Source organism: Pituophis catenifer, unplaced genomic scaffold (genome assembly GCF_029215685.1).
Source record: "Pituophis catenifer annectens isolate HBS135680 unplaced genomic scaffold, rPitCat1.0.hap2 SCAF_1, whole genome shotgun sequence".
Classification (NCBI taxonomy): Eukaryota; Metazoa; Chordata; class Lepidosauria; order Squamata; family Colubridae; genus Pituophis; species Pituophis catenifer.
In genome coordinates, this window is record NW_027256881.1 from 115,246,808 (window position 1) to 115,390,986 (window position 144,179).

A 144,179-nucleotide genomic window follows, 5' to 3' on the forward strand; every position below is an offset into this window, starting at 1 on the left:
ATTTTAAAAATCTTTGGAAACATGGTTTTACCCCAGGCCTGGGCTATAATAGTTGTGGAGTCTCTGTTGGTTTTCCCCACCCCCACAATATGTTGGGCTTGCTTTTTTTTCTCCCCTGGTATCCATGTTGTTCTCATTTAGTTTCACACTTTTAAAAGGTAAGTCATCCAAAGATGTATGGGTGTTTGGTAACCATGAACTCCAAAAATATGAAACACTGAAAGTAAATAGAATTGGTTCTTGTTTTCATGTAATTTGAAGTATGCACTGAAAAGTTGGGGAATTTCAGAATATTTGAGATGCACATAGGGAGAGTAATGGAATTCCAATTGTAGGAGGTGAAGTGCTCATGGATGTTAGATGTAGCTCCTTAGCAGGTAAAGTATTACAAGATGCACACAAGTTCTAAAGATCAAACCAAATCACATCTTTATTTGATCATAGATCAACAACAAGATACTTTGCAATTTCTAAAAAAAGTCTGAATTGATTCATCTCTTAATTACTGAGATTTGATGGATTTTGCAACTAATCACAATCAATGACTGCTGTTAAAAGTGCCAGGATTTTAAAGGGAAATTAAATAATAGCTTATATAAAATAGAAATAAAACAAACAGGATATTAACTATAATTCCTCTCTTTAGATTTTGATAAAGAAAATGCAAGGTATTATATCAAACTTAACTTTTGTTCTATTTTCTAATATGAATAATTCATTTATACTTTTTTTACATGGTTTTTTTTCCAAATTAGCTGTTTAATACATTATAAAATATGAATAATACATTATAGAATATAGATAGTAACTCAATATAGTGTTTATACAATAGAAACTGGAAAGTGTTAGCTGTGATGATTTAGATCAATTAAATATTAAAAGATGAGACAAAATTAGATCAGCATTAATATGATTTCTAGGACATTGATTAACATAAGTTTAATTGTATTGTTACATGTGATCGATAAAAAGTTGCAAAATGCGTTATATTAGATGTTTAAGCTTAATATTAATATTAAATCTCTGCTATGTTAATATTTATTGTTGGGAAGAATATTGGGGGGGGGGGCGGGGGGATAAAGGAAGATAAAGGAAATTTAAAAAGGAGCTATTTGAAATTTATCCCTAACTTCCCCTTTCTTTATACTTCAACTGATTTACAATATAGTAATTCATATATATTCTTCAGCGGAACTCATTTGAAAAAGAGTATGAAGAGGTCTTCTCTACATTGACAATTACAGGGAATCCTCAGTTAACAATGGCAGCCAGGATTAGAATTTCCATTGCTAAACAATGCTGCCATAAAGTGTGAAGTCACATGACCATGCTGCTTAGCAATGGCAGTTTCAATAGCTGTTGATAAGCCTGTTGTTACGTGGTTGCTGGTTGCAACTTCCTGCAACCACATGACATCATGCTTAACAGCTTCCCAGCAAGTTTCCCTGCTGATGCTGCTTGTTGGAAGCCAGCCGTAAAGGTTGCAAATGGTGATCACATGACCATGGGACATTGAAACATCTTGTGATTGTGTTGCAAAGCACCCAGATCACAATCATGTGACTGGAGACGCTATGTTGGTTACAACTATGATTATTAGTCAGAAGTGCCACTTGTTCAGTGCTGTTGTAAGTTTGGATGATTGCTGAACAAGTGATAATTAAGTGAGAATCATCTATATTTAAAACTGATAAATGTATGTTTATTAAACAGTTTATTTTCAATTAATGATAGGATTGTGAAAAAGTATTAAAATCTGTATTTACCAATAAATAATACTACTCTGCATAATACTAAACTGGGCTGGACCTATTAAGTATTTTTGTATGGGAGAACATCAGAAATTTCAGGACCATAGGATAGACTGAGAAGTTGAAAAATATTCTGGAAAAAGCTAATAGCAAACCACAACTATACTGCTGCCAAGAAAACCACATGGACATATTTACATAATCATCAAGAGTTGACTTTGATCCAAAGTTGTCTTTATCTTTAAATTAAGCACAACAAATTATTCATATTTCCATCAGTTTTGAATGGGAATTCCTTTTGAAATTAATGGGCTTTCTTCTGAATGATTATGTTTATGATACATTGCTTGATAATTCATCTTAAGATCTCATTTTATTCTAGGTTAATCAGGTAATTTTCTACCTAGAAAAATTTTCAAACTGGAAAATTATTCCAAATTATGGAAACATAAGTAAGAGTCATTGATTTTTAACATAATTCTTGTAGTTAATGCTAAAAAAGTGATAGAGAACTTGAACAAAAGCTAAACACTTCTATTGTTTTATTTTACTCTAGTTCACCTCACCTAACATTTGAGGACTTGGTGTCTCTTTCAGTTCAGAATTCAGGGCAAGAAGTAGCTTGCCCATCCAACCCTCTGATGTCACTGTGAACGTAGGATGCATTACAGTGGCATTGGCTTAACGACTTAAAAATTAGTGTGATCATTCACTCTACAAAGAATAAATTTATATATAAGTAAAAATGCTTCACTTTTTGGATGAAAAATACAACAGAAATCCAATAAAAGAGGCAGAGACAGCAGATTACAATTTTAAAACTACATGTTTGCAGTTGCATAATACAGATATTTTCTGTTATTAGTACATTTATGTAAATATACTGAACAAGTGAAGAAATAAGCTTTGAATATAAATGCAGTAATTAAGACTATCAAGGAAGCTTCCAATATAGATAAAGGAACAGTTGAGAGGCTGCTTCTTCTTATTAGTGCATGGACGTGTGTTGTAAAGACAAGGACAATCTTAGCACATTGATTACAAACACACATTTAAAATACTATGTTTGAAATGGCCAACAGGAATAGCACATATATTACTGTATGTTGTTCATATGTGAAATATATCACTAGTTTTCAATATTTTTGCACTGAAAATTTATCTCTAATATTTAACCTGCAACAGGTACTAAATATTAAAGGCACAGTTTCTTAGAAACATTTTAGTTTAGTATGCCTATTACACAATATGTATAAAACAAAAATACTAAAATGATTATTAGAACAAGTCATCATTGAGATCAAACTAAATGTTTTCAGAATTCCTTCAATATTCTAGGGCAACTTTAAAGATACAGAAATATACAGGTTTTTAAAAAAATATTTAGAGGTCAGATGATTGTCTAACAAGCTTTAATGGGTAGATACCCCAAATATATAATTGATTTCACAATGACTGTAGGAGTTAAATCTCCAAAGACAGCAAATATACACAATAGAGCTAATAGCAATTGATTTTTTTTTCTACAAATATTTTGTAAATCTTACAATAAAGTACTCTTACTATAAGGTTTATTTTTGATATATATTTTATACTTATTTTTGCTTTTATTTAACAAACACATAATATAAGCTTCATATTTAACGATACACTATTTTTTTAGTGTTTTAATTAATTCTAAAATAAAATAGAATAAAAAATAGAATAGAATAGAATTTTATTGGCCAAGTGTGATTGGACACTCAAGGAATTTGTCTTGGTGCATATAATTAAATAATTAAAATGGACTTCAAGACTTCTGGCATATATTTTAGAATCAGACTACTTCTAAGAAGTTTGGTTAGATAGAATCACTTTGTACTATATATTTAAAAACTTAATTTGGGATAAGACATAAACTAAATATTTGTAAAATATATAAAGTAATTATTTGATTACACTAAGGAAAAATGTTACTAAGGAAAAAACAAAAGTGAAATCAGGCTTCTTCAAACACTTGGTCTTGAAAATGTGAAGGTTGGTATGTAACAGTGATGGCAAACCTTCTCGGCACCAAGTGCTGAAAAAGGAGCGTGTGTGCCGCAACCCGGAAGAGCAGTTGCCCAGAGCGCATGTGCATGTTTGAAAATGAACTACTGGTTTCCAATGCACTAGTTTTCTGGGTTTCTGCCGTGAATGCATGCACGATGATCAGCTAGCCAGCACGCATGATCACGCAGGAAAAGGGAAGACCAGCTCGTCCAGTTTCCAGCACTGCCACTTCGGGCACACATGCAATAGGTTTGCCATCATATAATTTGATGGTGAAATTTGCAAGAAAGCATCTTTCTACTCATGCTTACAAGCATCTCCTAAGTATGTAAAACTTTGGAAACATTTCTTCTCAAGGAATACCTCATTATGTCTATAGAATATACTACATTTATTTATTATTTCAATTTTCTGCCCCTCTCCTCAACTCCAGGCAGTTTATAGATAAAATTTAAAAAAGAACAAAACAGTTCAAGATGAAAAAAAAAAGAAGCTAGTTAATTAGACTGTGCCCTAAATCTCAACATTTGAAAGTTTAAGTTTAATGCAGAATCAGATAAGTGAACCACCAATGTTTATCATTTTTATTTTTGAAGAGATTAAGACTATTAAAAGGAGTCTTAGGATCTTATCGGCCCGTTCTGGGACCTTCCCGAAATTTTGGATGTTGTTGTACCCTTCTCCCAGAGTTGTCACAGGAAGACAATTTCAAATGTAGTAGAAATATTTTAAACACAATGAAATAAACATATTAATTGTATTTAATTATATTTAAGACAATGCTTGTCTGGTCCTCACTAGTGCACACTTCACTAAAATGTCACTGGCAACTTCTATCTGAAAATGATTGTCTTTGTTCTATACAGTATAATTATCTCTTCAAAAAGCTATCTATATGTAACTGAATGTTTATATAGAAAGTCTAACCATTTACAGAATGAAGGAATAAAACACACTTGAAAGGTAGATCAGATAGTTAATTCTTCCTAAATTAATCAAGGTTTATAATGATAGTTTCCTCCTGCTCCCTACCTCTACTTGTATATTAGCTCAGATGCTTCAGTCTGAACATATGTTAACCAAAATTCATAACCAAGAAATTCTGACTTAATATCTCATATAGGCAATTTATAATGCTGAAAGAGATCACAGAAGTTGAAGCAATAAACAGGTTATATGACTAATTGTGTGAATAAATTTAAATCACAATAATAGTGTATAACTACTGTGTTATTTGCTAATAGCATACAATAGAAAATATTGATATATGTAATAGCATAAAATATCATAATGTTCTATTGCATGATACTACAGCTAAATGATTGTATTATGGGACAGGCTATTTGGCCAATCCCTGAAAAGGCTGAAAAAGGCTGAAAGATTTAAGCCACATAAATGTGATGATTATTTTAAAATATTTAAAATTATCATCCTTTTGTGAAAGATTTCTTAGACAAAGACTAAGTTTTTTGAAAACGCTTTCTGGACACATTGGAATATTTTAAAAATGATTCCAAAGTGATTCTCAATATCTCAAAAGCTATGCAATAAATTTTCAAATGATGTTCTATGGCTCATTAACTTAAGTCTTACAAGCTAAGAACTAGATAAATTTTGCTTGTTTTATTTATTGTATTTATTGGATAGTGGTGTATTTCATTTGTCCAGAGACTTAATAGAATTACACAATAATCAAATAAATAAAGGAACCAAATTTTTAAATTTGTATTGCTATGAATAACATTTTATGACTATTATTGAAACTAATAGTTTAATTTGGGGTTCCCCTCAGAATCTTGTGTTAGTAAAGAAAATTCCCCTCTTCTCAAAAAAAAAGAAAAAAAAGAAAAAAAAGAAACTTAGTCTTGATTTTAAAAGCAGACATGCTGAATAAGGAAACATCATGAACATTTTATTATACACTTAAGTCTTTATCATTACAATGTCTCATAATATTGGTTTACTGTAGGCTATAATACACTGCTACTTCTTAAATTGTCATGAAGTTTTTGTTCCTTCTGCTTTCTTGGTAACCACAGCGAAATATGGTAGGCAATTGCAAGAGGCAAAAAATAGCATGAATCACAATCACTCTTTTCACAGATACATCAAAATGTAAAATGTAGATCACCTGGTCTACATATTGCATTCAAATGCATCACCTTGCAAAGAGAAAACAATAATATAAAAGATAATGGAGAAAAGAAAAGCTAATTGGTATCATATCTGATTACCTAATTTATTTATTGAAAATAAAGTCATATATGTCTAATATAATACTTCCAAGTATCCTTAGTTTGGTTGTTTTAATACCTAACAACAGTTTGAACTTTGCAGATTGACTATCACTTGTTCTTCATTATAAAATGTAGAAATTCAAAAATGTAATTCATTTCAGGAAAAATATAAGTTTTTTGCAAAAATATTTTATACAATTTTTAAGCATTTATAGCAAGAATCTTCATTTCACAGTTTTGTAAAGGATTCTTTCTTGAAACATTTTAATGCGCTGATAGTATATCTGAAATAATTTTGTAATGTTTGAACTAAATAAAGTGTTAAAACTATCTTCAATGGTATATATCAATATTACACATTATATACATATCATTTATTGTAATATCAGACATTTTACAAAACATTTATCCCCAAAATATCTATTTTACTTATGAAAGTTCATAATTAGGTAGAAATATTTTCTAAGAAAAATGTTCATAACTTGCAATGTTCAAGTCTTGAACAACTGTTTAAAGTATATACTGTACAGCCATTTGCAACTTTTAACTACTGTAATTTCTCTAGATTAAATCAAATGTCCTAGAGGCTGAATTGAAAAGGACAAGCAGTTGCTACACAGAGAACAGGGAAACATAATTGATTCTCTCTGGACTAGGCAAACATCTGGTAGAGAAAGTTAGACATTTTCTAAAACAGCATGGGATATAGTGCAAAAATGTTGGAGAGGGAGGTGGACTTGGCAACCAATGTCTCTCTACATTGTCCCTTCAGGATTTGCTAATGTATCAAAGTTCTTCCCTTCACGAAAAGGCTTTTTATCTCATATATTTAATAGTTCACTGCTAATATCCTATTCATATTTGTAAAGCAAATCCAAATAAATTAGGTGCCGCAAGTTCCTTATTAGAAAGCAAGCCATAAAAGCTGTGATATAATTACTTCTGTACTGGAAAGCAAATCATGCAATGCAAAATTGCATAAATCCCTAATTTTCAGTAGGTCTTCTTCAATAGACAAAGTATTTAAACCAACATTTATTCCTATATGTGGCCCTACAGAACTATCACATGATTAAATGCATCATATTTAGATACTGTACTATAGTTTAGATAATATGTTTTGCATGACAGATCAGGTATTAACAAAAGAGTTCACATAATTGTCCTAATTAAGTGAATACAAGTTCATTCATGAACTTTATCTTAATATTCTTCAGAAAATATCCTATAGAAATCAATTATTCATCATAAATAGTTAGGAGATATAAATAGCAGTAAATGTTACTTTATGATTAATATTTCTAATTTCTTATTAAAAATGAGTCATTTTCTTTATAAAGTAAGCTGTTATCCTCTAGCAGTACTCTCATGGATGGGAGATGATAAATTTCCTGAATATATTAATGACTCCAAAAATGAGATGCTCATATTTAGCAAAGTTAAAACAAAATCACATGTCAACAATATATTCCCATAAATACAATATGATTTTGTAGAAAATTATAAAATCACAATTATAACATACTATATTTTGAGCAGCCATTTTAATTTAAAAGAGACAATGTTCTTCATATAAAGCAAGGCTCATTTATAACAGAATTGGCTCACAAAGAATCATCTCATCACAATGAACCAGTACAACTAAAACAAGAATGATAGAAATAAAAATTCAAAAGCAATACTTTGTAAGGAAACCTGGAAAATCTTACTGAGATTATGTACTTTATGCTACTAAATTATATTGAAAACCGAATTAATAGGATATAGTTATAATTTCAGAACTGAATAATATCACCAGTAAACTCAATTTGTTACAATACCAAAAGAATACTTAATCTTCTATGGAAGAAAAAATAGCTTGCATACAATAATAATAAATAATAAAAGTTCACAACTCTTGTCTGTAACTCTTCACTTATATGATTAGTATTTTTGATACAGAATCATTTTTGTAATATAAATTCAGATTATGCAATATTAATTCAAATAGAATTATGCAACATGCAAAATAGTAATTTCAGAGTAAAAAAATTTAATCTTTCCATATTAAATAATGAAATATACCCTCAATCTGACATAAGTATAATTTGTTAGAACAAGGTTATTTTACATCCATAAACAATTTAAAAAGCAGGTATGACCATTTTTTAAATCTATCTAAAATTTCTGAGAATTGCTTTTTATATTCTTGTATCATAAAGAGTTACAGAATACTTTATTAAAAGTAAATCTTTATGGAAAAGGGCAATGGTAGTAACATTAGTATTCAATTGAATATTAAAGGCAAATATTAAAACCTAGAATCAAATGGAATCCATAAAACAGTAGTACAAAAATGATTGGTATAATAGGTTTATTATACTACCAAAACTAGTTAAAATGTTACAAAAGTAACATTCGAAATACATGTAACTTTAGTTTATATTATCATATTAATCAAAGTACCATGAATGCAATGTTTCTTTTTTTCCAGATGTAACCTAAATTGTGTTGGACTAGCTACATACAATAGTTTATTTAATTTTCCTGTACATATTTTCTAGTGTAAAATGAAGCTGAAACATTATTGCTACAATTCCTCTTAAAGCAACAGTTTTATGCTAAAACAAGCATTTATGTAGTAACTGTTTCCTTTTGTGGGCCCACTTCTGAGTAACTTGATCTATAACTTCATTTTAAATCATTAAAAAAAACAACAGATTGCAATACTATAACTAGTTATTAATTAAATACTATATAGCTTGCATCAGTTAAACAGTTTTCTAGTAAGGAAAAAAGAGCATTTTAGCTTAGTTTTACTGTTAAGTATTCACTTATCAAAATTTAAGTGTAATTGGCCTATAACTAATGCAACCCAATTATTCCAATCGCTACATATCATTCTTATTGGAGGCAGAATACACACACACAAAATCTTATTTTCAATCTCCAGTCATAGATTCTTCACACAATCAATAGGTACCGGTATGCTTTTGGCGGAACATAAATAAACCTGCTCTTCGCAATGAAACAAAATGGGTCATTTTTGGCAGATTAAGTCTATTCGTTGCCTATATGCAGCATGAAAGACAAAAAGGAAATATGACTATTAAGCTTGCCTAACCCTTCTGTTTATTATTGATCCAGCTGTAAATTACCTCACCTCAAATCCAACCATACTTCCATCTCATTCTATCCTTCTCAATGTATTCATTTTCATAAAACTGTATTGTTGATACAAAATAGGGGTGGGGGGGGAAAGCTCATAATCTCCCATTACTAAACTGGCAGCGACCAGGAAGAATACTGAGGCTAAAATTAAGCACAATTGATAACAGGATATATTATTCATCATCTCAACCAGAGAGAGAAAAAACAACAACAACAAAGGACAATATACAGAAAACGCTTAGCAAAACTAGACATTTTATTGGTCACTCACCCCGATTCTCCCACTCATACTGAGGAACACTCACACAGGAATATATACATATAACTATATACATATATATGTATATATTTATACATGACATGGTAACTTACAAGCAGATGGAAAGCTGTACCATATAAAGGCGGCAAGGAGAGCCATGAAAGCAAGAGAGCCTGGCAGGACTCTGCTCAACCTGCCTCCCTCCCTCTTTCCAAAAGGCCCTGATAACGAGGGCTAAGTGGAGCTCCTCATGCCCGCCTCACCCAGTGAGGCCTACGGTCCCTGGGGGCATTTTTGCCTCATTTGGTTCCTATTTCGGCTACATTGAAACTAAGCAACTTCCAGCGCCACCGCCGCCAACGGGCCTCTTCCCCTCCCCCTCTCGCGCGAGGTATCCCTCCGCCGAGGCCTCCCAGCTCTTCACAGAGAAAGCGCCTTTCTGCCGAGCGAGCTTTACCCGCCCACCCTCCACCCCGCCTCTGGTGCTCCGACATCTTCTTCTTCCCTCCGCTGTTGAGCCGGCACGCGAGTCCTTTCCGCCTGCCCCGGCACACCGAGGACCGGCATCCGAGCCCTTGGAGGGTTGTTGGGGTGGTCGAAGGCGACACGGGCCAAGGGTGCGCGGCCAAGGGGGTGTGCGCGCCCTGAGGGAGGGGGGCGGGACTCTTTGTCGCGGCGGAAGGATCGCGCTCGCTAGCGCTGAGGCAAACGGTCAGGAGCAGCGGCGGCAGCAGCAGCGGCGGCGGCGGCGGGTTTTGCTGCGAGTTGTTGTTTCCTCCTCCTCCTGCCCGGGGCTCGAATGGTGGAGCTCCGACTCTCGTTGCTGCTGAAGAAACCGTGACAGCCACTGGGGGAGCGTGCTTTTCAGCTGCAGGGCCCCATTGCCGAGGAGCTCGGCCTGAGCGAGCCGAGCTCCTCCGCTCGCCATGTCCGGGGACGGTGGCTCTAGCAGCGGCAGCGGCAGGCACTCGGCGGAGCTGCGAGCGGGTAAGTGGGTGCCGGGCCGGGACTGCCGCCTTACAGGCCGCCTCGCCCCTCGCCTCGCCCGTGCTTTCACGGTGTGTGTGTGTGTGTTCCCCCCCCCCTTTCTCCCCCTCCCCTCTGCAGAGCTCTATTTCCTCATCGCTCGCTTTCTCGAGGACGGACCCTGCCAGCAAGCCGCGCAGGTAAGGATCGCCGCCGGGGCCGGGCCTGGGAATATGGCTACTTCCCTCGCGCTGCCCCTGACCCTCTTTCCCCCTTTTTGTTGCTCCTCCAGGTCCTGATCCGAGAAGTCGCCGAGAAGGAGGTAAGTGGTGCGGCGCCTTCCCTCGCGTTTCTTCCCTTGCCCGCCCGCTTTGCCGGAGTGCCAGCGGCTGCGGCGGCCTCGCCTCCTCCCCCCCTCGCCGGGGGGCGGGCGGCTTCTCCGGGGGCTGTTTTCTGGGCGGGGGGGGGGCGGGGAAAGGAAGGGGGGGTCTCTTTTAGTGACCGGCGATGTCTTTTTGCCTCCCCAGCTGCTGCCCAAGCGTACGGACTGGACTGGAAAGGAGCATCCCAGGAGCTATGAGAGCCTAGTAAGAGAAGCGGCCAGGCGGCGTGGTGCGGTGTGATGTACTAGGGAAAGTTTGCAAGCAGCCCTTTAAAAATTGAATTTCCCGCAATTTTTTTTTAGCAACTTTAAAAAAAAAAAAATAAGGGCGATTTTTAAACTCCTGCTTTCTGCCCGAGAACAGGAGAGTTTGTTTTGTTAAGTCGAGCAGGTGTTGACTCAGGAGTCATCTGTCTGGGGTCCTGCAGTTAGGGTAAATAATAATAATCCTACTAATGCGAGAGCCGTAGAGTCACTATGCTAGAAATAAAGGTACGTCATGGATGTTGTGCAGGGAGAGCAGGAGGCGGGAGGGGAGGAGCGAAGGAGAGAGCTTGTGTGAGCCAACTAGGCCTGTAGGAGCGCTCTCTTGTATGCAGTCCTATTTCACATAACACAATAGGGCTGTGCAATTATTGAGGAATTATAAGCAGTCTTTATAGACGAAATCATTCTGTTTTCCATTTCTTATTTTGCTGGAAAACAAAGCAAAACAGGCTGGGAGAAAAACTGCTGGTCTAACCCTGGCAGATAGTGTTAAGTTAAGATCGCACAGCTAACTCTTTCTGTCTGAATTTGGTGGGGGGGCAGAATGTTGTTCTTAAACTGATATCGGTATGACAAAAACAAACATGTGAACCGTTGTGTTGTTTTAAGGCACACTTAGCTTGCAGTATGTACAATTGATCGGTTTGTGGTTCTATTGTGGTTTTAACTAGAGACATTTTTTTGTTTCACATTCAGGAAGGAACATCTGTGGAACTAAGCTAGAAAACTTATGGATATGTGTTATAGGCTATTGTTTGGGATAGTTTTGAGGGGTTTTTTTGGGGTAGTTCAAGGAAGTTTTTACTGGCATACTGAATGTATTTCTCTTTACCCCCTGTGCAGCAGAAATGTCAGGAGTTTGATTGATTTTAAATGAAGGGAAAAAGCAAAAGGGGTAAAAACAAAATATCTTACTCACTTGTAGAGCAGGCAGGGAAATCTGATTATGGATTTCTTAGGACTTTCCCCCTTGAATTATAATTTGTCACATGTCACATTTTTAGCCAAATAAATTTTATTTCATCATATATAGACATGCTATGGATTGGATCTAGACTTCTTTCAAGAATCAAGAAAGAGACAAACTTTGCTTGATTCTTTTTCATATTGGTATACCAATGCCACCTTTAGTTTTTTTTTTTGGTACCGGTATATGTTGGACAGCGAATTGTGAAAGACAAGTTTCTCTCATGGAACAAACTATTAAAAGCCACTAGCCTTACTAGATTCAGTCTTCTTCCTCCATCCCCCCTCTGATTCATTATAATGCCCTTGTCTGACAAGTAGAAGAAAGTTGCCCCAGAGTATAAGCTCACATAGAGATACAATGATGTGGCACCTTTGAAGACAGATACAATGTTTCTGAAGCCAAGACATTTAGATAATTTAATAATTTTGGACTATAAAAATTCACATGAATTTTGTGGTAGTAAAGGCTGATTGTAGGATATATGGCAAAGCAGAAAATTATGCAGATTGTTTAAAGTGTCTCCTTTCCAAATGGGCATCCTTCTCACAAAAGCTTTTAATTTATTGTTTGTGACAAAGTAGTTTCTTATGAGCTAAAGTTTGGCCATTGTTGGTAGAAAATATTTGTAGAACATGAACTGCTTGCTAAAAATAGGTAAAGATTAAGGGATTGGGTTTATTTTATATTATATCTAAACTTAAGTATGAAGTTAAACTACATGACTTTTCATATATTGTTTTAATTTTAAGGGTTGTACAATTTCACACATTTAGAAGAAGTAGCTTTTGAAATATATTGCCTAGTGATAATACTACTTGAATAGAGTACATAACTAATAAGGAATGCGAGAAGATAAATGCACGGTAAAATTTATGTACAGCTGCTTACATTTTTAAAGCAACATTTTGTTTCTGGCTACCTGCTTCAATTTCAGAAATCAGTGATCATAAGGGTGCTTATTAAGTAAACAATACATTTTTATTTTATTTAGGAATTGTATCAACTCAGTCTAGTTGGCTTAGCCAAGCTGATTGCAGAGCATATTTTAATGCTTATTTAAAACTTAGTTTATTAAGAATTGTTAGAACAAAATCTGTAGCTAAAGTAATATATTTAGGTTGATGTACATGCAAGATTTATCTTTTGATTTTTTAAAAATGCATCTTATAAATAAATGCTACTAAAGGTGGTTTTAATCATTTAATATTTTTATGTATTCTTGAGACATTAATCTCTATTCTTATATAAATGTTATCATTTATCATTGATTTATCAGTGCTAAATTGTGTAGTTCATGTTAAAAGTTTATTTCAGTTGAACAGCAGTATTATGATCTTTCTTATATAAATAGCATAGTTCTGACTATAAAAATCAAATGAAAGCATATATTGCTTTCCAAACAAAATTATTTCAGTTTAGCTAACATATTAACTGATGTTTGAATTGTCACAAATGAATTAATGTGTTCTTGGGCAGCAATATTCAGCTTTACTAGCAAACTTTAGAAAAGTTAAAAGGATAGTGCTATGTTACATCTATTAATTTATTTTCAACTGTATAAGTATTTTATTGATCATATTACAAGGGAATCATGTTGCAGAAAAAAATAAATCTTGGCATGCTACTTAAAATATTGATAAGAACCAGTTATCAGTTCCCAGTTAAGTCAGTGGAGTTTTTAGAATACGAGGACAACTTTTTTTATTATTATAGATGAAAAATCATAGAAAAATGCAGAATGAAATAGATGGAAATATAAATTGTTAATAGATGTTTGCCTTGTCTCAGATCTGAATTGTTTTACTTAATTTTTTTAGCCTAGTGATCTGGTTCACATGACATGCTGAGCATAATGTGAGTTATCTGGGTTGATACGTTATGGAATTCAGCCACTATAATTTGTAGATCATGGTATAGTGATTTTATCTTATATAGTAGTTTTGTCCCTTAAAATTAATCAAATGCTGAAAGTATTCTAATTTTTTAGAGGATTTGGACATCCATTTTTCTCCTCCCTGTCTTTCAAACTTTCAAACTGACCACCCCCTCCAGGATATGTTATTTTAAAAAAAAAAGCAGCAGTGTGTGTGTGCTTTTTCCAGAAGCTCAAGGTGACATACATACTTTCCATAGTTCTACAGGTCTTCATATGTCACCATTGAAGAGGCTGAAATTCAGAAGGGATTGTATAATATACCAATCCAAAACAGTCCATTCTTTTTTTCTTTTTGTTTTTTTTTTGAAACGTTGGAAAAATTCCACATGCACTGAAGTACTTGTCTTGAAGTGTTAGATAAACAATTGCATGGTTTTAATGCAACATCTACATTAAATATGGATGATTTTCTTCAGTAGGCAGGAAATATGTATTCTTTCTTAAGACTGGGTACTTTAAAGTGGTGAAACTGAAAGCAATGTAAAATTAGCTTTTAGGTACTGTTATCAAAGTTACTATTAAGACAAAAAATACAGCAAGAGAGTTAGTGGGCAGAATCAATCCAGTTTACACAGTTTTGAAAGTGTATGTTACACTGTTTTGCAGATGCTAAGTATTTCCAAAATAGTTCTTCTGAATTATTTGATATTTCTGTGGAGCAAATATAGGACAATCATTAAAAATTTCATACTTCATGGGGCTAAATTTTAAAACCTGAGAATGGAAAACTATTTTGCTGATTATTTAAAATGTTTAAAGGTCTTCCCCCCCCTCCTTCTCCGTGGTCGTATTTATAATTTTGAGAAAACCAATCATATTTTAACAAAATGACTGCCATAATGGTGGTGACAAATTAGTAAAGGCTAAAAGAAAATAAAACTAATTCCCAAACACAATTATACTGAAGATCATGTACTAACAAAGTCCAAGTAATTTGTCTGTGCATCTCAGTATGAAGAGAGCTTAGGTGTGAAAGATAAAAATCAGAGTACATAAAGCTTAGTGGGAAATCCATTTTACAGAAAGTACATTGTTGATAATCTGAGAAACACTGTGAGGCAAAATATGTACTACCACTAAAACCAAACATGACTTTTATCTCTAGTGGTCCACAGAGACAAAACCCAAACATTCTCCCAAAGGCTCACTGTATACTGCATAGATATAGTCTCCTCCCCTGCATCATTTTTAACCTTTCAAAATATTTCCTAGTATTTCCCAGTGTGTTTTGTTTTCTATGTACATTTCAAAGCAAAAGGCTTGTTCATATTCACCTACCTTTTTTATATTCTAAAATAGTTTCAGGCTCCATGTGAGATCTGGTAGCATGGTTGGAAGTAAACAGCTTTAGACTTGAGCTTCACTTTGATGTATTCCAATTACTGCCTAGTTATTTTAATTTCAAGAAAAAAGAAATGGTTCAGGAACTCTATTAGAACCTAGGGGGAAGTACAAAGATGCAGTGTTGTCCATAGACACCAGATTAGGTCTGTATGTTTGTGAATTGGAGATTTGTTACTTTTTATGTAGTGTTCACTGCTGTTAAATTCTTTACAGATATATAAGTTACATTGTAATAAAAAGAAAGTGTGATATGGAGAGTAATTTACTTATTCTAAATGAATAAAATACTGCTACTGTAAAATATTGCTAAGAATACTTTTTGTCTGTCAGTGGAAGTACAATATTAATTTAAATGTAACTCCCTGTACACTTAAAATTTGAGGTTTTAAGAGATCATTTTCACCATATTTTGAGAGTGTATGTAAGGAAGAAGTAATTGTTCTCTCTGGTTCTGTGAGTAGATTTGTCTTTACAGACATTTAGCTTCAATTCTTGGCTTAGAATTTATTGGATAGCTAGCAACTTTTTTTAGAAGTTAAAAGGTAAATATAGATTCAGTATAATCCTGCACATGTTCATATTATTTAGAGCCAAATTCTTGTAAAATGGGATTTAATACCATGCATGTACCATGATTTTATTTTTCTTGAAAAGTTTAACCTTGAAAATGATTAACAGTCTACAACTATTCTTGCTTATTATAACAGCAATTGATAAATGAAATCCTTTATCATTTATAATTTGGACCTCTTGATTATGCTTCCTGAGGAAGAACAAAGTTTTCAGAGTGCATCTCAGATGTTGTATATTAGCTGCCAAATTTTGGGAACTAAGATGGAGAACAGGTAGTTGAGCTGGCCAGAAAGGAAAACTAAATCCTTTACTCTGGAGTTTGTGTGATAGGAAGAACATACTGAACCAGATTCATACAAGAATGTTTCATTGTCTTCCCCTTATTGTGAACAAAATATGAACAAATGGCATATCCATAGCATTTCTTCAGATCAGCTAGCTATTTACAAATTCAAAAACCTGCTTTGCAAGGAAATCCAATAGCATCTGACAACTTGGATATATGTAGGGGAAATCTGGTCCTAGTAGAACAGTCAGATACTCTAATTGGGTGAAATGCTAAATAGATGGGACCTGGGCAAGAAAAAAAAAATTAGGAACGGAAAGCTAAATTGAGGATAGCTGAAAATACAACTAAGGACAAAACTGTGTAGTTCACTGAATTTCTATCACATGAGACATTGTTTCAACATAAAAATAATCCCAGTTGGATTATATGTGGATCCATAATCTGCAGTTTATACCTCCACTTCCTCTGGAGGATGTGGCTAGATTGTTTAAAGGGCCCTTTTCTGATTTTATTATTAAACTTCCCTGAAGCTTAGTAGAAGATTAAAAAAAATCTAAAAACTAAAAAAAGTATTATTGTCATAGTAGAAGATTTAAAAAATCCTTTCATATGCTTGGAAGTGCCCTCAATATGTCAGAAACCGTCTTGGGAAAATGATGTGAGCCTTCTCTGGCATAATATTTTGCTTTACTATGGAATGTCCAATAGCTAAAATTTAAGGGATAATTAATTCAGTTACTCACAAATCATATTAACTATGAGAGATTGGGGGAAGTTGGGAAAGGAATTGGTCAAAAATAGAGAGTGGGTCAGTTGGCAGCTTATTTCATAAACTATGTAGCCCAGGTAGAAAGAAGTCTGGAATAAACATTGCAAAGAGGGTCTAACATAATTAACTCACTTGAATGCAAGTGTGAAATTCCTTTTTCAGTTTCTAAAATTCTATTTTACCCTATATTGCCACAGTAGTTCCTGCTATTTTGGTAGTGACAACTGTAGACACTAACTGACATTTATTTGACAGTATGAAACCAGCTACTATGGTTTGTAAATTTGTATATTCAACCAATAGTGGTTTATTTAAGTAGTGTTTTTTTTCTTTTGGAGATGTGTGTTAAAATTTCAGATGTACTCTATACATTGAAATATTTGATTTAAGATGGATGGACACCCTCTAATTTTACTTTTTTGTGAGTGGTAGGAGCTCAACCCATTTTTCCTCAATGTTTAACAGAACAGTCATTAGCTGGACTTTGGAAAAATATTATTCAGCAGGTTAATGAGAGAAGTGGGGTGTAATGAAGCTCCATAATCACTATTCCTGAGGCCTAGAAGTTACAATTGTGCTTCATCTAAGAGAGTTGAGCAGGGCTGACTGAAAAGAACAGCAAGTGTTTCTCCCTTCTCCCATGTACAACAGAAGTTCTGTTAGTACAGTCATAGCATGCTATGGTCATGGATAATTGCATTATTTTAAAAGCCCCCCCCCATTAAAAAAAACACTTTGGAACAGCTGTGTCCAGCCTTTTTGGCATGCCTGAGCCGCATTGAGTGAAGAGGAATTAAATGAGTATAAAATACATAATAGAGTTAATGTACATAAATAACAAATGTATATGTGTCTGGGTTTGTGTGTGAGTGTATATACACCAGGAATGGAGACTAGAGCCAGGGAAACTTTAGCTTCTTTGCTAGCCAATGGGGATAGATGTGACAGTGTGAAAAAAGTATGTAGAGTTAACTCATAGATTTCTGCTGGCCTGACACTGACTTTTTTCTTCTGGCCTCTCTTGCTACATGGTTATGTTTGGGAAGAAAGAATTAGTATAGAAAACAAAAATATTTGTCTAATGAAAACTTATAGTATATTCTAAGAAGAGTATGGCTCAATAGAAAATGCCAGTGGTTAACAGATGATTCTTAAATTACATATTTTGAATATTGAAAATAGTTTTCCGTATCTTGACCTGAAGAAACGCATAGATGTGTTTCTTATTACAATACAGGTAGTGCAGCTTGATTTACAACCGCAGTTGAGCCCAAAATTTCTATTGCTAAGTTAGACAGTTGCTAAGTGAATTTTACCCATTTTATGGCCTTTCTTGCCACAGTCATTAAGTGAATCATTGCTGTTGTTAAATTAGTAATGAGGTGGTTAACTGAACATGGCTTCCATATTATCTGCTTGTCAAAAGATCACAAAAGATAATCACATGACCCAGGGAGCCTGCAACTGTCATATAAATATGAGTCAATTGCCAATTGTCATCTGAAATTTGATCATGTGACCATGGAGATGCTGCAATGGTTTAAGTGTAAAAATGGTCATAAATAACTTTTTTCAATGCTGTTGTAACTTTGGTTACTAAATGAACTGTTGTAAATCAAGCAGTTCCTGTACTGGAATTCAGCCTTATTAAACTGATAATAATTTATTAATAATCAGATAGTATAGATTAAATGAATTATCTTATTCCGGTACTATATAGCAAAGTCCCAATTTTACTCCCCCCCCCATCCATTTCTCTTCAAAGTTAATTCTAATATGGTGAGTATGGCTTTTCTACCAGCTTATCACTTTTTTTGTGTGTGTGTATACATATATAGCACCAATATTTATCTGAAATAAAATTAATATTTATTGAATTTATGGATATAAATCCCATTTAGAAAATTAACTGACTCCTCATGACAATTATTTTTGTCTATACAGAAACAAATTTATATGTGCTTGCTCTATAATAAGTCTCATTGAGTTTAATAATTCCAGCTGCTTTTATGTTGGGAGTGTATTAGGTTAACACAGATTTTCTTTTAATCACTCTTTTGAAGTTTAAAAAGAGGTTGCAGAAATGCCTAAGTGATTTATTTAAATTCGTCTAATTTATGGTATTCCTGTTCTAAAGAAAATATTTACTCCAAATGACATGGTAGAAGAGAGAAAAGATAAGGAAAAGGGAGAAAACAAGTAAATTGCTATATTTTAAAAGTTTTGAAAGCGGTTTGTTTTGTAGTTTACATTATAAGAAGAAAATTGGATGCTTCATGTTCTTGAAAAATGTAATGGTGTTACAGATGGTTAGAATCCTGCAGTATTATTGACATCTAAACTAGCAAAAGAAATAATTGAAAGCTTGTTTTGGGTTTAAAGCCATAATGGCAAAGATTGGATTTTCATGTATGGCAGAGCAAAAACTACCTTTCAGTAAAGAGTCAGTGGAGTGTGCATCTGTATGTGTGCTTTTTAACCCTCCTCATCGTGGCAGCATTTTGGAAGATTTGTAGTATTTCCTTCTATACTTTTAAATACCACATCAATAAGGGCTATTCCTATCTCTTCCCACTTGGCAGTCTGACTTAAAAAAGCGAACAAGTGAATTTTTTTTAAAACTCTGATTGATATGTGTTAAAGAGACCTGAGATGAGTTGAGAATACCTGTATCTGTTGTTACTTTTCCATCGAGATTTAGTACAAAAACTACCATTGCTTCAGATGGTTCTGCCCTCAGAGAGGCGGCTCACCATCTTTGCCATCCTACAGTTGTTGCTGTTTTGAGTCTGGTAATCAGAGTGCTCTTTTTTTCTTTCTTCAAGCACTGGACAAAGGCTGGATAAATGGATGTTGTGGTTATAACTACTTAGATGTACAGATGTGCACCAACGATTCTTTAAAGTCTATGGTTGACTATTATTTTTTCACTCTATAACTGATTTTAGTTAGCAGCATCAACCAGGAAGCTGTGTCCTATATCAGAGGTCTTTCAGTGTTGGAATAATGCCAGGAAATTCAGTAGAGAGATACAAAACTTGGCTCTGGTTGGAAAGTCAGTCAGTATTTTGGCTTGTGGGAAGTGGAGCCTTTTCAGAGTAATGCATTCCATGCAAAGTTATCAGTGTGCTAGTAGTGTTTGTTGGGCCCAAGTATTTCTATCCAGCATTTTTTTCATCAGTGCATCAGCTACTGCTGTCTACATCATGCTCCTACTTACAGTCCTATCAGGTTTCTTGTCTTTACTTTTGTCTTTGGAATAAGTGAATTTGCTACTTTGTTGGGATCACTCCTGGTTTTGCTTAAGGTTTCTGAAATGAGTTGCAATTTTAAGCATCATGGTGGATTCCAATGTTTTTGAACGTTGGTGTTAGACCAAATTTCTCTTATAAAGGTCAGTTGGCATATTCAGTATTGGTTGCACAAGTGTCTTTCAGACATGGAAAAGGAGGACCCAGTTTGTGGGGGCAATAAGCTGACTTTGTATAAAAATATACAAAAGATGAAGGCTATTGCTTAATGCACTGTAAGCCGCCCTGAGTCTCCGGAGAAGGGCGGCATATAAATCAAATAAAAAAAAAAAAGGCAATATTTTAAAGTAAAGAGGTAGATTGCTTTAAACTTTGAGTCAGTAGGAAAAAATACTGCAAGGAGGGGAATTCAGGAAAAACAAAACAATGTGGAACAGAAAGTATATGCAGTTTTAAAGATACAAATGCATCTTCAAACATCTTCCATACTCTTGTGCTTTGAGGCTTGGTTGCATTTGGGAACAGAAGCTTATGAACAAACTTAAAAGATTGGGTTCTTCCTCCCCTTGTGAATAGTTAGTACGATTGCCCTTGCATTCAGAGATTTTACCAAAATGTTTGACAACATGTATGGGAATTTTTGTGATGTCATACTGTTAAAATTCTTATATGAAAATCTTCCTGTTATATCATTTTGGTTATGTACTATATAAACATTTTCTATATTTATGTATAACTTAATAGAAAGTACTATTTTCCTAAACTTGCTTTTTTGTGGAAAAAATGTAGAAAATACCAAAGAAAATAATTCCCTTTCCCTGTGTTTTCATAGCAGACAAATCTTGATTTCCATTTTGTTTGTAGTTGAATCTGTTGGTTTTCCAGTTTTTTGTGCTTTTTACTCCAAGAGTTGGAATAATTCTTTCTCCATGCTGTATTTTTGGCACTATGAAATTCTGTTCATCTCTAGTTTATGTTTTGGACATCTGTCCCTAAATTTTTAAAACGTAAAAAAAAGTTGTAATAAATTCTTACTTGATTTTATTGGATTGAGATAAACAAAGTTAGCCTCTGTGTACAGCAATTTAAATTTTCAGCTGCCAGACCCGCTGGGTCTTTTTACCATCTCTTCTTCATCTGATGGTGCTAATCCCAATTGTCATGGGTCATGATAAAGATTTATTGTATTTTTTTTTTAAATGTACAAATTATTTACATTTAATTCATTGTACAGCATTCTCAAAAGAAGCTATTTTACATGCTGAATGTCTTGTGATTTATATGCACATGAGTTTGTGGCAGTTTGCACAGACTTCAATAGAAACATAGCCAACATGTTGCAAAAACATAGCCAACATATTTTAAAGAAGTTGCTATCTTGAATGAGCTTTACTTAAGCTTATTTTCCTCTTAGTATTCATTTGGTTTGATCAAATCGAGTCATTTGGGCATACAATTCAATGATAAATGTAAGGAAACTTGGATTACAAAAGAAATAAAATAATAATAATCTGTTAAGTATTCCCTTTTGCTTCAGTTCTGCAGTGTGAGAGAGTTTAACACAGCCAAACCCTTGGGAGGAAAAAGCCCTTAAAGAAAAGGCATAACACTTCTGGAGTAGAGAGTTTCTGATTATAATGTAAACTGACTTCACTAGATATCTGATGCACTTGGATAATTACATTTCCATGTGACAATTAAAATAATAATGGACATTTTTTTATCTGGAGAGAAGTGTTGCATTTTCTTGGATTCAAAATACATTAACCTTAGAACTAAAATGTTGGGAGAAGAGACATGCAGATGTGCACACATTTTTAAATATTTGTTTTTTTTTTACATAATTGTTCACTCAGGAAAGCCATTTGTTAAAAGAATATCACACCAGATATTGCTCTATGTATATAACTGGTATGATGCCAAAGGGAATGAGAGAAAAAAATACTTTCTACAGAACCCAAATTCAGAGCTAAATTTTCTGAATACATCTAAAATCTTTTCTTGATTTCTGAAGCTTGCATTTAGAGGAACTTTTTGCACTTGGGGTTTTGTACTGAGAACTAGTTGTAAAATAAAAAGGTGGCATTGGATTTAAACCACTCATGAAAGCATTAACACCCACAAGAAAGAAAGTCATTCCAGTATTAATGATACAAATTCCACCCTTTTTGTCATTACATTGCAGCATAACATGTACATAAGGGGGTGGTACATGTTTTGTGACATCACAGTGCACATTTCTTTTTTACTTTGACTCCTTGACTTGCTGTAATGCCTTGAATGAATGGATAATATCTACCTTTACAGTTCACAAAATTCTAGACTGTGAATGGATGTAAATGGATGTAAATTCTAAAGTAGTTACACTTTCACTTATGTAGGAAATTGTACAACTCAAATAGATCCATTGAAACGAATTCCTTTCTGCCATTTTCATTGCTGCAGAGTCTTTTATATATATTTTTACTACCCCAAGTTAGTAATCCCCTTAGTGTAATCATCTACCTCCCTTTCTTAACTGAAATTAAGGAAGATATATCTCTACACAAGAGATAGATATGCCAACAAATATTGTCTAATTCTATCTAAAAAGTATAATATGTTAATAGCTAATTTTCTGTTTGAATAATTTTCGAACTTAAATAAAAGTGAGTCTAAATTCTGGTTCCTTTGTAATTAGTTAAGTTTTTGTTCATATGGCACGTTTATAATATATAAATCTTTTACAAGTGTTATGCACCGAGAACCAGGCAGGATTCATAGACCTTGTTCAGCCATAAAGACTTCCTTAAAAAATCTGCCTTATTGGAAATTTAATATGGTTAATCTGTAGAGAAGAAGTAGTTTAGCCAGCAAATGTAACTTCTGCTAAAAATCCCCCACAATTTTATCAATACTTTACTTCTTCAGAGAAAAGGTTTTTTTAAAAAAACAAATCAGTGTTGTTTTCCCATTCTAGATTACAGAGGGCAAAAATCTAATCTCAAATGGGCTCCTGTGTCAAAGGAAGTAATCTTCAATTTAGTTCAAGTAGAATTCTGCTTATTCAAATTGGGTCTGATTGAAATAATAAGAGAAATTTCACTTATTACAGTAACTATTAGAATATGTTACGGTACTATATCATGTGAAATGTCTTATATGAGTTTATTCACCTTTATAGCTTACACTTAAATATTTTTTGTGAACATTGTCAAAAGGATTTAAACTGAATCTTGAAAATGGAGTTTTATTTTCAAGAAAACAATTTCTGAAATATTAGAGAAAAGCAAGCATCCTTTTATTATGTAGGAACGTCATTAATATACTATAATTACTTGGAATGTGTAGTAGAAACCAGGAATTTCGTAGTTAAAATTCATAAACTTCCATGAATTTATTAGATTATTAGTAACTCACTCTGCCTTAACTCCAATTGTTGTTATGTAATAAAGAAATGGGACTGCTAATGTATGTGCATCATTTTATAAAGATTATGAACATTCTTTTAATGATACAAATATTGTCAGTTAATGTTATCCTATATTTGTTATTACTTTTGTAATGATTAAAATGAAAATGATGTTATGATTTATGAACTGTTAAAAAAATGGTTTTTAGCAAATTATTTAATGTGTATACTGACTTTATTATTTTTACAAATAACTCAAGGCAGTGAACATATTCAGCACACCACCTTCCTCCTATTTTCCCAACAACAACCCTGTGAGGTGGGTTGATTAAATTACTGAGGGAGAGTGATTTAAATTTAGTAGTTTATAGTTTGTTTAAAGATAGATGTTTTGAATTGTTCTTTCTGCAGGGTATAAAAACAATGTCTTAACTACCAAATGCACATACTGATTTTCAAAATACTTTTTTCTCTTTAAAAAGCGGGAGTAAAACATTGTACAAATAATTTTTTGTTTATTACAGGTAAAATACTATAGACACTTGGCACCTGATCATCTCCTGCAAATATGCCATCGACTTGGACCTCTTCTAGAGCAAGAAATTCCTCAAAGTGTCCCAGGAGTTCAAACACTATTAGGAGCTGGAAGACAGTCTTTGCTCCGCACAAATAAAAGTATGAGTATGCAAAAGGAAAAATGGCTTGATCATCTTTTTTACTGTATGTTTTTATGCTTATATTTGTTTTTTTACATTTAAATAGGTTGCAAACATGTTGTGTGGAAGGGATCTGCTCTTGCTGCATTGCATTGTGGGAGACCTCCAGAGTCACCAATAAATTATGGCAGTCCTCCCAGTATAGGTAAGAATATTATTACATAATTGTAGAATATTGGTAATGTAATACCGTATCTGTGATGATAGTTTTTGGCATGTACCTTCTTCTATGTAGGTTTCTTAAAAAATTGTGCATGTTAAATCTGATTTTAGGTTTTAAGAAACAGTTTTAACCAACCAGAACTGACTGGATATTTCTGTATGTATTTGGAAGCCTATCTGAAAATAACTTAATAGCATAGAATAACTCTCATCCCCCCCACCCCCACATGAGTTGAAATCCTGAATGTGGCCTCTCTAAATATTTGAAAGTGTCTCTTTACATGTCAGAAACCATATTTTATACACATCAACAAGAGGGTAGATCAGTTGCACATAGATATCTAGGAACAACATAGTTAGGGAATTTGTTCTAAAGACTACCGTTTAGCTCCATTCCCTGTTGAATTTTGATATGTTAGACCTAGAGTTGCTTCCTTAACCATACTATGATACATTTTAATATTTTTTGGTTTATTTTAAATGTTACTTTTTGGGCCCAACTATGTAAATTTTTTGAGTTCTGGTTGAACTGTTACAAAATTGTTGTTTTTTAAACTTTACAATACTTGTTTCAAAACAATTTCCCAATTTGTAAGAAAGATTAAATCTTAGTCACTCTAAGACTAAAGCTTATTTATGTATCTAAAAAATTAACACTAGATCAAACCTAAGAGATCATTGTTTGAATATTATTTTTGAAAGCAGTAGTCAAGTGCTGATCAGAATTTTGACCTCTCTCCTCCAAACAACATTTTGGTATCAGCAGCCACTTTTATAACATCATCATCATCATCATCATCATCATCATCATCATCATCATCATTATTATTATTATTATTTGGTCATACTATTGCTAAAGGATTGTGAAGGATTGTTGAAATGAAGTGTATACCAATTTTCCCCCTCTTGTTTTAGAAGGATCAGGCCTTGATTCTGAAGTTCCCCAAACTTTATAAGAATTGGGTTATATTTCACTACTACTCATTCAGCAATAATTTGAAGTTATGATGTTGTTGAACAAGGGGCACCTATAATTGTTCTTGTAGTCGCAGCCATTGCAGCATTATCACATGTCTTCTGATTGCGTATTTGGACTATTGGTATCTTGCTCACAATTACAATATTGCAGCATCCTATAATCACATGATTGCCATTTACGCCCTTCACTGTCAGCTTCCAACAAGCAAAGTCAATGAAAAAGTCGGCAATAGATTGCAAATGGCAATCATGTGACTTTGGGATGCTGAGATTGCACATGATTCATCTAACAGTAACTACTGGGACTGCTGGAACTGTCGGAGGTTGGTACGATGTCACTCTTTACAACTGTGTAGCTTAACTTAGTTCCTGGTCCGAATTACTATTGGTAAATAAGGATTATCTGTACCTGGAACCTTTCAGTTAGGTCTCTGAGATTGGTTAGCAAAATTGAGGAGTTTTAGATTTCAGGGCTCACTAGATCTGAGTATATTCCATCCTTAGTTCTGGGTGAAGTTGCACTATTCCAAACAGAACCAGTGCACAACATGGAGGTCCTCCTGGATTCATAGCTCCTCTTTGAGTAGTAGGTGGCAACCATGGCCAGGAGGACTTTTTTCTGGACCAGAAGGCATTGTCATGATTACTTATGCCTTGATCACCTCCCAAGTAGATTCCTGAAAAGTGTTGCACATGGGGCTGACCTTGAAGAACATGCAAAAGCTGCAGTGGCATGGGCGGTTGTGGGTAAACCTCAGTGTGCTTGGGCTCTCCATCTGCTCTATGAGATACATTGGCTTTCATTGTGCTTCTAGATGCAAATCAAGGGGCTAATCAGCTGATTGTTTCTACTGATTGGTGAATGAGCAACTATGTAAACTGAATTTAAAATATCCTAATGATATAAGAGCATGCTTTCATGTAGCTTTACAGATCTGGCATTCATGGTCCCAAGATTTTTCTGTTCCATAAAAGATTAGGAAAGATATGACAAGGCAATAATTTCCTTCCACATTTTAACTGGGGAGGTAAAAAGAGCATCATGCCTTTAGAATGCTTTCTTACACGTAGAGAAACCTTCCTTGATACATTAGATTAGATCGTTCACTCCTGGTTTAAAAAACAACCAGAATTCATGTTTATGTCAGAATTGCAAGAATTACTTAATACAGAGATGATTTCCATTGATTGATATTCCTGCCTTGGCTGAACTGAAGTTAAACTATGTTTAACTAATCATAATTCATTAAGCTCAGAGATTCAGAACTTCATTTTGTAAAAAATTATAAGTAGAATATTTTGATTTTTTTTATCCTTGCACATGGCAGAAAAAGTTGGGGAAAAGCATTGTATCTTAATAGTTTGTGCCTTTTGAATTACACTTTAAATTATATCTGAATAGTCTCTTGAGTAAGAAAACAGTTTTGTTGCTATTGTTGCTGCTGCATTTATTTGTGGTTTTAATAACATTGAATAGGCATATTAATCACATTAGAATTTGCTGTACAATTTGAGTTATAGAGAATTAATTAAAATTTGTCTGCTCTTAAAAATTAAAATTACTAGCTGAGATATTTGACATAAATTTCTTAATAACGTATAAATGTGCCACTGGAGCTATTCTATTTTAATCAATTTTGAGGCTGAACAAAAATGTTTTAAGATTTTTTTAGAAAAATGTTTAAGTTTTTTTTTAGAAATTAACAGAATAACGTTGGAGGAACCTTGAAGGTCTTCTGGTTCAAACCCCTGCTCATGCAGGAAACCCTAACATTTCAGACAAATGGTTGTCCAATCCCTTCTTAAAAAACTCCAGTATTGGAGTATCCACAGCATCTGGAGGCAAGTCATTAATTGTTCTTAATTGTCAGGACATTTCTCCTTATTATTTATTTATTTATTATTCAAATTTCTATACCGCCCTTCTCCTTTCGGACTCAGGGCGGTGAACAGCCAAAATAAAAACATCTATACATAACATTACAAATAGAGTTAAAATAATTTATAAATTTGGTCCGTAATTTAAAACTTGTCAATTTAAAATCAATATCAAAATTTTAAAACTAACCCTAAAATCAAGACAGACCGGCTAACTGAAAAAAGTAAGTTTTTAGGGCCCGACGAAAAGTCCGGAGGTCGGAGATCACTCGTATCTCTGGGGGTAGGTTGTTCCATAGGGTAGGTGCCACCACAGAGAAGGCTCTCCTCCTGGGGGTCGCCAGCCGGCATTGTCTGGCCGACGGCACCCTGAGGAGGCCCTCTCTGTGGGAGCGAACCGGCCGGTGGGAGGCTATTGGTGGCAGAAGGCGGTCCCGTAAGTACCCCGGCCCTAAGCCATGGAGCGCTTTAAAGGTGATCACCAACACCTTGAAGCGCACCTGGAAGTCCACTGGAAGCCAATGCAGCTCGCGCAGGAGAGGAGTCACATGGGAGCGCCCCGTCGCTCCCATAATCCCTCGCGCGGCCGCATTCTGCACCAGTTGGAGCCTCCGGGTGTACCCCAAGGGGAGCCCCATGTAGAGAGCATTACAATAGTCCAGACGAAAGGTGACGAGTGCTTGAGTGACCATGCGTAGGGAGTCCCGGTCCAGAAAGGGGTGCAACTGGCGTATCAGGCGAACCTGACAAAAAGCCCCCCTGGCCACGGCCGTCATATGCCCTTCTAAAGACAGCCGTGCATCCAGGAGGACACCCAAGTTGCGGGCCCTCTCCGTGGGGGCCAATGATTCGCCCCCAATAACCAGCGATGGCGTCAGCTGGCTATACCAAGACGCCGGCAGCCACAACCACTCGGTCTTGGAAGGGTTGAGTCAAAGCCTGTTTCTCCCCATCCAGACCCGCACAGCCTCCAGGCACTGGGACATCACTTCCAGGGCATCATTGGGATGGTCTGGGGTGGAAATGTACAGCTGAGTATCATCAGCATACTGATGGAACTCCACCCCAAAACCACGGATGATCTCACCCAGCGGCTTCACATAAATGTTGAACAGGAGGGGCGAGAGGACCGACCCTTGTGGCACCCCACAAACAAGGCGCCTCGGGGTCGACCGCTGCCCCCCTGTCAACACGGATTGCGACCGGTCGGAGAGATAGGAGGAGAACCACCGCAAAACGGTGCCCCCCCACTCCCAGTCCCTCCAGCCAGCGCAACATGATACCATGGTCGATGGTATCAAAAGCCGCTGAGAGGTCTAATAGGACCAGGATAGAGGAATAACCCCTATCCCGGGCCCTCCAGAGATTATCCACCAACGCGACCAATGCTGTTTCCGTGCTGTACCCAGGTCTGAAGCCGGACTGGAGCGGATCCAAATAGACAGCTTCATCCAGGTACTGGGGAAGCTGTCGCGCCACCACACTCTCAACAACCTTCGCAATAAAGCAAAGGTTGGAGACTGGACGATAGTTAGCCAAAACAGCCGGATCCAGGGATGGCTTCTTGAGGAGAGGCCCCACCACCGCCTCTTTCAAGGCGGCTGGCAGGACACCCTCACTCAAAGAAGCGTTGATAATCCTCTGGAGCCAGCCTCGTGTAACCTCCCGGGAAGCCAGCACCAACCAGGAGGGACACGGGTCCAATAAACATGTGGTCGCGTTCAGCCGTCCCAAGATCCTGTCCACGTCCTCGGGAGCCACGGGATCGAACTCCTCCCAGATAACACTCTCAAGGCCTGCCTCAATCATCTTGTCTGAACTAACCCAGTCGGTGGCCAAGTCTTCCCGAATCGGAGTTATTTTATCATCCAGATACTGTACAAAATCCTCAGTTCGGCCCTGCAAGGGGTCCTCCCGCGCTCCCAGATGGAGAAGGGAGCGGGTCACCCTAAACAGGGCGGCTGGGCGGTTATCTGATGACGTGATAAGAGCGGCAAAATAGCTAGATTTCGCCGCTTTTATCGCCACTAGGTAGGTCTTAATATGAGACCTTACCAGTGTCAAGTCAGATTCGGAACGACTGGCCCTCCAACCACTCTCTAGGCGTCTTTTCCGGCGCTTCATCTCCCTCAGCTCCTCGGAGAACCAAGGAGCTAAGTGAGTTCGGTGCCGGGTCAGAGGTCGCAAAGGCACGACCCGGTTCAAAGCCCCGGCAGCCGCCCTATCCCAGGCGGCCACCAGGTCATCAGCTGAGTCATGAGCTAGAGTCTCAGGAAATGGCCCAAGCTACATCTGGAACCTATCAGGATCCATCAGGCGCCTTGGGCGGAACCACCTGGTCAGCTCCGCCTCCCTGCGACAGGGTACGGCGATCAGAAAGTCAAGTCGAAGGAGCGAGTGGTCAGACCATGACAAGGGTTCAATATCTACATCCCCTATATCAAGGCCACTCAACCACTGACCAGAGATAAAAACTAAATCCAGAGTGTGTCCCCCCATATGAGTAGGGCCGTGAATTACTTGGGTCAGGTCCATGGCCGTCATGGAAGCCATGAACTCCCGAGCTACCTCAGATGTTTCACCGATGGATGGCAGGTTGAAATCCCCCATGACCACAAGTCTGGGGGTATCAGCCGCCACCTCGGCTATAACATTGAGGAGTTCGGGCAGGGTCATTGCCACGTGGCAGGGAGCCAGGTACGTGATCAACAGACCCATCTGCACCCCACGACCCCACTTCACAAAAAGGGACTCACATCTGGCTATCTGAGGTACAGTGGTCTCCCTTGGATCAAGACCTTCTCTTAGAATGACCGCCACCCCCCCCGCCCCTGCCCTGAGGTCTCGGCTGATGAAATGCACGGAAGCCTGATGGGCACATCTCCACGAGGGGAACTCCCCCCTCATGGCCCAACCAGGTCTCCGTGATACCTGCCAGGTCCGCTCCCCCCTCCTGAATAAGATCACAAATGAGGGGGGCTTTATTTACTACGGACCTGGCATTACACAACATCAGCCGGAGACTCGGGCCCTGAGACTCTAAGCAGCCTGGGGAACGGGAAGAGCTAAGGGGACCGGGGCACGCAATCGCTCGGAGATAGCGAGCACGTGCCCCCACCACGATACGGCCCCCTGCTCCCGCCATACCTGCCCCTCCCACTCAGCGTATTAATAGAGAAGCCCTCACTAGAGGGCATTCTAACAGTCCCCTTTCCCCCAGAGTCTGCACCCCCTATGGCACCATTAATAGCAGCCGGACTAGTCTCCAACCCCCGTGGGTTTTCCCCCAAACCCACATAACCTCCCCACCCCTCAGAACCCCTTAAAAGTCTATTTAAAAATGTCTTTAAAAAACCCCTCAATCCCCTTTTTGCGACATGCCACCTCTCGGGGTCCCAAGATCCGTCATTAAGGTGGGCCCTCGATAACATAGAGGGCCAGGCCTGCGAGAGGGGGGAATCTCGCAGCGCAAGAAGCTTTGCCCTAGAATACATTTAAAAAACTAGAGTGATAATACAAGTTTGGCCTAGACATGGCCTAGGGGTCTATAATGATAGTTTCGAATGTCCAGGAAGCAAGACTAAGTTAATCGGAAGGGTCACCATTACCCTTTCATGGTAATGGGTAGGAGTCCACACATTCTGTCCAGCTGGGGGAACTATCCAATCACCCTCTCACGGTGGTTGGCCATCCCAATCAAGGCAAGATGGAAAGTCAGAAAAGCCCAAAGCCACCCTCTCACGGTGGTTTGGCCCTACTGGCCCTGGAAAGATGAATCCCATCCGCGGTGAACGTAGTCTGGAACTGGCTCCATCCATCCTCCGGTAACTGCCTTGTCCTTAGTTCTAAGTTGATTCTCTTTTTTCTCTTTAGTTTCCATCCATTGTTTTTTGTCCTGCCTTCAAGTGCTTTGGAGAATAGATTGGCCCCCTGTTCTTTGTGGCAGCCCCTTAGATATTAAAACACTGCTATCGTGTCACTCCTAGTCCTTCTTTTCATTAAACTAGACATACCCAATTTCTGCAACCGTTCTTTGTATGTATGCCCAGTCCCCTAATCATCTTTGTTGTTCTCTGTATTCTTTCTATAGTCTCAACATCTTTTTTGTATCATGATGACCAAAACTGGATGTAATATTCCAAGTGTGGTCTTACCAGGCTTTATAAAGTGGTGCTAACACTTCATGTGATCTTGATTCTATCCCTCTGTTAATGCAGCCTTGGACTGCATTTGGCTTTTTTGTAACATGTAGCAACCATTTATATTGTATGTCAGTATGTATACAGAATATATTACGATTATGAAATCAAATACGTTAATTGTAGAATATTTGATAATGCAACATATAAACCATTGATCTATGACACTATTGTTTGGAAAAGTGGAAATGTAAAAGATCATTTTGCAAATGGGACATGTCAAAGGCACGCTGCTTATTTCTACTGAAAAAACAAAATAATAAATTGTTGCAACCATTTTAAAGAATAGCTTCCATGAAATTATCAGAACAGTTTGTCTTCAAATAGTTACTTTTTGCTTAAAAGTAGGAAATGCTTGATTTTTCTGGTTTTGGTAGTTTTTATTTGGTAAATAAAAAAGCTCTGAATTTGCTCTTTGTCCTGATAAGGTATCAACTAAGTATGATTATGATGCTTTGCTAATAACAATAGAATCCAGAATAAATTGAGTTACATTAAAGCTTATATAATTAATAAAATATTTTGATTTGCTAGTAATTATGCACTATTGTTGATATAAATATCATTGGTCATGTAGAAAAAATCATAATAATATATCACTATGAAGTAACCTGGGATTCATGATTTAAAATATATGAACTAGCAGATGGCAGTATTTGAAAAAAAATATCTAACTTTCCATAAGTAATTAAAGAAAGCCGAAGGAAATAGCTTCATTTGTTTTATCCCAGGATTATGTTAAGTATGTTCAAAGAAACAGAATTATAGAAGCCAGCAGAAAAAATAGATTATGATCTTAATACAGAGCTTAAATATAACATAAAACAATCCTTTTCGGGGCTTTAACCAGGAATGCTTAAGGTAAGACTGAATAACCCACATGTGCTTGTTTATTAAACAAGGAGTTTTGGCTTGACATGACATGCAAGTATATAAATAAAAATAATTTTTATCTCCATTGAGGAAAGTCAATCAGTTATAGTAATTAGAATGGCATCATAAGTAGTAGGAGAAAAAATGGTAATAATCACTAAATATTTAGTAATTTGACAAGTCAAGGTGCCATACAGGTAGCCCTTAAGTTACAATTCTAATTGGGACCACTAAATGATGCACATGACTGAATTACTAAGCAACTGCAATCCCAGCACTCCCTCTTTTCCTTGTCAACCAAATCCCACCAGTCACTAAGTGAGGACCCTCCATTATATAAGCCATTCCAGGCTTAGTTGCCCTGAACCTTGGTGAAGTAGGGACTGCATCCTTTGCCTTCTCTTCCATTCCTCCCCCCACCCCAAGCTTTCTATCTCCCACTATTTCTGCCCTTTCGGCTGCCTTGCTGGTAAGTACTGATAGACTGCCAAGTGTCTGAATTTTGATAATGTGACCACATAACTTTAAATAATTGCAGAACGAATGGTCTTTAAGGAAGAACTACCTGTGTACTTGTCTGACAAGATTTTAATCAGACAATCTGTATTGAAATAATTGCATACATAGTGATCCATGGCAAATTAAGCTGTGGTTTTACTTGCAAACATCAAGTCTAAAAGAGCATAGGCATCTATATAGTCTAAAAGAGTATAGGCATCTATATAGTCTAAAAGCATAGGCATCTATATAGGCATCTATATAGAAAGTACTTCCTTAAATTGCCTTGCACTTGATCAAATAGAACAAGAATTTAATTGTTACATTTTAGTTAGATGAATTATACTCAAAGGTATTTTCACATTATTGCAGTCTGTTTAGAAGTTGATAATTGTTTCTAGTCCAAGTTCTCCTTACAAGGATGGCTGCTAATAACTGAGCATCTTTCACTCTAAGGGAAATATATTGGTCAGATCTGTGATTTTTCAAAGTGCAATAATTTTTCGGTTTGTTTCCATTGTTGAGACCTATGAAGTGGTAGGTATCTATCACTAGGTACCTAGTGGACTGGTAGTCCTCGACTTACAACAGTTCATTTAGTGACCATTCAAAGTTACAACAGCACTGAAAAAAGTGACTTAAGACCATTTTTCATAGTTATGACCTTTGAAGCATCCCCATGATCATCATGTCATCAAAGTTCAGATCTTAGCAACTAACTCATACTTATGACCATTGCTGGGTCATGTAATCACCTTTTGCAATCTTCTGACAAGCAAAGTCAGTGGGGAGGCAGAGATTCACTTAACAACCAGGTTACTAACTTATCAATTAGCAGTGATTCACTTAACAATTGTGGCGAGAAATGTTGTAAATGGGGCAAAACTCACTTAAATGTCTCATTTGACAACAGAAATTTTGGGCTCAATTGTGGTTGTAAGTTGCGGACTACCTGTATTTGTTACATTCTGATAAATTACTGTGTAGCAATATGTCTCATGACAGATTTTGGGGACATGAGATGCCTTCCTAGAATGAAGTTATGATAGATTTTCTTTGTAATCTACTTAAGTGCTTATTGTAATTGTTCATTACAAACATAATTAATTTATATGAATTCTGCATATGAATAACAGCTTAAATCTTTATTGCTTAACAAATATATTTCTTTTTGAGCATATATCTAAATATATATTTTTTTTATAGCTGAAACTCTCTTTTCAAGAAAGCTTAATGGAAAATACAGACTGGAACATCTTATTCCAACTGCTGTGTATCAGCATATGAAAATGCATAAGCGAATCCTGGGACATTTGTCTTCAGTGTATTGTGTAACTTTTGATCGGACTGGTAGACGGATATTCACAGTAAGTGCAGATTCATTAAAATATTTAAAAATATATTTCTGCAATGTAAGAGGAGTAGAGTGATGAGTACGAATTAACAAATAAAATGAAAGAAAAATAGAAAAAAAATGTGTTGTTTAAGAAACTAACAGAAAGAGGGAGAATATAATTGATGAGAATTAGTAGAATTGAAACATAAATGTAAGGATGGTTAGGCTTAAGTAAGATCAAGAGGGCTGAAATAGACATTACAATATTTTTATTGACAATTTGAACTTACAAACAATATGTTCTGAAACTCAATGCATCCCTTGGGTCTCCTTTATTTTTCTTAACCAATACTACTCCCTTCTTTCCCATACCTGTCTGGGGAGAGACATAATAAGCTTGAACCATTTGCTTTGGATAGTTGAAGTAAATGATGGTGGTTATAGTAGCAGCTGATGATGCTTCCAGCCAACATTTTCTTCTGCAGTAAACGAGAGCAATGCTTGAGGTGATTTTATTTTATACCAGGTATCATTAAGATAGGTAAGCAACATTTTCAGTAAAGAACAAACATAACACTGTTATTGAACATTGTACTGCTTTCCAGTGAAAGTTAGAATTAAAATGTACAGTCTGTCTGAAAAAACATTTGTATTCTTTGCTGAGCTAACTTTCTACTTATCTGTTATAAATAATAGTAGTGATGGGAAATGTTTGCCTTAATATAATGAGAAAAAATATTTCCAGTCCTTCTTGGACAGAGTTTCTGACAGTGCAGTATTTGGAATTAACGGTGTTGCTCTTCCTTAGTTTTTAGCATATGTAATGGCGGTAATGAGGCAGGTCAGTGTTATATAAATAACTTTTTCTTTTATTTCTACGTAATTAGATTTAAGAAAATCATAATACTTCAAGGCATTTAAAGTACTTAAATTCAAACAGCAGACCTTTATCTATGTGTTCTTTTGAACCCTCAAAAGTGAGAGAAAGGAGTCTCGTATATTGGGGAGGTTAAAATTATGCTATACAGTATACATGTGGGGGATTTCAAGTAATCTTTCTTATCTAAAGAAGTCCTTGGATCCAAGGGAAGATCTCATAGTCTAGCTAACCTTATAAATAAATAAATATTGATGATTAATCTCTTTATAGGGTTCTGATGATTGTCTTGTGAAAATCTGGGCAACAGATGATGGACGGTTGCTTGCTACTTTAAGAGGGCATGCAGCGGAAATATCAGACATGGCTGTTAATTATGAGAATACCATGATTGCTTCAGGGAGCTGTGACAAGATGATCAGAGTGTGGTGTCTTCGAACATGTGCTCCTTTGGCTGTTCTACAAGGACACAGTGCATCTATAACATCTCTACAGGTAAAATAGATGACTAAGATTTAAAATTTTGGAGGCAAAACAGTAAAATAGTTCAATCTACCTGATTCATATTCTTTTTCATGTACAGTACTGTAATTAACTATGTATGCATTGTCTAGACAAATTTATAATTGAATTACTTTTTTTCACTATTATGAAAAAAATGAAACTAGGAAAGAAGGCAAAGTGTACATGTGATCATACATAAAAATATTGTGCATGGAAGAAAGAACTATTGCAAAGAGTTTTCTGAGAAGACCATTGCATTTGGTTGCAATTACCTTTTTATAGAAGTGGTGATAATGATACTTTAGTATATTCCAAATCACTTGATTATTCATTTCCTTGCTTACTATAAATAAAAAAATTACCTGACAGCTTTTTTTTTTTTTTGCAGTTTTCTCCCCTGTGCACTGGCTCAAAGCGATACTTGTCTTCAACTGGTGCAGATGGCACAATATGTTTTTGGTTGTGGGATGCTGGCACCCTTAAAATCAAGTTAGTTTATATCTTCTATTCCTGTAAGATTACATGTAGTATTTTGAAAAACTGTTCAAAAGCTGGAAGTTTTTGTTTGCGTTTGTCTATGGACCCAAAATATTTTATCAAAAACAGTAAAATTGGCTTTTTTTCTGTAGAAAAATGGGGGAGATTTCTGAATTACAAGGTTAGGATTTATAAATGCAGTAGACCATGCATTGATATTAGTAGTTGATATTATATCAACTATTGTGTCATATTGGTTACTTCTGTGTCTTGGAAAACACACAATGCAACTTAATTATTAGTAGGGCTGTGGAACACTTCAGGTACGGCATCCAAAATATACTTTGAAGGATGTGGAGTATGAATGTAGCACCAATCACCAGCAACTTAAATCAGCTGCCTTTGCACTCCCACATGATCAAATAGATCTGTTGCAGATTAATTGCTAAGCATTTTATAGCTTATTCTTTCTCCTGAAAACTTTTTGATGCTTAGCCAACCATTCAATATTGCTAAGTGGCAACACCTAGCTAACTTTGTTTGCTCTTGAAAAGGAAATCAGAATTAGATCTGATTAATACTTGTACAGATGATTGTCAGAAAAAAAACATAGTCTGTTGACTAGAAAGGGAGGTCATATATTCTAGAAAAAACTTCCATTATGTTGCCAAGAAATCTATGTGGATGTGTGCATGAAATCATTAATTTATCTTAACTCAAAGAAGACTCTAAGTGGAGAGCCGTTAGTTTTATAATTTAAGCTCCTTTCAGTTTCTTGAAAATGGTGCAGTTGTGCAGTTTAAAAGGAATGTCAACTGCATGACCATAGGGTTTAGTTTATACTTATACTTTAGAAATAACTTAATTGCAAAACAATACACTTATAGTATGCATTCCTGCTCAGGATATATACTAATTGTGAAATAGACTAAGTTGAATATAATTTAAATTAATGATTTAAATATATTTAAATGAGTAGACTTTAGTTTTCCTATAATAGAGCACTGAAAAGATGGGGTTGGATATATGTCAACAGGTATTCAGAGATATACAATAGATAGACATCTTGGAGAATATAAAAAGGCTGCAATCCAATAATGCATACCCTTTGTGGGTGTGCAGTGTATATAATTCAATAGTTTTTATTATATCCCACAGAGGTCCATGGGGTTTTAGTTTTATTCAGTGGGAATAAATCAAAATGTTAATGCCAGTTGGCGATATTGAACAGGGGTTTCCTCTATTCATAAAATGTCTTTTAAATCCAAGCTACTTTGAGAATAAAATATACTGACTTTTGCTGTCTGTTTACCATGTTTCTCCCAAAACTAGATCCGGTCTTATTTTCTTTTGGGCTCCAAAAAAGCACTAGGGCTTATTTTTGGGAAATCCGCTTTCAGGGTGGTCAGCCCAGCTGGGCGCCTGCCCCCCCAATGTGCATGCAAGAGCCAGCAAGCAAGCAGGGACTGGTGGTATCCGGCAGCAGCTGCAACTCACAGGTCCCTTGGTTGGCGCACTCTGGGGCTGCGCAGAGCAGAGGGAATGGAGTGGAAGGCAGGCAATCCCAGCGGGCTGCAGGCAAGCTGAGACACACGAAAATGAGCCTCCTGCAACCATCTACCACTATGGCCCACCACCATTTGGCTTTCCTGCAGCGCACACAGCATGTCTGGATCGCTTCCCCCCCCCCCCACCCCCCGGTGCACCCCTGCTTCTTTCTGCTGCTTGTACAGGTACCCAATTCACCTGTGCTGCACAGGCTGCGGCTGCTGCCAGACACCATCGGCAGCACGCCCGCTCACCACCTGCTATGCTGGCCATGCCCACCCCTTCACTAGGGCTTATTTTTGGGGTAGGGCTTATAATTAGGTGCAGGCATGAAAATCGGGCTAGGACTTATTTTCAGGGTAGATCCTATTTTTGGGGAAACACAGTTTCTCTATTTATCTAATACATTTTTATTTATAATAAATACCTATTATGAATATAGACAAATCTAAAACAGAAAATTTGAAAGAGGTTCTCATTCACTTTCAGAAATGTTTGTCCATATTTAGTTTAATCTTTTTAATCATTACTGTTTAATTCAGTTATTTTAAATTGCTTTAATAAATTTAATTATATATATTTAAATCTTTGCAGTCCAAGGCCAACAAAGTTTACAGAACGGCCAAGACCTGGAGTCCAAATGATCTGCTCTTCATTTAGTGCTGGTAAATTGCACAATTCTCTTCCCCAAAATTAATTGTATTACTGGAGTATAATGAAAAATTATAATTATTTATATATAATATTTATAATTCAAAAATGATTGCTATGATCTTATTCCCGTTAACCTCCAAATGGCAATATTCTTAACTGATGCATGGGCACTTTACCTGCATGTTTAATACATTTCTATCCTGCTTTTTCTTTGGACAGCTGAAGGTGACATACTTATAGTCGTTCCACAGTTTTTTCACAACAATCCTATTTGGTAGGTTGTTTGACCAAGACAAAGGCCCACCCATTGAGTTTTCACTTAACCTTCTGCTGGTTCTCAAATAGCTGATGCCTATGAAAGTTTAGAAATAATTATGTAATAGTATCTGAGTCCATCTTGCTATCTTGAATTCTAATACTTAGCTGAAAACCTGCTGTGTAATAAAAATAATTTTAGTCATGTTTTGTTTCTTAATGGGAGAAGCACCCTGGAATAAATTTGGGGAAACAGATGTATGATTGTAGTAGAGAGTCAGTGTTATATACTGCATGTTTGCAGTTGAATGGAACTAATATTAAAAGAATACATGGTACAAGATTATAGTACTATAGTAAATCTCTTTAACAAATTGATATAGTGATACTTTTTTATGTTTGCTTTTCTTTAGGTGGAATGTTTCTGGCCACCGGAAGTACAGATCATATCATTAGGGTTTATTTCTTTGGATCAGGTCAGCCAGAGAAGATATCAGAGTTGGAGTTTCATACTGTAAATACCTTCTCTAAATTGTTTAGCTCTTTGTTTGAAGTAAATTAATAACCTATAGTCATGTTGTTAATTTTTTTCTTGTTCACACAGGACAAAGTGGACAGCATTCAGTTTTCTAATACCAGTAATCGGTAAGCAAATTACTTATATATTAATCTCATGTTTTCTTGCACTACGTTTATGAAAACTTTACTGTTACATAGTTGTTAACATTCAACATGCTAGTTTAATTATCAAGTGTAATTTATCTAATTAGACATACCTTGAGCAATTTTTTTTCATTTTGCATACTGCAACATATTTTATATTGTATAGCACTTATTTCCCATTAAATGTACGTGATATTGTGCTTTACTTAATAATTGATAGATTCAGTGTCTGATTTTGGCTGAATTACTGAAGTAGCCTAAGGTTTATTTATGAGAAAGATACTTATAGGTACAAATTTCACAACAAACTTTGTTTCTGAAAGGTCTTGTAAGAAAGCCTTCATTAATTCCATTGATACTTTCTTTGTATTCTTGCATGGATAGGTAGGATTGTGCCAAGCTTGAAAAGGTGCTTTGATTTAAAAAAGCTTCAATAAAAACACACTGTTAAAGCAGAAACCTGTTTTGAAGTCATACATCAAATTGGGTAGCTACAAAATGATGTGAAGATTTGAAATCTTCAGTACACCAGGAGTTGCACTAGGCATATAATACATTGTAACATCAAGGATGCCAAGGGGATTTGAATGATTTGATGAGTTTTATTACCTTGTTAAACCCTGCTTTAGTCGTCATTCAATTTTTCAGCTTACAACTTCTTTTTGGTGGCCTGTTACAAATCCTAATTTTGCTATCTCTTGTGCTAATGGAATATTACACAATTGGAAATTTAATTTAGCCCTCACTCTGAATATGGCTTGAAGGCTGTTAAACCTAGTCCATGCTAGGTGCAACGCCAGGTCCGTGGTAAATAAGGGCCCCCTCATTTACGATCTTATTCAAGAGGAGGGAGCGGACCTGGCGGGTATTACGGAGACCTGGTTGGGCCCGGAGGGAGGGGTCCCTCTGGTTGAGATGTGTCCACCAGGCTTCAGAGCATTCCATCAGCCGAGGGCCCAGGGGAGGGGCGGGGGGGGTGGCGGTTATTATTAACGAAGGTCTGGGTCCGAGGGAGACCACTGTGCCACAGATTGCCGGGTGTGAGTCCCTCTTTGTGAGATGGGGTCATGGGGTTCAGATGGGCTTGTTGCTTACGTACCTGGCTCCCTGCCGCGTGGCAACGGCCCTGCCCGAGCTACTCGACGTGATAGCCACGGTGGCAGTTGATACACCCAGGCTTATGGTCATGGGTGATTTCAATCTGCCGTCCGTTGGTGAAACGTCAGAGATGGCTCGGGAGTTCATGGCTTCCATGACGGCCATGGACCTGACCCAGTTAGTTCATGGCCCCACTCACAGGGGGGGACACACACTGGACCTGATTTTTGTCTCTGGCCAGTGGTTGAGTGGTCTTATTATAGGGGATATAGACATGAAACCCTTGTCATGGTCAGATCACTCACTCCTTCGTCTGGACCTTCGAACCGCTACACCCCGCCGCAGGGAGGCGGACCCAATTAGATGGATCCGCCCCAGGCGCCTGATGGATCCTGATAGGTTCCAGACGGAGCTTGGGCCAATTCCTGAAGATCTGGCACACGACTCGGCCGAGGACCTGGTAACTGCCTGGGATCGGGCGGCTGGTGGGGCCTTGGATCGAGTCGTGCCTTTGCGGCCTCTGACCCGGTGTCGATCCCTCGTGGCTCCTTGGTTCACCGAGGAGCTGAGGGAGATGAAACGCCGGAAAAGACGCCTAGAGAGTGGTTGGAGGGCCAGTCTCGCTGAATCTGACCGAACACTGGTAAGGTCGCATATTAAGACCTACCTAGTGGCGATAAAGACGGCAAAGTTTAACTACTTTTCCGCCTCTATTGCGTCATCAGGGAATCGTCCGGCCGCCCTGTTCAGGGTAACCCGCTCCCTGCTCCATCCGGGAGCGCGGGAGGATCCCTTGGAAGGCAGGGCGGAGGATTTCGGACAATACCTGTATGACAAAATCGCTCAGATCCGGGGGGATTTGGACTCTGACTGGGTAGATCAGGGCAGGGTGACGAGGAATAGTCTTGAGAATGTTACCTGGGAGGAGTTTGATGCTGTGACTCCGGATGATGTGGACAGGATTTTGGGGAGACTTAGTGCGGCCACATGTTTACTGGACCCGTGTCCCTCCTGGTTGGTACTGGCCTCCCGGGAGGTTACACGAGGCTGGCTCCAGGGTGTTATCAACGCTTCGTTGAGTGAGGGTCACTTCCCCGCCGCCTTGAAAGAAGCGGTGGTGAGGCCTCTCCTCAAGAAGCCGTCCCTGGATCCGGCAATATTGGCCAACTATCGTCCTGTCTCCAACCTTCGCTTCCTGGCGAAGGTTGTTGAGAGTGTGGTCGCGCGACAGTTTCCACAATTCTTGGAGGAAACATCCTATCTAGATCCGTTCCAGTCGGGTTTCAGGCCTGGACACAGCACGGAAACGGCATTGGTCGCGTTGGTTGATGATCTCTGGAGGGCTCGGGACAGGGGTTGTTCCTCTGTTCTGGTCCTGTTAGACCTCTCAGCGGCTTTTGATACCATCGACCATGGTATCATGCTGCACCGGCTGGAAGAGTTGGGGATGGGGGGCACCGTATTACGGTGGTTCTCCTCCTTTCTCTCCGACCGGTCGCAGTTCGTGTTGGCAGGTGGGCAGAGGTCGACCTCAAGGCCTCTTATATGTGGAGTGCCTCAGGGGTCGGTCCTCTCGCCCCTCCTGTTCAACATTTATGTGAAGCCGCTGGGCGAGATCATCCGTGGCTTTGGGGTGAGATACCACCAGTACGCTGATGACACCCAGCTGTACATCTCCACCCCAGGCCACCCCAACGATGCCCTTGAAGTGATGTCCCAGTGCCTGGAGGCTGTGCGGATCTGGATGGGGAGGAACAGGCTCAGGCTCAACCCTTCCAAGACTGAGTGGCTGTGGCTCCCGGCATCCCGATATAGTCAGTTGACTCCATCACTGACTATTGGGGGCGAGTCGTTGGCCCCCACAGAGAGGGCTCGCAATCTGGGAGTCCTCCTGGATAGGCAGCTGTCCTTGGAGGAACATCTGACGGCTGTAACCAGGGGGACCTTTTGTCAGGTTCGCCTGATCCGCCAGTTGCGGCCCTTTCTTGATCGGGATTCCCTGTGCACAGTCACTCATGCCCTCGTCACCTCTCGCCTTGACTACTGCAACGCTCTCTACATGGGGCTCCCCTTGAGGAGCACCCGGAGGCTCCAACTGGTCCAGAATGCAGCAGCGCGGGTAGTGACGGGAGCAGCCTGGCGCTCCCATGTAACACCGCTCCTGCGCGAGCTGCACTGGCTCCCGGTGGTCTTCCGGGTGCGCTTCAAGGTGTTGGTTATCACCTTTAAAGCGCTCCATGGCATAGGGCCTAGCTATCTTCGAGACTGCCTGCTGCCACCGACAATCTCCCATCGACCCGTGCGCTCCCACAGAGAGGGCCTCCTCGGGGTGCCATCAGCCAAACAGTGCAGGCTGGTGACCCCCAGGGGGAGGGCCTTCTCTGTGGGGGCACCTACCCTCTGGAATCAATTGCCTCCAGAGATAAGGAGAATCCAAGACCTCGGTGCCTTCCGCCGTGCCCTTAAAACCTTCCTTTTTCAGCAAGCCGGGCTGGCCTAATTTTTTAAGTGTTTTTAAGTGTTTTGTTTATTGTTTTTAATTAATGGGGCCAAATTTATATATGTATATTTTAACTGTATTTTAATATTTGTACTTGATGTTTTTACTTGGCTGTTCACCGCCCTGAGTCCTCAGGGAGAAGGGCGGTATACAAATTCAAAATAAAATAAAATAAAAAAAAATAAAATAAAAAATGCTGTTGGATGAAGCCTCACTTAAATATTTGGCATGATTAGGCAAAGTTTATTTCTTACGGCTGTTTGTTTTTTTAAAGATTTTTTAAAGATTGGGGTAACAAGGTTGTAAATCCTACTTTCTCTGTTCCACCTTCTTTCTCTTTGGATTACCTATATTTGTGAGGTATTTTCATGATGCCATTCTACTAGAATATTACCATTGAGTCATGATTGCAAATATTAAGTATAATAATGATGAAGGGATTTTCTCCCAAGAGGATACTTGCCAAGCCATCTACCCCAAGTTAGTAATACAGGTAGTTTTTGACTTACGACAACAATTGTGACAAACATTTCTGTTGATAAGTAAGACATTTGTAAGTGAGTTTTGCTGCATTTTGCAACCTTTACCACAGTTGCTAAGTGAATCATTGCAGGTGTTAAGTTAGTAACATGGTTGTCAAGCGAATCTAGCTTCCCCATTGACTTTGCTTGTCAGAAGATTGGAAAAGGTGATCACATGACCCCAGGACACCACAACCATCATAAATATGAGTCAGTTGCAGAGTGTCTGAATTTTGGTCACATGATCATGGGATCGTAAATTTGAAAAATGGTCATAAGTCTTTTTTTCAGTACTGTTGTAACTTTGAAAGGTCACCAAGTGGACTGTTGTAAGTCAAAGACTACATGTAATAGCCTAGCTTCTTACCCAACAGTGTCAAGTCTCTAAATGATTGAACACTATTCTAGAAAAGCAAGGTAATGGTCACTATTTGCTCTCATGCCTAATGGTCGCTCTCTCTCAGCCCAACTCACCTGACAGGGTTGTTCTAGTGACAAAAATAGGAGGAGGAAAGAGTATTGTGTGTGCTCACCACCTTGAGTTATTTTTGAAAATAAAAAGGCGGGAAATAAATGCTACTGCTACAAATCAAGTGGAAAATAATTTTTCACATTGTTTTTGAAAAAGTTTGCTTTTAATTTGGAATTTTCTGCATTGTTTCAGCACAATTTAAATTTGCTGGACATTTTCCAGACAATTTATCTTAGAAGATGTTAGGGAATGTTTTCAAAATCTATTCCAGGAAGCCTGGAATATAGCAAGCTTATGTGGTACTTTTTTCATCCTATTTTGCCAAAGTATAAGGTAGCTACAGTAAATGTGTTTTACTGTTACCTCACTATATCTTTCCAATGAATATTTTTTTCAAATTGAATGTTCAAGCAATTTGAATTGAATAAGTTTGCTTTCACAACAGGAATCAAAACATGCCCTTTCCATGAATTCATAGCCAATCAGGTCCCATTTACATGGACCTATGAACATTTCTCTCCATATAGGGAAAATTATGTATTTTGTAAGATTTTTTTCAAGTGGTTCATTCATGCTGTAATTTGTGTTGTTTCACATGTGCATGCACACACACACCACACACACACACACACACACACACACACACACACGTATTTTAATATCTGGATTTAATATCTGATTATGATCTTTTTAAAAAAAAATGGGAAATGAAAATGATCTATGTGTGTGTGCACATTATGCAAGAAACAAATATTAACTACATGTGAATATGTAAAATTAAATTAAACTATTATGTTTTATTTCTGCTGGTTTGTTCTTTTAAGTAGAAGGAATAGCAGTACTTTATAAACATATTGATAGTAACATATTCTGTTAAAAATCTTTTTAAATTCTAGAGTTGATTAGATATATAAATAAATAACAATACCCTTGACTATAGTTTCAAGGTCACAAAACACAGGACAATCAATCAGTAGGCAAGAGTATTTCTCTTTCAGCATTTTACAGATTTAAAATATCTTGTATGTTACTTTCTCATTTCCAAAACCAAAATAATACTGGACATGATTTCTAGTGAAGTGTTTAATAATAGGTAAAGGTAAAAGTTCCCCTCGCACATATGTGCTAGTCGTTCCCGACTCTAGGGTGCGGTGCTCATCTCCATTTCAAAGCCGAAGAGCCAGACCTCTCCGTGCATGACTAAAAGCCAAAGGCGCACGGAACACTGTTTCCTTCCCACCAAAGGTGGTCTCTATTTTTCTACCTGCATTTTTTATGTGCTTTCAAACTGCTATGTTGGCAGAAGCTGGGACAAGTAACAGGAGCTCATCCCGTTACGCGGCACTAGGGATTCGAACTGTTGAACTGCCAACCTTTCGATCGACAAGCTCAGTGTCTTAGCCACTGACCCACCATGTCCTTTGTTTAATAATAGTGTAGGTTTATTTGGAACAGGCAGTCTTTCAAAAACCTTGGTATCAAAGCCAAGATATGAAAAGCTGTTGAGGGCTTTGTGGGTCAACACTTGCACTTTGAAATAGAAAGAAATGGAACTCAGTGATAATGATTAAGAATTTATCTTGAATTTTGTTGCTGGTAATTTTTCTGAACTAGCAACAGTTTCCCTGTAATTACTACTTATAAACTAATTTTAAAAACTTGTAGCTGCTGTCATTAAGGTAATTACCAAAGTCCATATGTAGTTCAGCATCCTTACCAATTTCATAAATTATTTAAAAATAATAATTAAAAAAACTAATACAGGTAGTCTTCAACTTATGACTACAATTGATCCCAAAATTTATGTTGCTAAATGAGAAATTTGTTAAGTGAGTTTTGCTCTATATTATGACTTTTATTGCCACATTTGTTAAGTGAATCTCTGCAGTTGTTAAATTAGTAACACGGTTGTTAAGTGAATCTGGTTTTCCCATTGACTTTCCTTGTCAGAAGGTTGCAGAATGTGATCACATGACCATGGGGATGCTGCAACGGTCATAAGAGTGAAAAATGGTCATGGCACTTTTTTCAGTGCCGTTGTAGCTTGGAATAGTCACTAAGTGGACTGTTGTAAGTCGAGGACTACCTGTATTTGGTTGCCTTTTATGTTTCTGAATTATTTTCTACACAGACTCACTGACTCATTTCCTGGTACTTGTCTGTATTACCTGCTTTGATTTCCTACTTTTCTTCCAGGAGTTTCACTATCCAGTGCCTCTTATTTTGGATATCCTTGTGTTTTAATCCCATTCATTTGGTTCCTAAAATTTATGAACCTGTAAATTAATTATATGGCCTAATATTACTAGACTACATTCTGGATTTCTATTATTGGTTCTAAATGTTTTCACGGGAAAATGTACGCTGTATGAGGATATATTTTTCTCTCTCTTTTTTTAGATTTGTGAGTGGAAGTCGTGATGGAACAGCACGTATCTGGATGTTCAAGAGAAGAGAATGGAAAAGCATTTTATTGGATATGGCTACCCGTCCCTCAGGGTAAACTATTTTTGTATTTACCTGCATATAATATAGTTTTCTGTTACTGATGTTAAGGTAGAAATAATTTTGTGATAAGGGAACAAGCTAGGAGTATTTCCAAGATTTCTTTCAATTTTGAGTTTGTAGTTTGTGCAGTGAATTCCTGACTCTTCGGAAACAAGGTTGTTCTCTTGAAAGCATGATGGGTGAGATGGAGAGATAAGTAGATGAGATTTTCCAGAATTTAGCAGTTTTGTTCTACTTCTAGAATCACAGTTCCCTTGCTGTCATTCCAAGAAGAAAGGAAATAGGAAAGACCCAGTATGAGAGAACTTTTAATTATGGGTGATTTAGTTATCAGTAACACAGAGATGGGTTTACTATGGTTCTGTCAATTTCATGGTGATGTGAAAAATACAGATAAACACACACTGTTTAGATATGCTGCTGGATAAAGATGGGTAGGAGGCAGTAGTTCTGTTTCACAAATGCATTGAGGACCCTGGAAGATATAGTTGACCAGTTCTCAAAGCCAGGTTTGGCTTGAAACCCAGCAGATTGAATCCCAAACCTGCCAAGTGCTCCAGTTCCTCACATAGGGCCATAGACAGGCACAGGTGCAAACAGATAGATAAGACAGTGGTGCCAGGTACAAGGATTTAGATCAATTGTGTGGAAGTGTGTGTATGTGGGGATAAATTGAACCTGAAATAAAAAAGAACCAGAGTGCTGATAAAGCTTGGGGTGTGTGGAGTGGAGAATTTGGATGTTCCTCTGAGGAAGAAGCCTGAGAAAATTTGGCATTTGCAAGTAGGGAAGGCAAAAATAGGCAAAAGTATCTTGGTGCTTGATGGGTTCCTTTGATTGGAGCTGTACATTGCACATTGATGTTGGATCCTGAATATATAAGATTTAAAAATTTCATATATATATATACATCTAGTTTAAGAATGTTCAGTTTGTCTGTTTCTTTGTTTTACATTGGGGTGAAAGGAAATATTTTTCAAGCCCTTTCATGCAAACTTCCAAACTGAATCGGAACAAGTTAAATTTTAAATCCTGAACTAAAAATAGACATATATTTAAAAAGACAAACTAAACTATAGTATATAGTTGAATTTCCCCCCCAGAACTTAAAGTCTTAACCATTTTCCTGAAAGTTTTACGAAACCGGATCAAAAGGAAGTGATTTAGACCTGATTTTGCCAAACATATCTAACATAAATGTTTCTGCTACCCAAAAATTGTAATAATTCTACAAGAATGAAAGGCATGTAGCAGTCAAAACAAATAATATTTTTTGAAACTGTTTTTCTGAACTCTCGCTGAGTCAAAGCCCCTGAAGGCAACCATAACCAGAAGCAAGATTTAGGAAACTTAAGTTTTTTTAATCTTTGAAATATATCAAAAGCTGATATACACCATCCTCTTATCTTTGTTTTAAAAAACCCAAACCATAATTGCTTTCTGTGAAGATTCCTCCCCAGTTTCTAAATAAGTATTAAGTATGAAGGAAATTTGACACCTTTGGAGGATTCAAAATACAGGTTTAACTACAGGTAATCTTTGACTTATTAACCACGAGTGAGCCCAAAATTTCTGTTGCTAAGCAAGGCAGTTATTAAGTAAGTTTTGCTCCATTTTATGATGTTTTGCACAGTTAAGTGAATCATTGCAGTTGTTAAATAAATCATGTCATTAAGCAAATCTGGCTTCCCTCACTGACTTTGTTTGTTGGAAGCTGGTTGAGAAGGTTATGTGTGGTAATCACATGATTCTGGGACAATGCAACTGTCACAAATACATGCCAATTGCCAAGTGCCCAAATTTGGATCTCATGATTGTGAATGGGATGCTAAAAAACAGTCATGTCACTTTTTTCAGTGCTGTTGTATGGTAACTTCGAAGGTCACTAAACAAACGGTTGTAAGTCAAGGACTACCTGTAATATCTACTGTTTGATGAATACTGCTGATGACCATTACAAATACAATACACGGGTTCTTAAATAAAAAAACATGTCAAATTATGTAAGGATTAGAACATGGATTTGGGGGCTGTGGTCTCTCCGGTTAATGGCATACCTTGATTAGAGTTTTAAACTTTCTTGTTCCTCTTTGAGGAGGAACAAATAATATTTCCTCCTCCGAAAATAAGACCCTGTCTTATATTTTTTTTGAACCCTGAAATAAGCACTTGGCCTTATTGCCATGCGCTCAAAAGCCTGATTGGGCTTATTATCAGGAGATGTCTTATTTTGGGGGAAACAGGTTAGTACATTTTTGCATACATGGAACCTACTCTTCTACTCTGTGAATGAATAAAAGTGCTAGTCTTGCTTAAGTCTCAATTTGCAATCTCTTGCATAATAGGGTACAGTAATTACAAATTGTAAGCCACTGCAGCAGGAAACTAAACTGCTTCCCTACTTTGACCCATTTGAACTAGTGGGACTTGCATAGTTATGGTGATTGTCCTGTCCGGTAATCTTTTATATCTCATTCCTAATATTGATAGGCTTGTTATAGTCATCAACTAAAACTTTTAAAATCTTTATATTTTGGAAATGTTCTCATTGTTATAATGCTTCTATTTTCTGTTAATTCTTCATTGTAGACAAACCCTACAAGGAGTAGAAGACAAAATTACAAAATTGAAAGTCACTATGGTGGCATGGGACCGTCATGACAATTCTGTTATTACTGCAGTTAACAACATGACTTTGAAAGTTTGGAATTCCTTCACTGGTCAACTTACTCATGTTTTACTGGTAATGAAACAATAGGAGGAGTTATTTTCTGGAAATAGTTGTGTCTTCAAACAGTATTGATAAGAGCCTTGGTAGTACAAGGGTTTAAGGCACCCTGTTATTAAAGCTGCTTAAGACCAGCTGCCTGCAATTACTGCAGGGTTCGAATCTCCAAGGCTCAAGGTTGACTCAGCCTTCCATCCTTTCTAAGGTAGGTGAAATGAGGACCCAGTTTGTGGGGGCAATAAGCTGACTTTGTATAAATATACAAAAGGATGAAGGCTATTGCTGAGCACATTGTAAGCCGCCATGAGTCTTCGGAGAAGGGCGGCATATAAATCAAAATTAAAAAAAAAAAAATCAGTTAAAAATTAGGTGTTTTGGTTGTACACAGTATAGAATTTACATTTCAAAATATTATACAATAAAATCTTTTTTAAAAAAACAACACGAGTTTTTTGCATGATTATTTGGAGGTACAGTATGATAAACTTAACAGTTTATGTGTTTATGAAAATAAACATTTTTAGATATTGTATATATTGAAGTCAAAAGCTAATTTACATGTAATGATAAACTAGTATTCTTTAGAATTCTAGCTTATTGTGATAAAATAAGCATGTTAGTGTGCACCGTTTGTTTGATCCTTTTTGGTTGTTCTTGCCAGCAGGTGTAATTAAATGAATTGGGAAGCCTTGCAATAGATGAGAATTAATACTGGAGACCTGGTTTCAAATTCTTTCCTTTTACTAGAGAAAATGGCTAGAGATTGTGGTTTACATTATTATTAAACTATTGATAGATTTCCTCTATTTGTTTAGACATTCCTGCTGGCAGGGAACCAAGTTGGGGTAACTACATTTTACATCAGGTTATAGTGGAGAATTCAAAGAACATTCACTACTAGAAATCCTATTATTTAATTATATTCTAGTAGTTCCGCTGAAGTTCTTACAGTTCTTGCTGAACTGAACAACATTTTGTTGATCAAAATTTGTATATTGCAAATAGCAAAATTTGACAATTGATACTTTTCTTCTATTCTTCTATACTGCATTAACTCTTCTTTGATTGATTGATTGATTGGCTGGCTGGTTACTTTTTGATTTAGTAAATTGGTTCAATGTCTAACTGAATTTTATTTCTAACTTTTAAAAAATTATTCTAGGGTCATGAAGATGAAGTATTTGTACTTGAAAGTCACCCTTTTGATCCCAGGGTTCTCTTCTCTGCTGGTCATGATGGAAATGTTATAGTGTGGGATTTGGCAAAGGGAACAAAAATTCGCTCTTACTTCAATATGGTAAATATATTAAGCTTGTTCTATCTCTTATTAATCTAATGCAAAATGATAGAGTTGTGTGGTAAATGTTTAATCTTTCATAGTAAGCAATTAAAAAGTAACTTTTTTACTTTAAATATTTTGAATAAGTGATTAAACATCTCAAATTATTAATAATAGTAATCCCAAGAATAAAATTTAATGCTATTCCTCTTGGGAGCTCCTCTTTATCACTTGGGTAATAAGATATATATGAGTAGAATAGCTAGCTCCAATTTTGTGCTCTCCCAAAATTGCCAGAATATCTGGAATGTGCAAAAGGAGGAATAATGGCTTTAGTCATAGTATAACTTGAACTTTTGTGACAGCCCATCCTGTTATGATATAATTTATAGCTTGGATTAAATATGAACAATGTAAAGACAATTTGGGCCTTCAGAAAGAAATTGGGAAAAAAATTGTGAAGCCCTCCCCCATCCCTGCCCAGTACATGATAAGGAGGAGCTCCTTAGTTTTGCTCATTCAGTGTGAAGACCTGAACGGAGTGTCGTCATTTAAGTTGCACATCAATCAGTGATGTTTATAATTAATCCTAATTATAAGCAGAAACAATATACAATATATAATCAGAAAAGTACAGTTTAACCCTTCACAACAACTTAGGCTCTTCAATTGTCTTAGGAATCTGAATAGTTTGGAACAGAGGTGTTGTAGAAATTGGATACAAAGCAAGCATGTATTTTCCTGAACCCATGCAACTGCCTTATACGTTCAGGAAAAGATGGAGTTCTTTGAAAGGGTTGTTGACAGATAGATACTGGGTCTGGTATGAGTGTGTCCATACCAGACCAATAGCATCTTTGTTTGCTTTAGATCCAAAGACTTTACACTCTATTTGATAGCCATGGTTTAGGTGGATCCAGGAAATTATAAATTTAGGTTTCCTGTATTAACCATTGCTTATTCAAAGAATAAAGCAACTTAGGTCAATGTATACACAAACAATAGTTCATGCTGTGGCTTATTAAGCTGAGATACAATAGACAAAAATAGTCATGTTCCATTTCTCTAGAACAATTTTATTTCTAACAGTTTTAATCCAGGCATGTAAAGAATCACAACTATGTGTCCTCTTTCTAGTTTGTATATGTGCTGCTTGTACCTTAATGAATTCTATATTTAAAAAAGTGTTGAAATGTTATAATTTTAAACTGTCCTTGGATTGTACACTATCTGCTAATTCAGAGCAAATGGGTTTTTGTAAATCAAGCAGAAGCTTCTGGTGCACAAGGTAATTCCTTATCTAATTGTTACTGACAAAATAGTTTGCATTTTTCACTTTTTTGTTTTTTGTTGAGAAATATATACATATGAATAGGCAAAATAAAATGGTGTTTTTAATCGTAGGATTTTGCTTTTACAGATGGTGTTATCATAAATTTAATGTAAATGTAGAAGACAACAGTACAATTTGCTTTAGAATGAACTATTCAACGTTTTGATTGCTAATCAATGCTATTAGCACATTAATAATTGTAAGACATGACTTAACCTTAAGTCTGTAGCCCTATTTTAATTCCACATAAAGAGAAGACCTATTGCATTAAATATTTATGGTAGAGATGTCCTTCTGACTAGCTTGTATCCCAGTGACTCAGTGGTTATAATCATGTTGTTTTCTTGGCAACAGAATAGAAGTGGTTTGCTGCTACTTTCTTTCCAGGATGTTTGTTTGCTTCCTAAACTGGTTTACAACCCCTGCATCATCTGTTAATCTCTCCCATTAGATCAGTTGTGTCAATAGGCTCTTGCTGCTTTTGACAAAAACTATTTTGCAAGCTTCACCCCTTTGGGCATATTTGCACACAATACAAATAGAAAGGTAGCTTGCACAGTGATACTTCTTACATTACTCTAGCTTTAGCCAGGCCTGACCCAATTTTATCTTTTAAGCTGTAAAGACAGCCAGATGTGTTAAGTAAAGGTGCATCCTCTTCAAATTTCAAATGTTATATGAAGTTAAACTTATTAAACTGGGCAATCAGATGCATCTTCTGAGTATTACCTCAGTTGAAAATAGGAACTCTGAAATATGAAGTAGAAAAGTATTCTTAATGTTTTTTTTCGTTGGATTCAGCACTGTGAATATAAATGTATTATAGAGGAGAAATATGCTTCATGAACTCATCTGAATTCATGTCATCATGTATCTGTTGAGTTTAGATCAAAATTTGCCTGTTTTTAAAATATGTCTTTAGAAGTGGATTCTTGAAAAGGTCAATTGTTTTAAGAAATAGCAAGATGCTTAGAGTCAAAACAGATAGGTTGAGTTTTGGAGAACACCACTACATTAAAATCTTGCCTGTAAAATGTATAGCCATACATTTTACTTAAGCTGGTGGCAATAGAATAGTTTAAGTTGGCAATATTGCTTAAAACACTTTATATTTTAATAATGGCTTTCCAAATAATTTACTGCAATTATGAGCCCTAGCTTTTATATTAAAATTAAGAACATTTCTTAAGTCCTTCATTAGTTTTTATATTTATAAACTTAATTCATTAGATCGCATTATAACAAGAATTTCTTAAATTTTAGTGTAGTAGTAGTCACTATCATATTTAGAAAATGAAGCAGAAAGTAAAAAACTAGTTTAGGTCCAAGTACCATATTTTTCGGACTATAAGATGCACCTAGCTTTTGGGAAGCAAAAAAAAATCAGCCTCTGCCTCCTACCAATTTGCTTCCTTGCAGCAAACAGCAAACAACCTGGTTAGCTTCAGCACAGCCTGATTTAGCATGAGCAGCTGATTGGAAATTGGATTGGCGTCCCGGAATACTGTCGATCAGCTGTTCTAGGCAGTGGGGATCGCCTCTGCTGCTGCCACCTATCGTCGCCTCTGTGCTCCCCATTTTCAGCTTCCATGTGTTCTGTTTTTGGCCCGTTCCAGGCGGCCGATCCCCGCCGCCTGGAACAGGCCAAAAACAGGACACTCAGAGGTTGAAAATGGGGTGCGCGGAGGCAGGGATAGGTGGCAGCGATGATGGGCAGCGGCGATCCCGGCAGCCTGGAACAGCTGATCCGTCGGTATTCTGGGAGGCCTATCCAACTGCCAATCAGCTGTTCATGCTAAATCAGGCTGTGTTGAAACTGACCAAGCTGTTTCTTGTAAGGAGGCAAATTGCTGGGAGGCAGAGGCCGAAGGATGGGGGCCGGGAGGGTGGGCGGAGCTTCGACAACATTTGCTTCATAAGGCGCACAGACATTTCCACCCACTTTTTTTGGGGGGGGGGAGAGTGCATTTTATAGACTGAAAAATACGGTATATGGAATGCAGTCAGTCTTAATAAGATTAGACATGAATAAGCTTCCTGTATGTAGACCTCTTTTCTTCCTTATGTGTGAATATGCTTTTTCTTGGTTCATGTAGGAGAAGAGAAGGAGTTTGTTGATATCTCAAATTTAGTTTCTAAAAATAAAAAAAATATTTTCATGACTTTAAGAACCTTTCTGTGTCCATAAACAATGCACTATTACTGAAAAGCTGTTCTTGCTGAACTTTATTCACCAATCAGTACAGAAGATATAATGAAGCAATGAATTTGATAGAAGGCAATTTCTTACATTATACCTTTTTAAATCTGGAGGATACTGAGAAGAGCATTTTAGAGTTTGTTTGTTTTTAAAAATTCATGGAAGAAGTTAGCCATTTTTATTTATATATTTTTTCATTTAAGAAAGGTGTGTATAATTTTAAGGGATGAGGGCCTTATTTTTCTGCATCTTTGTTTCATATACTATGTGCGAGTTATAGTGGATATAAAAAGTTACAGAACCTTATTAAAATACCAGGTTTTTGAGATGTAAAAAAAATTAAATTACTTCAGATTTTTTTATTCCTTTAACATAATATTGAAGCTTTACAATTCAATTTCAGTTTCAAAAACTGAAATCTTTTAAGGAGAACAATAACAATAACAATGTATAATAACTCGTTTGCATAAGCGTGCACACTTTTAAACTAATACTTTATTGAAGCACCTTTTGATTTTATGATAGCATTCAGTCTTCTGGGGTAGGAACCTATCAGCATGCCACATTTTGCTTTGGGAATCTTTGCCCACTCTTTCTTGCAAAAGCACTACATGTTACATTGTGATATCTCCTGTGCACAGCTTTCTTCAGGTCATCCCACTGATTTTCAGTTGGATTCAGGTCCGAGATCTGGCTGAACCATTCCAAAACTTTGATCTTTTTCTGGTGAAGCCATTCTTTGTTGATTCTTTGTTGATTTGGAGGTATGCTTTGGGTTGCTGTTGTGTTGAAAGTTGAAATTCCTCTTCAACATTTTAGCAGAAGCCTGGATGTTTTGTGCCCAAATTGACTAATATTTGGAACTGTTCATAACTCCTTCCACTTTGCCTAAAGCCCCAATTCCAGTTGAGAAAAGCAGCTCCAAAGTATAATGTTGCCACCATCGTGCTTCACTGTTGGTATGGTGTATGTTTGGTGATGTGCAGTGTTGGTTTCTATGCCAAACATACTTTTGGAATTGGGGCCAAAAAGTTAAACCTTGGTCTCATCAAACAGTAACATATTTTCTCATTGGTTTTTGTCAGACTTGAGGTACTTTTTGCAAAATGTAGCCAAACTTGGATGTTTATCCTTTGTAAGAAAAAACTTTCATCTTGCCATCTTACCCTATAGCCATATGAGGAATATTAGAGATTGTTGTTGCACATAGTATATAACTAGTATTTGACAGAAATACCTGTAGCTGCTATAATGTTGTTGTAGGCCTCTTGGTAACCTCTCGGACCAGTTTTTTCTTTTTCTTTTTTTTTTCATCAATATTGGAGGGACATCCAGTTTTTGGTAATGTCATTGTTGTGCCATATTTTCTCTACTTGTTGATGACCATCTTCATTATGTTCCATGGTATATCAAATGCGTCGGGGAAAAAATTGTACCCTTCTCCTGACTGATACTTTCCAACAATGAGAGCCCTTTGATGATTTATATTTGCACACCATGGCTTTTACTGTAAAATACAACTGAGAGTAAATGTCAGAAAAATCCTACTACAACAGCTGAACTTTTATGGGTTTGATCAGAGTCACTTTAATTGATGGCAGATGTATACTGATTATTTATCATCAGTTTGAATGTGATTGGTTAGTTCTGAACACAGCCTTGTCCCTGATTGTAAGAGGGTATGCAACTACACTATTGTACAGTTTTTTTATTGCTATTTACACCCCTAAAAGATTCTACATGGGGCTCCCCTTGAGGAGCACTCGGAGGCTCCAACTGGTGCAGAATGCGGCCGCGCGGGTACTTATGGGGGCGGCATGGCGCTCCCACGTGACACCTCTCCTGCGCGAGCTGCATTGGCTTCCGGTGGTCTTCCGAGTGCGCTTCAAGGTGTTGGTTCTCATCTTCAAAGCGCTCCATGGCTTAGGACCCAGTTATTTACGAGACCACCTTCTGCCTCCGATAACCTCCCACCGGCCAACACGCTCCCACAGAGAGGGTCTCCTCAGGGTGCCGTCTGTCAGGCAATGTCGGCTGGCGACCCCCCGGGGAAGAGCCTTCTCTGTGGGGGCACCCGCCCTCTGGAATGAACTGCCCCCAGGGATACGACTAATCCCGGATCTCCGGACCTTCCGCCGGGCCCTGAAGACGTTTTTATTTCAGCAAGCCGGGCTGGGTTAAAAAAATTTTTTTAATTGGTGAATTTTATGGGTAATGGGGTTTTAAATTGGAGAAGCCTAAGATAATTTAATTCTGTTTTAATGTATTTTAATATTTGTATTGTGTGTTTTTAATTTTGGCTGTTCACCGCCCCGAGTCCTTCGGGAGAGGGGGCGGTATAAAAATTTAATAAATAAATAAATAAATAAATAAAATAAATTCCAGTTTGTTTTTTGGTTGAATTATACAGTCTATATCACTGATGGCTAACCTATTTGCCATCACATGCCAAAAGCGGGGAGAGTGTAGGGGGTCGTGCGCACATGTGCCCACACCCATAATTCAATGCGCCCCCCCATGCATGCTCACACGATTCCCCCGCTCCCCCTGCTTGTGGCACGGTGGGCCCAGTAAGCCAGTTTTTCGCCCTCCCCAGGCTCCAGAGGCTTTCTTGTAGCCTGGGGAGGGCGAAAACAACCTTCCCTCACCTGGAGGCCGGAAACAGCGCATTTGCTGACTTCCCGTGGGACCGGAAGGCCTATTTTTCCCTCTCCCCAGGCTCCAGAGCCTTTCTAGGAGCCTGGGGAGGGTGAAAACTGCCTTCCCCACCCCCCTGGAGGCCCTCTGGAGGCTGGACACTGCCTGTTTCCTGACTTCCGGTGGGCCCGGAAGGCCCGAATATCAGCTGGCCGGTGTGCATATGCGCACTGGAGCTGAGCTAGGGCAGCACTTGCGTGCCCACTGATATGGCTCCACGTGCCATAGGTTCGCCATCACGGGCCTATATGTTACATTAAACGTAGAAAAATTCTGAAGTGATTTATTTTGGTTTGATTTTTTTTTTTTCATCTCAAAAACCTGGCATTTTAATAGGGTGCGTAGACTTTTTATCTCTACTGTAGTTCTCAATACAAAGTTGTAAATTGTATGACAGATTGGACTGAATTTTTGGTACTTGGAGCAATTTTTAAACTCCATTTTATAGATTAGAGTAATATAATGTGATCTAGCTGCTCTTTCAACTTTTTTTTTGCAGAAATATTTTTCTATGATTTGCTAGGGTTTTTTTTGCAACTCCAAAATAGGTTAAAAAAGCCATACAGCCTTTATACAAATATGTGTACTGCAGCAAAACCAACACAGGTCACTTCTTGTTTTGTTATAGAGAGATAGTGAGAGAAAACAAAATATTGTTATTTTATTGATTTGTTGAAGCTATATTGAAATAAAGTAATACATGTGCTCCAAATTATTTAAAAATGGGAAATTAATTACATTACATAAGATGCTGCATAAGAAAGCCTATATGACCATCCACAGCATATTTTTATAGGCAAGAATGCTACAATTTTAAGGGTTTTTTTTTAAAAAAAACTTCTGGTACACAAGGAAAAAAAATCCAAATATGCCCCTTTCTTCCTATTAGGGATTTTTTTTTTGGGTGGGGGGGTCTCTGAGTCATTCTTGACACAACTTGGAACTACATGGATAAGACTTATAAAGAACAGTGAATAGGAACTTTTTCTAAATCCATACTTGCATTACTTGGAAATCAGTTGCATTTGATACAAGTAGAGATATGGTCTCTTTGTTACTTTGATTTATTGTTAACTATGAAGCACACCTAACTTTGTTGCAAAGTTCTATATATTCAGATATAATATAGCGCTATTAAAATCATGAGGTTTTAGTAGACTACTTGGATCTGACATAATATATAACCTAGTACAGTTTATTTTGTCAGGATCTTAACTTCATAGTAAGACAAAGGATTCCTTATCATCCCCCCCCCCCCCCGGGATTTTAATGCTCACTTGATTAGATTTGTAGAAGGAAAATTTTACTCCCTTTAAGTGCATTTCTGCATTTCGTAGCCTTTCCACAGATAGGCAGAACAAATATTTGCTTACTGCTACCAAAATTATTGGCAACTAGGAATATTAGTAGGGTATGAAAGTTCAGAGTGGTGATTGGTCACCTGTGCTTGATTGACAGGTTACAGGGAAAAACAAAAACCCATTTGTTCTGGATTAATGGAAGTGGAAAACAGAAAATCAGGTATCAGGTAAAATTCTTTTTAAAATATTTGGAGTTCTTTAGATGGGTTGCAAGCAGTCAAATATAGAACTTGTATTAAACTGAATAAACAACTAGTTCAGTTATGTACGTATCATCTCACTGGAAACATTGGTCAGGAGCAAATTATACAGAATTCCATGGTTTTTGGTTTTGTTTTTTTCCCAGAAAGGCAAATTGCTATTAATAATTGAATTCTGGATAGAGTTTTCATTCAAGTATACGAAAACAAAATAAGAAATAGGCAACGGTTCTTCTAGGTCTAAGACAACTCGCTGTGGCCATCTTACTATGGCCAACTCACTGTGGAACAGCTCATTGCAGCCACCTTGCAAAGAACAATTCCACGAAGGATAACTCTTATCCACCACTGTTCTTTCGACATTATTTCCATTGACAAAAATAAAAGTAATGTCAAAGAAACAAGGGCAGATAACATTTATCGTATTGAGTTATCCCCGTGGTGAGTTGGCCATGGCAAGTTGCCCGCAGCAAGTTGGCCATGGTAAGATGACTCTGGCAAGATGGCCACAACAAATTGTCCCATTCCAAGTTCTATTAATCAAGGATGGATCCTCCCCTTTTACAGCTTCTTATTTTAATAATGAATTAAGTAGCCTGATTCTAAACATGTTTACTTCAAAATAAGGTTAGTGAGATATGTTTGGTCAGAAGTTAATTTGATGAGTCTTCTTTATAGTTAATTCAGGTTTTCAGGTTTCTTACACTGTTGAGAACATAATCAAATATAAACTTTGTTTCCTGATTCTGGGAACTCAATTTCATTTACAAATATATTGATTGTTTCTATTTAATAGGATTCTTCTTTTTAATAGGTTGTGTTACATTTCTGGTATTTAGTACTAATTTGTGTGCTGCTGTATTTCAGATTGAAGGACAAGGACACGGGGCTGTGTTTGACTGCAAGTGCTCTCCTGATGGCCAGCATTTTGCATGTACAGATTCCCATGGGCACCTCTTAATATTTGGATTTGGTTCCAGTAGCAAATATGATAAGGTGTTGTACAAGAAACTGCTTAATTTGTAATTTTTGCATAAGAGATACAAGCTAGTTTTAACCAAATTACTGTATAGATTTCCAGTATGAATGAAAGTTACATTCAAATTCTGTTCCATTACAAATTAAATCTTAGTTTTTTCTTTTTATAATGAATGGCTCAGAAATATGCTTCTGAAGTTCCACCTGACATCTCAAAATTCTTTTGTCATATGATATTGAATAATAAATATTAGATTTAATCTATTACAGGAATGCTTAGTCATTACTTTTAGGGAAATTCTATGTTCTAGGCTGCAGTTGGGCAACTTAATGTCTTTCAAATGTTTGGGAATAAAATTCTAATTAATGTCAACTATCTTGGCTGAAGTCTAGGAATTTGGTAAATTGTAGTCCAAAAAATATGGAAGTGCAGAGATTACCTACTCCAGTTTCAGGTTAAAACTATTCAGGGTACATTTTTAAACTTCTCTTTCATCATCTCAAATGAACTATGAACTGTGAATTTCCCCCCCAATTTCCTCTGTAAATAGTAAAGCCCTGAATTCAGGCACTTTTCACCCTACCCATGTTTACAATCATTCCTCTTTTCTGTTTCATTGATTGGACCATTCAAAGGCTCTTAAGTATAGAAAAGAAAAAAAAATGTTATTTTCTCTCTGATCTCCACACCCAGGAATGGTGCATCCAAAGTTTTTTCATCTCTTGCTCTACTTTTGGTTCATATTGAATATATTTTCTGCACTTTGGTGCAAATTTTAAGAACACAGGTCCATCCTATCTCTTTTCCCCCTCCTTTTCTCAAAATACTTCGCTATTCCTTTTTCATTTGTTTCATCTGTTTTTCATCTTTTGAAAAGAAAATCATTGCATGCTTTGACCTGTCCAATTGTTCCAAAATGAAAAAGCTGCTTCAGGAATTTTTTTGACAAGAAAGCAGAATGTATTAGAATCCTCATAAAAGAGTTTTATTGTTTCATGAAGTTTATACCTCTAATTTGAAACAAAAGGTAGTTTTAAGTGCTTTGTAGTGAATCATTTAATCTCCACTTTGCTGTAAACGGAGATCTTACCTGCTTAACTCATATGCATGATTCTTTGGTTATATCTAAATTCAGGAATATCATTTTTCATGCCTATCAAAATGTCAGAATATTGAAAAAGCGGTTCATGCCAATTTAAAAAATTAAATTATAATAGTCACCATATATGAAAATGAGTTTGCTTGTATCCCATTTATTATTTTTACAGATAATTCAGGGCGGTGAATATATCCAACACACCTTTCTTCTCCTATTTTCCCTACAACAACAACCTTATGAGGTGAATTGGTTAAGAGAGTGTGATTGGCCCAAAGTCACCCAGCTGGTTTTCATGGCTAAGGCAGAACTTGAACTCACAGTCTCCTGCTTTTTAGCCTGGTGCCTTAACCACTAGATCAAAGTGGCTCTGATAATAAATACATTTTTCCTTTTCTGAGGTTGCTTTAAAAACTATCCTTATTCAGAGCAAAATTGGGAAGTTTTTGGATCAGGTAAGAAGTTCTGAGATAGCCTTTCTTTTGCAAAGATACAGGGAGTCCTCAATTTATAACCACAATTGGGAGTGGAATTTTGGTTGCTAAATAAAGGGATCATAAAGTGGGATGTCTCATGACTGCATTGCTTAGCAATCAAAATTCCAGCATTCCTGGCTGCTGCTGTTAAACAAAGTTATATGTCTTTAAGTGCCAGGAATCCCAGGTAAGGAGCACAGGGGTTTCCAGATTGTGTGTGAGTTGGGATGTTTTAGTGGGCCCTTGGGAGCCCTCAGCTGCTCCAGCCCAACCCAAAGCTGCTGTTCCCCAGGAAACCACAGCTGTCGACTCAGTCCAGCAGCATTTACTGGGATCATGCAACTTTCCATTCCTCTCCCCCTGATCTATGTCTTTCTGGTAAACTTGCACAATAACACTCACTGGTGGCAGCAGTCAGGCTGGACCTGAAATAGAGTCCCATGGCCTTCAGCAGTCTCAGCCAGCTGCCATCACCCCCAGGCCTCTATTTCAGTCCCAGTGCTGCTGTTGCTGAGTGCCACTGTGCAAGGCAGCCAAAGAACATTGATCATGGGGAAAGAGGTGAGTGGTGGGAATTGCAGTGCCTCTGCGGTCATAAGTGTTAGCAGGCTGCCAAGCATTGAAATTTTGATCACGTTGACTGCAGGTACACTGTAATGTCTATAATTTTAGGCATGTGGCATAAGTCTGGTTTTTGTCAGTGCTGTCATAATTTTGAATGCTAAGCGGTCATAAGTCAAGGACTGCCTGTAGTGCCTTCACACTATAAAGAAAGGAATTACTAATGATGTTTTAGGACAGGTTCCCCCCCCAATTTTTTTAAAAAATATTTTCACAAACTGATCTATCTTCTCCATGCAGAAATAAGATGATTGGAAGAATCAGGTTCCAATTCAAAATCCAAATACTCTCTGAGCTCCAGTCTGACTGATACTCTGGATTCTCAGTTTTTCTAAAGGAGCAAAAATATGCAAACATGGAAATAAATCCCCAATTACAAAATCCTTCCAACTTGATTCCAAAAAAGAATCAAGAATTAATCAGGATCTCTCTTCTGCTCTCAGTTTATGAAGAAGAATTGTCTGTGTTATACCCAGAGGATTTCAAAAATTTCAAACTGTTTCTAACCTTTGTTATAAAAAGATCACATCTTTGTAAATGAAATGTCGTTTCCTCCTGAACTTTTATTGATTTCTTTTTAATGACATAGTTAATTCAAAATGTTTACATCTCTAAAAATAAAAAAAACAATAATTTAGAAACTCCATTTTGCTCAAAATGTTTGTAACTATGGAAAACAGGTTGTAACAGAACTTGAATTTCTTTCATTGGCTACCCCCTAATTCCCTAGGATAACTAATGCATCTGTAGTAGCACAGCCCTAACCAAAATTTAAAAACTTCTATTTGATTATCATTATTTAAATATGCCAACTCTGAATTACAAAAAAGATTTTAGGGAGTTAGTCTTACCTGTAATTATATTGAAACTTTTTTAATGTAAGATTTTTTAATGTACAGATATATCATTATTCCATTATAAAATAAGATGCTAACAAAGATGTGAAAAAGGAGCTCACTAGGAACAAATTTTGCTACTAATCAAGTCTTTATCCTTCTGCAGAATTAATAAGTATTTATTTATGTATCCCTGTGCATTTCTCATTGTCTTTGATGACCATAGCTCTCAAATGTATAATTTCAATAATTAATTTAGCTGCTATACTATAATTAGCAGTTTTTTGAACTGGTGGCAATCTATATTTGATCAATTCTTAAATCTTAACAAGATTTGGTTTTTACAAAAGAAAGTTATCTAGAAAAGGTTACTTTAGCAATATGTAACTATTTTGATGTTGATTCACAAATATATTTTATTAAACTTTCTTTCAATTACATATAGTCTATAATTCTAAAAATGTATTTTTATTTACAGATAGCAGATCAGATGTTCTTTCACAGTGATTATCGGCCTCTCATTCGTGATGCCAATAATTTCGTATTGGATGAGCAAACACAACAGGCACCACATCTCATGCCACCTCCATTTCTGGTTGATGTTGATGGTAACCCTCATCCATCAAGATTTCAGAGATTAGTTCCAGGACGTGAAAACTGTAGAGAAGAGCAGCTTATTCCACAGATGGGGGTAACTTCATCAGGTATGTATAACTTCTAACTTTGTATAGTACCTTACTATTTTCCAGGATTTTTGAGAGGGGCTTTTTAAAATTCTTGCCAGCTTCAGTTCCAAAGGTATAAGAATAAAGGTAAAGGTTTCCCCTGTCTAGTCTGATTCTAGGGGGTGGTGCTCATCTTTGTTTCTTACCCGAGAGAGCCAGAGTTGTCTGAAGACACTTCCATAGTCATGTGGGCAGCATGACTACACCAAGGTGCACGGAACATTGTTACCTTCCCACCAAGTGGTATCTATTTATCTACTTTCATTTGCATGCTTTCAAACTACTTGGTGGGCAGGAGTTGGGGCAAGTAATGGGAGCTCACCCCATTGTGCAGCACTTTCCAGTTGGCAGGCTCAGTGTCGTTAACCGTTAAATCACCTTGTTCTTACTTCTGAGTTTATTCCTGCATTTATTTTTCTTTTGCAAAAAAAGAAAAAGAAAAGAAAAGAAAAGAAATAAAAGGAATGGTGTCATAGGTGAGATTTGTTTGCTTGTCCCTCCAGTTAATCATCTGAGTTAGTTAGTGATAAATTCCAATCTATTTTCCAGGCTTCTTTGCATTTCTAAATGGGTCACTGAAAAAATGGCAAGTTTCTTATTCATAATCTCTTCCACAGTTTTCGAAAAAGAAAATTAGCACAATTGACGTTAATAAGTATTACTTTAGCGGTATTAAAGAGGAAGTTTAGAGGGAATTGTGTTCATTTTCTCCAGTGTGTAAATAACAAGTACTTGATTCATTAACATTTTGACATATGAAAAAATGAACATAGTACTGGATGGGTGAATTTGGGTCTAAAACTATTTTACACTTTTTTCACAATTTTCACTAGATCAGGACCTGTTGAATAATATAAATTGGCATATGTTATTGAGAGATTAATTACCAGTATTGTTTGTTAAAAAATATATAGAGCATGTGTATAAGCTTAATTTGCCCAATTGGTACTGATTTCTTAAAGATGGAAAAGGAATGTAATTTTATTTACAGACTTGCATTCCATTTACTGAGACAAGGTTTCATAGAATGTCAGTTTCAGACAGTGCCAACAGCCTATTTGGATGTAAGATATAAAGAAATTAAACATCATCTATTCCTTTGTGATAATTCACAGGTGCAAGATCTGAACCATTACACATTACATTGCAAATTATATTAGGAACTCAGGTTTGTTTATTGTGACTTTGTAAATCAACTGAATCAGTCCAACATAGGATAAAAAAGGTCTATTTCTTACTTATTGATATAGATGAGCATGTAACAAAACAAGTTGCATTGTTTGCATGACCTTAAGAAAGATACAAATTCAGGTGTTGAAGCTGTGCTGTTAATTTTAGGGGGCATGAATTGAATTGATATGGATTGTGTAATTTTAAGTGAATTATGATAAAACATTCATTCCAAATGTTTTTAACAGTTGAACTCTTACAGACTTTATGCACTCTAATGGACTACATGCACTTTAAATGTAAAAAATATATTTTAAATTAATCAAATTCTACTTTTAATAGGACTGAATCAAGTTTTGAGTCAACAAGTTAGTCCTTTGGATAGCATGATACAGAGACTTCAACAAGAACAAGATCAGCGTCGGTCTGGAGAAGCTGGAAACAGCAATACAAATAGAATTGGCAGAGGTAAAAAAATCCTCGTTTCATTGACTTTAATAATTTAATACAGTATTTTTCAACTTTGCCAATTTTAAGATGTATAGACTTCAATTCCCAAATTCATGCTGCCCGGGAAATTCTGAAGTCCACATATCTTAAAGTTGCCAAGGTTGAAAAACACTGATCTAATTTGACACAATTTTATCATGGAAATAGTATTTTAGCCTAGTAATAATGGCATTTAAATCATTTTGCAATAATAAAATGTGTGTGTGTGTTTATTAAGACATTTGCTCACAAAAAAATGTATCCAGTAATAGTTTTAAATTTCCTCTTGGTTACTCAACACATTGTTTAAAAATGTTCATTTCTGTTTTGTCTTCTCTGTTTATGCTCAGTAAACTCTACCTCAGAAGTGCATTCACCACCAAATGTGGGATTAAGACGCAGTGGACAAATTGAAGGAGTTCGCCAGATGCATAGCAATGCCCCAAGAAGTGAAATAGCAACTGAACGTGATCTGGTAGCGTGGAGTCGAAGGGTTGTGGTACCAGAATTATCAGCAGGAGTATCCAGGTAAAAGATAAATCTAATGGTGTTGTATTTGTAAGCTTGCACTATGAACAACAGTGATACTTTCTTTCTGTTGGCACAGCAAGCTCTCCAATTTTCCAGGCAAATTCTCCCCCCCCCCCCCCAATCTGCCCATAATGCTGACAACTGTGTCATCTGATTTCTTTCTCTGGCCTTAAATTTATGTCTTGATAAGCATTCTGTTTAACAAGCACAAAATTAATACTAGATTTCATGATATGCTTTATACTTAGTTTCATCGAACAAGTGATAACAAATATATTTGGTTAAGAGCAATTGCTGCAAATATATTTTTCTTTTCAGTTTGGTGTGAGGATAGTTCCCGGTGAAACTTAATAACCTCATTTGCTCAAGAAGGCAAGAATCACATGGCCCACATTTTGTTTCTAGCCTTCTTCATTATTTGTCCAGAGTATTTGTGTCTTTTCTTGTAACTACTTCTCTTTTCCTGATTATATTTTCTATCAGCTTTTAACTTATCTTTATTCCTTTTTTAAAAAAATTTCCTTAGCCTTATCTCATCCTTGGTTTAGAGTTCTTACAGGAAATTCATCCATGTAAATCAGTATCATGTCCTCTACACTACTGGTATTTCTGACTAAAAGTTGATACTTAACTAAAGAAAAATGAATAATGACAGATTTCTGATATATTTGTTTTAAATTTATTTATTTATTTATTGTTTATATTTATATACCACCCTTCTCCCGAAGGACTCGGGGCGGTGAACAGCCAACAAATAAAACACAAGAAATACAAAATTTAAAAACAGTATTAAAATCCAATTAAATTAATTTGGCCCACAATTAAAAACACCCCTGTATTAAGACCCGTAATTAAACAATTTAAAAATTAAACAATTTAAAAGAGTTAGGCCAGCCTGGCTTGCTGGAATAAAAATGTCTTTAGGGAATATATAACCTTACCCTCAAGGTTTTATGGCAAACATCAGGACCATCACTAAAACTATGATCATTTATGATTTCATGAGCAGGTATAACCAAAACCTGATTGGGGAAAGGGGCAATATTGGCCACTCTGAATCTGCCCAGGATTTCTTGGCTTGGTGATAACAGTATTATCTCACGTGATAGTTAGGCCCAACACATTTAAGTAGTTATACATGTTTTTGGTTATTTTTATTGTTTTTTTTTTAACTCTAATTGTTAGCCACCCAGAGTCATGTATATGAGATCGGCAGTCTATAAAGTCATTAAATAAAGTTATACATTGGACTTTGTTTTTGACTTGGTGCAGTTATGCAAAAATATGGGTATGCTACAGAAAGTATTTGTTTCTTGTAGTCGGGTCATTTTAGATGAGATTGACTGAAACCCAAGATCTTTGCAGGGGAAAGAGACTAATTTAGTTGGTTCACCCCACTTGCCAGATGGATCTAGATGGATTCTGATAAGCTCTTGGGAACCTTCCCAGCAATTTAACAGGCAATTTGTTATTTGCTAGGTTAACCACAAGAAGTAACTTGTCTTGATGTGATTGTTCTTGAATAATTTCTTACTGTTTGCTGATACTGGGTGGCTCCTTGGAACTCCAGGGGAAGAAATAGAGGGCTGGTGGAGAAATGCAAAAAGTGGATTTGAGTGAGCATGTGTGTGAACCCAAGATTAGGCTTCTGATGAGGTCATAAGGGAAACGGTGCATTTCTTATTACATCAGCTGGCTTCAGAAGTAGTCACTTTCCGGGCTACCAACTTCTTTTTAGCAAGAAATGAGCAAGTAGATTTCATGCCATTTTACACTGCATTTTTCATATTTTTGAGGTTACTTGGATTTTCTTTCTTACGGATAAAGAGGAGAGGGCTGTTTTTCCTGATGGTTGGTGCGAGAATGGCAGTGCTCCTTTGAAGGAGGTGACACCATTGGATTTGAGAGTGGTACATTATTTCTTCAAAAGGCCCTCCCTGTATCCAGCCACATTTGACAACTTTCAGTATCCAATCTTCCTTAAATAAGAACAATTATTGAGAAGGTATAAAAGTAAAAGAGGTGAATTGTCTGGACCACTTTCACTTGGGGTTCTAGTCTAGCCCGAGATGGAAACTCTGCCGACTGTGTTGGTTGGGTCTGAATTAAGGCACTGAACACTCCTCCTGGTTCTACTGAATCTGGCCTTTGATGCCGTTATTCATGGTTTCTTTTTGGATCACCTGCAAAAGCTGGGATTTAGAGGCACTATTCTACAATGGTTTTTCTCCTTACTTATTGGATAGTTCCAGTCAGTGGCTATAAGGGAAGAGAGGCTGAGTTATTGACTCTTCTGTTGGGTGCTGTAAGACTCTATTCTTTCTCCCTTATTTTTTAATATCTACAGTCTGTTGCTAGTATGATGAGATTGTTGTATTATTATTAATTTTAATATTGGTTTTGTTAAGTTACACTATAAATGCTTCCATGTTGGTATTTTCATTTCTAATAGGCCAGTTCTCTCGACTAACAGGAAAGGTACTTTGAGAAGAAGATTAGTTCAGTTTAGGACTCCAATATGTATTTTGTGCTACTTAGTGTTATAGGTAGGATTACACAACCATTTTACTTAGGGTTAATAGGTACAGGTTTTTATATTTAGAGGGAATTACACAAAATATGATATTTTAGAATTGTAAAGCAACCCTTGTTGCTGTTTGGTTTATGTAGATATCATTATTATGAAGCTGTATACTCTCAAAGAGATTGGGATGCAAATGTGTGGCTCCTGATACAAAAATTGGAATAATGCATCTAATTCTAATACATTGAAATTAACTTTAATGCTTGAATTTTTGTCCTGCAGTAGGCAAGAAGAATGGCGAACAGCAAAGGGAGAAGAAGAAATAAGAACATACAGAGCAGAAGAGAGAAGAAAACACATTATAAGTCATGTTCCTAGAGAAAATAAGATACCATCTTTGCCCAAAGTAAGCAGTGTACTCTTGACAGTAATGTAGAGTACAGGTAATCCTTGATTTATGACCACAATTGAGCCCAAAATTTCTGATGCTAAGCAAGACAGGTTTTAAGTGAATTTTGTCCCATTTTACTACCTTTCTTGCCACCGTTAAGTGAATCACTGCAGTTGTTAAGTTAGTGAATCTGGCTTCCCCATTGACTTTGCTAGTCAGATGGTCGCAAAAAATGATCATATGACCCCAGGAACTGCAACTGTCATATAAATGAGTCAGTTACTAAGCATCTGATTTTTGATCATGTGATCATAAGGATGCTGCAGTGGTTATAAGTGTGAAAAACGGTCATAAGTAACTTTTTTCAGTGCCATTGTGTCTTTGAATGATCACTAAATGAATGGTTGTAAATCGAGGATTACCTGTATCATAAACTTGAAAGCAAACAGGCTGGATGTGCCCAGAGCAATTTCTGCTCTGCACAAATTGCTGCTCAGTCCTGCTACCACCCCAGCTGAGCCCAGTGAGCAACACTTAGCAGATGGGGCTCCACTGCCCGGCTGTGCTCACTTTGCTTCAACTCTTCCCACAGGCTTATCCCTCCCACCCCTGCCTTTTGATTTCCCTGCATTCTTCCATTGCTGCTCTCTGCTGCACCTCACTGACCTTCACTGTCTTCTTTCTCCTGCTTCCTTCTCCATGTGCATCCATGCCCCAGGAGCACATGGCAAGTCTGGCAGGGTGACAGAGCCTTGTCTGCCAAAGGCAGCTCGCCTGACCTAGCCATGGAGGAGGCAGGAAGACAGTGCAGGTCGCAACCGAAAGGCAGAGAGAGCAGGAAGATAGGGTGGGGGGAGTTGAAGCACACGGTGTGCTTGTAAATGCATGCCACAGCCATAATTGTGAAGACCAGTTCCATTCATTAAGTGCCATCATAATGGTGACTGAACAAATGGTTATTAAGAGAGAACAACCTATAGTAGGAGGGTGCTTCTGCCCTTTGTGAAAACCTTTTTCATGTGTTACTGGTTTGCATCTCTTTAGTTAATTAATAGAAGCTGGGGATTTTCAAATTGTGATCCACAGAGTTGAGAGTTCATAAGAACTTGATGAGATTCCCTGAAAGAACAAGGGCAGAAGGAATAAAAAGTTCAGTTGAATATAGTTTTCTAGCATGAGGACTTTTCTGTTTGATCAGGGGTTCCAGGAATTTTCTTTTCTTTTAATTAACAAGTACTTCAACCTGAAAAATGATGAAAGACCCTGAATAGCTCTTTAGGATTTAAACATCTTTGCTGTCAGGTTGGAGGAAAAAACCCTTCAATCACCTGCAGTATCATTTTCATTTTCATTTATAGTTAAAGTTTAAGAAACGGACGAACTATCTGAAACAATAGAAAGTTATAAAATGTTCTACAATCATAGCACTAGTAGGGTGGGTTTAATTGTACAAAGAATTCATCTCATAAGTATTTTTATATATTTTTGCAGATATTTATTAAGTTATATTTGCATTTTTGGTTTTTTGGCGTTGTTAGTGAATTCTAATCAGCGGCCATTCAGATTATAATATTAATGTCGGAAGGTATAAGGAAGAGCAGATTTAGTTTATCTAAAGGCTTTTTATTTCCACTGGTGAGCTGTACCTCTGTACTGTTTCACAGAGGTTTTTCATGGTCCTGATTAATGATCATTTTGTGTGTTTCTAGAACCATTCCCATGATCATGTGTTGGATGTTGGTGATTCGAAAAAGCAACAGGCCAACCAACATAACTATCGAACCAGATATGCCTTAGAGGAAACTGTCAGGCCAAATGAAGAGAATGAAAATGGAAGCAGTTCCTCAGAGGTAAGAGGAACTTATATTGTGCTTCATTTTAAATGAAAACGAACATGACTATTCATTGAATTCTGATACGGTAGATCAGGCTTTCCCAAGCTGAGATGTTCCTCTCTTTGGGAGCTGCATAGAATCCAGGAAGGTGGGAATATTTTTATTTTTTATGTTTTTATTAAAATTAAACTTTATTGTATTGTTTTCATTGCCCATTTTGGTGTCTGGATTTTTAGGGGAGTGTATACATTGAAATTACATCGCAGGGATATTTATTAACAGAAAGTTTAGGAACTCCTACCCTAGGTTTTTTGCATGCAAAATCATTCATAATTCCTGAGGTTACTTGACTCTCCTTTCTTAAAAACAAAAATGCGTGTTTTTCCTAGATTTTTCATATAACACATGTTAAATGCAACTTAACTTTTTCAGGAAGAACTTTTTAGTAAATGTTTAGAGACACTTTGTTTTCCTAATACTATGCATGGAAAATCTGACTTTCTTTAGCAGAGAGTTATTTATTGATCATATAACTGGCCAAGCAGTTATGATGATTTAAACTAAAAATATTGTACTAAAGAAGCAAATACCAAATGACATGAAAGAGAACTCAGCAATCACACATAATATGAAAATTCCAGTACTATGGAACCTTCTACTGCAGGTTCAAAAACAGTGTAGGAAGTGTTTCTCCTGAAATGGGCATTTTATTTGTTTCATGTTATAACCAAACCCTTGCTGTTTACAGTATGTTATACCCAGATTTATACCAAAGAAGGCAGCCTTTCCGATACTCTGGTTCCAAACCACTTCAGCTTTTCTATATTAATTACATTTGGAAATAAATTATATAAACTAATTATCTGTTGTGAGTCTGTGGGTAATAATTAAAGAGCCAGTGTTTGGTTAGATCTTAGTTTTCAAGAAAGTTGTTTAATGGTTACTTTTTTAAAATAAACTTATCATGGTCAATTTTACTGTATTTTTTGTTTTGTGAGTCATCCAAAGTGGCATCAAAATTGAGTGAAATGAAGTCACTGAATTAACTGGATTCTTAATCAGAAGTACTTAGTTCATTTATTAAAGAAATTAGAAGTACTTCATTACTTTTAAAGAAAATCTTAGCATGACAGAAGAAATGTCTAAATATTATATTGTTCTTAGGAAGGAGAAATTGTTGTTGCCAGTGGTGGAACATCAGAAGATGAAAGAAAAGCATGGCATAGTGATGGTAGTTCTAGGTAAGTGACTGAATGTCAGGGACTATGCTGTTTAAACTTAAATGGGAGATTTAAGTGGTAAGATATGTTAATTGTTCCGATTCATAAAATATACTTTGAGTAAAAAATGTAAAACAAGGAGTTTAAGAAACCTTTATGGAAGAAAGAATCCAGTAAAAAACAAAAAACCATACATGTACAGGGATCTTTCAGTCACATTCCTGTCTTCCTCGAAGATAGGAGGCTCCTTTGGAATGACCTTCTGTCAGATAGGAAAGGCCACCATTAAACTCTCTCCTGAATATCTATCTCTCTAGGACTTAGTGTTGATATATCATTACATTTTCATTCATCACATTGAAAAATACAGGCAGTTCCCAGGTTAAAAATGTCTTAAGAATGTTTAAAACAACCCTGAGATACAAACAGACCACCCATTACTAAAAATGGTGTATAGCAGAGGTGGGCAATTGTGGCTCTTTTACAACCTGTGGACTTAAACTCCCAGAATTCCTGAGACAGCCAAGCTGTATCAGGAATTCTGGGAGTTGAAGTCCACAGGTTGTAAAAGAGCCACAATTGCCCATCCCTGGTGTACAATGTTTTTTCATGAATAAATGAAACACTGAAACCACACGTTTTCAAGAACCACTGAAATGGTGCGTTTTTAATATACAGCCTATTTTTAATAGTTTCTTTGGTAACTGATTTTAGTGGGAACACTAGCAACTACCTATTAAATAGCAACATTTGGACTTTGCAAAAAGGTTTGTGGAAATTTGCTAGTGGCTCTTTTTTCCTTTAATTTTTTTACATTTGTTTTGTCAGACAGCGGGCTTGAACACATTTTTTTTTAAGGGGAAAACGTCTTCTCTGCTTATATTACAGCCTGCTTTTTCACATTCATCTTTGCTTTAAAAAAAACAGTATGCCATATAATTTAAACATTTCTTGTACAGGTCCGTGACCATAATAAAGATTGAATGAAAAAAATGTTTTCTTTTTGACAATACTGACTTCAAAATTCCCTTCTTGGGAGTATAGTGGTAATAAATAATTAGAGCATCTGTGGAGTTTAGGAGCATCAAATTAACATTTTATTATTAGGTAATTTTTGTTTTGATGATTTTAGTTCTGGCCCACCTGGTTTTATGCTTCCATTTATACCTTATGGTTCTGTATGAAGTTGCAAGTAACATTTGTTCAGTGCTTTTCATCTACATGCATTCTAATTCCAGAAGTACTAAGGCAAAAATTACTTGTTTCATCCTAGTATGGTTAGCTAGTTTTTCAGTAACATATTGAAACATACTTTTTCTGATGGATATTAAATTTATGTACTGATTAATTATTTCACTTCTAGTGACTATTCCAGTGATTACTCGGACTGGACAGCAGATGCTGGAATTAATTTACAACCACCAAAGAAAGTTCCTAAAATTAAGACCAAGAAAGTAGAGAGCAGTTCAGAAGATGAAGAGGGTCCTGAAAAACAGAGACAAAAACAAATCAGAAAAGAAAGGAAAAAAGGTATTGAAGATAAAGATGGTCCATCATCTCCAAAGAAAAGGAAACCGAAAGAAAGGAAACAAAAGGTTGTACTATAATTATAAAATACTTCTTTTCAATAATGCTTATTCCTCACATGTGAATTATACTTTTAATTATCCAGATAGCTAATATATTAAAATTACAAGTTAAGGAGTCTACATTTTGCAAGATCTTTGATTCAAAGTTTGCCTATAAGGGAAGGTGTGTGAAGTTTGTTAATATGCTCTTTTATTCTATTCATGAACTAGCAAAGTTCCTCCATATATCTCTTTCCCTCGATATAGTTCTCTCAAAATGAACTCTTGTCCTCTTTATTGAAAGAAAGAAAATAGTAAATAATAATAGCACTTAGACTTATATACCGCTTCACAGTGTTTTACAGCCCTCTCTAAGCGGTTTAGAGTCAGCATACTGCCCCCAACAATTTGGGTCCTCATGCTTAGTTATTAGTGCTTAGTTATTAGTCAATTAACATGAAGGATGCTGACATTTTTATCAAATGCTTAACACTTTTCACATGTGATGGGCATATTTATTTATTTTACTAATAGAAAATTGATTGTGATGCTTTAATATGCATGAGTCTCATGCATACCTTCCTTCCTATTCCAGTATGACTGCAATGAAAAATTAAACATACCTTTCATTTTCATTATATGATGTAGCTGATAATTGTATTGGAATAGGAAATAGAAATATGCAGATCTGAGTTTTGTTCCTGTATTGTGAATTCAAATGATTTTGAGAACACTAAGCTTAAGCAAACCTTAAAATTGCATAACAAGTTCTAGAGTTTAATGTAGATATAATGTGCATATTTCTTTATAGAGGTTGGCTATGGGAGTGCTAACTGAAAATGGCTTAACATTAGAAGAGTGGCTTCCTTCAGTGTGGATTACAGATCCTGTTCCTCGACGATGTCCTTTTGTACCACAAATGGGAGATGAGGTACTTATTTTTTTCTTTCATTTTTATACATCACTTTTAGCTGCAAATTCATCTTCAGTTTATTAAAGTGCCAAGTAAGAATCACTTTCCCTCTTTGTCAAATACTTTAGAGTAGTTTTTTTTTAAAAAAAATCCTGAAATAAGACAGAATTTGATGGTCATTTTAAAATAAAAAGGTATCAAGTTCTTTGTGCAAAGGTTTGTGCTATAGTTATATCTCCCCCTATTTTTGAAACACAAGAGTCATGAATTAATGGCACTGTTAACATAGTAGCTGTTCACTAATTCATTTTGTAGTCTCATTTGAAGAGGAAACTAGTTATTTGTTCCTTAATTTAGGTTTTTCTATTTCTTTTACATCTACACCATTTTCCTTCCTCTGTTACTTATTTTCCTTAAAAACAAGCTGTTTTCCCTCTCATTTATTTCATTCTGCATCTTTTTTGCCTTTTTTTTTTTTTTTGGTCTGTCGGATGGTCCCATGGAATATCTCTCCTGCAAGTACTGGACAGAAAAGTAGAGTAAGAATTATAGAATTATCATTTGGTTGGCATCATGACCTGTGAGCAAGGAAACCTAGGTTCAGGTCTACCCTTGGCTGGATGACTTGGGCCACTCCCAGTCTCTAAGCTTGAACTACCTCACAACATTGTTATTGTGGGGAAAATGAAGAGAAATCTCAGAATGAACTACCTTGAGTTTCTTGTGAAAAAGTTGGCTATAAATTAAAGAACGAATTATGAATAAGAAGAATTGCCAAGAAGGAGGTGGCAGCTTTTTGTACTCCTGCAAAGAGACTCTGAGTTGTCTTTCTGTTGAATGTAAGAAATAGTAGGGAGCCATAGGCAATCATTGCTAAATCTGGTAATTTCAGTTGAAATGGTGACCTGAGGAAGACTCAATTCATATATCCTAGGCCGGTGATGGGGAATCTATTGCACACGTGCCAGAGGTGGCACTCAGAGTCCTCTCTGTGGGCATGCATGCCGTTGCTAGCTGGTCTTCCAAGTACCATTGTGCGCATGTGCGCCGGCCAGCTGCTCTCTTCTGGGTTCCAGCACGCACATGCACATCTGCCAGATGGTCTTTGAAGACCAGTATGCATGCTGAAACCCGGAAGAGAACAGCTGGCTGGTGAACATGCATGCCAGACTAGCTGTCCGGTACGCGCACTCCAGTTTCAGCACTCAGTGCCGAAAAGGTTAACTATCACTGTCCTAGGCACTTTCCACATTGATTAGGCAAGACTGCACCTTTGAAAAGTGAGTGCCTTTTTGAAAACTTGCCATAACATTAACAATATTGAGAAATGGCAATGCTCCAAGTTTTAAACACAAACTTAATTAATTGTATCAGCCACCGGAGACTTCCAGTAATCATGGCCAACTGACCAGTCTAAGTTTCTTCCAGACCAAAGCTTCTTCAACTACTACCCTTTGTTTTTATGACTTACGAAGTATCTTTGATAGTGAAATATAAGGACAGAAAGTTGTGGCTTTATTTTATTACTTTGAAATAATATATAGCTTTCGATTGTTTTGTTGTGAGTTTAAACTTTCCGATTTTTATGAATTCTCATTGGCCAGGATTAACTGATTTGTAAAAAATCTATTCTTTGACCACAAGAGGGAGCGAAGAGGATTAAAAATGTTTTTAAAGAAAAGTTTAGTGTTTTTAAATGGATGTTTAAAAAGTGTTTTTCCCTTTAAGGTTAAAGAATCTAAAAGAATAGAGTGAATTTTGTTAATATAAATGATGACTGTCTACAAAGATGAATAAGTGTAAAAAGAAATATTACTTTCCACAACAAGGAAAAAGAAAAATAGAGGTGGTTAAATTGATTGCCTCATCAAAAGAAGAGAATATATCTAATTTTGTTTTTATATGGAAATTACTTCTGGATTTTGTGCTTGTGATAAAAAAAAAAAAACATTTTGGCTTTGCTGATTAGATAGGTTTGTTGTTATAGAAATGGCTAGTATATACTACGTGTATACTACAATTTGGAAACATTTTCATTAGATGTATTTGTATTTGTATTTGTATATGTATATGTGAGTGATGACTTGGAGCCAAGGAAGAAGACACACTATTTTTTCATCCTTGCATGTAGCTCTAATTATTGTAAAATATGACAATCAACCCTTGTGATCAGTCAGTGGTCACAAATTAGATTAATTTTCTTTCAGATGTTTTGTATGGTAATAAACATAATACATTGTAAAAACCATGTAAGTACAAAATGCTCAGACAATTGAATGTTGGTTAATTTACAGTAACTACTGTATGTTATATTATTAATGAAAATGTGCCATAAATGTGCTGCTCTAAACTAAACAAAGCTTCAAATAATTCTTTTTAACAAAAGATATTTTCTTAAAATGCTATTGAGGATTATAACATTCTAAAAGTTAATTGGCAACAGGTTACTATTTTTAATTGAAAGATTGAAAAATAACTGGTTTTGGTGAATACTTTCATTTAGAGTTCTTTTCGATTTATAGGTATTTCATGCATTAACTCTGATATTTAATTTCTGAAGGTTTACTATTTCCGGCAAGGTCATGAAGCATATGTTCTAATGGCAAAGAAAAACAAAATATATAGCATTAATCCTAAAAAACAGCCATGGCATAAGATGGAGTTACGGGTATGTGTCCTCCTTGCTCTTTCCTTTTTACATTCTTTATATATATAAAGTTCAGATCTTATAGGTTCTTACTTGGGAATAAATCCTACTAAACTAAGATTTGACAGATGGATACCCTATATCAGGGGTTTCAAACTCAGTTTCATTGAGGGCCATATCAGGGTTGTGTTTGACCGGGGGGGGGGGCAGGTAAATGTCACTCAGGTCAGGAACGCCTGTGGCAGCCTGAGCATTCTACCAGTGAAAATGGGTTCCCAAGCTTCGTTTTCAGCCTGGATGGCCTCCTGCAACCCTCTACCAGTGAAAACGGAGCTCTAGAGGGTTGCCTACAGCCCACCTGAGCTCCGTTTTCGCTGGGAGAGGCAACATGGGCCACCCTGTTTCCAGGGCGGTCCTGTGGGCCAGATCTAAGTACTTTGCAAGGCGGATCTGGCCCCCGGGCCTTGAGTTTGACACCCCTGCTCTACATAGTTTCAGCCTTTAAATCTAGCTATATGTATACTTCCATATACAGTCCACTGCATTTAATGGTAATTATTTTATCATGTTTAAAAGGTCAGATAGTAAGATACTAGGCCTATTACAAGTGTACAAGAGTTACAAATCATCCTCATTTACTGACCATTTTCAATGGCCACTCTTGCAACAGCACTGAATAGGTGGCAGTTATGACGACTTTGTACTTCCCATTGCTGTGGTCACGTGATCGCAATTTGCAATCTTCCATGCTGGCTTCCCACAAGCAAAGTCAATAGGGAAGCCAGCAGGAAGTCAGACATTGTGGTCATATGAGGTCCTCACTTAATGTCCTGCATGATCCTCATTAAATGATGGCAACAAGCAGCATGCCAAGTTACAGAAATAGAGGATACAGATTATTTTAGGAACATTTTTGAAAACTGTTACTTTAGAAACTGTATAGAGGCTATTTGTTTCCTATATACTTTGTCTTATGCGAGTACTAATTAAAAACAATGTGAAAAAAGATTAGTGTTCTATTCGATTATACTCTCTGGGGCTGCCAGATAGAGAGATAGAAAGTGAATTTCAGTCACACTGCTAATATAATTTGGCATGCCTTGCTATATATTACCGAAGCATTGCAAACAGTCAGCAACATCTGTCACAGATGTATTTACAGTTGGGGTGGTGGTGCAACATATTAACTGACTGGCTGCTAAAATTTAATTTAATTTAATTTAATTTAATTTAATTTTATATACCGCCCTTCTCCCTGAGGATCCAGGGCGGTGTACAGCCAAAATAAGAACATAGAATACAAATATTAAAAAAACAGTTAAAAATATATATAAATTTGGCCCAGAATTTAAGAAATCACAAACCGATTAAAAGAATTTAAAAAATTTCTTCTTAAGCCAGCCCAAATCCCCAAAGGTTACAATTTCTGCTTGGTGGATGAAAATATTAGTGGGGGGAGGGGGACAATTAGTGCTGCTATCCAGAAGAGAACCCTTTCCTATTGACCTGCATTTATGTGTGATAAAACTTTTAACTTCACAAAAAAGAGGTAATTTTGAGTCATAGGCTGACTATTGCACAGTGAAGGATTTTTTAAAAAAAATAGCTGAAATATGAAAAAGATGAAGACCTTCAGAAAAAGGCCACATACAAGTTCAAGCATGATATTGTAGCAAAATACAACATGGGCCACATAAAAATATACAAGATCATAAGCAGTGCACATACTATATAGAAGTTTTGTCCAAATTAGCCTCCATTCTGCATATGCAGCATCTGATGTTCACATATGTGGTCTCACGCTTGTTAAATATACAAGTAGTCCTTGAGCAGGTGATAAATAGAATTCCATAGAATTTTGAAGTTAGGCAAGCTTGATATGGCTTTTAGTTATCATCTGGCTCCTCTTTATACATGTGGAGAACTGGATCTTGTACCTCAATCAAGCCTCTCCCTTAATTAATAGATTATAATTTGGTTCTCCTACTAGGACAGTGCCTCTTACTTGTCTATTTTCAGGCATGGCTGGTTTGAGTGTTTTTTAAAATAGAATATTAAGTTGGAGACTCCCAGCTAGTCTTAAACTGAAAAAGAGTGGGTTGAAATGGCCAAGTTTCTATTTAAAACTATAAGTAGATTTGTGTGTGATTGTGCTTTGTGATTATGTGTAATTGTGCATGTGTATGTATCATAAGGCAGTGCTATCAGCATCAGTTATATGTGCAACCTAAATAGAAGAATTAATTCTCCTAAATAACCTCTCAGCCCTTATTTAGAGAGGGGAAGTTTTCTGGCAGGAGGGAACTTTTATTTTAACATTAAACAGGGAGCAAAGTTGAAAAGTAAAAGGATGGGATAGAGTGGTGAATCTTTTGTTCTAGTTATACGCTGGACTGCATTTTTAAAAAACTAGATCAAAAGAGAAACCATACCTGAAATAAACAGTATGGGGGGGGGATTGCCTTAGGTAGATAACATATATTCAGCAATACTGATAGTCAGAGAACCAGCACTGAGTACAAGCAAGCGTTGAGTCCCTTGCAGAATTCTTATTTGCTTTCTGAAGTCTTTCACCCACAGCTTTCAGATCTGGAATGGCTCCCTCAATAGCTCATATGCAAAATGACTTGCTGACTCGTTCCAAGACTTATTCCATTCAGCCTAAGCCAGTGATGGCTAACCTTTTCCTGACTGAGTGCTCAAAGCGTGCGCGCAAATGTGTGCAAGGATGCCCGAATCCCCAAAAGGCAATGCATGCACGTCCCCATGCATGCCCTCTGCGCATGCACGGCAGAGACCCAAAGACCAGTTGACCAACAGGAGGCGCACGCGCATGTGCTGAAGAGCTGGACTGGGTCGATGGCTCGTGTGCCCACAGAGAGGGCGCTTTATGCCACCTCTGGCACGCGTGCCATAGGTTCGCCATCACGGGCCTAAACCAAAGCTAAGAAACATTCTCTCTTGTATTAGGTAGAAAGACAGAAAAGATTATACTCTAATTTTGAGACTGAAGACAGCACTGCAGTTAGATCCCCTGGAATATCATGGAATACTTGTAATAAGTATATTTGGCCTCATTTGTTTAAAAAAAGTGTTTCATCCTAATCATGGAAAATTTTGCATATACTTATAAGGAAGCTGTTCATAGACTATCCTGCTTCAATTTATATGTATTATATTTAGGTACCATTTTATGTCTGATTAGGTTTTAAGCAAAGTTATAGTGATGTTATCATACACAATGATCAGCCTCCTAGTATGGGAGGATAGAACATACTGTTCACCAGTTGCTCTTGCTCTATTAGTTGTTTGGTTTTTCTGTTTAATTCAGAGGTGTAAATTATATGTATCTCTTCTTTTTCTCTCCCCTTCTTTTTTTTTTCACCTGAAAATCATGGTAAATTACTATCAATATTTTTATTTTTGTTTAAGGAACAAGAGCTGATGAAAATAGTTGGAATAAAATACGAAGTTGGGTTGCCTACACTTTGCTGCCTTAAACTTGCTTTTCTTGACCCTGATACGGGTAAATTGACAGGAGGATCATTTACAATGAAGTAAGAAAAATCCATGATCATATATACAATTTTATTTATGTGTCTCTTTGTCTTTCTCTCTCACCCCCTCTCCCACATATACACCTTTGCACATTTTATCCATATTCAAAATAAAATGTGTTTCTAAAATTAATCTCACTTAATGAGCTTAAATAGTAGATTTGGATGGTAAATTTGGAGATTTGAGAATATCTAATTACATAAGGAGAGTTTCCATTCCTCTGCTTCCTCCCCTCCATCCCCCAATGCTTTCAACTCCCCAGGATAGATTTGGGAAACAGACTGGGAAGAGAATCTGATCTCGCTATGATAGTTAAATGGGATAAACATTTTATTATCTATTTAAGTTAACCACATGGTGTCCAGAATACTCCTAAATCAGGGGTGTCAAACTCGATTTCATTGAGGGTCGGATCAGCATTGCAGTTGTCCTCCAGGGGGAGCAGGGATGTGGCTGGGATGGTCATGGCCGACTGGGTGTGGCCCAGGTGTGTGGCCAGCTTAACGTAGCTCATGAAGGGGGTGCCTATGGGGGCCTGGAGGGGTTAGGAAGGGAATCCAGGGGTCTGCAGTGGGTGGGAGTCTTGTCTCACGGGATGAGGTGAGGCAAGGCAGGGGGCTGGGCTGCTACAGCCAGTGCCTTCAGCTGCTTTCAGCGCCACTCGGTTTCCCACCTCACCCCCACCAGGCTGGTCTGTCTAGTGGGGGGGATTGCCTTCCACCTTCACTGCGCCATGAAAGGGGATTGACCATCCCCCAAGCCCCCCCACTGTCAAAGCAAATCCGGGGAGCTGCACTGCAATAGACCGACGAAAAGTGCAGCTTTTGTCTGAAGGAGGTGGAGGAGCAGGGAGTAGAAAGACGGAAAGTGGCCAAGTGATAAGTGCCCTGCTGGCCAGGCACCGAAGCGCCTGCCGGTATGGCGTGGGCCAGGCTGAAGCGATGTGGGCCAGCCCCTTACAGTTTCCAGGACGGCTGCACGGGCCAGATCTGACCTCATTGCAGGCAGGATTCAGGCCTTGAGTTTGACACCCCTGTCCTAAATGGTTCCAGGTATCCCCACATTTAATAAAAAATATTTTTATTTTCATTTAAAATGCTGAAGTCTTGTATAATCTCAGGTGAAATTACTGAAATCTTTGAAGGGTCAGGATGGGATCATTTTGGGGAGCAGGAGACAGCACCTAAAAATATTGCCAAGCCCTCAGTTTAGCATAGACAGAATTGGATACAGGCAATTACTGATTGAGCATAGAAGTGTAATTGAAGCATTGTTTATTAAAGCAAATGTCTAAAATGTGCTTTAAGAAGCTTTATTTGATTGTAATTATTATGCCTATCTCCTAATACAGAGGGAACTCTCAGCAGGATGGATTTCTGTTCTTCCTGCAGCCCTCAATATTCCTGCTTTGGGGGATGAAAATCTCTGAAATGACAGAATTTTCCATTCTTGCATGACTAGACATGTCTCCTTGTACAACATTAGACTTCACCTACAGAACTTTTCCCTAATAGTTGACCATCTTTATGCTGAAAATGTATAACTGAGGATAGAATTAGAATAATAGCTGCTTGAGAACTCAGGTTTGTGACTGATCAGGGAAAGGATAATAGGCAGAAAAAGCCATTATTCTTATCTAGAGTTGATACCTATAGACAAGAAAATCTTGCTGGGGAAAAAACTGGCTGCTAGCCAAATTTTGGATGAGAAATGATAGATGGTAAAAAGTTAGCTATAGTTTTTCCTTTCATCCCCCACCCCCAAGAAAACAATAAATTTAGCTGCTTTTCATTGAACCTTTACTATCAAACATATGCTTTAGTCTCTAATGGTTGAGATTGTTCCACTATTTCTTGATGTCTCTTTGAATGTTCTCCAAACTATTTGTTATGATAGGTAACACATTTTTCATACTATTTCATATGAATTATATCTAGGTATCATGATATGCCAGATGTGATAGATTTTCTAGTCTTAAGACAGCAGTTTGATGATGCAAAGCACAGAAGATGGAATATAGGTAGGTGCTCTAGAATACATTTCAGTAATTTCATGGTCAAAATTCCCTGTTATTTCGGTAGAATGTATGATAAATACCCTTTTGTCATGTGTTTGGATCCTCACAATCTTCCATTAAAAATCCTTGCTATTTTAAGAAATGCTTGCCATAAGAATTTTCATTATATTCCCAAATGAATAATATTTTTGTTTCCAGTTGTAGTTCTTAGATTAGAAATAGCAGGCTGTTGCCATACATATCTGGTCTCAACTGTCCAAATTCCCAGTCCTGGCTAACACAGAAGCAAACATGCTCTGGAACCGTAGAAGTACGGTTTATTCAGGCCAGAGCCCTGACACAAATTGAGTAAGTAACAGTAGCAGTCCTTTGTAAAGGGAGCTACCGCCTCCCAGCGCTTTTTGTAGGCGGGACCATGCCCTTCAGCCCCACCCACTCAATCACCATCCAGTGTCGGCATCCAGTTCCTTTACAGCAGGCAACTCGGTCATTTCCCATCATCTGGTGCCCCGATCCGTAATGGCCTCCATAACCTGGCACGTAGGCCGCTGCCTCTCCATTACGTCATTGCATTTGGCACCGGCAAGATGGGTTCCGGGAGGCCGCTGGTCAGCTGCGCATGCGATAACACCGCCATTGCCGCCATGGCTGCCAGATCATGCTGCACCTGGTAGAAGCCGAAGCTGTCCCAACTGGTTGAAGCCGAAGCTGTCCCCTTGTAGCCATCCGAGCTGCCGCCTGGCAAGCTGCCATTTGGCTGTTCCTGCCACATATACTACTATATAAGTAGTATAAATGTGTAATATTTTCAGACATAAAATTTTATAGTATTCAGATTTCACTGTCATTGGAGACCTCACTTAGCTTTCTTCTTTCTCCTTACTCCTTTACTCTCTCATACTGAAAAATCATTCAGCCAGTTAAAAAACTTGTTTTTTAAAAATTAATTCCATAAGGTTTTGATATTTAAATCTGGTCACAACATGACAATAGGTTATTTGAGGGACAACCCTTTCTCTATTACATTTACCCATTCCATCAGGTTGAGCAGGATGGGTATCCTATCTACTAAGGAGTTTCATCTGGCAGGATCTTTTTTGCAGTGGCCCCCACCCTTTGGAACATCACCCTATGAGGTTGGCCCCATTTCTGTTGTTCTTCTGGAAAAAATCTTATGTGATTTCTTCATGAATGGTTCACAGTGTTCAATTTAGTTTTACATTTCTTTATTTGAGTTGGTTTTACCTTTATTTATATTTCATTAACAAATAAAATCCTAACCTTGTTAAATCAAAGAAAAAAAATAGGACTCTTGGATATTTTAAAAAACTTTGAAAACCCAAGTTAATAAATCAAAAGTAGAAGTACACATGCTTGAAAATATTACACAGAATTAAAATAGTGTTTTTTATAGCATATAGTATACTGACTAGTAGGACTATATTATTATCTTTCTGTATAAGCACAAAATATCAATGGGGAAATTGATATTCAATCAGATACTTGTATGGTTGCAAAATAAAGCTATATAATGGCAAAATAATTAAGTATGAATTCTCCATTGGTGCTGTTCATCTGTCTTGTTGATGCTAAAATTATACCCCAAACAAATTATTGTCAGTTTTTTTAAAATCTGTTTTACCTCTTTTACTTAGAGGTAAAGCTATTCTATTCCTTTGCATTTTAAATTATGAAAAAGGAGTATGGATGGTAGTCTCAACATGAAAAAAAGATTTCATAGTATCTTCTCTTCTATTTGTAGGCACCTGGTAGAAGCCACAAACATAAGAAAATGTCTCTAATGTATAATTCATGTTGCAGAACAGTGTCATGGCATAGGCACAGTCAACCTCAGTCCCAGAGATTCCTGTGCTTAGAAAATTTTCCTTGTTCGTTGAAATAATGTTTCTGGGCCAACTCAATTTACCTTTATAACGCATTTGAGTTTTTAATTGTATGAATCTTTGCTTGAAAGATTGCAGGCATTCTACATCTTCCTATTCATGCAATTGTTGTGAAACCTATATTAAAAATAGTAATGCATATAAAGATGGTTAATTTTCTAGCTTGGTATGCCTGTCCAGGTGATCGATTTAGATCAGTAATTGATGATGCATGGTGGTTCGGAACAATAGAAAGCCAAGAACCTCTTCAGCCTGATTATCCTGACAGCTTGTTTCAGTGCTACAATGTCTGGTTAGTATGTTGCCAATATAGCAATATTTAATTTCTCAGAGTTTTAAAATTCAAATGCATTTAATTGTAAACTGATGAATATCATTGTAATAATTGATATCTACTAGTTAAAATTAGGAAAATGTATTATCAATAAATATTTAGATAAATAATATTGTCCAAAATGCCTTTTTATCTTTTTTTCCTTGAAGTTGGGACAATGGAGATACTGAGAAAATGAGCCCATGGGATATGGAGCCTATACCAAACAACGGTATGTGCCTACCTTCTCCTAGATGTACATAAAGAGGATAAAGAACTTAATGTGTGAAGGTGTGATAATTTGGAAAGCTGATTTTTCTTTAAAAGAAGAGAGAACTAGTTTTAGTTAGTGAAATGATTGTGGGAAAATTAAGTAACTTCATTTTGTTTAATGCTTCTGGTTTTCAGGACTGTTGAGGTTCATTGGGCCAAAGTATTGTGAATTCTTTAGAAGCAGTAGGAAAAAAGTAATAATTTCAATTGTTAAGACCCTGTTTTGTTTGTTTAGATTAATATGATTCATAAATTGCCTAAAATGTGTGAAAACCCACATATAAATGGACTGGGCTTATTGGTTAAGCCAAAAATTCTGGTCCTGTATTGCTTTTATCTTCATAACATCATCTGATTATCCTCCCCAATTTAGTTGCTGGAAAATGATAAAGAATTGTTATGCTGCTATCGGTATAGTCTCTTCAGTTACAAAATTGTGAGGGAAGTTAGCTATCTACCTTGGTAAATATGACAAATGAAACATAGAAGCCTGTTCATAAATAGATCATTAATTAAAATAATTCCTACATTTTTATAGAAAGAATCCATAATTCAGTATCTCATGTGTAGAAGTATGGGAACTGTTGTTATAAAGGAACAGTGATTCATTATAGGTTCTAAAGAGTACTTTACATTATTTAAAGTTGGGAAATTTTGCTATTACCTTTCCGAACTACATTTCTTTTTTGTCTGCTATTGTTATCCTTCGGGCTATTAAGGGATCTCTTAATCAGAAATGATAAACTGAAAAAAAAAGCATAGTTTATTTTAATGCAGGGAGGGAGAGTCTCTAGCTTCAAGGCTACATACATCCTAAAATTCCCCTTTTCTGGTTTATGAGGTTCCCTTTAATAGGAACACCATTTTTCATGGCATAGATGTGGAATATCAACAATACAGTTTATTGCAATTTTGACTGGGAAAGCATGCAATTTTAATTGTTTTTATATCTCCATTTTTACTATATTGTAAGATCAGATTTGCCTTGGACAGCAAGATGTAGTCATGTAAATTTAATAAATAAATGCAATTTAATACATGGACTGTATTAATCTTTCCTTTTTAAAGGGTCATCTCCCACCTTTAACATGAAAATTTTTGATTATGAACATGAAAAGTTTTGATACGTTACTGGCAGAGGTTGGATAATACAGATGTATATGCTGAATGCATTTGTAATATTTCTATCACATGGCTATTATTGTTGAGATAATACTGTGCTCAGTATTAACGACATTGCATTTTCTTAATTGTTTACTTTTGCATTAACAATTACTATTACACCTCATGCTTTATTACAGCTGTGTTTCCGGAGGAACTTGGAACTAGTGTTCCTTTAACTAATACTGAAAGCAGATCTTTAATATACAAACCTCTGGATGGAGAATGGGGTTCCAGAACTCGTGATGATGAATGTGAAAGAATAATTTCAGGAATAAATCAACTGATGACTTTAGGTAATAATTTTAGTATGGCGGAAGCAACACACACACACACACACACACACACACACACACACACCCCTAAATGAATATTTTCGTACAAACACTTTCAAATCAAATTTAACTCCTGCTAATTTACATGGAGATATCCATATAGTTTTCTTGGCATTAGAAAGAAATGGTTTGCAATTCCTTTTTCCAAGATCTGTACCATGTCCCAATCTAACTTCATCCCTGGAAGTTTGTCCCATCCCAGGGATCTGCAACCTTAAACTCTCAAGAGCCATTTGGACCTGTTTCCCACAGAAAAGAAAACACCGGGAACCACAAAACCTGGGTGGGCATCGCCAATTTGATGTCACATGATACCCCCTAGCCACACCTACCCAGCCGTCTCTCCCTCCCCACCCCCCTGTATCTTTCTGTCTGCCCCAGCCACTTCTCCATTACCCACCGTCGCCCTTACCTTCTCAGGCCAGGCAAGGAGTGACTGGGAGGGGAGGGCAAGGGGCGGGGCCAGCCAGTGGTGGGATTACCCAATAGGCAGCCACAGCAGTTGGCCCAAAGAACTGCATGTGGCTCCAGAGCCGCAGGTTGCTAACACCTGTCCCATCCAATGCTAACACAACCAACTCTGCTAAGCCTTCTGGATCACCAAGGTTGGCTGAATATTGCCACCTCAGTGGGCAAGTAACTATTTTTCTTATATGAGATAGTTATAAAATCCAAATCTGGCTGTGTTTAATTCTCTTGTTGCTTTAACACACATACATTTGTTTATTTGTCAAAGCATTGTTTTACTGAAATCTAAGAACATTTTATTGTAGATATTGCTTCTGCTTTTGTGGCACCAGTGGATTTCCAGGCTTATCCAATGTACTGCACTGTTGTTGCGTACCCCACTGATCTCAGTACAATTAAGCAGAGATTGGAAAATAGATTTTACAGGTTTGTTCTAAAGTTCATTTTATTCAAATTTTGTTTATGCCACTTGTTTTATATGCATTAAACTATTATTGGTCTACAGCAGAGGTGTCAAACCTGATCGCATTGTGGGCCATATAGTGAGGTTTCGGGATTATTTTTGCCCTTGTGGAGCTGGGATGGATGTGGCCTATGTGAGCCGTATCTGGCCCGCGAGCCATGTGTTTGACACCCCTGGTCTACAGCATAGATTTATTACTACAATATTTGCCACACTATCATGTAGGGGTATTCTTGATCTTGTATTTAATTTTTCCCCATGTGATTTTGTTAGTATCCATTGATCTTAAAAGCAATGTTTTGAAACTGCTTAAAAGTTGATATTAGGAAGAAGGCTATTTCAGTGATTCTATTAAAGCAGGGTTGTCAAACTCGTGGCCCATGGGCCAGATGTGTCACGTGCTGGCCACATCCACCCCAGCTCCTCGAAGGGGGAAAAAGTCCCAATACGTCACGTGACGACACCATGACGACACAAGTTTGACACCCCTGTGTTAAAGCTTTGAATTTCATTCTTATGGAAGCCTGTTGCATTTCCTCCTCAATGACTTTCCAAAAATTGGTGAAGACCATAATTTTTATATCTGCTTTTTATTTGGTTTACCTCCCAAATGTCTTAGGTAGACTAACTTATATTGCCAGTTTATTATCCTGAAACTGGTTTTTGTGTTAAGGTTTAGTAAATAATGTTTTACTAAATGGTAAACAATGCTTTTAAATTGTAAAGTCTGATGATACAAAAATGATTGAATTAAAAAGTAGGCAGTGAAAGCTCTTGTTTTTTTTTTTATTTTTGGTGTTGTTGTTTTTTTGGATTTGATTTATATGCCGCCCTTCTCTGGAGACTCAGGGCGGCTTACAATGTGTTAAGCAATTTCTCTAACTTTATTTAGCAACCTAATGTCATTTACCTAAGAGACTTCATTAAAAGTATTTTCAGAAAACTGTTTTATACTAGTTTTGCACAATCTCAAAAAAGTCCCTTTTGAAGTGCTACCTTTAAAGCACTTTGTGAATTTTAACAAATAGTATTCAAGAATACTTGAAGCTGTTCATATTTGCACATACATTTTATTTTTCTGGCTACTAGAACACTTTAAGTGCTGGCACTTCAGATAGGCAATGTTCTCACCAATAAAGGAGAATATTTGTAGCTCTGGATTGAAATGAGGGATCCTTGGTGCTCTCTTGCTTGTTTTGTTGCAAATGTTTCATTACCCTAACTAGGTAACATTATCAGTGCTAGTAAGGAGTGCTGAGAAATATTCTCAGTTTGCCAGATATTAGCTTTATAGTATTTCCAGTACACATTTTTCTTGCAAACTTTATTTTCAAATTTTGTTCTTTTTGTATGTTTTAGGAACTATGAATGATATTGTATATCTCAGGGAATAAGAATGTAAAAACATTAAATCAAAACATATAGCTACATTTTACTTGGATTTCCTAGTTTTTGTAATATATAAATAAATCTGTAACTATATTCTAAGTTTTTAGTAATTAAAAGGGAAACAAAATAATTCATTAAACATTTATATCATGAGTAGCTAAAATTGTTTTTTTAAAGTTCCAACAATGTAGAATTTTAAGTATATAGTAATACTGTTTTTTGTTTGATTTCAAAGGCGACTTTCTTCCCTTATGTGGGAAGTTAGGTATATAGAATATAATACACGGACATTCAATGAACCGGGAAGTCCTATTGTCAAGTCTGCCAAATTTGTCACAGATCTTTTGTTGCACTTCATGAAGTAAGTGAATAAAGTTCAAAGAACAAATTTTAATATAATTTAACATTTTTAATTTGTGTGGGAGATGTATATTTTACATATTTATAGTTTATAATATTTATGTTTACAAAGGAGAGGATACATTAACTGTGCTGATAAATTCCTTTGGTATACTAGCACTTGAAACACTTGCAGACAGGTAAACTGAGATAATTCACACAGGCCTTAATCAAAGGCTTCTTTGCTCCAGATTTGTCTCTCACAGTCAAAATTTAGAGCTTCAAGAAATGTCTCCTTTCCTTCAATATTAGAGGAAAGAGAAAAAAAAACATGCTATTTATTCAGAAACTCCTTTGATTCTTTAATAGTAGTAGAATCAAATAATTATTTGATTTGTCCAGAATCGATAACCAAGACTATTATACAGCTTATTCTACTCCATCTCCACCATTTAATTGATACAGACTGAACTAGATCACACATTTAGACTAAGAAATCTAGTGTGAATTGCTATAATAGTATGTTTTGTCTTCTTGAAGTTATAGGTCAATGTTGTGTCACAACTTCTTCATTGAATTTTTAGGCTCAGCAGATTCAGATTTTGGTGTAGCACAGGCCCTTAACTCATCAAGACACACAGTATCTACACTACTGTTTTTTCTTCTCTTAAAAGTACAACTTTCTGAAACCATCTCTGTATTCCTCCCAGATATATAATGATTATTGCTCTTTGCACTTTTGTTTAATATACTATTCATCTCATGGACGAATAGCACCACCTCTGGTAAAGGATGAAGATGCTGCCTACTGAAGCATTTCTTGAGTGTCTTGAATTAATGAATGTCATGCATTTTCCACAACTGAATGGAATTGGTTCATCTTTTACTACCACACCTGCAGCATTCCAGCTGCTTTCAATATTTATGGTTAAATAAAAGTTGCTAATAGCAGATCAACTTCAGGTGGAGTAACTGTCTCCCTTATCCCTTCTTCTGAAAGCCTCAAAGCCTTCAACTCTGAGTAATGCATATTATGATCAGTGTACTCTGGGACATAAGGAATAATTAAATACTAATAAATGAATTTCTGAGGTTTTTTCCTTCCTCTTTTGAAGTAGTTTCCATTTCCTCACAGGAGGCAACTATTGGAGATTAAAACTCATTGTTGTTATCAAAAGATTTCATGTATGACTTGAATGTATAAATATTTACTAAGGATCTACATATTGGCCAGTGTATCCATATCAGTGGCATGAAACATGAAATTATTCAAACTTGTGAATAAGCTATCTTTCATTCTATTTAAGTTAAACTTTATCAAGAATTTTATTATATCTCCACATGAAGAATATCTGATTGACCAAGTAGTGGTTTCAACTACTGACATTCCATAGTAGAGTGTGGAATGGTTGTTTTTGTTTTGTTTTGCTTTATTTTTTTGTTTAATCTTCATAATTATAGACAATTTTCAGACTAAATTCCTACAGTTTTTTCCTATCTTTAATTTCTGTATCTAATTTTTAATGGTAAATCTCTGAATACAGCTTTTTTAAATTAGGTTTCTTTGTGTTGTGTGTGTGTGTGGTTTTTTTTTTTTTTTTTTTTGCTTAAAAGTTTTTATGTGAATCAAATGCTTCTTTCACCATTCTTCCTTAAATCCAGGAATGAATTTATATGTTTTCATAGGATCTCTACCCTTAAAATGCATACAGGTTTCATTTTTGTTAAAAGAGATTATAAAAAAAGACTAGTTTATTTTTAGTGTTTGTCAGAGACAAATATTGCTACTATTCACATTTGCTAAGCAAATACTTTTAAAGATCATTCCTGATTACTCTAGCATCTTTGATAATATTAAGAGTGTCTTGCTACTGGAACTTTCCATGTTTGCCCAGAACTCAGTTGTTACTGTCTTTTTTCATTCAGTATTTACTTATTGCATTATATCTTTTGGAAGGACTGTTTTGTGCCTTATTTGTAATAATTCTTAGTACTTACCTCTCAGTTACATTTTAAAAAACATGAAGACTTGATTTCTTTCCTTTGGCTGAGTCTTTTGGTGATTGTGTACAAACTCAAAACAGTGCCCTGCTGCAAGTATATTAACTTCCTGTTGGAACAGTTATGTATCAGCTATTGAAACATATAGATTTTTTTAAGCTGTAGTACACTGGAGCACAAAAATATAAAGTAGTGGATGCAGATAAATCCATTAATGTCTAGTATTTGTTTTGAACAGGGATCAGGCCTGTTATGATATAATCCCACTCTACAATGCCATGAAGAAAAAAGTCTTGTCTGATTCAGAAGAGGTAAGTTAATTCAACATGCAATACATTTTTAAGGAAAGTGGTGGTTTTGTTTCAATATTGTATAATCTATTCTGCTTTTCAGCCCAATACTTCAACCCTAATTTAATACTGGCAATAGAAATAAAATATAACACCCTCTTTCCCTGAAAATAAGCCATCCCCTGATAATAAACCCAATCAGGCTTTTGAGTACATGTGCTAAAATAAGCCTCCCCCTGAAAATAAGCACTCCCCGAAAATATTTAAACGCAGAGCTGGAAATCAGGTAAGACGGCCCCATCTTGCTCCATCTGCCCCAAAATAATAAGACCTTCCTGAAAATAAGGCCAAGCACTTATTTCAGGGTTCAAAATTTTTGGGGAAAAATTTTTTCCCAAAAAATAAGGGTCTTATTTTTGGGGAAACACGGTACCTTAGACAACAATCTATACTACAAAATTTTAATGCAATATAAAATCTGTATTGGGAGGACAACTTTAGATATGAATGTCAGTTATTTGTCATTTATAAATACCTGTTAATAGTTTAAGTCCAGTCCTTATTCACATGTATGGCTGTGCCAGATCTGAGTACAGATAGTTTAGGGACTACGATTGGGACAGAAAGTCCCATGACCACAACTACGCTATGGATTTTATTTCAGCTTTCCTTTCCTTCTGTTACCTTGTTGTGTGGAATGCTTACCCCAGTGCTTGGATAATTAGTAAGAAGGAAATTAATGTTAGTATTTACATTAATTGGAGAGGAAGGGATTATAGGAGAGTAAGGACACCATGAAAAATACACATAGAAAGGAAACTGTCTGCCTAGCTCACCTCCCACCCCCTTTACTAGGCAAACAAAAGCCAAAGCTGTGATATGATTAAAATCTTACAAGCAGTAGCTGTGAGGTGGCTAATTAAGGTTACAGAGCTGACCTTGTTAACTTGCACTTAGCACCTTTGGGAGAAGTGCTGGAGAGAAAAGCAGCTCAGGAGGAGATCATTTGTCTAAACAATTTATGCAAGGTGGAGAGAAAAGTGATGTTTTCTCTCCAACATGTGACATCTATTTACACAGATGGATGGATGGATGGATGGGGAGGGGAGATTCTTTTGCATTGACAGAAGCCATTTTATCATGGCTTCTGGATTATAATCAATAATTGGATTACAATCAATGGGTTGTGCAGTTGCCATGTATGTCTTACCACACAATAAAAATGCAGAAACACATAATTCTTAGATACAAATTTAAGAAGGAACTATAAGGTTGTGTCAAAGTGAAATATTTTTCAAATGCTGAATGTTTCTACATCATATAATGGATGTTTTGTTGCCCAAAGGAAGAAGAGAAAGATGCTGACATGCCAGGAACTTCTACTAGAAAGAGGAAGGTAACTTTTGTTCTAAACCTGTATTTCGGGTTTGATAATGTGCATTTATAACTTGTAAGATACCAGAGTTGCCTTGTAGATGAGATGGGCAGCAAAAAAATTAATAAATAAAATAAAATTTGACATGGTAGGGCTCGCATACCTTGAATAACCCACCCATTCCATATCTAAGTCATTTGATTAGTTCTATGTACCAAGAGCACAGAAGATAATAGTATTAGAAGTAACCTCAGAAGTTAATCCTTGCTCAGTGTGACTTCCACAAAGGCATTGTAACAGATGGCTATCCAGCTTCTGCCTGGTGAAATAGAGTTTGGGAACATAGAAGAGGCAGTATGACTGTTAAGGGATGACTGTAAACAGAGCTATTACAGAACAAGATTCATGAATCCAGGGAGGGATAGAAGTGTGAACCAGTGTCAGGTGCCCAGTAAACAGAGACCAAACATAGCTGCCTTAATTACACGTTATATAAGTTGTGTAGGAGAGTTATTTTAATAGGCTTTCAAATTATATTTTCCTAACATTTAAGATATTTTCAGAAATGATTTTTATTTTCTGAGGTGGCTGCCTTGCTTTTGATATTTCTCTTTGAAGATGCCCAGGAAGGCAAATTATTTTAAGTGTCTGTGGAGATTCTCAGTCATCCAGGTCATGGTTGTCCCAAAGGTGCTTTTTCAAGAGGCAACTTTAAAAAAACATCAAAAAGTCCATTTACCTCTATTTAGATAGATAGATAGATAGGTAGATAGGTAGATAGATAGATAGATAGATAGATAGATAGATAGATAGATAGATAGATAGATAGATAGATTGATTTCTAGTTTCAGTCCATTAGTTCTGGTTCTGCCCTCTGGGGCAACAAAAAATAAAATTCATCTTTCTGTCTTCTTTAGACTGAATTCTTTAGATGAATTTATTCAATTCCTTTAATCATCCTTCCTAGGATTTGGTTTCTAATTTCTTCATAAACTTGCTCAGGTGTATTGATGTCTCTTGTGCAGAACTTGACACAATATCTCACAAGGGATATAACTATGGAATGGTACAGTGGGACAATTTGTAATCTGGACCCCGTGTTTAATCCAAAATAGCATTTTCCATAGCAAAACATTTGGTTCATGCTTTTGTTTCATGTTCAACTACCAGAACATGTAGATCTTTTTTCACATGTACTACTGTCTGTTTCTATCATTTATTTCTACCTTTGATTTCCTTTCTCCCCAAATGCAAGACTTTTCTTCCTATTTTAGCTCAATATTCAAGCTGTTGTTTTTTTAAAAAAATGTTCTCTCTCTATTGTAGGGTGTTAATTTGGTCCTTGCAGTGTTGTGACATCTGTGGATTTAATAATTATCCCCTGAATGCTGTCATTTAATCCTTTAATAACATGTTTAAAAGCATAGTTCTTAGAACAGTTGGCCAGAGTCACTTTTCAGAATGAGATAGGTCATATAAATAATAATAATAATAATAATAATAATAATAATAATAATAATAATAATGAAGTAAATAAAGATTAAGGAAGTAAATAAAGGAGGCCTTTTAAAGACAACTAAAACAAAAGCAGAATATAAGAAAGAAGTAATTGAGCAGTGAGCTGAAAATTGGAAACACAAAGCTCTGCATGGCCAATACTTGAAAAGTATTGAAGGCAAAGCTGACCAGAAACTAACTTGGAACTGGTTAAGATCAGGAGTACTGAAAAAAGAAACTGAAAGCTTTATTTTGGCAGCTCAAGAACAAGCCCTAGCCACAAACTGTATGAAGGCAAAAATTCAACATGTTACCACCAACAGCAAATGCCGCCTCTGCAATGAGAAAGATGAGACAGTCGACCACCTGATCAGTGGGTGCACCAAAATTTCACAAACTGACTACCTACAACGCCATGACCGTGTTGCTAAAATCATTCACTGGAAATTGTGCCAGAAGTATGGATTTGAGGACAGCAAAAACCACTGGGAACATCAGGTTGAGAAAGTTTTAGAGAATGAGAAACTCAAGATCTTGTGGGACTTTAGGATTCAGACTGACAGGCACTTGGTCCACAACACACCTGACATAACAATAGTTGAAAAGAAAAAAGTATGGTTCATTGACATTGCAATACCTGGTGATGCACGAATTGAAGATAAGCAGCAAGAAAAAATCACAAAGTACCGGGACTTACAAATTGAAGTTGAGCGACTGTGGAAAAAGAAATCGTGTGTTGTCCCGATTGTAATTGGAGCCCTCGGAGCAATACCTAAAGGGCTACCCCGCTATTTAGAAATTCTAAATTTGCCGGACTCGAACATTTTGACTCTACAAAAAACCACCTTACTCGGAACAGCTTACATCCTCCGACGATACCTTAACAGTTCCTACGTCCTTGGTTAGGACTCGAGCTGCTGAGCTATTAACCAGCCTTAAAAGCTGTGAATCTCACTAAAGATTAACCAATAAATAAATAAATTAATAATAATAATAATAATAATAATAATAATAATAATAATAATAATAATAATTTATATACCGCCTACTCCTGAAGGACTCAGGGCGGTGAACAGCCAAGATAAAATACACATAGTACAAATGTTAAAAACCATTTAAAATATATTAAATACCATAGCCCAAAAACAAATTTAAAACACCCCAATTTATAAGACAAATTTAAAATTTAAAACGATTTAAAAAAGAGGTTAGGCCAGGCCAGCCTGCTGGAAAAGGAAAGTTTTAAGGGCACGGCGGAAAGCGCGCAGATCCGGGATCTACCGTATCTCCGGGGGGAGCTCGTTCCAGATGGCAGGTGCCCCCACAGAGAAGGCTCTCCCCCTAGGGGCCGCCAGTCGACACTGTTTGATTGATGGCACCCTGAGGAGCCCCTCTCTGTGTTAGCATACTGATCTGTGAGAGGCTACTGGTGGCAGAAGGCAGTCTCGTAGATACCCTGGTCCTAAGCCATGGAGCACTCTAAAGGTGGTAATCAAAACCTTGAAGCGCACCCGGAAGACCACCAGGGGCCAGTGCAGCTCGCGCAGGAGGGGCGTCACATGGGACTGCCACATCATTCCCATAACTACCCGTGCGGCCACATTCTGGACCAGCTGGAGCCTCCGGGTGCTCCTCAAGGGGAGCCCCATGTAGAGAGCATTGCAGTAGTCCAGGTGGGAAGTGACGAGGGCATGAGTGACCGTACTTAACGAGTCCTGATCCAGAAAGGGCCACAGCCGTCAAATGCTCTTCTAAAGACAGCTGTGAGTCCAGGAGGACCCCCAAGTTGCGAGCCCTCTCCGTGGGGGTCAACAACTCACCCCCAATAGTCAGTGATGGCACCAACTGACTATACCGGGACATCGGAAACCACAGCCACTCGGTCTTGGATGGGTTGAGCCTGAGTCTGTTTCTCCCCATTCAGATCTGCACAGCCTCCAGGCACCGGGACATCACTTCAAGGGCATCATTGGGGTGATCCGGGGTGGAGATGTACAGCGTACAGATGGTACTTCACCCCGAAACCACAGATGAACTCACCCAGCGGCTTCACATAAATGTTGAACAGAAGGGGCGAGAGGACCGACCCCTGTGGCACTCCACATACAAGGGGCCTTGGGGTCGACCTCTGCCCCCCTGCCAATACAAACTGTGACCGGTCGGAGAGAAAGGAGGAGAACCACCGGAACATGGTGCCTCCCACCCCTAACTCTTCCAGCCGGTGCAGCATGATACCATGGTCAATGGTATCAAAAGCCGCTGAGAGGTCTAATAGGACCAGGACAGAGGAGCAACTCCTGTCCTGAGCCCTCCAGAGATCATTGACCAATGCGACCAATGCCGTTTCTGAACGATCCAGATAAGCCGATTCATCCAGGTACTGAGGGAGCTGTCGCGCTACCACACTCCAATAACCTTCGCAACAAAGCGAAGGTTGGAGACTGGATGATAATTAGCCAACACTGCCAGGTCCAGGGAAGGCTTCTTGAGGAGAGGTCTCACCACCGCCTCTTTCAAGGCGGCGGGGAAGACACCCTCACTCAAGGAAGCATTTATAATCCTCTGGAGCCAGTCTTGTGTAACCTCCCGAGAGGCCAGCACCAACCAGGAGGGACACAGGTCCAATAAACATGTGGCAGCGCTGAGTCTGCCCAGTATCCTGTCCACGTCTTCGGGAGTCACTGAATCAAACTCTTCCCAGATAATGTTCTCAAGACCTGCCTCCATCCTCCCCCCTGAATCTACCCAGTCAGAGTCCAGATGTTCCCGAATCTGAGCGATTTTGTCATACAGATACTGTACAAAGTCCTCAGTTCTACCCTCCAAATTTAATAAATTATTTATAAACTTATAAATAAATATAAGTTCTGCTCTATGCCTACATCTGATATGGAACTATTTACAAGTACTTTGTAGTCATAACCAAGATGTCTCAGTCAAGTGTTCCAATAACCAATATTTTAATCCTTCCAACTACTACAAAAGAGGTTGTAAGGTCTTTTCTGTAAAGAAAAAATATGTGCTAAAAGATTTTTCACACACTCAGTGTCTGAAACTCAAAGGCATATTTTTATGTTATCACCAAAGAATCTATGTCGTTCAGAAGGAACAGTTAACTGTCACATCACATGGAGAGCCTTAGTAAAACTACAAATAAAGCTGAGTTAATTTTAGGCTAAATCAAATCTCTTCTGATTTAATTGGATGAGTCAGCTCAGATTTTGAATTTGTATGACATGCCTTCCTACTCCCCATCTATGCCTTTTCATATCTCCTATTTATGTGTTTAATAATTGTAAAACTAATTGTTATATGATAACTTGGATAATTATAAGTTGGAATCTCAGCAAGGGAATATGTAATAAAAGATAGTAACAAAAACATAATAAAAGCTGTTTGAAATTGCCATTACAGGATCATCAGCCAAAGAGAAGGCTGCGTAACAGAGCTCAGTCATATGATATTCAGGCATGGAAGAGGCAGTGTCAGGAATTGTTAAATCTGATTTTTCAGTGTGAAGATTCTGAACCTTTTCGCCAACCTGTGGATCTTATTGAGTATCCAGTGAGTATTGAAAAAAGTTAGCATTATACTGAAACATTCCTCTTAAAAATTGAAGTAGAAGAATGAGTATCCTGTTTTTTAAAGCAATCAACAGATATTTAAATTTGAAGAATTATCAGGTATTTTACATGTGGATTTTGCTCTTGGACTTGCAAGGTTTTATTAAAGATTTGTGATGTGTACAAAGCTTTTAAATAACAGTGTTGTTGCATTATTCTTATTATCTTATTTTTTGATATTAATTATTGACATTCGTGCTTTTTAAAAGGATTACCGAGACATTATTGATACACCAATGGATTTTGCAACAGTGCGAGAAACCTTAGAAGCAGGAAACTATGAATCGCCAACGGAGCTATGTAAAGATGTCAGACTGATCTTCAGCAATTCCAAAGTTTATACACCATGCAAAAGATCAAGGGTATGGCTTCACAGTTCATATCTAAAATGTATTAATATTGCATCATGGGATGTGTTTATTCCTCTGAATGTTAATTATATTTGTTATTTTTGATATGGCTAACAGAAGTATAGAGAAGTTCTACAATCCAAGTTTGGATTTGACTTGTTAACTGATTCTAGAGCAAGATTTTGAAAAAATAAAACTTTTTCCTTTCATAATAATCTAGCACAGGGAAAATATTTCAAAAAGCTAGAGACAAGAGATGAAGTATGTATAAAATTCCAATGAAATTAGTTCAGAGCATTGCCATCAACTAACATAAAAATTAGTCTCTTTTAATATATCTCTGATTCTTTGTTTTGCAATAGATTTTGATGGCATGGGCAATAATACAGTACTAATGATTGTGGAGGTAAAATTTTACATAGATAGAAGGGGGGAAATGGATATTGCTATAGAATGATGTGGCCCTTCCCAGAATACTATAGAACTGATATATTTTTTTTGGAGAGTTGAGTCAGAAGCTAAAATATCATCAGTCTTTTCATTAAATATTGATGAACATGGTACTACGAAAATTATGAATAATATTTCATGATGTTTTGCTTGTAGCTGAGTGCTTCTGCCAGAGTTACTTTCAGAAGAAGCATGGGCAGTCACTTACCAAATGTGAAAAATCAAGAGACCATATTAATAGAATTGGAGAAAAGCAACTTTTCATCCAAAGAGTCACCTCTGATAATTAAAATGGAAATGTTTTCCTTCTTGTAAAGATTTATTTTTTAACTTCCCAGAATCTGGAAAAAGGTTCTGCTCAGATAGTCCTAAATTTGATAGTGCAAGTTTCTGAGCCTGTTTTGTGAGTTTGTAGACATTTTTTTCAGAGATAGAAGCTTTCTGTTTATATTCACTCATTTTCTGAAACTACATTGCTTCATTATCTTTATCTTCAATGTTGAATTCATTTAAATTGGAGTAATTGGTATGTATGAAGTTACTTCTGAATTAGACATCACAAAAAAATAAAATCTGATTATGCTTAATGCATAATATAGTAAAAACAGTTATGTGACTGCTCAAAATGATATCACATGGAACATCACATGAGCCACATGGGTTGACCCAAGATGGCCAAGATCAGTCCGAAGTATTTCCTTTTCTGTTATAATAAAGCAAATATACTCTAATTGCATTTTTACTTTTTTCTTGATGGTGTGAATTTATGATTGTTTAGAGATGACTTTTGGGCAAACAGAGATTTAAAAATAGTTAATTTTCTTCCCTTCATTTTCCAATGTGGGCAAGAGCATTTGTTTTATAAGCTTAATTTTTAGCATACTCTAGAACGTGTTTAGGTCAAAATATTGAAGTATGCAGAAATGTTTCACATTGAAATGTTAAGGTGCTGTAATGCTCTGTTTTGATCTTGGATGACAGTAGTTAACTATTAAAAATTATCCAAACTCAAATGAGTTACTGCAACTGTAAAATTGGTTAGAGTGGTCATTCTTGGCTGCTTCTGGCACTGTCAGAATGAAATTTGAACACTTTCTTGTGGTTTTAGTAAGAGCGTTAAGGGTGAGAATGTTTTGACCTTGAAACGTATTGCACATAAATAATTATTAATAGCTACATGAATCATTTTACATTAATTCCTTTATACAAAATTATTCTATATACTGGAATACTGTAGATTTTTAATTTATATTAGTGTGTTAGTGTTTAATGCGGCGCTGACAAATATAAACAGTTAAATTAGAAAATAGGGCAAGACTTAGTATTTGTTTTATTTATGAACTTTCTCTCCCACATTTTCATCACTGAAAACATTCTGACAGCATAAATGTAGTATTGAATTGAATTGTATAGTAAGGATGTTTGTAAAGGTCTCTTGAGGATGTCACATGATATTAATAACATCAGCCTGTTTGCTATATTCATGGAAATTTGGAGCAGGAGAGAGATAACAGGGATCTCTTGAACTCGAGAATTTTCCAGGTACAGATATGCCCATTTGGTCTTTTGATAAATATATATAAAATTCACTTATAATTGGTATGTGTGTGTACACACACACACACACACACACAACACACACACACACACACCAATTATAAGTGAATTTTGTAGGCAGTAATTTAAATTTTATGCATCCATTCAAGATTTATATCATCATTTCTTGTTTAATTTTTTAAATAGATTTATAGTATGAGCCTACGCTTGTCTGCTTTCTTTGAGGAACACATTAGTTCAATTTTATCTGACTACAAATCTGCCTTACGCTTCCATAAAAGAAGTACAATTCAAAAGAAAAGGAGTAAAAGAAGTAGAAGCAGTTCTCTTTCAAGTAGTGCTGCATCAAGGTACGATACAGTTCCTTCCATTGTATCTGCTACTTTAATGCTACTTTCTATAAGACCTATATAATTTTTCAAAAGTGTGATGCCAATTTATTTCCTTGAGTAGAATCAGGTCCAGCCCTCTTTCTATTTATTAAGGTACCACTATAATAGTAGAGATTTTGAGGGGTAGAAGGGGATCTTTTCCCTTAGCAATGATTTTTTATTTTTTTATCCTGTGTTTATTATTTTTATGAATAATTTATAAAAATAATGTAAAGATAGTGAATACACCTAATACTCCTCCTTCCTCCTATTTTCCCCACACAACAACCTTGTGAGGTGAGTTGGGCTGAGAGAGAAAGTGACTGGACCAAAGTCACCCAGCCAGCTTTCATGCCTAAGGTGGGACTAGAACTCACAGTTTCCTGGTTTCTAGCCTGATGCCTTAATTACTAACTTTCATATCATAACTAGCATTTCTGATCATTGACTAGCCAAAGCTCAAAATACAGACACCGTTGTAAATATATTTTAAGATATTTGAGTGGCAGAGTTCAGTTAGAAGATGGAATTGTTCTGAAATTGTCCCGAGTGATAAAAATATGTTCAATCTCAACAGCATTGAAAGGATAAAAGGCCTTATAATGGAAAGTTTAACATCTTAAGCTTGTGAATTACATTCCTGGGAACCCTCCTTAGATGGAGCATTCTAAAGACGGAATGACAGTGGAAATGATTCTTTCTAATTGCTGTTAGCTATCTTTCAGTGTCTTCCAACTAGGCAATTAGGATAGGTTTTTTGGGGATGAGGGTGAGGGACAAACATGGTTCTAAGACAGATATTGTGTAGTTCTTTATATACTTGGATTTGAGCTTTTCGGATATTTGAGAGCATTTTGAATTCTAGGGGAAAACATAACAAGAGAGTAAAGTTATTCTAGTTATTCTAAGTTCTAAAGTAGACCACATCTGAATTAATTCTCCACTGGAATTGCCCATGGATTAAATTGGTTGGTGACCAAAGCATATTATTAATATTAATAAATAAATATTGTTTTTATTTTGCTCTATAAAATAGCATCAGTTATTGGACTTGTCATCTATTTTTAGTCCGGATAGGAAACGAAGATTAATAAAACCGCAGCTGAAAGCTGAGCTCACCACTACACCTTCTTCTGCGCCTGCACGTCCTACTTTATTGAGAAACATAGCAGCTCAGATGAATGGGAAAGTAGTTGACTCTGCGAGTTTGGTCCGAACAAGAAGTACCAGGGTGATAACTGAAACGACTACCAATGAACAACCTTCTACTTCTTCAGGTGCAAAGCCTGTAACTTTGAAACCTAACAGTGCTGCTACATCAGGAAAAACAGGTGAACTAATTGATAAAATAATTTTGATTCTAAATTTGCCTTATCATGATTTCTATTATAGAATCAAAATTTGTAGTGTATGGTTGTATTCATGATGTTCAGTTACAAGGGAGTTTCTCTTGGAGATGATAACTTTCTTAGAGAAGCTTATCAGGAACTTTTTAAATAGTTTTGGTTGGGACATTTATTTGCCTACACTAGACCTTCTATTGTTGCTGTTGTTACTATTTATTTCTTTTCTTTTCTTTTTTTTATTGAAAAAGTTTTTCAAATTTTTCCCCCTTTTTTCCCCCCTCCTCCCTAACCCCCCCTCCCCCTCCCCTCCCCCTGTGGCTTCTTCAAAATAAAACCCAAATTCATAACAGATTATATAATACTTTACCATCCCCTTACTCCATCCCCCATATGCTGACCCTTTCTTTCTAATAATATTATTATATCCCCCTTATAGTATACATTTCAAAATAACATTCTACTATAACATTATATAATAACTCCTAATTTAGCATAATAATACTATTATATCTCCCAGTTTAGCAATTTCTGCTCATAATCTAGCCTTTTTCTGCTCCCCCATACATGTATCTCTTAAATCAAATCTTTTATGTATATTAATATAACATTTCAAAGCAACCTTCCACTATAAGACTATATGATAAATCCTAATTTGACATTTATTCAATTCATAGTCTACCCATTTCCTCCACCCCCATCGATATATCTTTTAACTCAAATCTTTTACATATATTCATATCTAAACATAATATCCCTTTTCTTAAACTAAACAATCAATAAGCTAACCTGTCTCCACCCACTTTCCTACAAGACTACCATACTTAATAATTCTTAATATCTTTATTCTTCTGCCCACACCACTAAAAAATATTCCCTTATGTAAATAAAATCCTCTTAAAAAAGACTAAGCTTGTAATCCATATGATATCTTCTGTAATGTCTTTCAGCTGGATTGTTAACTTCATCACCCATGTTAGGGTAACATCACAACCTAATTCCAACAGTATGTTCGGTATCTTCAATTACCATCTGCCCCCATCAATAACAAATATCTTCTAAAAAAAAAAAAAAAAACCCAACCACCCGAGTGACTTTATATTTGTATTCCATATAGTGTCTATAGTGGTGTCTTTCATCCAAATTATTAATTCCAACCACCGTAATAGGGTAACAGCCAGATCATCTGCGTGCCCCAATTCCATAGCTCTCTCGCCTTGTAGCTCAGCATCAACGTAGTACATTTATCAAAAAATCCAAAAAAAAAAAAAAAGATAGTTCCAATCCATTCAGTTTAAGGCCCTTTTCACATCCCAAAAGTACAGCACTGCAGAGGTCTGTCACTCTCCTCAGGATAATATAAACCAATACTTTGTCTCAACTATCTTTTCATATATTCAATCATCTCTTAAATAACTGGCATTACGCTGTTGTTTAGTTTAAAAGTTTTTGTTTTTGTGAGACCTGCTTCTTCTTTTCTTGACTTTTTGTGGGTTAGATCTCCATCCTGATTTCCTTTCTATAAATTGTATATCAACTGTTTGGTTTTCATGCTGATCTATAACTTGATCTTGTTGGTTTTGCTTTTGTGGCTTAAATCTCCATTCTGGTTCTATGAGTTGTATATCAACTGATTGATTTCCATGCTGGTCTGTAACTTGATAAGTCATCACATTAGAATCCAGAGCCGCCTCTCTTGTATTTATAGGCAGTCCAGCTGAGACCAGCTGAGACCTCTGAAGGAGAATCCAGAAGCGGCTCATCTACAAGAACCTCTGTAACTTGTTGTTTTTCCATTACTTCCACCTCCTTCTGCTTATCTTGAACTTCTATCTCTTGTTGATTTTGCTTTTTGAAAACCTTGTAGTAAAATTCTTCCGCTTTTTCAACAATATTTAACTGATATCTTTCTCCTTGATATCTCAATATTATTCCAGCTGGAACGTCCCACTTGAATGAGATGTTATGTTTCTTTAGCTCAGTCACCAAAAATCCAAATTTCTTTCTATCTTTTAGCATCTTAGGCGGCAACTTTTTATATATCCAGATCTTTCTTCCATACAATTGTAAAGTAGAATTAAAGGATTTTTGTACAATATCATTTCTTATTTCTTTATCTGTGAAGTAAATCACCACATCTCTAGGCAATTGCCTTTGCTTTGCAATCCAAGAATTTACTCTATAGGCCTTGTCAATCTTACAAGATACCTCCTCAGGATGAACCTTTAAAATCCCAGCCAGAACTTGAGCAGATATTTTTCTTAAATCATCTCTATTATTTTCCTGTAACCCTCTCATTCTAACCGCAAATTCCTCTGAGACCGCCAGCCCCGTTGCCTGTAAAGAGCCGCCTTTACATCTGAAAGGCGGCTCGAAAAACTCCATTTCCTGAAGGAAATGTGAGACAGAGCAGGCGAGGGCAGGTAGAGCCCTCTGCGAAGTCCCCAGAGTTCTTTTTTTACTCTTGGGGACAAGCAGGTTGTGGCTCCCTATTTCCGCTCGCCGCTGCTCCGGGCTTTGGGAGAACTCTGCCTTTTTGCAGAGCCAGGCGCTGGGACCAGACCAATCAATGAAATTAACAGATGGTTTAATTAAAGAGGACGAGATTTGGACTTGGGACCCTAAATTGCAAGTATTTTTAATGATTTTACAAGCGTTTTTACAAGTGAAGGAAAAAAAAGTTTAAAATGGCGACTGCTGAGGCTTGAGAAGAAGAAGAAAGCCGAAAGTGAAAGTCCTTCCGTAACAAGCTACAAAGTAGCGGAATAAACAGTGCTGGCTAGAATTTAGAAGAAAAATATCTATTTTAAGTTTCTTTTTTCTTGGAGATTTGTACTTGATCTTGCTTGGGGAAAAGTTTTCTTTCTTTAAAAAGAGTTTGTTTGTGTGGCAGGATGGCGTTAAAACTAATAAAGCCTGACAAACAAGCAGTGGGGGGGGGGGGTGTTCCGCCATTTACAATTATGTGAACAAGTTCTGAGCTTACAGGCTCAGCAGAATGGCTTTAATTTAAAAGAATTTGTCTTGGAGGAAATGGCAAGATATCACGAGACTGTGAACCAGAAACTTGAAAAATTTAGGCAGGAAATTAAAGAAATGATACAACTAAAGTATGATAATCTGCAACGAAAGATTGTAACAGTGACTAATGCTTTTTCAGAAATTGTTATAAAGATGGATACAAATATCAAGTTATTAGAGTCTAAAATGGAGGAAGTTGATGATAAGATTTATAATTTGGACAATAAAATACAAAGAATTGAAAATGATTTGATAAATATTCAAGACAATAGTTCAGAAGTAAAGTCTAAAAAGGAAGCTGGTCACGAGACTTACAATGCAGAAGATATAAAGCAAGGGATTGAAAAAGAAGTTACAATGATGCAATACAGGCTCACGGAATTTGCTGTTAGAATGAGAGGGTTACAGGAAAATAATAGAGATGAGTTACTAATTATTTCTTAATGGGCACCCTCACTATGAACCCATTGTCAGTTTCTTAAAGGAGGTATTTTCCTGAGCTTGTACGTTTGAATTAAGGAGGCACTAACAACCTGACCCTGCCACTGTAATATCTCCTGAACTCAAATAATTTCCTGAACCTGCATATACTGTATGAGCTCAGGACAGGTACAGGAAGAATGCTGAATTTGAAGCACCTTTGCTTATTTTGGATCTAAATACTACATTCTACAACAATACAGAAATATAAAAAGATAATTGTATAAAGAGTAAAGCTTTAATAAAAGTTATGAAAAGAGTATGAGGAAGAAGAACAGCATCTTACTTTGTATGCACTTTATATGTATTCCTTATTGAAAATATTAATTTATTAGTGAGCAGATATGTATTAATTCTAATGAAAACTTACCCTCTTTTTTTTTGTCCAATAGTACTAGAAAATTCTACCAAACATTCCAAGAACCAGAATGTTTTGCCAGTCCCTAATCAAACCAATTATATCCATAACACTAGGAATAATACTGCAAGAGAAAATTTAGAAAAAGATAAGCAAATTAAACGTAAACCAAAATCAGCTATGGTCAATCCACAAGGTAAGTTTGTTTGAATTTCATTGGTTTGTTCATTGTTTATTTGTAATATCTATTAAAAATAGAGTAAGAAAATGAAACAACCAGAAAGGAGAAACACTACAAAATGGTGCTTTCTTCTCCCAGGCCTTTGCAGATAATCCAGAAGGATATATATGATCATTAATATCAAAGGCCATCAAGACATCCAGGGTCATACTGCCATTTGTGTCCTGATGCAATTTTGCTTCAAGGAATCAGATATCTGCCTCTACCTAATGGGCTCCTCATTGTATATCCTCCCTCTTTTCCTCTTTTCCTTTCTGTTAGAGTTACAGGTCTTTCACAGTCCTCACATCTCTCAAGGGGCTGCATTTGCTGTAATTAGTCTATGGCATATGATGTTGAAAAATCAATAGATTCAGCAGGTTGATCATGCCAATTCTGCATTTTAACCTGTAAATTTAATTAAGGCTTTGAAAGTTGTGCTGTTAAAAATGGCTGCTGTGAGTCACTTACACATTACTTTGTTGTTATAGCAGATTGCAAAAATAATGCAATGGCTTTGGCCTTGGGAAGCATCCAAGTAAATGGACATGGAGAGCAATCTTCAAAACCTGTATTTAAGAGGGGCCCTGGACGGAAACCCAAGATTGAGACCAACAATACATGTGAAGTGGTGCACAAGAAAAGAGGGAGAAAACCAAAATCCCTGTTACTTGCTGAACAGAAACATTCAGAGGAGCACAGAAACCAGACTATGAAAGATTTGACAATAGAAGAAGCCTCTGTTTCTACTGCATGCAATTCTGTCTCTGAAAATAATGTGAAGGAAGACTTGTTACAAAGAAAAGGGCGTGGTGGGAGAAAGCCTAAAAGAAAACTACAGGAAGATCAGCCAGAATTTGAACTTACTTTTACTCCTGATCCTAAGATTCAGACAAGAAGCAGGAGGAAAAAGATAGATGAGCCTGTTGAAGAAGAGACTGAGGAATTTAAAGATTCTGAACCTCATATGAGAACTAGAAACCAAGGTAGGAGGACAGCCTTTTACAATGAAGATGATTCAGAAGAAGAACAAAGACAGCTGTTGTTTGAGGACACTTCTTTGACTTTTGGAACATCTAGCAGAGGCAGAGTCCGAAAGTTGACTGAAAAAGCAAAGGCTAATCTGATTGGTTGGTAATTTTGGCATTTAAAAATGCTAATAAATAGGTACAGTTGAGGAATTCATAGACTTAGGGGTATCTGCTTTCTGCTGCTATTTACGGATGAGAATATGTTCTAATATGATAAAATATAGCAAAAAAACCCTGAAAATTTCTTGAAAGAAGTATGTATTTTAAACAATTGCTATTTATTGTTCTCTAAATAGGTTATGCATTTCAATTCAGTATGTTCAGTTGGTATAAATGAAATTCTTGATTTCCAGAAATGTTACTGTAATTTTGAGCAGTACATAAACCTCTATTTGAATAGTAGAATTTTTAATGTAAAGATTGAGAACAGAACTCCTATTTTTGAATGAGCAAGGTACAGTACATTTGTATAGATTGTAAAAACTGTATTTGCAAGATGATAGAGTATGGCACTAAATGCCATTGAGAACAAAACAAAATTACCAAATTTGCTAATTAGGTACCACTAATTCAATAGTGATTGGGCACAGTTTTATACAAACACAGGGCAGATCATTTTATCTAAGTTCTGCCAGAGAGAGAGAGATCACATATATAGATATAGAGATAAATATATATAAATATATATATCCACATTGGAAAAAGTTTGACTAATATGTCTAATTTTTCAGACCTTCATTCTTGTACCAATCATATATCTGTTTATTGTGCCAAAGACTGAGAACCAGAATAAAGAAAAACTTTTAGTATGAGTGCAACATAATATTTTCAATTATATTTATCATTCCTTGTTCAAAGTATACATTATTCTGGAATATTACCTCTACTGGTACATTGTAATAAGAGCAGTTAATGCACTGGTAGGCTCTTTTGACAGATATTGAAACAAAATATAATTTGATTAAAGGGTTCAGTTAAGCTGCAGGAAAAGTGTGAGACTCTGATGTTTATGTTATGATCAGATTGATTGCTTCTATGAATTATGTTAAACTGACTAAAATTATTTTCAAAGGAAGTTGATGTGTATGTATGTATTGAGTATATACACGAGCACATAAACATAAAATTACCCAGGTATAATTTTCTTTCAAGATTTTTTAGATTGCTTCTAGAATATTAAAAAATTTTAAATGTCAAACTTTAAGGGGAAGATTGGTTGTTTTCCATTATTAAAGATAAAAAGGCCAAATCAATTTTTATGCAATCATATTTTATACAGTGTTCTCATTGCACATTGTTTTTCTGCACTTTTTACAGTATACTTAACCAAGCTGACATCAGTCAATATATCCATCCTAAAGGAAAATCCCACTTTATGATTGTGCCTTGTATTCTATTATTTTGTGCATCTTTAGTAACCTTAAGTTGTCTATTGTAAATGATGACTATATGACTTAGGGGAATGTATTGCTGTATGTACTGCTATGGAGAAAAAAACAGTTATTTATTTGTTTATGGTACATTTACTTATTTTATCCCTTTTAAAACCTTAATACAATTTTTATTGTTTAAAATCATAGTCCATTTAAAAATACAGAGTAAAACAGTTGTATGGTACAAAAATGTAACCACACTTTTACTTAGACATTCTTGCAGGAAATGGGACATGTGCAAAAGATGGCAATTTAATTTTGTTTGATTTTATTTGGAAATACATTATCTAAAAATGCAGATGTACAGCAGTGTATTGCCTGTTCCAAAGATGCTTGGTATGATTAATTTTGACAGTACAGTTTGAAAAATAAGGATCTGAATCTTAAGCTTCTATGTTTTCACCGAATTCAATGTTTCATTCCTCCAAATAGATTATTGGCACTACCAAAGATTGTGGTATTGATCAGCTACTTGATCTTACACACAGTTGGAGAATTGTAGGTAGTTTTAGTCACCACAGCCAAATCTGTGCAAAGGAAATTTCAATTGAATAGAGTTCAGCACAGATGCAGGAAAGTTGCTTGCTTGGAATGCAGATATATTTAATATTCATCTTGAACCTCAGCCAATTATGTGGCAACCCAACTTTAAAGTATATTTGTAGTTTAACCATAGAGCTTAAAAGTGTAATTTTGTTTCACTTTCTTTTAAGCTAACCATCTTTATAAGAATTCTTTAGAAGTGTGCATCATGTAAAACTTGTTTCCCTAATTTAAAAAGTAATGTCATCATCATATGGCATTTTTAAAAAATTCCATAGCACTTCATAGTTCCACATTGTGATGTTTTGGTTAATCTTCATATTATACTTGCAGAGGTCTCTTTGTATGTTTATTTTCTTTAATATTTTAAAGAATCGCACATGCATATTTTAATACTGATTTTTAAGGGGAATGGACTTTTCTACATGTTTTTTAAAAAAACAATGTGTATTCTTGGTAACATTGGAGGCATTAACCATGAAAGCACGACAAGTTGTGTAAAAAGAAAACTTGTTTTACAACTTACAGTGAAAAACATTAAATTATATATTTTAAGATTTTGTCGCAGAAGGTAGGAAGTTTAAATTACCTGATTTCCTGATATTATCCACACTGGCGTATAATAGTAAGTTGAAACCAAATAGGAAATTATTGTTGTAGTCCTACTGCATTTATCATGTTCCACTTGGCATGTTTATGTTGGTATAATTTTGGGACAAAGAATAACATACATGATCATTACAGGACCTGAAAAGTAAATTTTTTACAAATGACAAAAATTGAAAGTCTTATTTGTAATGCTTTCCTTTTCCTGAAGAATTTATTGTTGTACTAAGAGGCCCTACTGACTTTATCTTTTTTTCTAATATTATTTGGGAATTTTCTTCCAAAAATAGTATCCATAACACTGTAGCTATGCTACTTTCCCTAAATAAGATTAAGCTTGGCTTGACTTCAATTTTTTTTAACTGATTTGGTTTGACTGATTTACAAGATTCTTGCTGTATCAACAAAAACAATTTTCATTTAGAACTTAGATAAGCAATAATTCATGATTCGGTAATTTGTGATGATCTATAATAAAATGTATTATGGATTATATACTATCTTTAGAAAAATATATTTCTTGGCACATTTGCATAAATATTTATGTACATATCATCTCTTGGTACTTATGGATATTCATACAAGTTATTATCTTACAAACTTGACAGTAATAAAAGCAAATGTTTAATATAAAAAGGATTCTGATACAGCATGGACCATTAGTTTCAAAATGCTAACTACACAAATTATTTCATTGTTAACTATGGTTACTATGCTGTGGTCTGATAGAAAAGCATTCCACATTCATTTCAAAATAACAGTTTTTCAGTTTAAAAATTGAAAAATTCCAAATTTAATAATAAAACTAGCAGGCTTAAGTTTTGTTTCCCAGCAGATATAATAATCACCAGCCTAATAGTAGATATCAAACAATGATCATTTTTGTTGATGAGAAATAATGAAGTATGGAAAGAATTGTCTTCCTATATTGAATTGATTGCTCTAAGGTACATTTGCACCTAAGAGCAATTGATAGTATGATTTGTACCATGTTGTCAATTTTATCAGTGTATATTACTTTAAAGTATCTTTGTCAAACCTATAAGAGTCATGCTATATGTATTACATATCAGCTTTTATATGGGCATGTATATGTGTACACACAAAGATCTGTCACATGCTATAATACAAATGTTCTTGAAGTACCAATTTAGGATTTCAGTTACACAAGCTTTAATAGTCTTAAATTTACAAAGGACCCATCAAAGTCCCCTTACCAAGGGTCTTGAATTTTGCTTTCTGTAAAGAGTTGGTCCAGGGAGTTAAAGGTTGTCACCTCTGCTCTGACATAAACTCTCTTCCCCTTGATATATTATATCTAATGAAGGTAACCAAGTCCACTTTGCATCGAGAGGCATACAGAGGACTATGCTTTGACCCCTCCCTGCTATTTGCAAAACCCCCTCAGGTGAACAGTTCAGTTGTGGGAATCCTGCATAGATGTAACAGGAACCGACTGGATCGGGCTTTTATTCTACATTTTCATGTATCTGTTAATCTTGCACTTCATATAATTGGACCTAAGGATTCATCTGATAAAAGGGCTGCTCAGTTTCTACTGTAAATAATGTACATATGTTTATATTTTTAAAAAGATGTACATTTCATATATGATGGCCAAGTCTGAATATCATTTCTAATATAAATCATTGGTATTGCATTTTTAAGGTGTTATCTTTACACAATTTGTATTTAAGTTACAATTGGCTATAGAAAAACATTTTTTATGTTTTTGTTTTCAGCTCAGAGCTCTTTGAAGAAAGAACTTTAATTTCAGAAAGGTTGAAAGATAAAATCTAACGTTATTGTAAACTTTTGAAAGTGCTGATGTTGGTTTATTAGTAGTTTATGTTGTGCAAGGGCAACTGAGATATTGAATTTGCCTGTTATGTATGTTTCAGAACAGTTCCCACTAGCAGAAGAGTACATTTCTGGAGGGATGTGATGGGATTCAACTCAATATAGATTTTTAAGAATCTAAAAGGGATAGGGTGGAGTGAAGACACTAATGGCATTATTTGTGGAATTACAAAAACCACATCCCAAGTCTGTTCTAAAATGTATAATTTTAGGAAATATTTCTGTTAAACAAAAAAAATTAAGCAATGACTTATTTTGCATAGAAATGAAATACTGAGTTTTTAGAAAATACAACTTTTTAAAGTGCAGTTAAACACATCAAGAAACTGCTGTGATAGAAAATAAATTGTTGACAAAATGCTTGCTGTAGTAATTACTTATGAAATATTTGCACAGAATTTGTACACTTGCACAGATGGCATTTAACATATGTATCAGACATACACCTAAAGAAACAAGTTGTCACACATTTGTTACATTTTTGGACCATCACTGCAAAAAATCTGAAAAATAAGTTAAATTTGAATAATCAGTTCACATGACTTTATTTTTAAGTAAAACGTTTGTCACTTAAAATGTGAAATATATAAAATAAAACAATATAAGGAAATTGTCTTGGAACATTTAGTTTTAAAACTGACACATTTAAAGCTATACTTGTTTTGTACAATATGTAAATCCCAAATACGTTTTATAATACCTTTAGGTTTTTTTCAAGGTTAATTTCCCTAGAAATCTTAATTATACTATAAAGTGCAGTCTCTCACCTGGATGAACAGTGCCCTTTCTTTTTGTATATATTGATTGAAACTTTTATTGTTATGTGAAACACTTATGTTGGTTTTGATGAATAATACTTGGAATCCTTTTATACAAACTAGAATGTAAGTGTAAGAATTACTGTCACTGCAATGTAGTAACAAACCTATTTTTAAATAAATAGAAAACTCGTTTTTCTAAGTTGTGTTGATTTCTGTCATTAATGAAGTTCTTGCAGGAGGAATACAATCAAAATTCTGCATATAAAATTGCACAGATAATGGAAGAATCAATTTTTAAAAAAAATTCCCTTCATGCTGCAGATCTCATCTACTTTAATGGAATGGAGCAACATCCACAGAGAGGATTTAAAACAATAAGATGGTAACTGTGATAACCAACTACTTCTTAATATCTGTCATGTGGGTAGTGCACTTTTTAAAAGGGGGGTTTGATCACTGTCACCATCTTGATTTTGTTTATCCGCTCCCCATGGAGCCCCTGAATGGGAGATTCCCACAGAACAATGTGAGTGGAAATGCTGAGAATTAGGTTGAATAGAAAAATAAAATGAATTACTGTTCCTCTGCTTTATCTCAATTCTGCTGAGCATTCTCTGGAGGGACAAATGTGGGTCCAATCTTGGTTATTTCTGATTCTTCTTTTATATAAAAGGATGTGCATTGGTAGACATTGTTTTTCAAAGAAATGTTAATGCAATATTCATTTCATTGCTAAATAATCCAGCTGTAGGAAATTAGAAATAGAAAACTTCAAATACATTTTTTCCTGTAGTTTGCATAATTTTGTTATGTTGGATTTAGTACCAAAGTGGGAAAAAACAAATGGGAAATTCCACCCCAGCAAAAAGGAAGAAAAATTTATATTATTGCTAAGAAAACAATGTGAGTATAACTACAGTGTCATACTCGCATTTTCTTGGCAACAATATAAGTTGTCTGCTGTTATAATAATATTTATTTATTTTCTCCTGTAATTACTTTGAAAGATTCAGGATGTCTCATAATTACAATTCAGTGTAACTTCTGAAAACTATTTTGTTTTAGATTTTTCTCAGTTCTATTTTGTGTGATATTCTTCTGTAGTATCATCCTAGCATGGATGGATGATAAAGATTGATGTTAATAATCCAAGAGCTAATATACTTTCAAGAAATTATAACTTGGCTGCCAGGTAAGTTTTGAAAGTATTATTGGCTGTGGAATATGAATCAAGTTTTTCCTATTAAATTCCGTCGTTAGCATAATAACTAAAAATAGTCCAATTCTTCATTAGGCTGTTTCAGGAGTTTTTCTGTTGAAGCTTTTTTTTTTTTTTTTTTTTGGTGTACTTTCCTAAAGTATAAAAGCTGAGTTTCCAAATTAGCTTCTGGTTTGGTGTAATTTATACCATAGCCAAGTTCAGACATTTTTATGAACAAGATGCACTGGAAATATGTTAAGGAACACGTCATGTCTGCAATATGTCCTGAGGCACCTGTACATTCAACATATATGAAGATAGTTTTCCATCTTAGCACAACTGGAAGTCCTATCACAACTGTGTGGGTGCCTGTACATAAATACTTTCAGCTGAAAATCTTAGAAATCCTGCTGAAAATATTGCTACAAATGGAAGAATCAAAATTGAACAAAATTAACCTACCCAAGATTATCTTTTTTCATTAAAATTGGTGGACATTAATCCAAAATTATGAATGGATGTGAAATAATTTGATTATCCAAGGTTTCCAACCAATTTCATTTATTTTTCTTGCTCCCAGCACAAGATGGTTCTTATCCTTGAAATCAATGGAAAAATCTAAAATTTTCCAGTTTGAGCAGAACCTTCATCTGTGAGTCACAAATTATATATTCTGCAGTATGTTTTACATGGAGAAGTAGGGAGCAATGTTTCTTTTATTAGGTACTATAGGATTACCCATGTTGAGTCAAAATACTTAAAACATGGTTTGCTACATCAGTCATAATGCTGTTGCTTAACATTTTTCAGACTAAGGTTATTCTAAAAAATTTCTTATGTCATTTTTGCTACTTTAGTTGTGCCCAACAAAAGATAAATTGATCATATCTAATGGCCATTATAATCTAGAGCAAAATTTGAGTAGTTGGATTCCTTGGCCAAATGTGGTGCTTCTACCATCTGCAATGATGAGAGGATGTATAGAGCCAGGTTGATATATATTGTGACAGTGATAGCTTTTGTGGTATTTGGCCTTTGTACATCACCACATTGAATTTGAAATGAAACACTTAAGATGTGAACGAAGTGAAGACTTTCAGCTTTAATTCAAGGGGTCTGACAGAAGTGTGCCATTAACCATTGAAGAATTACAACCATTTGAATACACACAAACACAATTTTGGTGGCTCATAAATGATAGGACAAATGGCTGACAAGCAGTTTCATGGCCAGCTGTGGCTTGTTTCCTTGATAGTCCATGACAAATCAAGTGGATAAAAATCTGGAATTGGTTCTGAGTGTTATATTTGCATTTGGTAGCTATTCACTGGAACAATCAATGTAAGGTCCAAAAAGTATATATGCAAGTGAAAAAGGCCATCATTGGGTTGAAAAAACAAACCGATTAGAGAGAGAGTGGGAAAAAAAAAAAGGAAAAAGGAATGGCCAAAACAATAGTTTGGAACATTCTTTAAAAAAAGAAATTAACTGGTAGGTTCAGCAACACCAAAAGGCTGGTAAACCACGGAAGACAACTAAAACAAATGACCACAGAAGTCTATCATTGGTGAAGAAAAACCCTTTCACAACAGCTAGCCAAGTTAAGAACACACTTTTAAAAAAATGTTTTATTAATACATTTTTAATATATATCTAAAAAGCTCCATATCAATCTGAATGATGTGTTTCCTGAGTACAATTAGTTTTGAGTAGATACACAATAATCATAATCATAATATACATACCAATATTAATCACATAGTAATAGTAGGATTAGCTTATCCATCTTTAAAAAATTTCACTATATAATTATCCTTTTAATCTTTTTAGTTTCTAACTTCTGTTTCTGTTAGTTAGCCATTGGTAAAACAAGTCCAATATTAAGAAGTATTCTGTTTCTTCCTTTTATTTTAAGTGTTAATCTATCCATCTCAGCACATTGTAATTTTTTTTAATATAACACTTTCCTCTGCAGGGATCTCTTCACTTTTCCATTGCTGTGCAAACACAATTCTTGCTGCTGTTAACACATGTAAAATTAAATATGTATTTCCTTTATTATATTGTTCTGGTAAAATACCCAACAAAAATATTTCTGGTTTCAAATCTATATGTTGCTTTATCATTTTTTCTAACCATGTATGTATTTTAGTCCAGTATTTTTTTACCTTTGAGCATGTCCACCACATATGATAATACGACCCTGGTATCAGATTACACTTCCAACATTTAGCTGACAAATTTTCATCTTTGCTAATCTCACTGGTGATAAATGCCACCTATAAAACATTTTCCTTATATGCCGTTGACATTGTTAATTTACAATTTTCATCCCACAATTTCTGCCATTTATCTAATTCTATTGAATAACCAAAATTTTTGGTCCATGTTATCATTGTTTCTTTCACTTGTTAAGTCAAGAACACTCTTGAGGAGGTAGGCGTGTCATTGTCATAGTCTACAGTCAAGAGACGGCTGCATGAATATAAATACTGAGGCTTCACAATAAAATGCAAATCACTGATAATGCTCAAGAACAGAAAGGCCAGATTAGACTTTGCCAGAAAATACCTAAAAAGGGGCTACCCAGTTCTGGAATAAGGTTCTTTGGACTTATGACACCATAGCAAGATTAACTTGTACCAGAATGATGGGGAAAAAAATTATGGAGAAGGAAAGGAACAGCTCGTCTGCAGCATAAATCATCCATCATATACGGTGGAGGCAGTGTCATGGCATAGGTATGGCCAATGGAACTGGGTCATAGTGTTTACTGATGATCTGACTGATAAAAAGTAGCAGGATGAATTCTGGGCTATACTGTGCTCAGATTCAGCTAAATGCTGCAAAACTGATAGGATGTGGCTTCATATTGAGGATAGGTAACAACACAAAACATATAGCAAAAGAAATCCAAGAGTTTCTCAAGGCAAAGAACTGGGATGTTCCACGTTGGCAAAGTCAGTAATCTGATCACAACCCAATACAGTATGCTGTCCACTTAGTGAAGACAAGACAGAAGGCAAAATGACCCACAAACAAGGAATAGCTGAAGGCAACTGCAGTAAAGGCATGGCAAAGCATCTCAAAGGAGACTTAGCATTTTGTCCTGTCTATGGTTTCAGACTTCAGGCAGTCAATGGCTGCAAAGGATTTTCATCCAAGTATTAAAAACAATCTTTATATTATATCCACTCTTAGGCTTAGATCCCTACTTGAAAAAACAGCCCACTGGGATCTAAATTGTATAGTCCTACTTCCTTCTGGGCAAATGTATACATTGTGAGCAGACTTGCTAAATTTATAGTTAAGGAAGTTGAGCTAAGAACTTGTTAATTTTGAGCAGACGGGGGTATCCTGTAAAGACAATATTTATCTGAATGTTGATTCTTTACCACATGTATTTTATGACTGTATTTTCTTTTATCTGCTTTACACCCTATATTGTTATATGGAACAAATCATCTATCATAACTAATAGTAAATCATTTGTGAAAGCAAAATATTCCATGCAACAACCCCCCCCCCCAATTTTGCAAATAGAACCCAATTTTTTGGATTATGGTAAGAAGTGACTTAAGGAAACTACCATAAAATATGCAAATTAATCCATAAATTGTATTTTAGTGAGCCAACTGTGTTAGCATAATGCAACATCTATTATTTATTAATGTGTGTTCCTTTTTCTTCTCCCTATTCAGTGATAAGCACAATTTGGTGATCCAGTGCAAAGTACTGTACCAATTTGGTTTTGTTTATAAAGTATTCAGAAAAACAATTTCCTTAATACTGTCACAAAACCTAATTGTAAACAATTTTCAACTTAACAGTAAGAAAGCCACAATGAAGCTGTTATACAATATTTTATTTAAAAAACAGATTGCTTTGGACCAAACCAGACGTGTACTGCTGCATGAATAACAGAATAAATTTTTAGGTCTTAGAATAAAGTTATATACACAATAGGACTACTGGCTGCTGTATAAAGATAACTCTGAATATGCATTTTAGATAAACCAGTTTCCCAGAATTTGTAATAACAAATGCTCTAAAAAGGCAGAACCCACTGACAAGGAGAGGAGGACTGCAAGGTACATCTACCTATGTTTCTCTTGCCGAGCAACAGAATGAGTCAGTAATTACTAAAATCATGCTCAATGAGCATTTTCCTGCACTATATGATTGCTAAATAAAGCTTTCCCTTAATTTTAGATACAACAGCTGAATAGTAATGACTTTTTAAAAACACTGGCAGGGATCCACATTTTTCACCCCATTCAATAGAAGGAGTTTCTACTTCAACTGTAATTTTAAATGTAAGACTATGGAAAATCAAGTACAGCTTCCTGAGTACATTCTTCTTCATAAAAGAAAAACAAAGTCTAATTAATGGCTTCAGAGGTTAATTAGTTGCCTTTTATAAGAGCAGCCTTTTTCCTCTTCTTTTCTCCCTTTATTTCAAAAATAGCAAATACCCTTGAAGAAACATGGATGGTGGCACTTTGGAGTTTCTGCTGAAAACTGAATAAATCTGAAGAATTGTCTGTATGATCTTCAAGATGACCTTCCGACTCCTTTACCTCTTCTTCCTTGATTAGCAGAGGTTTCCCCAGGGAGTGTCCAAACAATTGGCAAACTTCTTGAGCTTTTTGCTGAGCACTTCTAACAGCAGAAACACATACCTGCCTCCTGAAAAGAAAGAGCAGCAAGATTTAGTTAATTAGTTCTTATTTAAATTGCAGTTTTATGGTTGTCAAACTTGATGACATTTCTTTCAGATAAAGTGAAGCCTCGGGATACATAATAACTCACTTCAGTATCACATAACTGCACATCTAGGCACATAATTACACACAATTCTGCATAGTTACAAGTTTTCCCTCAATAGTGTTTGTTTAAAAATTTGTTCTTTTCTGAAAGAAAGCCAAAGTAATTTTTAGGAACTAAACTTGTCTTTTTCCTTACTTATTCCCTTTCTTTGTATAATTGTATAGTTGAGGGCAAGGCTATTTTACCACTGTTCTACACACACATTCCTGGAAGTATGAAGAGCAGATTAAAAAATACTTCAAATATGTACAACCCCCAAAATTTATTGCTATCCTTTTTGTTTCCTTAATTTAGTTACATGCTGCAATACAAAAAGCAATCTATAGGTGGATTGATGACTTGGGCCACTCATTTTTTTTCGGTCCAACCTTCTTCATAGGATTCTTCTTGTGGGGAAAATAGGAGACAACATTATCCAACTTTCAGTAGTGCAAAAAACAAGATGGATTATAATAAGAATGACAATAGTAATAAAAATAACCTTATTTGTTGCAATATTACTGCTTATTTCTTATATTATTCTCTTCCTTAAATTAAGACAGGAAGGTTGGGGAAATGAAAAATGGTGTCCAACTTGTCTGAGTCTAATTCAGTATTTCATTCTGACGTTCTGCAACATTTCCCAATCTCTCCCGCCTCCAAGACTTGACAGGACAGCAATACATATTACAGTTGTAACCTCCCATAGTAACTCCAGTCTTTTTATTAGTAAACATAGTGGTGATGGCAGCTATGTGGAGACGCTGCTATGAACCAGATGATCGGTTTTAAGTCTGACAACTGTGGTCCAAAGGATAAGCCATTAAAGCTACAATCTCCATGTATGGCACAGTCAGTTCTCTTCAAGTTGAGCAAAACATTTTTACTTGTGTAGTTTGGAATACACATTCACAGTGAAATAAGCAAGCCAGACATATACAACTTCTTGAGAAATGTATTGAGAAACTTACCGAAGGGCATCTACAGCTTCCATTGTATGGTAAAAGTGAGGCGAGCTGATGATAACTGATTTATCTAGTTTCTCAACAAGATGATTACATGTATCTTGCATTTTCCCAAAATCAGTAAATATAATGCAAATCTGTAAGTGAATATAAAAATGTAGAAGCCTTTTTTCAGTGATTTAATTGCAAGATGACCAAAACAAAAACTAGCAGTATATATGGATCTTTTCCAGTCTCTCACTTTTTTAATTTACTCTATTATTTTATTTATTTCACAATCTGCAAAGTAAACTGAGTATAGTGAATTAAAAATCAAGTACTGTCTGAAAATACTTAAAGATACAATTGATGCAACTGGTTAATATCCCAATGCAGTAATTCCAATCTTGGAGCATTGGCAAGCAATCTTATATTAAGCTTTCTTCTTCAGTACTAAGGAGTGACCCTGAACAAACACTAACATAAAAGTTCAGGTCAATAAGAACTATGAAATGGTTGCAAATTATGAACGTTAAAAATAGGGAAATACTTCAACACCTCAAGTGATATAGACAAAAATATTTTCAATAGGATTTATTTTTAAAATTATTTTTTCTGAGCATCATCTAAGGTGTTGAGATACCTTTAAAATACCCTATTTTAAAGCATTTGTTATTATCTACTAGTATTAGTTAGGGTCAAAGTAATTTATCAGACATCTTCATTAGATAAGCCATAATTTAAATAAAAGTATGCACTTTCAAATATGAAACTATGCTACAGTTTAGCAACACATCTCTTCAATAGTGATCTCTCTCTCCTCACTTCATTATACCATTTGAAAATACTACCCATTTTTAATTGATCAACATACAAGATATGTAGAAGAGACATTTGTCCCAAGATACTACAGCAATTAATGACATATTTTCAGAATACCATTAAGTTTCTCATTAAAATTCTAAATTAGCTTTAACATGATACAATGCTAAATGAAAAAGCAAGTGAGTGAATTTAATAAAATTAACAATCTATATCTAGAGGGGTTTTAAAAGTTTTGTAAAATCAAAACAAACATATTTGAAACTAATAGTGTTCTTTAAGATACTTGCCTCGGCTTCCATCTTATACGCATTGTCTATTCTACTGAAGTTTTTTGTCACAGTCACATCATTTTCCTTGGGGAGGAAAAATGATCAGTTTAAGTCCACTACGTAAAAACAATGTTCTTTTAGGCACACTAAACAACAAAATATGGCAATGTATTTCAAAACAGTAAAAGTGAGTTGGAGCTAGAACAGACTCACTAAAATTAACTGAGTTATATTAATAAGGATCAAGTCCAGATCCAACACCCTTTCTTAAGCAATATTTTCACTCATATTTTACTATGAAAACATTTAACCATTCTTTTTGCAATTTCTTAAAGCAGTTGTGCCCCTTCCTGGAATCATGTATCATAATCATGTAAAATATCATTTTGCTTTCAAATTCAAAGGGCTAAACAATTCTAATAAGCATGATTGAGTGAACGATTTCCAAAAATTCTTAACAAATTATGCTTTGAAAGACTGCAATATCAGGAATATCCTAAATTACCTGGTACCTATAAATTCCTGATAATCTTCTAAAGTACCATGTGTAAGACAGAAATAAGGTGTTACTCATAGCATTACAAACAATTCAAAAGAAACATAATTATTCTCAAGGATTTTTTGGGCTGTATTAAAAACTGTGATTAACATAAATTCAAATAAAAATACTGGCTAGTATCAATTTGCTGACTTAAGGCTATCACCTTTTCAGCCCTAGAAAGAAGGCAATGGAAAAGCACCTCTGAAAATGTTGCCTAAAAATTGCATGAATTTGACTATGAAGTCAAATTCATAGTCAAGTCAGGTGTCTTGACTGACTTGAAGGTCACATATAGTTTGTATTTTACTTGTGTGCTTTTTCCTTCAAAACTGTTTCCACAAACAGTGTTATAACTTATTTCTAGGTTAGATGAGGTATAATAACTATTATTAATCCAGAGGAACTCATTAAGTTTCACAGCTGAGTGAGGTCTGAAAAAAGGGTTGGAATTACATCCATATGAACTGAGGAGAAATTATGACTTTTAGATCAATACATAACTCTGTTGCTAGTTGCCCAGTTGACACTCCTTCATGATGGCTAAGTAACATGTATTATCATAGGAATATATACAGAAATAATCCCTCCTTTGGGACGGTGGATTGGGAAGGCATGACACAATGGTGAAGTGGAAAGTCTTTAGTTAGGAAATTATGAACCACAGCTCTGTATCTGATCTGGCAGGATAAATAAGGACGGTGTATTACCATTGATAGATGGTCCCCAAGCAAAAGCACCCTAGTGATAAAGGTACTGGATGACTAAATGTCTATGGAGATTGTCAGTCATGCAGGTCATGGTTGTCCCAATGGTGCTTTTTCAAGAGGCAACTGGATTTTCTGGTTTTTCTTTGAAGATATTTCGCTTCTCATCCAAGAAGCTGAAGAAGCTGCTTGGATGAGAAGCGAAACGTCTTCAAAGAAAAACCAGACAGTCCAATTGCCTCTTGAAAAAGCACCTTTGGTATTGGACAACTAGCAAGGAGATTCACTTTCTAGTCCAACCCCAGCTCCCTGGTAACTCTGATCCCATGAACTTTTCTAAACTCAATCTACTTCACATCCTTGCTGCTGCAGTTAAAAATTGTATGTTACCTATGCTGCCATGGGCTCCTGAATGAAAAGCGAGATCAAAATAAGTTGAGATCAACTCCTTGTGACTGCAGCTACGCAGCATTATAAAAACAATTTTTGACTGCCCAACCCTGGAAGGAATCAGGAACTATCCAGATGATCCCTTTGTCCAAGTATTTCAATGCATACAGCACGCCCAGACACCCATTAGCATAAAGCATATTTTAGCCTAATTCAGCCACTAGGCAGAATGGCTAGGGCAGTGGTTCTCAACCTTTCTAATGCCGCGACCCTTTAATACAGTTCCTCATGTTGTGGTGACCCTCAACCATAAAATTATTCCTAAAACCATCGAAAATATGTGTTTTCCGATGGTCTTAGGTGACCCCTGTGAAAGGGTTGTTCGACAAAGGGGTTGCGACCCACAGGTTGAGAACCACTGGGCTAGGGAGTCCCCATGCTAGATGTCTATGGAGGTTCTCAGTCATCCAGGTCATGGTTGTCCCAAAGATGCTTTTTTCAAGAGGCAGCTGGACTTTTCTTTGTTTTTTCTTGAAGACGTTTCGCTTCTCATCCAAGAAGCTTCTTCAGCTCTTGGAAGAAGCTTCTTGGATGAGAAGCGAAACATCGTCAAAGGAAAAAGAAAAATCCAGAAAGTCCAGCTGCTTCTTGAAAAAAGCACCTTTGGGTTCCCCGTGCTAGCTAAAACCAGGTGCACATGAAGCACGGGGGATGGATTTTAGTGGACGGAGGTACCAAAATTGTCTGAAACATTAAGTTAACTGGACTCCCTGGCTAAGGTGCAGTTCCTCTGCTGGGGAACAGAGGGACTAAATTCATAGTTGGGGGCAATATGGTGACTCTGTAAACCACTCAGAGAGGGCTGTAAAAAGCACTGCCAAGTGGTATATAATAAGTCTAAGTCAGAGGTCTTCGAACTTGGCAGCTTTAAGACTTGTGGACTTCAACTTCCAGAATTCTCCAGCCAGCATAGCTGGCTGGAGAATTCTGGGAGTTGAAGTCCACAAGTCTTAAAGCTGCCAAGTTCGAAGACGCCTGGTCTAAATGCTATTGCTAAAGTGACCAAAGAATTGAGCACGTTCTCAAAGGGCGGGAGACCTACTGCGCCTGCGCGGCACGCGGGGGAGTGGGCCCCTTTATCTCACCCACCGAGATGCCGCCGCGCTGACGAACCGTCTGGGCGACGTAGTCAAGTCTGCGAGCGACGCTGCCTCGCGCTGCGCCGGCTTCCCCTTTCCTGCTTTTCAAATAAACCGTAACTTTGGCCCGATCCGGTCCGGCGCTGAGTTCCGCGCTGCCGCTCACGTGAACTTCCCTCCCAAACGGCCCCCCTTCGGCGGCTCTCGGCGGCTCGTCGTTTGCCGTGCCGGAGGGGAAGGGCGGGGACACCAACTCGGCGAACACCCGAGTTGGAGAGAGCGGCGGCGGCGGCATTTGGCTGGGAAAAGAAAGAAAGGGACCGTTAGGAGATCCTAGCAACGGAGGCGACGCCGCGAGCCCTCGCGCCCAAGGCGTGATGGTCCTTGTAGTTCTGACGGGAAAATCGCGTGGAGGCCGCAGCCCCGCCCCGAACTGAAGAGGGGTGGCGTCTGCAGAGTCTTCTCTTATCATTCGTATAGTGTTAAGCCAAATGCCGCCTGGCCTTTGTGTGGGGATGCCTTTGGCAGCTTGTAAATCATGACTTATGACCTAGCATGGTTACAAACGGCAGTGATGTCGTCAGAGAAACAGACTTTATTCGATAAAACGTTTGAGAATAATTTTGCTTTGTTCAATAAAACAGTTTATTCAATAAACCATGGGGTTTAGGATGAGGAGTGCAATCAAAAATGGCTATAAAAACTATGTTGATGTTCATTGTAATACAGGTAGTCTTTGATTTATGACTGTAATGGACTCCAGAATTACAGCGGTAAATCATGGCATTCGTTAAGTGGATCACATGACACACACAGCCCCACCTGATTTTTATGAATCTAAAAAAATCATTTACAAGCATGAATAAACTGAAGTTGCTTGGACTTCATTCATTCATTCATTTCGTATAGCTGCCCGCCTACAAACCACTTGTTTGTATGCATCATGTTTATGTATCGCTAATTAACATTTGGGAGATAGAGCTATGTTCCTGCATCTGCAAAATAAATGTGTAAATATGAAAAGTATTTCAGCCTTTTGTCTTCTGAAATTGAATTAGAACTTTGAAATCAACCTAAGGGTTTGTATCTATTTCTGTGTTTGTGCTGCAATCTTATTAGGCTGTTAGGGCATTAAAAACTAAGCTAAATTATTCACTAGGGTGAATCTCCATGCAGCTGCTGTCTTGGCTGCTTCTGGAGTGACAGAATTATAAAGCTGGGAGAGGCTGTGGAATCCAACTCCTTCTTAGTGCAATAAGATGTGCTGTGTCTGAACACATCTAGTACCCCAACCTCTGGGGAATTGATTGCACTATGAACTGCTCTTGACACTATATACCAAGAGACTGTAGTATATCATTTTAGAGGGGTGTGATGGTAGTTCACCTCCTCGTCGTGCACCTTGGATAGCATGGTAGTGTGAACCAAATGACTAGCAACAAATGGCAGCCAGACTACATTGAAGAATTGGCAGGTACTGACAGTTGGCAGCCAGACACCTTTGTAAAACTCCTGGCTCTCTAAAATACATGGCAACTGATAAATTGTCCACCAAGAGCTTACACCAGTCCAATGTCTGATTTTTTCAACATAGATCACCCTGTCCTTGTATTCAATGCCTAGATTAAATTGTGCTCAGATGTTGATCTATGTACCAAGATGCTCAGCCTTTATTTTCTCAATCTTCAATGTACTGAGCTACTCTGAAGATCACCTGGAACATGGAAGATGCGGCATTGAATGAATGGTTGGGTATTGTACAAGCCAGCCATAGATAGAAGCACAGAGCTGTTCCTTTTTGGATTGTGCAGTTAGCCAGCATTTGCCTTCTGCACATCTTTTAATTTGAAATCAGTTCAAAATAAACCAGTTCTCATCCAAGAGTTGGGAAAGATTGTCTCCATATAGTAAGAATTCATACCTCTCAATAGGTGCGAATTGAACTGACACATTAGGGATCCTAATTGGAAAATTGCAGGACATAAAACATTGGCACAGAAGGTATTTTATAGGACTTTCAGCCACCATGACAACCACAGAACTTTCTCAGTATGTTGGCAGACTGGTACATTTTGGTGGACATATATTTGAACTAGTGAATAGGAGCCTGAAGGTCCAGAATTGGAGATGCTGGATTTTATTGCATTTATTCATTAAATCCATTTGCATGCAGCTGCAATCAAAAGCAAGTCTTGGCAACTCACATTTTATACTACTGCCCAACTCATCAGGATTACAGATGTGCTTTGTACAGCAAATTTTTTTTTAAAGGTCAAGATACCCTCAAATGAAGCTTGACATTTGTTGAACACATTCTTTTCTTGGCAGTGTTAGAGATGCTTTTCAATTGTCTTCTCCCAGATTGCTTTTCTCCCTTCCCATTCTAGCCAACACCCTTGAATTCCCAGGCAGTTCCCCATCCAAATCTCCCTGCTTAGTTACCAGCATTGCCAAAGTCAGCTAGGTGTTGACACTTGCCCATTTAGCATTTAAAAAAACCACAATATTCAGGGCTGGACAGTGTCCATAATTACCACAGGAAATACACTGTTGAATTCATTCTTGGAGAAAATGTTTAGTGCCCTCATTCATGTTTATTCAAAAATAATACAGAGGGCACTTGTATCCATATTTATTCACAAGGGAAGCTGACTGCTTAGCCCTAGGAAAACTGGCATAAGAAAACTGGTACAGAATTGGCTGTTTCTACTGCAGTACCTGTTACTATGATACTGAGGCTTTGTGCTATCCCAGCAGAAGGTTGTTAGACTCTTGTGCAATAGTGAGTGTCCAGCAATGCCACTTATGACTAATTGGGCTTTCTGAGTGGATCTCAAATCAACTATGTACTGGATTCCGATTTTTCTGTGATTTTCAAAGGGAGCCCTCAGTCTTGAAATAAAGTGCATTTTACTGAATGGGAGTGTGGGAAGCTCCCATCAACTTTCAGGAAAATGCATTGTGTTTTTCTAGTTTAATTCTAGAGCCCCAATAACCCCTGGCTAGCCTAAGCTGACAAAAAGTGCTGAGTGCAAATAATGGCACTTGGATGGCCCAAAATGAGAATCAGATCTAGTATATTTCCCAAACATAAATTGTAATTTCTTAGGGAGGAAGCCCACCCCAAATATCTCATCCTGCCCACTTTTGATGAACACAACCTTCGTTTCCTCTGCATTATGGTTCAGTCAATCAGCCTTCATCCTATCTGTTATGAACTCCAAGCCTATTTGACTGGAATCCACTCACGGGAAATGATTCTGAAATGGGGCTTTGGGATCCTCTTGAAGTGGACTGAAAAGGGCAATAGGATTGCTGCTGCTGGCACATTGATTTAAAACCTGAAATATTCCTGTCAGGGATTTTACAGTAAAGAAATTGTATACTTGATTATTCAGGTAAAAACTGTGGCTAGAATTGTATTTGCACAGAATTGGAAGGGTGAAGAGATTCCTATGTAAGAAAATGTGATTAAGAAAATATTAGAATGTACAGAAATGAACAGATTAACACTTGCAATTAAAGAAAAAGAAGAATCTGACTATTATAATATATGAGATTTATTTTATCAATGGTTAGAGAATAAATATGAAAGAAAGGTATTATAAAGTTAAATAAGTTAAGAAGAGAAATGTTACAATAATAGATATATTAAGTATTATGTATTAGTATTAAGAGTAGGTATGAATAATGAATATGGTGGTTAAACTGTTATGACACAAAAAAATTATACCCAGACGACACGCTGTTTAATGAATGATAAAATGTTTGTATTAAAAGAAAATAAAACTTAAAAAAAAAAGAATTGCTGCTGCTGGTTATAATGCTGGTTATAATAGCAAGAGTATTGATGCCTTTGAACTTTGGTGTTGGAGAAAACTCCTGAGAATACAGTTTACAGCCAAGAAAACAAACTGATGGGTCATTGAATAAATGAAACCAGAGTTCTTAGCCAAGGCACAAATGGCCAGGTTGATTTTATTCTATCTCAGACACATCATACAAAGACCTAATCACTCTCTGGAAAGGGCTCTAATGCTGGGAAAAGTGGAGGAAAAAAGAAGAGGATGGCCAGCAGCAAGATGGATGGACTCAATTACAGTAGCAATGAGTGTAACATTGAGAAACTTGAAAGAACAAGTTAGACCATCATGAAGAAAATCTATCTATGTGATGACTAGGAATTGAAAATAACTTGATGGTTATAATCAATCACTCACTTTTACTATTTTGACTCTATTAATGATAGTTTCAAAGAATCATGACAATAATCTGATACATCTTTCTATTGCTTTTTTTCAAGTAAAGATTTTTGGTTCAGCTCCTCAAAACTATTTCAGTGACTCTCCATATCGCTTTGACTTTAAAAACAAAACAAAATCCTTATGAGTTGTTTTGCTGTTGCCCCTTTTTGTGGCTTCAGCAACTTCTTGTAATAATAGCTAAATCCTCCTGGCACAATTGCCCTGTTACACTTGAGTCTATTTTAGCTCCACTTACTTATCCCAAACATTTATTTAGATGTGGCAGCCACTGATAGTTTTATAATTTCTGGCACTGGAATCTTTCGAGATTATGGGGAGGGAGCTTTCTTGATTCTGTGGGAGAATTATCTCCTGATTCACCCCATGCCTGTTGCCTGCCAGCCAGCTACTTTTATTTTTATTTATAAACACATAGATTTAATGATTTTTCAAAAGGATTGTGCTAAAAATTAGGTATGGAGCTTCTTTAAATGCTTGAGCAACTCGAAACGTGGCTGAATGCATTATCTGGGCACTTGGCTCAATTCTCTCAATTTTATTGTATGCTTGGTGGAGTAGGGAGATAAAGCAAACAAATATACACTTTATTTCTATAACTTATCCTGCATTTAAACTATAAAGACAGCACCAGCCTCATGCCCAAAGCAGAATGCATCTAGCATTGCAATCAAGGACTGGAGCATCGCACATAAATATTATCTCAGGGAAGAATCTTCAGAGTGTTAACTTCATAGTTAACTTGTAGACAGCTGTAAAGCACTTCAAAGGATAGGGGCCATTGTTCAAGTCTAACAAGATTTTTTTGGATCTGGGTCTTCATTTCACCAATCTCAGAAGGATGGAAGGCTGAATCAACCTTGAACCAGTCAGGATTGAACTCCAGGCTGTGGGCAGCCTGTAATACTGCATTCTAACAAGCACACCACAATGCTCTTTCGCATTAGTAGTACGCTCTCATCAAACTTTACCTTGGCCCTGAATGACATATAAGTAGATCAGATTTCAAAATGATCATGCTCCTAATTGCAAATAGGCACTTAGATGCCACTGAATAGCGCTAAGGCACTCTCCTACATAATCAAAAAATGGGGAGGGGGGGGTGGGGGAAGAAGACAGATGGCAATAGTTATAAATGCAAGTTTCTTTTGTGTATAACCATCATATTTTTCTGTCCTGGTGATACTTTAAATTCCTTGCACCTGTTCTTTTTTTTAAAATATAATTCTGTTTTATATCCATGTAGGCTTGACTCAGCTGCTCAGAATTTGTCAATTTTAAACCTACTGCCACCTTACATATTCTCACAAAGGTTTTTTTTTAAACTTTTATTTTTACATGGTACAATACATTAAATGAAGAATGCAAATTATAGTTCAAGTATAAATTTGTGATCGAGGATGAGAGAAGGGAGAATGGGGAAACAGAGGGGGTCAATCAGAAAACTGTTAAGAATGTTGATAACGGTTGTAAGTTCCCTAAGGATGATAAGTTTTCCATTGGAAAACCTGTTCATGATAATTGCGCCCACCTTCTCCACAGAAGGTTGAGTTACATTGGTTTCCCGGTTGTCAAAAAAATGATTGATTGTACAGAAGGTTTAAAAGTAAAAAGCTGTAAAAATTACCTTGAATGCTCTGTTTGTAAGTGTTTGGAAGTTAAGGTTAAGCCGAGACCAAGGAAGTCAAGACGCACCACTGACTCCATTTTCTAGCTAATACATATGGACCTGGTAGGCCCACTAAAGCCATCTATCAGGTACAAAGAGAGGTTCTTTTTAACCGTTGTAGACTATTTTAGCCATTATGGTTTTGTGTATACCCTTAAACAGAAAAACGAGGCATTCCAGAAATTCAAAGAGTTTTACAAGAGAGTAGAGGTCCAACACAATACCAGGATCAAGCAAATAATGACAGACCCTGGCTCCGAGTTCATGTCCAGGGATTTCTCAAAATGGCTAAATGAACACGGTGTGTTGCGCTTCACCTCTTCCCCGTTTTCAGCCTTTCAGAACGGGGTGGTAGAATGCAGAAATGGGGTCCTCCAAACTATGATGAGATGCGTTTTAGAAGATGCAGGAATGGGTCAGGCTTTTTGGTCAGAAGCTCTCCTCTACTCCAACTATACACTAAACAGACTATGGTCCAGCATAATTAACAAGACACCACACAAATGTTGTACAAAAGAAAACCCAACCTAACACATTTGCATGTGTTTGGTGTCGCTGCCGATGTTCACATACCCAAACAATTAAGACGAAAGGGGGACAAGGTCTCCAAGAGACTAAGGTTCATGGGATACGAATCAGGGACAAAGGGTTTTAGATTCATAGACACCAATAATAGATTCATAGTATCACGATCAGCAGACTTTCACGAGCACTCCAACTGGTCAAAAATACACTCAAACGATACTTCTTTGAACAAGACCAGTCCAAACATAGACAGGAAGAGAGGGACCAGGGCATAGACAAAGCAAGAGAACACAAAACACATAGAGCAAGATATCACGAAGTTAATGTCAAGAAGTGGAAAGAAGGGCACCCAACATTAAAATTCGATAAGCTCACAAATAAGGAAGCAAAATGCCTACATGAGGCAGACACACCATCAGACAGGCCAGTCAGAGCAAATAGGAACAAAATACCCAAAAGATTCGAAAACTATATTATTTCCACACAGACAGATAACATCACTCCTAACTTATATGAGGATGTACTCAAAGTACCCCAAGAGGAAAAAGAAAAATGGGAACAAGCAATGGCAAGGGAAATGAGTAGCCTCAGGGATTTACAGGTATATAGACCAGCCAGAATACCAAAATACAAAACACCAATTGGGACAAGGTGGGTTTACAAAATTAAACCTTTAGAAGATAACAAGGTGCTGTATAAGGCGAGATTAGTAGCCCAAGGTTTTGCACAAAAATACCCAGATGATTATACCGACACCTACTCTCCCACAATCAGGGCCGAGAGCATTAAGAGTGCCCTAGTAATAGCCTCCATTTTGGGACTTGGAGTATACCAATTTGATGTCCAAACAGTGTACTTACATGCTGAATTAGATAAAAAGATTTATGTTAAGGCCCCACCAGGAATTGAGGACAGGGATGGCAAAACATGGCTCCTGAATAAGAGCCTGTACGGCCTTAGACAGTCCGGCAAGAGATGGTATGACTGCTTAGCTAGTACTCTTAAGTCAATGGGTTTTATGGCTACCTCAGCAGATAAATGTTTTTTTGTGAAGAGGGAAAATGGTTCAATTGAAAATGTTCTTGTTTATATGAACGACATATTATACATTGGAAAACAGAAATCCAAATGTGATGGTTTTGCTGCTGAACTAAAGAAACACTTCTCACTCAAGTCCCTGGGAACAATTGACAAATATTTGGGAGTACAAATCACCAAGACAGACAAAGGCTTCCAACTCTCTCAAAAAGAGAAGATCATAGAACTGCTACATAGATGTAACATGTCGGAAACCAAACCTAGCGAGATCCCCATGCAACCGGACTTCCTAAAAAACATGTACAATGAGGTGAACCGTTCAAAGACAACAGACTATACAGGTCCACCATAGGTTCACTGTTATACATAGCAAACTGGACAAGGCCTGATATTGCACTGCCAGTCAACCTTTTACCCAGACATGTCAGTCAACCCACCACTTACCATTGGGATGCCATTAAGAAACTACTAAAATACCTTAAATACAGCTGTGATGCGTACTTATGTCTCAAACCCGACATCTCTAAAGAACCAAAATTATCATGCTATGCAGACGCCGACTGGGCTGGAGATATTAAAAGCAGGAAGAGCACGTCTGGATATATTTTCTTCCTCAACAATAGTCCCATACACTGGTATACGGGCAAACAAAAGCTAGTGGCCACTTCCACCATCGAAGCCGAGTTCGTGTGCATGTCTAAAGCCACTAACAACCTAATTTGATTCGACGACCTACTTTATGACATCTGGGCAGAACCATCATACCCCATTGTCATCCACAAAGATAACCAGGCTGCCATCGAAATATCCAAGGCCGACGCTGTTGGCAAAGGACATGCCATTGGTTTCATCAAGGCCATCCATTGTGAAACCAAGGAACAAACAGCAGACATTCTCACCAACCAGCTATACAAAAGGACTTGTTTTGAACATTAAGTTAGTGTGTCTTTTAAATTCACTGAAAATCCAAGTGGCCATTAATTTCTCATCTTTTTGAAGCATTTCTCCTCATGTTTCCTTCCTTTGACCGAAGTGAGGATTAGAATTGGATTTGGATTAAGAAGTACAGGTAGTGGTCAATTTATAACAGTTCATTTAGTGACTTTCGAAGTTGCAGTAGCACTGAAAAAAATGACTTATGACCAATTTTTCAAACAAGCATTACAGCATCCCCACGATCATATGATCAAAAATTGGAAACTTGGCAACTAGCATGTATTTATGATAGTTGCAGTGTTCTGGGGTCATGTGACCATCTTTTGAGCCATGGTGGCACAGTGGTTAGAGTGCAGTACTGCAGGCTACTTCTGTTACCTGCCGACTGCCTGCAATTTGACAGGTCAAATATCACCAGGCTGAAGGTTGACTCAGCCTTCCATTCTTCTACGGTCGGTAAAATGAGGACCCAGATTGTTGGGGGAAATATGCTGACTCTGTAAACCGCTTAGAGAACGCTGTAAAGTGCTGTAAAGCGGTATATAAGTCTAAGTGCTATTGCTCCTGCTATTTTGTGAGCTTCCAACAAGCAAAATAAATGAGGAAATCAGATTCACTTAACTATGTTACTAACAACTGCAGTGATTCATTAACAACTGTGGCAAGAAAAGTTGTTAAATGGAGCAAAGTTCACTTAACAATTTTTCTACTAGATCTATTAACTAGGGAGAGCATCATATTGGATATTCCTTCAGGCTTCGTGATTCATTAGTACTCAACTCTTTAATGTCTTCTAATGCCCCAAAGACCACTGTCTTCTAAAAACATATAAATAATGAATATTAAACATTGTTTATGGGGAACAACTCTATTCTAGATCTTAAATTATTTGTTTATGACCAGGGCCGGATTTTCCTATAGGCTAACTAGGCTTCAGCCTAGGGCCTCAAGTTCAAGAGGGGCCTACATTCAAATTGTTAGCAAAATTAAAATTACACTTTCACTATAGGTGAAAGGGCCTCATAAGTGGAATAGCCTAGGGCCTCTTTTCATCTAAATCCGGCCCTGTTTATGACTGAGATCACATTTTGGGACAAGGTCAGTATGATATAAAGTATATGCTGAGGAAGATCCTGAATGATAGCTGGTTTCTGTTCTTCTTTTTGGCTTTACCAAACATCATACTACTTAATCCCTTTATCATTTTATAATTCCCAGTATTAGTCAGTAAAATCTGCAATTTATCTTATGTCAAACATTTAGTTAATGGGATTTTCAAAAGATTGATTAGAATACACTGAATTCCTTCTGAACCATACTGTTGGGCAAAAGTTTTTTTGTGGAAAATAACTTATAAATTAATCAGGATAATTTTAGGCCTATCGCAACTTTCATCATCAATACTCACATGTTAATATTTTCAAGTTATCGCTGTTAAAGTCTTTAAAGAAATTCATGGCATTAACTATTCATTTATTACCAAGCATTTAAAAAGAATTCATCACAAAAGCTGGAAACAGTGAGAAGCTGGAGTAATATTTTAAGCCTGGATTATTTGAAAGTAGAAAAACACTCAATTTGTCTACCTCATTTTCATAAAGTTGGAAATAAAAAGGAAATTAATTCTTGCCAGAGCTTTCCATAATAACTAATTTTTAAAGTATGCCATTTGCTTTGGTTCTTGATTATGTATATAATTTGTGGATTATAAACAACTACGATATTTGTTCATATGTGAAGAACTGTGAATACATGTAAGTTCTATGGTATTATTTTTCTCTCTGTTATTCTGAATCTTTAATGTAAAAATATATAAGTTCTCAAGAGTGGTGACAAACTGAGAGGTAATTCCAATAATTATAGAATAGGACAGATTTAAGAATTCTTGGAAGCCAACTGAGTTTTCTGAACGTGAAGTAGCTATATAACAGGGAAAAAATAACTCTAGATGACGATAAAAGCTGCAGAATGACAGATAAAATTCTCACTGTTCTCAGCATGGAAATAAAATCAAAGCAAAGCAGAACATTTTGAAATTCAAGTTTTGAAATTCAAACATTTGAAATGTGCAAGTAATTAAAGCTACAAAGATTTGTTTGATGCAGGGGAGAAAGTGACCTCTGTATGCAAATACTGTAAAGTAAAGTTCAGAAACAGGAAGTAGAAAACCAGGGAACTGTTCAAATTCATAGGTTACACACTAAGAACCGTTCTTATGGATAGGATATTTAACCATTTAGCAAAGAATTCATGGAAAGACCTTGGTAAGTAGTGAACTTTAAGGCAGGGAGCTGGAAAATATTATTTCTTATGGTTTGATACTGAAATACATTTGAATCCCTATTTCACATCTCTTTCGAAACATACTTGGTCAGTAAGTGTTTTTTCCGATGGGACCAGTCTATCAGGGTAACCTGGTCTACCCAATTATGGGATGGAGCATACTGTTCCCGCTTTCGCCTTTCAGCCCCAATCCAGGCGCCTTCGCAGGCAGTCGCTTTCATGACAAAATATTTTTGTGTTGAATTTATGTTTACTGACAAAAAAACGGTGGCAGGAATTGGGTATGGCCAGTCTAGAGAAAAGAAGGATTAGGGGTGACATGATAGGAGTATTCCAGTGTTTGAGGGCTGCCTTAAAGAAGAGGAGATCAACCTATTCTCTAAAGCATCAGAAGGCAAGACAAGAAACAATGGATGGAAACTAATCAAGGAAAGAAGCAACCTGGAATTAAGAAGAAACTATCTAACAGTGGGGACAATTAACCAGTGGAACAGCTTGCCTTCAGACATTGTGGGTGCTTCATCACTGGAGGTTTTTAAGAAGAGACTGGAAGCCACCTGTCCAGTCTTGGTCAGTAGTTAATTCATAGCAGGTTTTGTGTAACCCAGTGACAGCCATGGAGCTACACAGTCACTCACGAATACAGGATTTGTATTACATCATCAAGGCTGGATGACACTAAGATATTAAAGAGAGTAACATCACTGATGAACTTAATCAAGAGACCTATTGCACATAAAATCTAACTACAGAATCCTAGAAAGGTTTACTCTGAAATATGTTCCGTCAAATTCACTTAAAGGCTTGAATTCATTATATAAATTACAGTACTAGCATGTTGAGAAAGCAAATAATTATATCAAATTGTTGCAGCAAAACCCATTTCTTTACAGAGATATAATAGAAATGAACACCAGAACTTTCTCACAGTTATTGCTAATAAAAAGAGATGTCGAGGCAGATAAAAGCCAGCCTCCTAGAGGGATCACAAGCACAGCCTAGAGAACACATTGATGTCATTTACAGATTATGGAGATGCATTTCCATGAGGAAAAAAAAAAGCACATTATCCAGCTTTCTGCCAAAAGTTGTACTTTGTGACTGAAAAGCATTGAATCTTAGCGACCTGTGATGAGCGCATAGCATGGTTTGCATTTTGATGTGCTAGAAGGGACTGAATTATACTCAGCTATGCACAGATTCATAGCACACAACTCAGCTTGCATATTTCCCTCCCCACAACTCAGGTGAATATATCAGGTGGCCAAGTGTTGTTGCGAAAGAACATCCATATAATTGAATAGGTTGTCAAAGTACTCTAAATTACTCTGTCCAAGACATTCTGTCCAAGAACTAATCTGTCCAAAACATTCTTGATTGATAGTTCATATCCAGCCAGTTAACGGCTTTGATTCTCACTGTTCCTCATTTTTGATGAAACTATTGATGTTTTTATTTAGATTTGCCAAGCATCCTGCCGCATACTGTTTGATTTCTCCCACTAGGCGGCAGTATTTGACCATTCTTGGCTGTTCTATAAAACTACCTTCTATAAATTGGTTTTGGCTGATTGAGCTTCATGAATTTAAAAGTATTATTTTCATGTTGGATGGTAAGACATGTATTTAAATAATGTTCAGATTCTTTGGTCAATCCTGGTGCATATCCTTCACATTCCACTTCAGCTATGCTGGGTCAGTTTCTCTGATTTTCGTTCCTCTCCTGCTTTTCTATCGCAGTATCTACCATTTTCTGTAGCTGCACAAAATACAGCCATTTTCACTGTGATGAAAATCTTGTAAATACACTTATTATGTACACCAGTTCATTTGGCTCAAATTATTGTTTAATATCAATTTAGATGATTTCTACATCCAACTTTCACTTTGTTAAAATCTATGGGATAATCCTAGCTTAAAACTCTTTGGAACTGATCTCTCCCAAGCCTGTGAAATAAGTAGCTCTATTTTTTTTTTTTTCACAATTTTGCTGGTCAACTAAAAGAATCCTTGCAGTATTTTAAAAGGCTGAGTTCTCTGTTCCTCTATTTGCCTTAAAATTATATTCTTTGGAGTTCAGTGTCTCCCAATTTTCATTAAATGTCTGCTTTTTATTAACTTGTCCATATCTAACTTGAACCTTCTTCCAATATTCATATCAATATATTTTAAAATAACTTTCGAAATAATAAACATTTCTGGTATACACATTACTAATATACAAAATATATCCATATAGAAGCTATAATAGTTGAATATCCCTATAACATTATCTACCTAACTAGAATTCCCTTGTTTTTTTTCCCCAGAGAAGAAATGAAGAATGTTGTAAGTCTACCATCAGATAACATTCTTCATAATTTAATCTGCCATAGACGTTTCTCTGAATATCTTTGGCTTTAGCCTACTGCTGGATCAATCAACATTTCCGCTATAGTCTAATAGCAACTACAGACTACAGTATACTTCTTCTGACGGGGAACATATTGGCAATGTTTTACAGCATACTCCTACAATGTATGGCAGAGAGTCAACACCTATGAGCTCATATGAAGCATTCATGTTTTTATGCTGGAACACCAGGGATGAATGCAAACGGTTTCAGAAACAAGAAAAATTATTAAGCTAATTTAAATTATAACTAGGGAGAATTCCAGTGGCGAAATGCTACCGGTTTGCACCGGTTCAGGAGAACCGGTAATGATAAATCTACCGGTTCGGGCAAACCGGTAGTAAAAAAAAGCTACCGGTTCCTCCGAACTGGTATTTCCGACGATCAGCTGTGCCGCGCGATTTAAAATTGCTAGAAAGCAGGAAATCCAGCTTTCTAGTGAACCTAAATCGTGTGGCGCAGCTGATTCCCCCCTTGCTGCTCTACTTACCTTCCCAAGCCTCCTTTTGGTGCACACTGTGCATGCATGTGCAGTGTACGTTTGGCGCGCAGCACGCATGTGCATGCACGCAGTGTGTGTTTGGCAAACTGGTTCAGATATCACCACTGGAGTAGTCTCATTCAAGCTCCATCGCTTCAATACAAGAATGTTTCTCATCTTTCCCAAAATAAAAATGATGTTTCAATATCCTCTCTTTCCACTGAAAATTTCTACCCATAAAATGAGTTTGCTGTAAAAAAATGGATTGTAATGAACAGATATTGAGCTACCATTTATGTCAGCTGTGACTTAAAGCAATAATTTATGGCATAAAGATAGCTCCATCTGGATAGCAATGATTTTCCTTAGCTTCTGGAGAAGGGGCGAATTTTCTCCAGGAATTCCAAGACACTATTTAAACCCGCCAGTGCAGGCAGAATTATAGCTCCCATTTATTGTCTGTTTTGCATCACTGCCAAATATGATTAAATTACAAAATGTGCTTCTGGCAAAACTTTTGATGACTGCTTTTTATATATGCCCATTACATTTGATAGAACATAATTTTCAAAACAAAAAGCATGACTGCCTTTAATGTTTGTGTCTACATAGCAAAAACACATTTCCCACTGAATAAGGGGTAGACAGACCTTGTGCTTCATAAACAATACAACAAAATGTAAGCTACAAGTTTCGATTTAAGCTTTCTGCAGAAAACAGATCAAAAGACTAGGTTCTGAAAGCTGAAATAATAATTTAGATTTGCACTTGTAACATGAGAATTATTTTAACATTAGCATGCAGTTTATTCAATAAAGTTGTCAACTAGCTCTTAAATGATTTCCCCCCATTACATTTGCTTTTCCTTTATTGTATTATCTTTTCCTTTTCTTCCATTTAGCCAGTATAATTATGGGACTTTTAAGCCAAGGGCTGTAGGTATTCCCATAGGTAAAAGCTGCGAAGGGCAAGAAGGAACATTTTTACATCATAATTTTAATCAGAGAGCTGTTGCTTATGTAGGAAGTTGAAAATACCAATCAATCAAGAGAGAAAATTGAAAATTGTGTTGAAGGCCTGGAGGCAAGATGTTATATGGAGCTGCTTAGAAATGATAATGAAATCCATCAGGTTTAGACATTTCAGAATGACAACAAAGCAAGAAGGAGACATGAATGGAAAAGTAAGAAAAAGGCTAATGAGAAAGGGCTCAGAGTGTGTATGGGTGGGTGTATGCGCTTACTCTGCCAACAAATGGATTGGAAGCAGCTCCCAGTTCAAGCAGAACTTTATTCATTTGATAGATGCCACCATCCCATATTCCTAATCCTTCTTCTTACAATTTTACCCATGGAAACCTAAAGAGGAAGAACCATTGCATGTTCTAGAACAGGGGTTTCCAAACTTGGCAATTTTAAGTCATGTGGATTTCAACTCCCAGCATAGCTGGCTGAGGAATTCTGGGAGTTGAAGTCCACAAGTCTTAAAGATGCCAAGTTTGGAGACCTCTGTTCTAGAACAGTAAAGGATGAACCTATATAAGGCTCTACTTATTTTCTCACTAGATAACTGAGCAGCATGAACAATTGCCTCGTGAGTAAACTGATTGCTGGTTTGCTATTAGCAGCAGGAGAACAACAATCTGCTTCCCACAGGTGAGCTGAACAGCTAACTACCTGGCCATCAATCTGCCTCCTTACAGCAGTCATACTTATATTCAAATATATTTCAGCCATCTGATCAGCATGCTGATGAAAACTTGGGTCTCCCATAGCTAATGGCAAAGCAGAACCAGGAATTTCTTGGTTGATTTTTTTGATGGGGGGAGGGAATGAAATATTTTTTTGTGGGTGCATATGTGCTTGGTAGGTAGGGTGGGATATATTCAAATGGATCCCTTGATTAATAGGAACTATACCAGGGGTGGGTTCTACTTATCTTTACTGCCGGTTCGCAACAGGGCCGCATGCATGCACAGAAGCATTTTGATGATGTCGGGGTCGGTGGGCGGAGCCTCCCGCCAGTTTTACTACTGGTTCTATAGAACTGGTACGAACCGGGGGCAATCCACCACTGAACTATACCAATAAAATGGTAAGTGACTCTATCACTACTTAATTATATCTCTCATGTGAGATGTTGCACATGTGAGCTAGCTGCTGATAACAAATGACTCTTGTTTCTGGTTTAGCTTTTTTTATTTATTCATATTTTCTATTTCTAAACTGTCTAATTCACTCAGAGCTTGCCTTTAGTTGAATATTATCAGAAACTAGGAAGCTGTTTGACCCAACTCAGAGGACATCTGTCTTCCCCAGGCAGTTCAGAATATAAGTAGCAGTGGAGAAAAGGTGGAATTCCTTGGTTTGAAAGAAATTCAGGTGTATTTCAATTTGTAGATTTATAGCTACTTTCTCTTCTTCATAATGGTGGGTCTCCGGCTCCTGTTCAGGCTTCAGTTGCTCCACTGAACCCAAAGTAGCTTTGCCAGCACCATATAACAGTTTCCCACTAATGAACAGTAACAAGAGTTGGAAGGGACCTTGGAGGTAATCTAGTCCAACCCCCCCTGCGCACACAGGAGACCTATACGAGGTATACAAACCTACCTGGGTAAGTAGACGAATAGAATAATGGTCTCCTTTTGCAAAAGTGAGATTGTAATCTTTATAACCAAAAGATGTTATGGGTTCTTTTTCTTCAGCTAATGAGAAAGGACTAACCAGGGAGAATTTGCATATTCATTTAAGCGTGCATTTGGCAATTTTGTTTTTTAATGGTAATGATTTCTTAAGTGTTAGACCTGCGGTGAAATTCATCTATAATTAATTTTAAAGGGTGCCTTTGGAGGGCTGAATTTCGATCGTTGCAGCCCTGGCCCAGCTGGAGGAGTGTTGGGGCTCTCCGTTGAGGGGTCTCCAGCTTCTGTGAGTGTCCTTGAGGCCCGCGGAGACCGTAGGACGGCGTGAGCGGCCCGAAGGAGGAGGGGCGGCAGCAGACTCTCTTGGCAAAGGCAGCAGAGCCAGGATGACGGCGTCAGCGCCGCGGCGGTGGCGGCGGTGCAGCACCCTCGCCGGGATCCTCGCCAGCCCAATCCGCCCTGGACATGTACTAGGGGCGGAGGGGGGGGCGAGGTGAGGGCGGGGAGGCTGGCAGCGGCGGCGACGGCGGTGCTGGCGGCGTGGAAATGGCGGCTGCCGGGTCAGGGAAGAAGCTGCCACAGTTTGGAGCGTGGGAGCGTCGGAGAGGTTGGCAGTTGCTGGCTTGCTTTGTTGGATCTCCTGGGCGACCGTGGGGCGTTATTTGGCCCCTTGGTCGTCCCAGAGGCCTCCATGAGGATTTATGGAGGCTGGGCGAGGCTGGACGAGGCAAGCAGCATGGTCCCAAGGAAGATCTGGGAGGGGTTGGGGAGAGCTGGACTATGACTGAGGGGTTTTCCCCCCTATGGCATTTGTTGCCTCTGCTCTCCTTTTTCACCCCCATCCCCCTGAATGTGGTGATGCCATGCCGTGTATGCCTGCTGAACAATCATCTCCGGGTCTAGATGCCATCTTGACCTCCCCGGAGGTAATGACGGTTATGATCTCCGCTGTTTGAGCCTCTCTGGACTATGTGGACTGACCTGACCCCATTCTTCTCCTCCGTTGAATGGAGGTTTACATCTGGGGATTCAAGTCTTGGTGGAGTGGGTTTATAGCTGCTGTCTCAACTCCGGCTTTTTGGACGATCGTGGTTGACCAGCCCCCGTGAGAGGAGGGCTGGGTCACCCTCTGCCGGACCGAAACAGCATTTTACTCCCTGCCATTGCCGTGAGAGGGCACTGAGGTCTCACATGCTCCATTGGAACTCTATTGAAGCCTGGCATTTCACTCCTCTGACTGTGATAACATCAAATTGGCCCCTGGTTATTGGCCATGGACTATCACCTCCCTTTGATGTTTGATGTACTCGGTGAATGACCTTCGTGCCCTGCGAGACTCCCCCCTCTCGCAGGTCTGGCCCTCTTCGTTATCGAGGGCCTATCTTGATGACGGGCGTTGGAGCCCCGAGAGATGGCATGCGGCTAAGAAGAGTTTGAGGGGTTTTTTAAGTGGGTTTTTTAGTGAGTTTTTAACAAAAATTTTAAGGGGTTCGGGGGGGATTAGGGTGGGTTCTGGGGGAAATCCACCGGGTTCAAGACCAGCCTTAGCGAAGGGCTGCGACATTAGGGACGTAGAACCGGAGGTCGGGGAGGGGGTTGGAGTTCGATTTGAAGAGGGCTGTTCCATCAGCATAGTGAGTGGGAGGGGCAGATATGGCGGAAGCTGGGGACCATATCATGTGCGGGGAATGCGCACTCGCTATCTTAGAGCGATTGCGCATTCCGGTCCCCAATGCTTTTCTTGTTCCCCAAGTTGTCCAGATTCTCAGGGCCAGAGCCTCCGGCTGATGTTGTGCAACGCCAGGTCCGTTGTTAATAAAGCCCCCCTCATTCACGATCTTATTCAGGAGGGGGAGGCGGACCTGGCGGGCATTACGGAGACCTGGTTGGGCCAGGAGGGGGGAGTCCCCCTCGTGGATATATGCCCACCCGGCTTCCGTGCATTTCATCAGCCGAGGGCTCAGGGCAGGGGCGGGGGGGGTGGCGGTTATTATAAAGGAAGGTCTGGATCCAAGGGAGACCACTGTTCCACAGATAGCTGGATGTGAGTCCCTCTTTGTGAAGTGGGGTCGTGGAGTACAGATGGGCCTGTTGGTCACGTACCTGGCTCCCTGCCACGTGGCAACGGCCCTGCCCGAGCTCCTTAACGTTATAGCCAAGGTGGCGGTGGACACCCCCAGACTTGCCATCATGGGGGATTTCAACCTGCCATCTATCGGTGAAACATCTGAGGTGGCTCGAGAGTTCATGGCTTCCATGACGGCCATGGACCTTACTCAGTTAATTCATGACCCCACTCACACAGGAGGACACACTCTGGACTTAGTTTTTGTCTCTGGTCAGTGGTTGAGTGGCCTCGATATAGGGGATATAGCCATCGAACCCTTGTCATGGTCTGACCACTCGCTCCTTCGACTGGACTTTCTAACCGCTGCACCCTGCCGCAGGGAGGCGGGACCGACCAGGTGGTTCCGCCCCAGGCGCCTGATGGACCCTGATAGGTTCCAGATGGAGCTTGGGCCATTTCCTGAGATTCTGGCTCATGACTCGGCTGAAGACCTGGTGGCCGCCTGGGATAGTGCGGCTGCAGGGGCCTTGGACCGAGTCGTGCCTTTGCGGCCTCTGACCCGGCACCGAACTCACCTAGCTCCTTGGTTTTCCGAGGAGCTTAGGGAGATGAAGCGCCGGAAAAGACGCCTGGAGAGTAGTTGGAGGACCAGCCGCTCCGAACCTGACCGAACACTGGTGAGGTCTCATATTAAGACCTACCTAGTGGCGATAAAAGCGGCGAAAACTAGCTATTTTGCCGCTCTTATCGCGTCATCAGATAATCGCCCAGCCGCCCTGTTTAGGGTGACCCGCTCCCTCCTCCACCTGGAAGTGCGGGATGACCCCTTGCAGGGTCGAGCTGAGGATTTTGTGCAGTATCTGTATGACAAAATCGCTCAGATTCGGGAAGGGCTGGCCTCTGACTGGGTACGTCCAGACGGGATGACTGAGACAGGTCTTGAGAGTGTTATCTGGGGGGAGTTCGATCCTGTGGCTCCCGAGGACATGGACAGGGTCCTGGGACGGCTGAACGCGACCACATGTTTATTGGACCCGTGTCCCTCCTGGTTGGTACTGGCTTCCCGGGAGGTGACACGAGGCTGGCTCCAGAAGATTGTTAACGCTTCTTTGGGTGAGGGGGTCCTGCCGGCCGCTTTGAAAGAAGCGGTGGTGAGGCCCCTCCTCAAGAAGCCTTCTCTGGATCCGGCTGTTTTGGCTAACTATCGTCCAGTCTCCAACCTTCGCTTCATTGCGAAGGTTGTTGAGAGTGTGGTGGCGCAACAGCTTCCCCGGTACCTGGATGAAGCTGTCTATCTAGACCCGCTCCAGTCCGGCTTCCGGCCTGGGCACAGCACGGAAACGGCATTGGTCGCATTGGTGGATGATCTCTGGAGGGCCCGGGATAGGGGTTGCTCCTCTATCCTGGTCCTGTTAGACCTCTCAGCGGCTTTTGATACCATCGACCATGGTATCATGTTGCACCGGTTGGCGGGGTTGGGGGTGGGAGGCACCGTTTTGCGGTGGTTCTCCTCCTACCTCTCTGACCGGTCGCAATCTGTGTTGACAGGGGGGCAGCGGTCGACCCCGAGGCACCTTGCTTGTGGGGTGCCACAAGGGTCGGTCCTCTCGCCCCTTCTGTTCAACATTTATGTAAAGCCGCTGGGTGAGATCATCCGTGGCTTCGGGGTGGAGTTCCATCAGTATGCTGATGACACCCAGCTGTACATCTCCACCCCAAGCCACCCCAATGATGCCCTTAAAGTGATGTCCCAGTGCCTGGAGGCCGTGCGGGCCTGGATGGGGAGAAACAGGCTCCAACTCAACCCCTCCAAGACCGAGTGGCTGTGGCTTCCGGCGTCCCGATATAGCCAGCTGACGCCATCGCTGGCTATTGGGGGCGAATCACTCGCCCCCACGGAGAGGGCTCGTAACTTGGGCGTCCTCCTGGATGCACGGCTGTCGTTAGAAGATCATTTGGCGGCCGTGGCCAGGGGGGCTTTTTATCAGGTCCGCCTGATACGCCAGTTGCGCCCCTTTCTAGATCGGGACTCCCTACGCACAGTCACTCAGGCACTCGTCACTTCCCGCCTGGACTACTGCAACGCTCTCTACATGGGGCTCCCCCTGGGGTGCACCCGGAGGCTCCAGCTGGTCCAGAACGCGGCTGCGCGGGGGATTTTGGGGGCGACGAGGCGCTCCCACGTGACACCTCTCCTGTGCGAGCTGCACTGGCTCCCGGTGGTCTTCCGGGTGTGCTTCAAGGTGTTGGTGACCACCTTTAAAGCGCTCCATGGCTTAGGGCCGGGGTACTTACGAGACCGCCTTCTGCCACCAATAGCCTCCCACCGGCCAGTACGCTCCCACAGAGTGGGCCTCCTCAGGGTGCCGTCCGCCAGACAATGTCGGCTGGCGACCCCCAGGGGGAGAGCCTTCTCTGTGGCGGCGCCCGCCCTCTGGAACAACCTCCCCCCAGAGCTACGTACAATAACAGACCTCCGGATTTTTCGTCGGGCCCTGAAAACCCATTTATTTCAACTAGCTGGGCTGGCTTGAGCCAAATTTTAAACGGATTTTAAATTGGAATGTTTTAATTACGGCCAAAATTATTTAATTATTTTAAACAGTTTTAGATTTTGTATGCTTTGTATGTATGTCTTGTTTTTACTTTGGCTGTTCACCGCCCTGAGTCCTACATTGGAGAAGGGCGGTATAGAAATGTAAACAAATAAATAAATAAATAAAGATAATCTAAAACAGTAATCGATTAAGTGTGAAGAGAGCTTTAAAGCTATTTAAATTATTACTTAGTGCATTGTAAGCCACCCTGAGTCTCCGGAGAAGGGTGGCATATAAAATAAATAAATAAATAAATAAATTAAAAAAAAGCAAAATAGCATATTCACTCCAGCTTTTAAGCCTTAGCAAATATTGTACTTAAAAGAACCAAAATTTATTTTCTCAGATTTCTTAGCTTAAATTTTGTTTGTGCCATTATGCCATCTTAGCAAAAAAAGTGTGTTTTATTTAATACGTTTTTTATACATAATTTTGCATAGCATATGTATTTTACAAATTTTCTATAAAACAGATAGGGATATACAAAATGCATGTTTGATTAATGTATGCATGTAGTGCATATATTAGTAAAGGAGACACTGAAGGAGACATTGCCAGGTTCTCTTTTGGGGTTGTTTGGGGACCACAGCAAAAGCACCTGCAGAGCAGGGGTGAGTTTTACTTACGTTTACTTCACAACGGGGCCGCGCGCGCGCAGAAGCTTCCTGATAACATCGGGGTCAGTGGGCAGAGCCTCCCGCCGGTTTTACTATCGGTTCTATAGAATCGGTCCAAACTGGGGGCAACCCACCACTGCTGCAGAGGTATGGAACTGGCAGGACTTGGCTCAAGAGTAGAACCTGAGAGAGGAATCTCGGTGTCCTGGTGGAATTCTGAGAAAAATTTTTTAAAAAATCATAAGGCAAACTACTAAAGCTTTTCTTTGATTTAATGGACAATTTGGAACTTGTTGATGTACAGAAATACAAAAAAATAGTTATACAAAGAAAACCTTATTTTTCTGAAATACGTAG

General features: G+C 37.3%; 2 protein-coding genes across 3 annotated transcripts; one reads left to right on the forward strand and one right to left on the reverse strand.

The window, feature by feature from the left end:
• Positions 1-10,179: 10,179 nt before the first annotated feature.
• Positions 10,180-111,691, forward strand: PHIP (pleckstrin homology domain interacting protein). Of its 2 annotated transcripts, XM_070932892.1 has the most exons (40): positions 10,180-10,415; positions 10,536-10,594; positions 10,687-10,716; positions 10,922-10,981; positions 24,091-24,241; positions 24,329-24,427; positions 34,077-34,237; positions 35,357-35,578; positions 35,976-36,076; positions 38,207-38,277; positions 38,935-39,035; positions 39,126-39,166; positions 46,176-46,274; positions 48,873-49,026; positions 50,174-50,308; positions 58,949-59,077; positions 62,568-62,793; positions 64,327-64,452; positions 64,824-65,001; positions 67,811-67,934; positions 69,629-69,769; positions 70,919-70,995; positions 72,338-72,569; positions 73,354-73,473; positions 76,016-76,123; positions 79,535-79,659; positions 81,598-81,680; positions 83,762-83,873; positions 84,065-84,126; positions 85,469-85,624; positions 86,437-86,557; positions 88,219-88,344; positions 90,562-90,634; positions 91,959-92,009; positions 96,900-97,049; positions 97,318-97,470; positions 99,652-99,815; positions 100,905-101,167; positions 105,073-105,234; positions 105,750-111,691. In XM_070932892.1, exons 1-40 carry the CDS (start codon positions 10,355-10,357, stop codon positions 106,394-106,396), a joined length of 5,454 nt encoding a protein of 1,817 aa, XP_070788993.1. In that variant the 5' UTR covers positions 10,180-10,354; the 3' UTR covers positions 106,397-111,691. The 2 variants fall into 2 exon arrangements, with proteins under 2 accessions (XP_070788993.1, XP_070788992.1); XM_070932891.1 differs by lacking the exons at positions 10,180-10,415; positions 10,536-10,594; positions 10,687-10,716; ... (1 more) ...; positions 24,091-24,241; positions 24,329-24,427 and having other exon boundaries at positions 34,085-34,237; positions 105,753-111,691.
• Positions 111,692-116,597: 4,906 nt separating this feature from the next.
• Positions 116,598-122,609, reverse strand: IRAK1BP1 (interleukin 1 receptor associated kinase 1 binding protein 1). The gene is made up of 4 exons (XM_070954382.1): positions 122,325-122,609; positions 119,559-119,624; positions 118,474-118,604; positions 116,598-117,382 (listed from the first exon to the last, which is right to left on the reverse strand). The coding sequence occupies exons 1-4, from the start codon at positions 122,607-122,609 to the stop codon at positions 117,100-117,102; spliced, it is 765 nt and encodes a 254-aa protein (XP_070810483.1). The 3' UTR covers positions 116,598-117,099.
• Positions 122,610-144,179: the final 21,570 nt, after the last annotated feature.

Bases quoted from the DNA above. Each gene is read 5' to 3' on its own strand.
- IRAK1BP1 (XM_070954382.1), bottom strand. From the start codon at position 122,609: ATGCCGCCGCCGCCGCTCTCTCCAACTCGGGTGTTCGCCGAGTTGGTG. The intron at 119,625-122,324 runs GTGGGTGAGATA...TTCCTCCCCAAG, and splicing joins GTCAGCGCGGCGGCATCTCG to GAAAATGATGTGACTGTGAC. The intron at 117,383-118,473 runs GTAAGTTTCTCA...CTTTCTTTTCAG, and splicing joins GAAGCTGTAGATGCCCTTCG to GAGGCAGGTATGTGTTTCTG.
- PHIP (XM_070932892.1), top strand. From the start codon at position 10,355: ATGTCCGGGGACGGTGGCTCTAGCAGCGGCAGCGGCAGGCACTCGGCG. The intron at 59,078-62,567 runs GTGTTGTACAAG...TTTTATTTACAG, and splicing joins CCAGTAGCAAATATGATAAG to ATAGCAGATCAGATGTTCTT. The intron at 79,660-81,597 runs GTAAGAAAAATC...AATTATATCTAG, and splicing joins GGAGGATCATTTACAATGAA to GTATCATGATATGCCAGATG.